The sequence below is a fragment of the Sphaerodactylus townsendi genome, linkage group LG15 (genome assembly GCF_021028975.2).
Source record: "Sphaerodactylus townsendi isolate TG3544 linkage group LG15, MPM_Stown_v2.3, whole genome shotgun sequence".
Lineage (NCBI taxonomy): Eukaryota > Metazoa > Chordata > Lepidosauria > Squamata > Sphaerodactylidae > Sphaerodactylus > Sphaerodactylus townsendi.
The window spans coordinates 31,071,452-31,200,953 of NC_059439.1; the positions used below are offsets into that span (position 1 = coordinate 31,071,452).

General features: G+C 47.9%; 6 protein-coding genes across 7 annotated transcripts; 3 read left to right on the forward strand and 3 right to left on the reverse strand.

The window, feature by feature from the left end:
* The first annotated feature begins 25,574 nt into the window (after window positions 1-25,574).
* Window positions 25,575-31,341, forward strand: TNFRSF12A (TNF receptor superfamily member 12A). The gene is made up of 5 exons (XM_048516384.1): window positions 25,575-25,740; window positions 27,644-27,745; window positions 28,798-28,935; window positions 29,091-29,145; window positions 30,422-31,341. The coding sequence occupies exons 1-4, from the start codon at window positions 25,668-25,670 to the stop codon at window positions 29,141-29,143; spliced, it is 366 nt and encodes a 121-aa protein (XP_048372341.1). The 5' UTR covers window positions 25,575-25,667; the 3' UTR covers window positions 29,144-29,145; window positions 30,422-31,341.
* Window positions 31,342-46,814: 15,473 nt separating this feature from the next.
* On the forward strand, window positions 46,815-49,597 carry LOC125444533 (zymogen granule membrane protein 16-like). The gene is made up of 4 exons (XM_048517005.1): window positions 46,815-46,937; window positions 47,641-47,722; window positions 48,272-48,404; window positions 49,160-49,597. Exons 1-4 carry the CDS (start codon window positions 46,920-46,922, stop codon window positions 49,461-49,463), a joined length of 537 nt encoding a protein of 178 aa, XP_048372962.1. The 5' UTR covers window positions 46,815-46,919; the 3' UTR covers window positions 49,464-49,597.
* A 5,681-nt stretch (window positions 49,598-55,278) lies between these two features.
* Window positions 55,279-78,245, forward strand: LOC125444531. The gene is made up of 6 exons (XM_048517001.1): window positions 55,279-55,437; window positions 57,938-58,131; window positions 58,513-58,563; window positions 76,428-76,592; window positions 76,976-77,155; window positions 77,244-78,245. Exons 2-6 carry the CDS (start codon window positions 57,938-57,940, stop codon window positions 77,392-77,394), a joined length of 741 nt encoding a protein of 246 aa, XP_048372958.1. The 5' UTR covers window positions 55,279-55,437; the 3' UTR covers window positions 77,395-78,245.
* On the reverse strand, window positions 59,743-72,037 carry THOC6 (THO complex 6). The gene is made up of 13 exons (XM_048517000.1): window positions 71,986-72,037; window positions 69,609-69,724; window positions 69,452-69,516; window positions 68,354-68,457; window positions 68,229-68,266; window positions 68,086-68,134; window positions 66,823-66,894; window positions 65,786-65,888; window positions 64,409-64,458; window positions 63,311-63,373; window positions 62,714-62,824; window positions 61,682-61,810; window positions 59,743-60,100 (listed from the first exon to the last, which is right to left on the reverse strand). Exons 2-13 carry the CDS (start codon window positions 69,722-69,724, stop codon window positions 60,017-60,019), a joined length of 984 nt encoding a protein of 327 aa, XP_048372957.1. The 5' UTR covers window positions 71,986-72,037; the 3' UTR covers window positions 59,743-60,016.
* Window position 78,246: 1 nt separating the features above from the next.
* LOC125444532 (ras-related protein Rab-35-like) lies at window positions 78,247-89,917 on the reverse strand. Of its 2 annotated transcripts, XM_048517003.1 has the most exons (7): window positions 88,919-89,917; window positions 88,297-88,486; window positions 84,065-84,115; window positions 81,531-81,654; window positions 81,177-81,301; window positions 79,647-79,771; window positions 78,247-79,502 (listed from the first exon to the last, which is right to left on the reverse strand). In XM_048517003.1, exons 2-7 carry the CDS (start codon window positions 88,349-88,351, stop codon window positions 79,374-79,376), a joined length of 609 nt encoding a protein of 202 aa, XP_048372960.1. In that variant the 5' UTR covers window positions 88,352-88,486; window positions 88,919-89,917; the 3' UTR covers window positions 78,247-79,373. The 2 variants fall into 2 exon arrangements, with proteins under 2 accessions (XP_048372960.1, XP_048372959.1); XM_048517002.1 differs by having other exon boundaries at window positions 88,297-89,917.
* A 6,817-nt stretch (window positions 89,918-96,734) lies between these two features.
* BICDL2 (BICD family like cargo adaptor 2) lies at window positions 96,735-120,482 on the reverse strand. Its single transcript, XM_048517783.1, has 9 exons — window positions 119,841-120,482; window positions 112,182-112,397; window positions 108,637-108,753; window positions 105,960-106,106; window positions 105,023-105,205; window positions 102,671-102,844; window positions 102,057-102,187; window positions 98,679-98,799; window positions 96,735-97,392 (listed from the first exon to the last, which is right to left on the reverse strand). The coding sequence occupies exons 1-9, from the start codon at window positions 120,144-120,146 to the stop codon at window positions 97,219-97,221; spliced, it is 1,569 nt and encodes a 522-aa protein (XP_048373740.1). The 5' UTR covers window positions 120,147-120,482; the 3' UTR covers window positions 96,735-97,218.
* Window positions 120,483-129,502: the final 9,020 nt, after the last annotated feature.

The following is a 129,502-nucleotide window of genomic DNA, read 5'->3' on the forward strand; positions in this document are numbered from 1 at the left end:
TGTGGCTACCTGCTGTGAGATATAAGAGAGAAACTTCGGTCTTCCAGCAAAATTACTCACAAGAACTGAATGGCGGAATTAACTCTGGATTAAATTTCTGTACTGGATAAACAATGGATGAATTAAAGCCTCCCTTTCCCCTTTATGGAGTTCACAATGCAATAAAATATGTAATACAGAGTCCACTTCCCCTGAGTTGCAAATACATAGTCTCCTATGTCGTGGGATTTGTTGAAATCTGCCCATTAGATTGGCTGATAGAAAAGCGTCAAAACGGGCCCTGGAAAAGGCCCAGCGGCATTTCGTAGATGTTATATTGGACAGGTAAGGGGCAGCCGAGATACCTGTCCAAGATTTTCATGGTTTATATAACACCGGTAACAAGGAGAAATCTGTTTGCAACCTGAACGCCTCCAAAGGTGAAAGCCAGGGACTTTGAAACCTGCCAGCAAAACAGCTGTTGTGAAACTGGTTGTGGGATGTACATGCCATCCAATATCAGCCAGAAGGCAGAAACCACTGTTCTTCTCCCAGAACTTTGTACTACTTCTGAGAAGAGAGCTGAAAAACTGATGATGGTACCTTGGCCCAGGGGCCAGTGCCAAGAGGAAGGGAGGGCATCAATCTGGCAATACCTCACAGGGCTTCTTCACCTGTATCCTACCCTATGCAACGCTTCTAGCCAAGACATATCTAGAAAGAAAACAGTGCCCTGTCGTCTGCAGGTCCTGCCTGTTGGAGAGAAGTTGAGTTTCTCCCGTCCTCTGCAACTATTCAGCCGCCATCAGTAACAGTGACGGAGTTGTCTATGGCTGTCTTCTTAACACCTGATAAACACGGGGACGAAACCGGCAAGACTGCAACATGAATCGCCGGAGGCACCCAGACTACGTTGAGGGAGGCTCTTAGTGGCAGAGAGAAGAAAGGCTAGCCACAGGACCCACAGAACGAACACTTGGAAGTATCGGTTTACCTCAGGAATGTCACCGTCGTGCTCTATTTCCCATTGTACGGCTTCACGAGAGAAAAGTGGAGGGATGCATCTCCAAAATAAATAATAATAAATAAAACACATTTTATATCTGTTTTTTTTCCTTCCGTGCAGAAAATAGAAACACCTTAAAGCCAGTGGTGGCGAACCTTTGGCACTCCAGATGTTATGGACTACAATTCCCATCAGCCCCTGCCAGCATGGCCAATTGGCTATGCTGGCAGGGAATGACTCTTATATCCAGCAATAAAGGATGCTAACTACAATATAGGTCTCTAACTGCATGATTGGGCTAGGCCAGGTTTTTTTTCCTCCTGTTTGTTTTTCAAACCAAGCGATAACGCTGCGTATTGTGTCACAGTATCCGAGGTTACATAAATAAAGACAAGAAATATTTACATGTTATACAGATGTGAGAGTTGAATGTGTTTCTCTGTCTCTCTCTGACACACTGCTGCATGAATTACACACAATCACCCCATGCGCTGCTCATAAGCAACCATGCATGTTGTTTTCTTTTAGGGTTTCATCTCTGGTCTGGGAAATTCCTAGAAGGGTGGAGGGTGCTACCACCAGTTAGTGGAGATCAAAAAAAAATTCCCAGTAACAAGGTTCCCCATGGTGAGTCAGGATTCAAACTGTGGCGTAAGCGCCAATGGGGAACAGGTGGAGACACGGCGGGGCGTGGTCAAGCATTCGAGGAAGCGGGAGCATTCTGAAGCGAGGGCTATGGCAGAAGGATGCGGCAGCTGCGGTGATCCTTGGGCAGAAGATACCTGCGCCCGAGCATGAGCTGCCATAGCGCGGTGCACCTCCTGCTAGACTGCTTCAAGTTCTGCGCACTACTGCTCAAGGGAGGGGTGTAACTAAGGCAAAATCGTGGCAAAATCACCAACTAACCCCTCGGCACACACAAATGATAGCAACCTACCGCGGGAACCTGTGAGAACCTGCTGGATCCCACCACTGCCCTATACCCTGCGCATTCCTCCTACTCCTGGACTGGCTCTACTCCTCTGGGGCCCAGTTCTCCGTGGCTGTCTCATGACCCTCCTTTCCTCATGAGCCCGCCATTCCTTTCCTTCTTCCATCACCTCAGTGTCTCCCCTTAACAGCTTCCCATCAGACTCCTCCCTGCAGGCCAAAGAGTGTAGGCCTGTGTCTGTGTCCGGGAAATAGCAGGGACAGTGTCTGTTGTCATAGCAATCACAAGTCATGTCTCTGCAGCAGCAGTTTGCTCCGTCGAGCTGGCAACTGCATCCTTCTATTCCCACCCCAACGTCCCTCCGTGGAGCAGGCCTCCTTGCATCTGCTTCTCTACCCTCCCGACGGGAGTCCCCACTACCCTGCCGGCGAGAGTCACCACCTTCCCTCCAAGCACGACGGCTGACTCGCTCAGCCTCTCCGCTTCGGTGGTCTGCTCTGGCCTTCTCCGTGTCGTCACGGTCCCCACACAAACCACAGGCCTGGCCGGCATGGGTGGCCAAATAGCCGACGCACAGGGTAATAGTCGCTGCCGAGCAACAGGCCATTGCCCACAAAATGGCTCGCTTGTCCGCGCGACCAGTAAAAGCACACTGGACAGAGGCGGGACACTCAGCACTTTCAGGAGTACAGGGGAATGTCTTTTGCATCACGGCTGGCAGCTGGTAGTCGATGAGGACGAACATGAAGACAGAGGTGGTCGCCAAAATCATGACGATGCACAGCACGTAGACTGGGTACCTCAACTACAAACTCGTTTTTTGCCCACCGTAATACCGTGCGATCCGTTGCTTTGAACTGGTTTTAGATCAGAGTCGATACCGCCCGTTCCACATCGTGCCGAAGAGTCTTTTTTTCTCACCGTCACGTAAACAAACTTCATCAGCGCCACGACGATGAGCATGGTGAGCAGATGCAGAGCCAGGCTGGGAGACGCGTGAGGGGTAGTTTGTAGCAGAGGGCGTCGCAAAACGTCTTTTCGTCCCCGGTGCTGGAGGGCCAGTAACAAACCAAATCGTTCTTGACGGCATCCCAGGGCCCATAAGCGAAAAACACGCTCACCAAGTGAAGGCCAACGAGGAAGTACCACGGATTGAGGCCCTGGCAGCCCTTGTCCGAGACCAACACACCAACCGTCGGCTGGAAAAGTCGAGTAATTCCCCCAACGACATTTGCCATCTGTGGGAGCAGGGAAATAAACCAGGAATTAAGAACATAAGAACATAAAAACTAGCCTGCTGGATCAGACCAGAGTCCATCTAGTCCAGCATTCTGCTACTCGCAGTGGCCCACCAGGTGCCTTTGGGAGCTCACATGCAGGATGTGAAAGCAATGGCCTTCTGCTGCTGCTGCTCCTGAGCACCTGGTCTGCTAAGGCCTTTGCAATCTCAGATCAAGGAGGATCAAGTTTGGTAGCCATAGATCGACTTCTCCTCCATAAATCTGTCCAAGCCCTTTTTAAAGCTATCCAGGTTAGTAGCCATAACCACCTCCTGTGGCAGCTTATTCCAAACACCAATCCTGCGATTCGCGGAAGAAGTGTTTCCTTTTATTAGTCCTAATTCTTCCCCGGCATTTTCAATTAATACCCCCTGGTTCTAGTATTGTGAAAGAAATTTCTCTCTGTCAACATTTCTACCCATGCATAATTTTATGAACTTCAATCCGTATATCCCCCTCAATGCATCTCCTCTCCAAACTAAGAGTCCCCAAAGCGCAGCCTCTCCTCATAAGGAAGGTGTAGCCAATCCTTCAATCATCCCTCGTTGCCCTTCTCTGCACTTTTTCTATCTCCTCAATATCCTTTTGGAGATGTGGCGACCGCATCTCAATTACATGGAATTACATGGAGGAGAAAACGGAAGCAGATTTATACCAGCGTCTCCTCTTGATTTCAGTCGTTTTCTCTCATTCTTTTCTTCTCTAATATTTCTTTGCTAAGGTTGCCAAGCTGTGGGTGGGAGAATACCTGGGGATTTCGGCAGTGGAGCCAGGGGAGGGGCGGAGTTTTGGGGGGGGGGGGGGGGTCCCAACAGATACAATGCATTGGGCTGTAACATTTAAGTTTTGGCTGCGTCTACGCTTCTGCACAGATCCAAACAGTTTATCTTTGCTAGAAATGAGGGAACATAGAACATAAGAACATAAGAACAAGCCAGCTGGATCAGACCAGAGTCCATCTAGTCCAGCTCTCTGCTACTCGCAGTGGCCCACCAGGTGCCTTTGGGAGCTCACATGTATGGATGTGACACTTAATGGCCTATAGGCTGTGCTCGAGCACCTGGACTGTTAAGGCATTTGCAATCTCAGATCAAAAGAGGATCGAGATTGGTAGCCATCATCGACTTCTCCTCCATAAATCTGTCAAGCCCTTTTAAAGTTATCGGGTTGAGTGTGTCCACCGCACCTTCTGTGGCAGCATATTCCAAACACCAATCACACGTTGCGTGCAGAAGTGTTTCCTTTTATTAGTCCTAATTCTTCCCCCCAGCATTTTCAATGTATGCCCCCTGGTTCTAGTATTGTGAGAACTTCAGCTTTCAAAGTGGTGGCTCCATATTGAAAAAAAAATCTTCTCCTTGGGTTTCTCATGGGAGTCTCTTCCGCATGCTTACACCCACGGAAATTTACCATCATCTAAAGATCGGGCCTTTGTAATATGCGACCTAATTGTGGGAACGCCAATCTCTCCTGAATGCTGCACAAAGCTCCTGTTCCCCTCTATACTTTGGGATCACACACCACCCCTCCGAAATCTAGCCCTGCTGTATATTTAGGACAGTTTGTTAATTATAAGTGCAGATGGGTCATGACAAGAGCAAGGTGCAACTCATTCCCCTCTGTCTATCTTCAAGGCCGTTTCCTTAACATCCCACAAAGTGAGCGTTGTTGTCGGTACTGTCCCAACGCTACGGACTCAATCCCTCACATCCTGCTTTACTGTTCGAGGTATCATGATATTAGAACCGATCTGGGAGCTTTACTACCTCTGGAATTTATGTTTCTCTCAGACAAACAAAAAATGTCTAAGCTATTGAACAGCTCTCATGTAGACATTTCTGAAGCAGTTGCTACGTTTTTAATCCATGTTCTACATGATATAACATGATATAACAATGCCAGAGACCCCACTTTCCCAAGCAGCCATTTTCTCCAGGGAAAGTGATCTCTGTCATTTGGAGATCCACTGTAATAGTGGGAGATCTCCAGTTGTCACCTGGAGGCAGGTAACCCTACTTCCTACAACTCCCCTTCTGTTACTCTCTGAACATTTGCCCCTGGGTTTTTTCCTTCCCATGTCTCTTTGATTTCACTTTCTTTCCTCCTCGTTCATCTCACTGCATTTTCTCTCTAATCTGCTTTGCCTCTCTCTTCCACTCTTCGTTCCAGTTTTACCTGTGGAGGGCTCCGGGCTAAGATTTAAAATCTCCCTGATACGATGAAAGAGGCAAATAATATCGTGCCCAGTCCACGGTCACAATGAAGTGCTCTTATGTTCTCAACACCTTTAGTTGCGTGCATCTCTTTATCCTTGAAGATTTTTTTAACAAGATGAAAAAGGTATTCAATTGTGGGTTTGCTGCTATCTAGCTACTGTGAATGGTTTGGCTGAACAGGGCTTGGGGTTAGGGCTTGTGAATTACATTCCTGGGCGGCTAGCTAAAATTTGTACGGAGGCCACCCGAGTTGAAACTTAAACCCAGAAACAAAAGCCACGTGAATCTCTTTCGTTAAGACCAACCCGCACAAAAACAGTGTGTGATCTTCTACATTCTCCAGAACACTGGTTATTAAACAGAGGAGGCAGAAGGGAAAATGCAATATTTCAGGACATAATATCCTGTGGAGAATGCCTAGCACAGCGGTGGCGAACCTATGGCACAGGTGCCAGAGGTGGCACTCAGAGCCCTCTCGGTGGCACGCGCAAACAGAGTCGCACCCCCCCCCAACACATCAACACATCTAGGCTGGCCTGGGCCGCTGGGCTTGATAATTAGCATTAAACCTAAGTTCTAGTTTTGGGGAGGCAGTGTAGGTAACCCTGTTAAGCGCTGCTAAACCCCACTGATTTTCATGCAAAGAACTAAAGTGCAATCCCTTACCTGGGAGTAAGCTCGGTTGCTGGCAATGGGGCTTGCTTCTTAGTAAACTCTCCTAGGGTCCTGATTCACCTGTTGGAAGAGTTGCCGGTTGCTTCAAAGCAAAGCCACCAACTGCCACCAAGCTTACTCCCAAGTAATGCACACCTCGGAGCCAACTGTTTTATCTAAACTAAAACCTCAGTATTCAGGTTAAATTGCTGTGTTGGCACTTTGCGATAAATAAGTGGGCTTTGGGTTGCAATTTGGGCACTCGGTCTCGAAAAGGTTCACCATCACTGTCCTAGCATGTTTGCATAGATTAAATGTTGATGGCTGCTGTTGATTAAACCAGAATGTTTCCTCAGTAGCCACTAGTTGTTACAAGACGGACTTCCAGGGAATACCTCCAGCTATTCACAAGAGCTTAGAGAAGTTGGCACCTAAGAACTGAGGGAAAGTCACACTTACATGTAACAGCATCAGAATTAAGTTTGGGACAGAGGGGAGCTGACTGAAGTAGGTGGAGATAGCTGGAGCACCCTGGGGTACAGTCTCTCCCCCCCCCCCGCCCCGTCCCTTTCTCTGTGGTCATGTTCTGGGGCTAGAAGGTCTACTGCTTTGTAATTGAGCATCATCGCTCCCACCTGAGCACACATCTGTATTTGTAAACGAAGAAAATATTTATAAAAGAACAATCAGACGCCAGTTGCTGAAGAAAAGTAGTAACTGAGAGGATTTGGCCAGTGCACATGGGCTTTCCCATGGCAACTAAATGCCTTAATAAAACAGAAGCTGGTGCAGATGGACCACTGGTCTGATCAAGCAAGTCTCCTATGTAGTTAAAAAGTATTGGAGATGTTGCAGATACAATATGGATAGATTGAGGCACGTTCTGCACAGCGTATTGATAACTGGTTGCATATAGTTATAAATGAATTCATTTTCTCTTTTCTGAGGATTCCCCAGAGATGAGGACTGGATATAGTGCATCCATATACTCCTTGAAGAACAGTCTTGGTACCTTCTTGGTACCTCTCCCCTTTCCTTGGCCCATTTCTTCCTTTCCTTACTCTTCTCTTCTTACCATCAGCTTGCCTCCTTTATATCTCTCTGGATCCTAGGCTTCCCAGTTCCTTTCTAGCACAGTTACAAGTACACAACATGGTGTAGTGGTGACAGCGTTGGACTAGGCTCCATGAGACTTCGGTTCAAATCCCCTCTCTGCCATGGAAACTTGTTGAGTGGCCATAGGCTAGTCCTTTTCAACTGAATCCATCTCACATTGTGGTTAGGGTTAGGGTTAGGATTAGGGTTAGAAGATAAAATGGATGGGAGGGAAACAATGTAGTACCCTGTTTCCCCTAATATAAGACATCCCCGAAAAATAAGACATAGTAGAGGTTTTGCTGAAGTGCGAAATATAAGGCATCCCCCGAAAGTAAGACATAGCAAAGTTTTTGTTTGGAAGAATGCCCGACAAACAGAACACAGGAAAAATAAGACATCCCCTGAAAATAAGACATAGCACATCTTTGGGAGCAAAAATTAATATAAGACACTGTCTTATATTCAGGGAAACATGGTAGTTAAGCCATTTTAGGACCCTTAGGAAAGCAGAGTGGAGGTTAAAGTAGATAAATAAATAAGCACCGCACCGCACCGTACCTTCTTTCCAAGATTCTTCTTCTTTTCTTAGAGTCCCTTCTCCTTCGCTCCTGCCTCGCTTTTCTAGGCTCTTGTGAGTCAACCTCTGCCTTACCTGCCGTGTATGGCCTGGCTCCACCTTTCCACGATGCCCCAGGTAAGACCAGGTTTCATGATATGAGATATTTCAGCAGGTGGACCTGCTGCCACATTGACTACTGCTTACTCCACATCGTCCTAGTCCTCATGGCACTGATGTGATCTTCCTCAGTCAGGCATCTAAACCTGCTAAGCAGGATTGTTCCCAGAGGAGGACTGTGGAATTCTGGCTCCCAGCAAACATCATCCATGTGCGTTTGACACCTTTTCCTCCATAGCAGAATACCTGTGCCTTTAACAGTTGCCCAACAGCCAAGGTATTTACCTTGTCACGATATCAAGGGGATTCACTTTGCCCCTTGTCCTATTCAAAAGCTTATAGGAAATTAAAAGGTCAACTATTGGATAGAGAGTTCTGTACCCTAATCACCGCAGCCAAGAAAACGTGCTCCCCCCTGTATTTTTCTCTCCCATTTGAACGGGGCCACTTGGCACAATACCTGTATTGCTTAATAAACCCTGTTCAAAGGAGAGCCATAATGCTCGCCAGGTTTAATGTTATACCTTCTGCCTTGTTACATGCCTTGGATTTAACAAGCAGAAAAAGGCTAAAAGATTATTGCCCATGTAAGCGATGGCTCAGTTGAGTCTCTGGCCCTGAATTTACTACGCAATACCAGATTCGAGAGATTTGGGTTCCCAAGTAAATGTGAATTTTATTCCTTTACATTTACCCCATCTCCCCGATGTAATTAGATTACACTACTTGTTGGACAACCCTGATCCTACTCTCTGTATGATAGTGGCAGACTTTCTCCTGGAAATTACTAAACGCCAGTAGATTTCCTTCGACCTGTATTGTATATGCTTTTTAATCTGTTTTTTATTACTGTTGTACTGTTGTCTATGCCAATAAAGGCTTGCTTAATCTGCTTACAATATCAAGGGTATTCCTTTACAGGGGCATGCTGTGTTTGTTTGATGCTCGCCCTGCTGCGCAGCGGTTAAAAAAATGGAAATCCTCCAGAGCTTATGTGAAACAAATGGAAGAGATCTGGTGCATATCAAGATGACCAAAGGTTAACTAAAAAATAGGATCACAGTTCTAGTTTTTTTACTGGTGTCAAAAGGCGGGTAGAAACTCCACATCGGTTGAGTTTGGAATATTTGTGTCGGCCAGAATGGGCAGCAGCTGTCAAAAGATTATGGCAAAATAAATGTACTAGTCTTCAAAGATACTTCGGCGTTTTAACATCCATAATGTTACTTGCATCACTCAGCTTTGAAAAGAAATGATTTGGCTTTTGACCCAGCCACAGTGCAGGGTGCAATTAACTCATCCTGAGTCTCCATGGCTTCGAAGATACCTCACAGAATTTTTTAAAAAACTGGGAAATGACACATTCCCATAATCGGTGGGCGAATAGGCCATTTCTTCAAAGCCGACCGACCGATCGATCTATCGATCTATCGATCTATCGATCTATCGATCTATCGATCTATCTCTCTATATTTATAGAAATGCAGAAAATATATAGAGCAGGGAGGAAATATGGTGGGGCAGGTAAATAAGAGGAAAATAGCTTGGAAAAAAACCATTTTAAAATACTAAAAAATAGGCCCAAATTTTAAAGAAGAGTCCAGTCATGTTGGATTCAAACTGCTGACAACCCAGTGTGGTTCAAGACTTCATGAGTTATGTGTGTGTGCCAAGCTAAATTACTGGAGTGGAGTGATTCTGGTGGCTGATTGAGAATAATGGAGACCCCCCCCCCCAGTTAATTTCTCATTCTACCTTGAAGCTCAGTGGTTAACTCTTGATGGTTACAATATCTCAGCCTGATCTACCTCACAAGATAGTTGAAGATAAAAGTGGAAGAGGGACATATATAGCACCCTCAACTCTGAAAGAAGGGAAGAAATTAAAAAGTAATTTGACACATGAAAGTTCAACTCATAAGGTTGAGAAGGTTGAAAGGTGACATGATAGTCATGTTTAGATATTTGAAGGGATGTCATGTCGGTAAGGGAGCAAGCTGGTTTTCTGCTACTCCAGAGACTAGGACCAGGAGTAATGGGATCAAGGTGAAAGAAAAGAGATTCCACCTAAACATCAGGAAAAACTTCCTGACAGTAAAGGCTGTTTGACAGTGGAGTGCACTACCCCGGAGTGTGGTAAAGTCTCCTTCTTTGGAGGTTTTTAAAGAGAGGCTGGATGAACCGTGCTCCTGCAGCCGTGCTCCTGTGGCCACACGCGCGGGAGGCTGCCGCACTGCCTTGCGCCCCAGAAGGCAGTGCGGCAGCCTTCCAAAAATCGGGACAATTGAAATAACCCGTGGGACGAGGGAAAAATTGTTTGAAGGCGGGACTGTCCCACCAAAAGCGGGACGTCTGGTCAGCCTACCCAATGCTGAATTAGACCATTGCTCAGGTTGAAGTCTCTCGTATCACCGGCTAGATCCTTTAAACTGGAGATTCCAAAGACAGAACCTTTGGACCTGCAAGCAAAGCATTTGTTCTACACGGGAGGCCCAGCCCCTCAACTGCGTTCACAATAACCTTTTGTTTGAGTTCTTCTGATTCCACCTTCACAGTCCAGCTTCTCGCTACCTTTGGCCCATTATCTTCAGCAGCCCCCAGAAAACCTGGTCAGCTTCAGGAGAAGGTAAATCACGCAAGCGGCCACATTGACGAGGGCTGTGAATGCTAACATCCACAGTGCCATCTGCTTGTCGATTTGGCCAGCCACGGCACATTCAAGAGCTCTGGGGCAGATCCGTGCCCCCGGAAGGCACAAGAAGGTGGTTTTAGACACCGCTGGAGCCTGCCCGGCAATGACCACCCAAAGGAAGCACAGCTCCATCGCCAAGAGAAGAACCACACATAAACTGTAGGTGACTGAACACCAGGAGCTGCAGGGAGACGTCTTGGGAGCTTCTGATGGAATCCCATCAACTCTAGTGGCAGAACTGGGGAACGAGACTTCTAGTGTGGGTCTGGGTTGTTCGGCCAAGTTGTGGCTTACACCAGTGGGATTTGTCAGCCTAACCCCTGCTTCCTTTCTCTGGTGCTTCATTGTAAGTCTCATAAGTCCCAATGGGATGAGGGCCATCAAAAAAGAAAAACCCCACGCTGAGGTAATAGGGGCTGAGAAGTGCTGGTTGAAGCACAGCGCGCTGCAGAAAGGTTGAGCGTCGGCCGCCACCAGAGTCCAATTGCAAGTCAAGTCCGGGCCGACCGAAGACCAGGACCCCAAGGCGATGAAATGGGCCACCAGGCGTATGGTCAGAAGGAAATACCAGGGGGCTAGGCCTCGGAAGCCGGATTCATCCCTCAGGGAAGTCAAGTCTGACTGAAAGAATCGGGCCAGAGCAGGAAGAAGCATAGCCATCTGTGGAAAGGAAGGAAGCCACATGAGAAGGTGAGTCTCAACATAAAGGCTTGAGAGGACCCCAGAGAGTAAACAAGACAGAGCTACAAACACCGTTCAAGTTTCGGAAGGCAAGATACCACTGACATACTTCTTTCACAAGACACACACTGTTTTCTGATAGGAGGGAATGGAATACAGTCATGTTTTGTAGCCCCTGCTCTAGCACTGCGAGGAACATGAAGGAATTTTGCTGCAGTCCCACCCACAGGGAAATGGAGGTTGTCCCAGAGGCCTATGTAGTGTAGCTGCAGTGACTTCTTGGTCCTCATAGGAATATAGCCAACATCTGATAGGCCATCTTCTGGGCCGTACGGAAGCCTGAAGCCTTAGGGCTCAACCAGATGGGTGAATTTTTAAAGAGTTGACCAATGTTCACCAGAGCCAACTGGGGTCCTCACAGTCACAGAGCAGTTGCAGGGACAGCTGTGAAAAAATAAGAGAGAGCCTTCTGGTGTTTATTATGTCACTGGATATAGAAAGTTTTATTATTCATTGGGGGGGGGGGAGGAAGGCCTTTCTTCAGTTGTGCGCTTTATTAGAACATAAGAACATAAGAACTAGCCTGCTGGATCAGACCAGAGTCCATCTAGTCCAGCACTCTGCTACTCGCAGTGGCCCACCAGGTGCCTTTGGGCGCTCACATGCAGGATGTGAAAGCAATGGCCTTCTGCTGCTGCTGCTCCTGAGCACCTGGTCTGCTAAGGCATTTGCAATCTCAGATCAAGGAGGATCAAGATTGGTAGCCATAAATCGACTTCTCCTCCATAAATCCTGTCCAAGCCCTTTTTTAAAGCTATCGGGTTTGAAATTTGGCCATCACCACCTCCTGTGGCAGCATATTCCAAACACCAATCACACGTTGCGTGAAGAAGTGTTTCCTTTTATTAGTCCTAATTCTTCCCCCCAGCATTTTCAATGAATGCCCCCTATAGAAGATAACTATAAGAGGCTAAATGTAAACTTTCTTTTCTCCTCCCTGTCTAGTGCTGGAAAATATATCGCTGCTGAACACAGAAGTTCCACTCGATGGACTTTCTCAGCGAAGTTGACTAATCCTTTCTTTCCCGCCATCTCTTGTTGTGGCTATCACTCTATCTTGTGGCAGCAAAAGCCATAATTATGTGGGTAGTATGAAGACTCTGACGGCAATGTGGTCACCTGCTCATGGTTTGGGGCCCTTCCACCTAACGCCAGACACAGGGAGAGGGCTGTGATCACTCAGTGGTGAAGGAAATGTTTGGAAATGGAATTCTGAACCATAAACCATCCTTTTGTCTACTGAACATTGCCTATTATTTATTTTGTTGTAAGTTGTGGCAAACGCTCCCTCCCTTTCACTGCTAGGGCTGTGCTGACTCCGAGGAGCTGCTAAGCCTACAGAAGGACTGCGACTACACTCTGCCCATGTGCAGCGGAGAGGACACTTGTAGCTATCTATAACCAGTGTCCTCCAATCAAGGTTATGGGGAACACAGCAACGTTTGTAGGGCTGTGTGTGGTACCACAGTTTTAATTCTGCTTGTGGCTGAATGCAGGGGGCAAAATGTTGTGTGTGTGTGTGTGTGTGTGTGTGTGTGTGTGTGTGTGTGTGTGTGTGTGTGTGTGTGTGTGTGTGTGTGTGTGTGTGTGTGTGTGTGTGTGTGTGTGTGTGTATTCTCAGTTGCTTTTTATGAATGAGTTTACTCACCCTCTGCTGCTTCCAAGACTTGAGCACTCCAAGTTCCAGACCACTCGCTTTCTGCTAAGTGACTGTAATCCATCGATCACCTTGGCAGGGGCTAAATTCTTGGAAAGCATTTTAAACACCGGTATTTAAATGTTTTAAAAGTTTTCTCTTTTAAATGGAAATATGCTAATAATTTATATGCCATTAAGGGTTGAAATGAAATGAATGAGTTTACTAACTATAAGGGAGGGTTACATGGAGATAAAATGAGAAATCCTTTATTTCCCGTTACACACCTACATTATTGCACGTTTGGTTACATCTTGCTACCTATCAGCTGTCTCACATGATGTCTTCTACCTCGTGTCTCCTCTCTGGTGCCATGTTGGCTCCAACGGAGTTCATAACTTCATAACTTCAGTGTTTACTAACATGTAAGCAATGGCTATCTGACTGACCAATAGCTGATCAATAGATTAGGTCATGAACAGTGACTTCAGCAACTTGTTTACATACAGACGGTTAACCCTTTTATAACTGAGTTGTCTCAGAAACTTGCAAAGTCCCAACAAACAATGACTGAAACCTGCAGAAGAGGTCCTGGCACGGAACCACTTCTGCATTGAGCCGAAAGCAGAATTGCAACTGCGGTTTCGCACAGCTTTTAATAGAGCCCTTGAAATTCCTGCAAATGTGCCACAAGCACACGAAGATGCCTTGTATGGAGTCAGACCTTTGGCCCAGCAAGATCAATAAGGTCTTCTCTGACAGCTGCTCGTGCCACGCCTGTTATCCGAAGATGTGAGGAACCGAACCTGATTGTCTGGAAGCAAAGCAGATGTTCTGACGCTAAGCCACAGGCTGTCCAAGGTCCTAATGAACACTTATTCAGTTCAGTTCCATGGGAACTTCTCCCTAGAGGGAACACTTAGAGCAACGATCTCCCCATTGAGGGCAGCCCCAGCTCCCCCACCACACACACACGTTTGATTAAAACAGGCCTTATAATTATTTTCTGAATTGTTTTCCTCCTGGCCGTCGGCATGATCAGCCCTTTAATTGTGTGTGTAAAGTGCTGTCGAGTAACAGCCGACACCTGGCAGTGGCAACCTTGTAGGGTTTTCAAGCCAAAGGATTAACAAAGGTGGTTTGCCACTGCTTGCCTCTGCCCTGGTAGTTTGTCATCGCCTGCCTCAGCCCTGGAGGCCTCCCGTCCAGCTCTTGCATTCGATTTGCTTCTTGTGTTCCGACGATTAAACCCAAGCAGCGTGTTTTTCTGGGACTGAACCTTGACTAAAATGAAGAAGAAGAAGGAGGAGGAGGAGGAGGAGGAGGGAGGGAGGAAGAAGGGAGGGAGGGAGGAGGGAAGGGAGGAGGGGGAGGAGGAGAGGAAGGAGGGAGGAGGGAGAGGAGGAGGGAGGGAGGGAGGAGAAGGAGAAGAGGAGAAGAAGAGGAGAAGAGGAGGAGGAGGGAGGGAGGAGGAGGGAGGTTTGGTTTATATCTCTCCTTTCTCTCCTGCAGGAGACTCAAAGGGGCTTACAATCTCCTTGCCCTTCCCCCCTCACAACAAACACCCTGTGAGGTGGGTGGGGCTGAGAGAGCTCCGAGAAGCTGTGACTAGCCCAAGGTCACCCAGCAGGCGTGTGTGGGAGTGCACAGGCTAATCTGAATTCCCCAGACAAGCCTCCACAGCTCAAGTGTCAGAGCGGGGAATCAAACCCAGTTCCTCCAGATTAGATACACGAGCTCTTAACCTCCTATGCCACGGCTGTCTCAATTGTCCATCTTCTACTGGGTCAGGAGGACCACCTTCTTCTGGGTCGGGGCCACCTTCTACTGGGTCGGGACCACCTAACCCAGAACCGCCTGTTCCTTAGCTCTGTCCTTTCCTGTCTCTACCACCGCTTGAGATTCTTTGAATGGAGGTGACAGGAGTTGAATCTAGGATCTTCTGCTTGCGAACCTGGTCTCTGCCACTGGGCTATGAACAGAGGTGGGATCCAGCAGGTTCTCACAGGTTCCCGAGAGTAGGGTACTAATTATTTGTGTGTGCCGAGAGGGGGTTACTAATTGGGGATTTTGCCACGTGATTTTTGCCTTCGTTACACCCTCCTCTCAGCAGTAGTGCACAGAACTTGAAGCAGTCTAGCAGGAGGTGCACTGGCGTGCGTGGCAGCCTGCGCCTGCGCGCATTTGTTTCCCACCCAAGGACTGGTGCAGCGTCCTTGCCACAGCCCCGCCCAGGAATGCCCCACCCCTGGAATGCCTGGCCACGCCCCCTGTCGTGCCCCACCCAGCCCCATTGGCGCTACGCCACAGTTTGAATCCCACCACCATGGGAACCTGTTACTAAAATTTTTGGATCCCACCACTGGGCTATGAATCCCTTCTGTACAGGGGTACTGTTTTTAAGTTCCAAGAATCAGGAGGAAGAATGACCTAAGTTGGAAAGTTGGAGACAGAACTCAGATTCTGTGAAGGAGACAAGAGCAGAGTTGGGAAAGACACAGAGTAACCTGCATTTCCCTTTCACCCTCTCTTTCAAACTTCTTTTATCATCCATTCCCATTTTCACATCCTGAATCTTCTTTAGAGCACAAACCAGTGGCCAGGAACCAGGTTTCGTCTACCTACAGAACCTAACAATTAGGAAATACATTATTATTTTGCCCAAGCCCCCCTCATTTTTTACCTTTATCGTCCAAAGATTGCTATCCACCTCTTACACCACGGTCCACAGCCTCACTTTGATTTAGCCTGGTCGATCAGCTTTCTCTACCCTGCCGACTGAGGTGTGAAAGGGGAACCTTCCTTCCATTTCATCCAAAACTCAGATCGAAACAGGCCAGCAACTTACGTGCGCAAAGCTGAAATGAAACCCCTGAGAGATGAAAAGCCACCTTCTGCCAGGTGCGTCTGAGTTCTCAGCATCTCTCCCGTCGTCCCCCCCCAACCACAAATAGCTCTCCCACCAGGCTCCCGCACTCCTCCCACGAGGTTTTACTTCCTCTGTTTTCTCAGAAGCAGCTTATATTCTTCTCCTTGCAGGGGCTGTTACTAACTCCAGACAGAGAGTGATGCCTAGTGGGATTAGCATGCCAAGTCCTGGGTTATTTGAAATGGCGGGGGGGGGGGGGGGATCAAGCTGTAGGACAGAAGAAGTCATTCTACACAAAAGTAGGGCAACAACCAAACCCTCCGCACTTTAGATTCTTTGGGAGAATTTACACAGATTCACTAGTGGCTCATTCCGCACATGCAGAATAATGCACTTTAAGAACATAAGAACATAAGAACAAGCCAGCTGGATCAGACCAGAGTCCATCTAGTCCAGCTCTCTGCTACTTGCAGTGGCCCACCAGGTGCCATTGGGAGCTCACATGCAGGATGTGAAAGCAATGGCCTTCTGCGGCTGCTGCTGCTCCTGAGCACCTGGACTGTTAAGGCATTTGCAATCTCAGATCAAAGAGGATCAAGATGGGTAGCCATAGATCGACTTCTCCTCCATAAATCTGTCCAAGCCCGTTTTAAAGCTATCCAGGTTGGTGACCATCACCACCTCCTGTGGCAGCATATTCCAAACACCAATCACACGTTGCGTGAAGAAGTGTTTCCTTTTGAAGAAGTGTTTCCACTTTCAAACTGCTTTCAGTGCTCTTTGAAGCTTTGCGGAATAGCAAAATCCACTTGCAAACAGTTGTGAAGGTGGTTTGAAAACGCATTATTTTGCGTGTGCGGAAGGGGCCAGTGTAATTCAAGCAAAGTCAGGAAGTCTGTACAATATTTGATTGGATTGCCACCAGGGGTGTACCGCACAGGGGGACATATGGGGTCCAATGTCCCCGGGCTGCGGCCATTGAGTCACGTGGGGGGCAGAAAATCGCCCCCCCCACACCCCCTCCTTCCCCTCGAGTCCATACACTGACTTCAAGACCTGGTGCAAAAATAGTTGCTTGGTCGTGGTGGGGAAGGACAGTTCAACCATGGGTTTAACTGCTTTCCCGCATACCTCCCAACCCCCTGTTCTAGCTTCACCTTGATATTTAGGCCAAAGCAAGAACAAGAGAAAAGCATTTACATCCCCTGGCCCAAGCCTATGGTATTTTGGCTGCGAGACATCCTTCACTGCAACATCAACCAAAAGAAAGTAAGAGCCGCAGAGTGCAAGCAGTATCCCAAAGGCATTTGACAACCCATTACGGCAAATATCGTGGACTACAGAGGAACAAGAATGGTAGTTTGTGCAACATCGCAGACTCCGGAGGAAATGACACAGCCTGCCCCGAAAGCGACCGGGTTCTGCACTCTTAACTGGGCCAGAGTAGCACACGCCTTTCTTGTAATGCTCCGTTTACAAAGCCATGTTATTAATATTAATTGGGATGCAGACATTCAAGGAACTCGCTGGCAAGATCTCACCTTGTAAACCGATTTAACTCTGTGTTCTCACTCCCAATTAACTCCAACGTGGGTGCAACCCGATTCCTCTGCCTTCAACGTAGTGCAGAAGCACACAGCCGTCTACCTGAGCTGCCGTCATACAGATTCAAAGTATTTAAAAGTGAGCCGGGCACCGTGGCGACCTCTTTGCAAAACAAAACTTTGCTGTGGAGAATAAGGAAATTCTCTGCGAGCGGAGAATAAGGAAAAGGATGAAGAGGGCAGAGGCTCATTAGTAAGGTGACCAGATGGTCACCTTTGTGAACCGGGACGTTTGCGGCCTGGCGCTGCAGTTATTGATAAGATTGATCAGCCTTTCTGGGGCTTGCCGTTTCCTGCCCTGTGACAGGGCGGCAAACGGCAAGCCCCAGAAGGCCGTGCTCTTGTGGCCGCGCGCGTGGGAGGCTGTCGCACTGCCTTGCGCCCCAGAAGGCAGTGCGGCAGCCTCCCAAAAATTGGGACAATTTGAAGAACCCGCGGGACTGTCCCGCCAAAAGCGGGACGTCTGGTCAGCCTATTCATTAGTGACATATATACACAGAAAAATGTTACATGCTCAGATATCGTCTAGCTAATTTAGCTACAGCCTGTCGCTCAGAGACAAGGATCAAGGGCCTGTTGTACGCAAAACCTACAGCAGTTTAGATTTCATCTTTGTTAACACCGCTTTCTAACAAAAGGCTCATAATTGGCGTTAGTGGCTTGACCAAGCAGCTACCGCAGTACGAGTCAAGGAGCAGCTTTCGAACCTCCCACCCCTCTTTTCCCTGGAGGCCAAATCTGTTTCACCTGCATAATATATATTTTTTTTTTACAGACGAAAGGTTGCACAGATTTAAATAATTGTTCCGGGAGGAACCATCAGCCCGACTGCTTCCCTTGTGCAACTCATAAAACAACAGAAAGGGGTCAGCCAGTCGACAAGATCACTCGCCATACAAGTTCAGGCAAAGCTCAGCTGCTTTCTGACTTAAAGCGCCGTCAGTCAAAATCTGAAGAAACAGGTGCACGGTTAGGCTTCGGAAACAGTTAGGACTCGGGGACTCTGTTAAAGTATCAATCACTAGTCTAACGCAACCTAAATATTCCTCACTCAACAAACACACGTTGCATCAGCCGCTTTTATATTGTGCAAAACCAACATTCATAAAGTGCATAAACAGTGAGATTTAGTGCAGAACAACTGTAAAACATTCAGCATATAGCGATACAGCTTACAAGTAACCCAGATAGCAGCATTCACTGGTTGTGTCTCCAATTTGTCTCAATCAAGTCCTCTTATGTTGGTTACCACGGACCTCCGTCTTCGTAAATTCCAAAGGGACGCAAATTATTGTTCCCTAAGACGGCCCAGAAGCTTCAGTGTGCTGCATTTCAAATATATCAAGTTCATATGTTGTAAATCAATTTCCGTTTGGATTGGTAATGGAACCGGTCTGTACTTGATCCGGATGTTGAGAATGAACGGATTGCGCTATTATGACCGTTTTCGAACAGTTCTTCTTCAGATTACACTCTCACTTCATCAATCATATTAGGGACAATTCTTCAAGGTGATATTCTCACATCCATTCATTTTCCCTTTTCTACCTTCTGTTAAAGCCCAAAGGCCCTTATGTTATTTGAGCAAACCATATTCAGAGGCCTGAAACTCAACTAGAGAGCCAGGGTGGTGTAGTGGTAAAAATGTCAGGCTTAGAGCTGGGAAATCCAGATTCGAATCCCCATTCGTGCCGTGGAAGTTTTTGGGGTGACCTTGGACACCATCAAATGGGATTATCTGCCGCCAACGCGGTTTTCTAAGCGTCTAATCCAAAACTTAGAACGTAGCCACTCAGGTACGATCCCCGGCAAGAGGCTGATCCAGTCACAAAGGGTCACAGATCAACTTGATCAACTTGATCACCAAAGCATCACCCAAATCCAAATCCAAAAACCTTTATTAGGCATAAAACCAGTGCCAAGAATTTCAAATACAATAAAAAGATCATTATTGCTCAACTTGCAGTACACCGAGCAAAAACATAGCAACAGCTTCCAGACATTCTCTACAATTGGTAGCTTGTGCCTTACCTTTGTTTCTATCAGAGAGCATAACCTAAGCAAATACAGTTCTCAAATTGATTCTGATGCTGCCGTACTTTGAACAATGGAGCAGAATATGAGAAGCAGTAAGCAGTAAAGCATCACCTATCAATACTGGCCTCTTATCCAGAGGTGGGATCCAGTGCAGGTTCTCTACGCAGGTTCCCGAGAGTAGGTTTCACTAATTATTTGTGTGTGCCGCAGAGGTGACTTCAATTGGTGATTTTGCCACGTGATTTTTTGCCTTTAGTTATGCCCCTCCTCTTCAGCAGCAGCCACGCAGGAACTTGCGAAGCAGTCTAGCAGGAGGTGCACCGGAGCGCGTGGCAGCCTGCGTTTCGCGCGGCATCTCGCTTCCCGCCCAAGGATTGTAAGCAGCAGCGGGCTGCGAATTCCCTTGCCACAGCCCCGCCCAGGAATGCCCCGCCCCCAGAATGCCCAGCCACACCCCCATCGTGCCCCGCCCAGTCCCATTGGCGCTACATCGCAGTTTGAATCCCACCACCATGGGAACCTGTTACTAAAAAATTTTGTATCCCACCACTGCCCTTATCCCTCACTGTCTCCATCAAGAAAAACTTAGCAGACTGGAAAAATTGTTGCCTGCCTGTTGTAAAAATGACAACGGCAGAATTTAATTGTTTATCATGTTATCATGTGACTTGTCAGTGACCATATTGGCAAAGCAAGTGGCTTAATGGGAATTGATGCTGAGGAATTTTGTTTGGGAGGGGCAGAGTCGCCTGGCATATCTTGGAAGGCTTTCCCTGGAGAGAGCCAGCGTGGTGTAGTGGTTAAGAGCAGGTGCACTCTAACCTGGAGAACCGGGTTTGATTCCCCGCTCTGCCACTTATCTGGTGAACCGGATTAGCTTGTGCACTCCAACACATACCAGCTGCATGACCTTGGGCTAGTCACAGTTCTTTGGAGCTCTCTCAGCCCCAGCCACCTCACAGGGTGTTTGTTGTGAGGGGGGGAAGGGCAAGGAGATTGTCAGCCCCTTTGAGTCTCCTTACAGGAGAGAAAGGGGGGATATAAACCCAAAACTCTTCTTCTTTTCTTCTTCTCTTATGTGGAAGCTAATGGTGACTATGGCATTGACAAATCTCCCACTGATTTTTTTAAAAGCGTAAAAAATTGCCTACGCAGATACAATAGGAAAACAGTGAGAATGGATTTCATTTCTGCCCTGGCTACATTTCACAGAACTTGCACTGGCAAAAGAAAGACTCATTTTTTGTCCCTCATTCATGCTTTGACCAGGCCGAAACCTACTGAGCTTCAGCAAAGCAAGGCCTTCAGTCCACATGGGGCACATCTGGAAACAATGAAAAAGCAACGCAAGGGAAAACCAGCAGGTGGCGCAGAAGGACCAAATATAAGGAGCGGACTTCAGACTGGAGAGCCTTTGGAAGTGGGAATGAATGACAGGCAGGGTGGGAGGAGGAGAGGGTGCCAATCTGCCCCTCCCACCACCATCTCCTTTGCCCATTATGGTATGGATGCTTTTTTTGCAAGAGGCTGCGTTTTGGGGCTGAGATCTCCAAGAAAGGACTTCTCAGAGGCACGATGTGAATGAAGAAGAAGAAGAAGAGTTTGGATTTATATCCCCCCTTTCTCTCCTGCAGGAGACTCAAAGGGGCTGACAATCTCCTTGCCCTTCCCCCCCTCACAACAAACACCCTGTGAGGTAGGTGGGGCTGAGAGAGCTCTGAGAAGCTGTGACTAGCCCAAGGTCACCCAGCTGGCGTGTGTGGGAGTGCACAGGCTAATCTGAATTCCCCAGAGAAGCCTCCACAGCTCAGGCGGCAGAGCTGGGAATCAAACCCGGTTCCTCCAGATTAGATACATGAGCTCTTAACCTCCTATGCCAGTGGTGGTGAACCTTTGGCACTCCAGATGTTATGGACTACAACTCCCATCAGCCCCTGCCAGTATGACCAATTGGCCATGCTGGCAGGGGCTGATGGGAATTGTAGTCCATAACATCTGGAGTGCCAAAGGTTCACCACCACGGCCCTATGCCACTGCTGCTCCATTCATCACTGGTTGAAGAGAATGGTCCATTCATCACTGCTTGAAGAGAATCAGGTGGAAGTACCCAAATGCTGTATCCTCCCTGTGAATGGAGCTTGACCAAGTGGCAGGGGCTGATGGGAACTGTAGTCCATGAACATCTGGAGAGCCGCAGGTTGCAGACCCCCTGATCTAGGGAAAATGTGACCCCGGGGCCAAATCTGAGTTTTCTGCCCCACCCCCTGGAGGTGGTTTGCCATTGCTGGCTTGCCTCCACATCATGACCTTGGAGGTCTCTCACCCAAATCCTTGCCAGGATCGAGGCTGACCGGCGTGTGGCTTTCACGGCCGGAATCACTGGGGTGCTGTGTGGTTTTCGGGCTGTATGGCCGTGTTCTAGCAGCATTCTCTCCTGACGTTTCGCCTGCATCTGCGGCTGGCATCTTCAGAGGATCTGAAGGAATCTGAGGATCCTCTGAAGATGCCAGCCACAGATGCAGGTGAAACGTCAGGAGAGAATACTGCTAGAACACGGCCATACAGCCCGGAAACCACACAGCACCCCAGATTCAAACCTAGTTTTCCCAGACGGTACCATGACATTTTAACCACTCATAAATATTAGGTAAATAATCTGCTGCCCTCCAGGGAGCAAGAAGTTCTTCATCATCCCCGCCAGCACATTACGTTGGCAGGGATGATGTAACCGCAGTCCATAAGTATCCTGGATGCCGAGTCTACGCTGTTCCGCACCATGCCGCGCTGGCTATATTTGACAGATGAGAATTTAACAGGTGAAACTTTCCCATCACTTCTCCACCGGACCGGGAAGCACTTCGTTTGCTACATGTGTTCCTATTGCACTTAAAAGCACAGGAGCTTTGCCAGCAATTAAAGCTGGCAACGTTGTGTAGGGGGCTCGGTTCATGGTCAGCGCGTGGATATGGTGAAGGAAAGCTGGCCTGCCTGTGGCCAGAGAAGTTCCAAAACGAATGCGCTTGTTCTTCTCCGGTGTTTACAATGTGATCTTTGGACTCTGTAAAATCTGACTCTGATTGAGCTACCGCGGCTCACAGGGGCCAAATCTAGCACAATCGATCGTGGCTCACCGGACCGTTCATTCTTTTTTGGCAGGCGTCGCTTGCCTGTTTCACAGGGAAATTCCTGGATTGCTCAAGCTCTCTCTTGTGCACTTCCTATTGAAATTCCGGAAACCTCAGCCTTTGAGAAACTCCGGATGCTGTCCAGCAAGGAATATATACACATTTGGGACACAAAAACTGTGGACAAGCCTTTCTGGGGGCACGGGGGGGGGGGGGGGAGAGTGGAGTGGTACATTGTTAGAGAGAAGGTACATCGTAAAGTTTTTGCTGATCTCAAAGGATTTTTTTTTTCAGCTGAGCTGCACGTTTGCCGCCAGTGGCCAAGGAACAGAGCTGCAATTCGGGCATGTTCATTTAAAATATAAAACTCGTGCTGATTCCTCCGTGTCGGGCGCTCAGAGGCATGAAGAGGTTTTAACCCCAATGCAGGTCTGGTCCTTTGGGTTATAGAGGACACTTTTGGACAAAGCCGTTCTGGTGAGTGGGGAGAAGGCAGCCACAGCTCACTGGTGGGACACGTGCTTTGCATGCAGAGACTGTCCGAGAGGAGCAGAGAATGGCTGGGAATGGAGAAAGCGCACTTCCCGAGACTTTTCCAAGCTGTTGCTGGCCTCGCGGTCCTGGGCAGCGTAGTCAGATTTTGTGCGCGGCCTCATCTGTGGCAAACACTGATGCAAAAAACCTAGTGTGGTGTAGTGGTTAAGAGAAGGTGGATTCTAATCTGGAGAACTGGGTTTGATTCCCCCACTCCTCCACACAAGCGGTGGACTCTTATCTGGTGAACCAGATTTGTTTCTGCACTCCTACATTCCTGCTGGGTGACCTTGGGCTAGTCACAGTTCTTGGGAACTCTCTCGGCCCCACCTGCCTCACATGGTGTCTGTTGTGGGGAGAGGAAGGGAAAGGAGCTTGGAAGCCACCTTGAGTCTCCTTACAGGAGAGAAAGGTGGGGTATAAATCCAAACTCCTCCTCCTCCTCCTCTTCTCCTCCTCCTCCTTCTTCTCCTCCTTCTCCTTCTTCTCCTCCTTCTCCTCCTCCTCCTCTTCTCCTCCTCCTCCCAAAAATAAATAGTCTGGGTGATTTGCCGTATGAATATTCTAACCAAGAGGCACCTTTCCAAAATCCTCCTTCCTTTCAGACACTATCCAATGTCTCAAAACCTGTCTCCAGTCTCAGGATTCCAGCCATAGAAAGTATGATGGCATTGAAAAGGAGGAGGGCACCCCTAAACATGTGCAGAAGGCCTTTCTGAGCACAACAGGGCAACTAAGTTCTGGAGTGAAAGCAGAGGCAAAAAGTGCTTCCAGAGCATCGCCGCACATGGTTTCCAGACAGCGTTGAGCCCTGGAGCTCACTTATTTTGGAAATGAAGAACTGACCGCAGAAAATCCAGCCTTCCTTCCAAATCGCCCCAGAGTCCTGGTTGCCAGCCCAGTTTCTCTCCATGTTTTCTTTTTGCTAAGTTACTTTGTTTTGTTTGTAAAAGTCTTCGGAATATGCGCAAGATTCCATTTGCTAAGAAGTCGCCCGGACCGTCTCTTTCGGCCCAGACAACCCAGCATACGCCCAGTCTCCTGGTTTGAATCCACTGGGTTCTTGCTCTGCCAAGCCCCGAGAATCCACCCACCACCCCACTCCGCTTCCAGAGACCCAGAGATCCGAATCAAGCCTCTCTTTTCTGCCCTGCTCCAATTCCCTGCGGGAGTTTCAGCTATTCATTCATTCCTTTCATGACGCAAGCCACTTTCCCCTCCATCTACTAGAAACACAGTCAATAAACAACTGGTTCCATTTCTTTTCTTTTTTTTTCATTTTTCTCACATTAACAAGACAACAGAACACCCATATAGAAAAGGGAAAAAAAACAAAACACAACCCATCAATCATCATATAGTGACTTCCAGCTGTCTTTGACACTAAATTCAGTGCATATAATTAATATGTATAATTAAACGTGTCTAATTAAATTAACATGGGCACCACAATTCAAGAAGGATATTGACAAGCTGGAACGGGTCCAGAGGAGGGTGACCAAAATGGTCAAAGGTCTGGAATCCATGCCCTACGAGGAGAGACTGAGGGAGCTGGGGATGTTTAGTCTGGCGAAGAGAAGGTTAAGAGGTGACATGATAGCCAGGTTTAGATATTTGAAGGGATGTCATGTTGGGGAGGGAGCAAGCTTGTCTTCTGCTGCTCCAGAGACTAGGACCGGGAGTCATGGGTTCGAGGTGAAGGAAAAGAGATTCCACCTAAACATCAGGAAGAACTTACTGACAGTAAGGGCTGTTCATCAGCCCGGAGCCCTTCGGGGATTGGGCGGTATAGAAATTGAACGAAGGAAGGAAGGAAGGAAGGAAGGAAGGAAGGAAGGAAGGAAGGAAGGAAGGAAGGAATCAATCAATCAATCAATCAATCAATCAATCAATCAATCAATCAATCAATCAATCAGTGGAATGCACTACCTCAGACTGTGGCGGAGTCTCCTTCTTTGGAGGTTTTGAAAGAGAGGCTGGATGGCCACCCGTCAGGAGTGCTTTGATTGGGTGTTCCTTCATGGCAGGGGGTTGGACTGGATGGCCCTTTGGGGTCTCTCCCAACTCTGTGATTCTATGTTGATTCAGTCATATTTTTTTTCTGAAATGTCTGGCCATTGCAATTCTTCAATGTCTTAAATCCTTAAATGTCTGGTCTACTGCTTTCTTTAGATTTCCCAATCTGACACCACTTCTCTATTTGTTATAGTTTTCCAAAAGTTTTTCAGAGCACTGGTCCCATTTACTACCCCAATCCCAGCGTTTGCACCAGCCCGGAATTGCACTCCATCCTGGACGCGTTGCAAAGGCCCAACAGCCCCCTCCCCGTCTCCTCGCCCACCAGCCGCCAGGAATTCCCGTCCGTCCCTCTTCCTGCTTTAACTTGCCGGGGGTGGCCCCCCCTTCCCCTCTCGCTCAGATCAAAGGGATGAGCCCCGCCCCCTGGCGCCCGGCCAGCCAATCCGGGCCCTGCGGGGGCGTCCCGGCGGCGAGCCGGGCGAGGAGAGTCTTGGGCGCTGAATCAGCGGCGGGCTAAAGGCGCTCCGGTGCCCATCTGCGGAGCCAGGCGCGCAAGTTCCGCGCAAGGGAGATGCTCGGCTGCGGCGCGCTGCTGGGGCTCTGGGCCCTCCTGCTGGACCCTGCCTGGGGAGAGCCCTTGCCCGGTAAGGAGGACCCCAAAAACAAACAAAGGGGGGGGGGTTGACTTGCCCCCGCTTCATTTTGGGTTGCCCCCATGAGACTCATTTCGCCCTAAGAAGGCTGCACCGGTTGGATTTCTGCCTGTCTATCTGTGGAGCGCTCCAGGGACTGAGGAGGAGGCCGATTGGGGGTGGGGGTCGAGCAGAAGAAGAGGGGTCTGGAAAGGGAGAATTGAAGGGGGGGGGGATCTGGGGGAATGAATGAGTTTGCGCTCCTTCTTGCTTTACCTGTTGGGGGGCGGGGGTCACGGGTCAGTTTGGCGGCTGGACACGCGGGCGTGGGTTCCGGAGTCCGGAGGAGACTGGGCAAAACCCGCTTGTCGACTTGCGTGCATTGTTCTGCACGTGTGAACGCGCCCTGGCAGGACCCTAGAGGACACGCATGCGTAGATAGTGGACGTCGGGCAAAGACACGTGCCCTAAAGAGTCAAGTGAACTTTCCACGGGGCCAGCTTCCGTGTTATCCATAAGGCGAGTGATAGTCGCGTGTCTGCAGTGCGAAGAAGGTCTTGGGGGACGCAGCCCCGGGTGTCAACTTTGGGGCTCTGCGACCCGCGTGTTTTTTTATAGTTGCGCCGGGAAGACCGCTAAACCGGCTGCATTTTTGCCCCCCCCGGGGGGGGGGTATAGATTAGAAAGCCACCCCTGCATGTGACAAGCAGGCAACTCCCGATTAACACCCTCCACCATCGAAAGCAAAAAACATTCTGCACATGCCCAGAGACCTCTTTATTTCAGGCCTGCCTAACTCGTGCCCCGCCCACCAGAGAAGTTGGCCTTTTATATGAAGGGAGAGCCACGCCCTCCCGATCCCATTGGCTGTCTTGGGGGGGGGGTCATTTTTTTCCCTCCCCATTTCCTATAAATGAGAAAAATTGGGCTGGATTGTAAGTATCAGGAGATGGGAGGTTTTTTTGGGGGGGGGGGGACACCACACATCCTGACGTGAGCATCATGCGACCCACAGGCTGAGTCACCCCCTCTGCCCCACCCTCTCCTCTCCGATTTCTGGGCACGGCGCCCGTCTCCCTCACAGGGCATGTTTTATCAATGAAGTCACTTGTAGCGCCAACTTGAGAAGGAGCAGAGATGGGATCCTCGGCCTCCCATTGCCCATGTGATGCCCCCCCCTCTATCCCCCCTACCCACTTGACCCGCCAACCTTTCCTCCTCTGGGCTGGGTCATGTTTCGGGGTGAAACAGGACACCCCTCTATCCGCTGACGTTACCCCTCTGAAAATAGCCCTGCATGTCATGGGGTGGAGATGGGGGTCAGCTGGAGAGAACAGCCTGGCTAGTGGGTGGAGGGGGCGTCACTAGCTGAAGACGGTCTTCTCTCGGTCTTCTCTCTCTCTCTCTCTCTCTCACCCATTAGCACCCAGCTGTTCGTTCTCTTCGTGTCCTGTCTTGATCCTGGCTTTGTTCCTCGCCCATTCATTCCGCCTCTTCCCTTTGATCCCTTCTCCCCCCCCTTTCTTCCAGACCCAAGTTTACGATTTTACGACCATGCCCCCAAGCCGTAATGGCTTCAGGGGGATCAGAACTGGCACTCGGCTGGGGGTAGGGCGGGATAGGAATCTTAAAACGAAGCAAATCAAATCAAAAAAACCTTTTAATGGCATCGCCGGATACATAAAAAGCAGATTGTAAACATCTTAAAAGTTAAAGGAAGTGGGGGGAAAAAGTAAAGGAAGAAGCTCGGCTTGCAAGGAAATGTGCTCGTGAGATAACCCCCTCCCGTTGGCCCCCATGATGAGATATGATTTTTAAAAAAGTGTTTACAATGCTGTTAGCTTGTATTGGTTGGCGTGACGCTTTGTATGAATGCCCTTTTTTATTCCTTTCTCCCTCACGCTGGCCCCATCAGAGACTTTGTGTCCCAGAGGTCTTTCCTGGAGTCCAGACCTGGAGAAATGCATGGATTGTGCCATGTGCCAAACCCACAACAAGAATGACTTCTGCTCTACGTGTGAGTAGGTGCTATCAAATCACACCCATCATGCATTGGGACTGGCCCCTTTGTTACTCAAAGCGACTGGGGGCCCATTGGGGGTTGATTACAGGCGTGGAGAAAAATGAGGTCCCCCTCCCCCGCTGTGAAAAGATTTGACCGTCCACTTCCACCTATTACAGGGACAGTTTACAAAGACCTGTTCGTGATTCTGTTTGGGGGTATGGGAAACTATTGGTTCCCCTTCAGCGTGGTGTCATGGTTAAGAGCAGGTGGGTTCTAATCTGGAGAACCGGGTTTGATTCCCCACTCCTCCACCTTATCTGGGGAACCAAATTAGCTTGTGCTCTCCTACATTCCTGCTGGGTGACGTTGGGCTAGTCCCATGGTGGCGAACCTATGGCACACCAGATGTTGATGGACTACAATTCCCATCAGCCCTGCCACTTGGCCATGCTCCATTCACAGGGAGGATAGCATTTGGGCACTTCCACCTGATTCTCTTCGAGCAGTGATGAATGGACCATTCACATCGTGCCTCTGGCAGGGGCTGATGGGAATTGTAGTCCATGAACATCTGGAGTGCCATAGGTTCTACACCACTGGGCTAGTCACAGTTCTCTCAGGAATCTCTCAGCCCCACCTACCTCACAAGGTGTCTGTTGTGGGGATAGGAAGGGAAAGGAGCTTGTAAGCCACCTTGAGTCTCCTTACAGGAGAGAAAGGTGGGGTATAAATCCAAACTCCTCTTCTTCTTAACCCCCCCAAATAAGAGAGGATTCAAGCGGTCACAGTGTTGATGGTGCCTTTCACTTTGCAAAAAGGGGGTGGGATTATTCTGGAAGACCCAGCATCCTATGCGTTCCCAGATATATGTTTACAGAAAAACATATGTATGTTGACAGAAAAAAATCCGTTTATAGCAACCGTTTTCGGAGCCTGAATTTTCCGTCCTTCCCACGCGTGCCCCCAAACTGGCAGTCAGTTCGAAATCGGCAGAGATTGGGTCAGAAACAGCAGTTCTGTAACCATGCCGGGCCAACCTTCATTCAGTTCTTTTCCTGTTTCAGGTGGAGCTCCCCAACCCCCAGACACGCTCAACTGGTGGATCCTCCTGGGCGCATCGGTGGGGGCTGTATTTGTGGGTTTCGTCGTCATTGGTGGGATAATATACTATGCTCGTTGCCGGCGGCGAGAAAAATTTACCAGTAAGGACCGTTTGTTGTTCTACATTCACTCTAACCAAGCTCTCTGTTGTTAATAAACGTCACAACAGCGGAACTCAATTCCCCCTCGCCCCCACGTACACTTTATTCCTCTGCTTCCGCTTACTCTAAATTGTTTTGTTTTGTTTCCTTTTCAGCCCCAATTGAAGAGACTGGAGGCCACTCAGCTCAGGAATCGCTGATCGATTGAAAGTGAGAACAAGGACTTTACTCCTTCCTTTTCCTTTCTGCCGGTAGACAGAATGTCTGCACAGACTTGGCTTCATTCATGTTACAAATTAAGGCCACGTTTCTAGCCCTCGGGAGTGGCGGGGGAAATGCTCCCGAACCTCTCCCTCCATTCCAGTACCCCTTCCGCACACGCAAAATAATGCGTTTTCAAACCACTTTCGCAACTGTTTGCAAGTGGATTTTGCTATTCCGCACAGCTTCAAAGAGCACTGAAAGCAGTTTGAAAGTGCATTATTCTGCATGTGCAGAAGAAGCCCATGACATCAAAATGTGGAATTTGCTGCCAGGGCGTGTCCTGATGGCTACAGGCCCGATGGTGGAAAGTCACCTCAAGTTGCAGCTGACTTATGGTGGCAAGAAACGTTCAAAAGCGGGTTGGCATTGCCTTCCTCTAGGTCAGGGGTCAGCAACCCGCGGCTCCGGAGCCGCATGCGGCTCTTTCGTCCTCATACTGCGGTTCCGCAGCGGCGACGCCAGTGATGGCAAGTTGCACTTGGGATGTGGTGAACACGCCTTCTTCCTCGCCCCCTCCTTCTTTCCTTCCTCCCTCCGGCATCCTTTCCCCTCCTTCCCTCCTCTGGCACCTGGGAAGGAGAGGAAAGGACGCCAGGGGAGGGAGGGAGGGAGGAAGGAAGGAAGGAAGGAAGGAAAGGCGAGGCGAGGCGAGGCGGGGAAGGAAAGGCGAGGCGGGGAAGGAGGTATGCTTGCTGTGTCCCAAGTGCAACTTGCCGTTGTTGACGTCACTGCCACTGTCTATCCCGCCCGCTTGTCTGAAGGCGGGGCTTGGGGAGGCGGGGCCAAATGGCTCTTTGGGTGCTAAAGGTTGCTGACTCCTGCTCCAGGTAGCAACCCCGGACTTCTTTGATCCAAATTCTAACTAGAGCTCATCCTGCTTAGCTTTTGAGATCTGACAAGATTGGACTAGCCTCAGCCTCTTTGCCCAGAGGTTGGCCCGACAGAGTAACAGGTTGGTCACTGTGTGAAACAGGACGTGGGACTAGATGGACCACTGGTCTGATCCAGCAGGACTCTTATATTCTTACCACACTGGAAGAAACCCAGTAACTGTATCTGCATGACTGTTTGTTTACTTGCTAGTTGAGGATTTTTTTTGTCTCACCAGCTACTTTGTAGGTAAAGACAGATTCCCACCGACAAGACCTTAGCTGTTACTTCTTAGCCTCTGACTACCTCTGGTATGCTTTCACTGACAACGTCTTTCCTTTCCACCTTACAGGTCTTTTGGTCAGTGTTTCAGATGACCGAGAGAAAAAAAGGTGCCTTCAACCGATTACCTCTGACGTTCCCTAAAGACGCCGGAAGGATGTTTTTCCTTTGCCCTGCGATCCTAGGGCATTCCACTTTTGCACCCACTGTTTTTTTGGGGGTGGGGTCTGTAGCCCTCTTTCCTGGTATGAATTTCAGGGAGAAGTAACCGCGATCCCTTTTGTAAAGGTTGATCATCCTCCCCATAATTTTTTGCAGTGTTAGGGAGAAGAGTGGAAGCGCTCTTTCCTAAATCCCCCCAAGATCCAATGCCCCATATTGGGGAGATGTTTTGGGACTGGGGCCCAGCTGTGGGGCAGCTCCCAAATCCCTCCCATCTTGGGGGCCCTTTGTCAAGGAACCTCACAGTATCTACTGTTTGCTTTCCTCTACAGCACAGATGTCAAACTCGCGGCCCTCCAGATGTTATGGACATCATCCCCTGCATGCTGGCAGGGGATGATGGGAACTGTAGTCCGTAGCATCCCGAGGGCCACGAATTTGACACCTATGCTCAACAGAGCCTCTTAGGGTCAACATGAATGTGACTGGTAGTTTTATCTGTATATAGAGAATATTATTGGGTGCTGAGTCTCTCTGGAAGAGGAGCGCAGGCTATGCTTCTATCAAGCTTCCCTTGTGCTTTTCTGTGGCTGGGCCACTATGTGAATTGGCTAAGTAGCCGCTGCTTAAAACCAACACTAATGTCCTTTCTGTCTCTTCCCCCCCCCCCCCACACACACACCTCTGGTGCTCCCACAGAGAGGTTGCTATTTATGTCCGCTCCACCATGGTGTGAATGAAAGCGAGCCGCGAAAGAAAGAAAAACCTTGCATGTTACGTCTTGAAGCAGAGTTTGTGGATTTTAAAAATAAAAAAAATTCTTAGGAACACGGCGGGTGCTTCATTTTGGTACGGAAAGCATTGCAACCTCTGGGGCCTGCCCTCAAACCCCGTTAGCCGGTCTTTTGCAGAAATGAAAGCAGCAATTGAGTGCTTAGAGCAAGTTGCAGATATCAGTGTAATTCCTACAGCTGTGGCCCACAGCGCAGTCGAAATGTGGATTATAGAGATACTGTGATCTACGGCAAAAGATAGGCACGGTGGGACTTGTATTGTCAAGGTCATCTGGCAGAACCTCGTAACTGAGGGTAGGATTTGAACAGAGGTCTTCCCAGTGTGCAGTCTCAGACCTCTAGGCATTGTGTTGCAGGGCACGGTTCTTTTGCACTTCCAGAGGTTATGGATTCATAATTCCCCATCAGCTCCCCCAACTCTGGCTACAAGTGCTGGCAGGGGCTGATGGGAATTGTAGTCCATAACATCTGGAGTGCCAAAGGTTCGCCACCACTGCTATACTGCATGAGCTCTCAGGGATATCTTCCCTGTAAGAATTTTTATTTCTTGTTCCTCGTTCCTTTTTTCACTTGAATGCAGAGTGGTAGGCTGCGGTCAAAGTTCTGCTCACAGCCCGAGTTCTATCCTGACAGAAGTTGGTTTCAGGTAGCTGGATCAAGGTTGACGCAGCCTCCTGTCTTTCCTGGGTCGGTAAAACGAGCACCCAGCTTCTTGGGGGTAAAGCGTAGATGACTGGGGAAAGCAGTGGCAAGCCCCCCCCCCGCCCCCGTAAACAGTCAGCCTAATGTCATGAGGTGACATCACCCCATGGGTCAGTAATGCCTCAGGCCCCTATTTAAGCATCACTGCTATTTGTTGGACTTTGCAAGTGTCTGCCACACAATCCAGCTACCGAAGAGTTAATTGTGTGTATGTAAAGCAGTTGCTGAGGTCACAGTTTTATGACCTGGTCTGTTAGTCAGTTATTGGTCAGCAGATGTCATTGCCTACATGCTAGAAGTCACATAGTGAAGTCGGCCCGCGAGGGTCGCAAGGAAGAGGCGAGACGCAGTGATATCATCCGGTGGAGAGAGCCAGCAGCAGGAAGCGTGATCCGTGGATCTGGCAACTCTGCCGTGTGCTGATCCCTGGCACCTTTTATTAGGGTTTCAATAGGGGCGGACCGGGAAGCGGGAGAGCGGGGGAATACTGTATAGAACATGACATCATGGGGTTGCCTACGTGCGGGAGGAAACGTTCGCATCTGGGTCTAATCCATACCTGGGGGCAAGCGCCCCTTTGTCCCTTTGTCTGGGACACCTGGTGACCGTGAGTCAGGTAGTTCATGACCTGTGACTCACGGGGGCCTGGGGGACAGGTGAGCATGTGCGCCCAGAAGGACACACAGATGGCACAGGCATCTCCTGGCGCTTCTTTCTGAGGCTGCTCTGGCTGGGTCTTCAAGGGGCTCATCCCTACAACATAGATCAAAGGTTATAAAGTTACCTGTGAGGCCCCTTCCGCACGTGCAGAATAATGCACTTTCAATCCACTTTGAATGCACTTTGCAGTTGGGTTTTACTGTGCGAAACAGCAAAATCCCCTTGCAAACAATTGTGAAAGTGGATTGAAACTGCGTCGTTCTGCATGTGCGGGAGGGGTGCCAGTGCTTACACCTTTACCTTTAACCTGCATGCCTGCTCTTTTCTCTAAACAGTGGCCCAAGAAAGTCCCCTTTTGGTAAGTTGTGCCAAGCCTACTTTCCTTGCATCCCATACTCGGGCAGTTCTTTGCCTTGCTTTTAAAAAAACAACCTGAAAAAATGTCCTCCACCCCAGCTGCATTTTCAAACCCTACCAGGAAAAGTGCTGAAATCTAGGTGAGCTGAAAGCTGTCTTCTCGGACTTGGAAACCGTCCCTTTAGCTCCAGACATGTCCAGTCTAATCCTTGCAATTTTACACTTAAGGGAAGGGAAATGCACTGGGTCCATGCTCAGGAGCTTCTTAGCTGCTTCACAGCTGAGCCTTTATGTTCAAAACACCTTCCCCCCCAAGGCATGCCTGGCCCTAAAGATGAAAAGGAAACTTTCACGAAGTAGCTTTATTGCCACGTAAGGCGGCCTGCCGGAGACAGAGGTGTGAAGGGACTGCCCAAAACTTGGGAATGCAGCTGTACGCATGGTTTCTTCTTTTCTTTATGCCCAGAGGATAGCTGAAGGTGCCGTGATGTGCTTTCATCTCTTAACCGAAGCCAGTGTGAACCTGTCTGGTATTTTAGGGAGAGACAGGCTGAGAATCCTGCCCAGGTTTCCTGAAGTCATGCCAGGGCAATTTTGACAAAAGATCATCACGTCATGGTTTCCTGTTCGACTCTCCCTCCTTGGCAGCTCACGACGAAATAAATTCGGTTCGCCTTTCAGGGGCTCCTGGGCTCCTGTTTGCTTTGCTAAAACCGACCAGGCTAACAGATAAAATATGTAAACTGCACCAGAGAGATAAACCATCCTGGCCGGGGTTGGTCAACCGATAAGCTTAGAAACGTCTTTGTGTCTGACTGATGGGACGCAGAACTTTTTGAACCCATTGTTCACTTTTTAAACGCTTTTTAGCCTATTCCGATCCTGCCTCTCCAAAATATTCCCTGGAGGCTGGTGACCGGAACAATGTGCCTATTTCAAACTGCAAGTCCATGAAATAATTTCTCCGTATTTATAAAACTCCCATGCGGTGATAAAACAAACCTATGTATTGAAACTATGAATCCATAATATAATCCTGTACAGAAAAAACAGACCACAAAGACATCAAAAGGAGGGGAGGGATTCCATGTTGAATGAACACAACCCTATAAGCTTGGGGGGAGAAATGTGCTATTTTAAGGGAGGCATTCTTTCTCTTGCACACCAGAGAGGAACTGACCAAGATCGGGCCTTCTTTGGATGCATATCTCTCACCTAAAGCCAGAAGAATGCTTCGCCCCCCACCCCCACCCCAGTAATTTTATTTAACCAAGAGGTGAATCCTATGCAAATTTGCACCCTTGAAAACCCGCTGATTTAGAAGGGCGTTCCTCTGCTTAGGATTGCACTGTTAGTCCAGTAATTGCTCATGTCCGGTTATGTTCTCTTGTCACGTAGCTGCTTTCCTTATAAGATGATACTGGTGTAAATTTCCCATATGGGAAAGCGACTGGTAACCTGGGCTTCGATTTCCTTCCGGTTACTATTGACAGGAGTTTCTCCTTTCCTTCAAGGAAGGGAGCCCCATCTGAAAAGGCTGTGCGTGGATCCTCTGTGTTTGCATTTCGGGTGAAGGGAAATCACAATATCTTTTAGTTCCTTAAAAGAAATCGGCCTCTGTTTATTTTTTACCAAGCTTCCTTTCCCCTTTTTCAGTTGTTCTTCCTTATTGCCTCTGATGTCCGCCCCCCCCCCTTCAATTTTGTTCCCCTTTTTTCTCCCTTCCCTGGGGCCTTTTAGTCCTTTTGTTGGGAGTTCTTCCTCCCCCACAATTTCCTTCTCCCTGCCTCTGACTCACTCTCCCTTTCTTGCGTCTGCCCTTCTGGCCTCCACTGGCTGTACATTCCTGTCCCCTTAGTTCATACCAGCCTGTGTCTGACACCACCCCGTGAGTCATCGGAAGGTGGTGGCAGCCGGACAGAGAAATCAGAGGTGCCTTCTGGCAGGACGCGATTGTGCGACTCTTAAAGTCACCACGGATCCCAGGGACCAGCCAACAGTGTGTGCTTTTCTCTTCAATAGAAGAAACCACCGAGGAAAGTATTTTTCTCCACCTTATTTGAAAAGCTTGTGCGGGAAACATAAGAACATAAGAACAAGCCAGCTGGATCAGACCAGAGTCCATCTAGTCCAGCTCTCTGCTACTCGCAGTGGCCCACCAGGTGACTTTGGGAGCTCACAGGCAGGATATGAAAGCAATGGCCTTCTGCGGCTGTTGCTCTCGAGCACCTGGTCTGCTAAGGCATTTGCAATCTCAGATCAAAGAGGATCAAGATTGGTAGCCATAAATCGACTTCTCCTCCATAAATCTGTCCAAGCCCCTTTTAAAGCTATCCAGGTTAGTGGCCATCACCACCTCCTGTGGCAGCATATTCCAAACAATCTCAATCACACGCTAAGTGCGTGAAGAAGTGTTTCCTTTTATTAGTCCTAATTCTTCCCCCCAGCATTTTCAATGAATGCCCCCTGGTTCTAGTATTGTGAGAAAGAGAGAAAAATTTCTCTCTGTCAACATTTTCTACCCCATGCATAAGCATTTTCTACCCCATGCATAATTTAAAAAGCTAGGACTTTTTAAAAAGTGCATAGGTGAGATTATTATTATTATTTTTAAATAACCAGAAGAAGAAGAAGAAGAGTTTGGATTTATATCCCCCCTTTCTCTCCTGTAGGAGACTCAAAAGGGCTGACAATCTCCTTGCCCTTCCCCCCACACAACAAACACCCTGTGAGGTAGGTGGGGCTGAGAGATCTCCGAGAAGCTGTGACTAGCCCAAGGTCACCCAGCTGGCGTGTGTGGGAGTGTACAGGCTAATCTGAATTCCCCAGATAAGCCCCCACAGCTCAGGCAGCAGAGCTGGGAATCAAACCCAGTTCCTCCAGATTAGATACACGAGCCTTGTATAGGCAAGCGCAACATTTGAGGTAGTAAATTAAAAAATCCCTTGGAGCATGTGCAGAGAGGCATTTTGAAAATCAATACGGGCTGTAAACCGATGTTGGAAAATCCAGGATTTGGAGCTGGAGAGGTTGCCCCCCCCCCCCCCCCCCCGTTGACCTTCAAAACTTCAGGTGCTGTTCTTCAGGCTTGAAGGTAAACACAGGAAGATTTCACACATGCATTTTGTACATGAGACACCTGTCGAAGAAACAGGCCTCCACAGAAAAGGGGGCCACTCTCAAGCACAGCTTCCAGGTCACCCTGAGCCCCAGCACTTGTTAGCTGAGAGCGTTGGCTGTGCCAACATCTGGGTTACACACAGAGCTCAGGCGTAGTGAAAAATGTAGCTAAGATCTCCCCTCCAGCTGTGCAGTTGGCACAAGATTACCTCTTTTATATTTATGGTAACACAAACATCTGCATAAAATGTGTCACAGAGGTGTATAAGCCAAACCAGGTGAACTACTGGGGGTTTTCTCAAGGTATATTGGGAAATGTAGATTTGTTGCATAAGAGAGAATACTTAGCAGTGCATTGTCGAAGGCTTTCACAGCCAGAATCACTAGGGTGTTGTGGGTTTTCCGGGTTGTGTGGCCGTGTTCCAGTAGCATTTTCTCCTGACGTTTCGCCTGCATCTGTGACTGGCATCTTCAGGAGAAAATGCTACCGGAACACGGCCATACAAACCAAAAAACCCACAACACCCTAATACTTAGCAGTGTCCAAGGATAGTTTAGCCAAAGCTGTGAAGAATACAAACTGAAGAAGGAGAAGGAGAAGGAGGAGGAGAAGGAGGAGGAGGAGGAGGAGGAGGAGGAGAAGAAGGAGAAGGAGAAGGAGAAGGAGAAGGAGAAGGAGAAGAAGAAGAAGAAGAAGAAGAAGAAGAAGAAGAAGAAGAAGAAGAAGAAGAAGAAGAAGAAGAAGAAGAAGAAGAAGAAGAAGAAGAAGAAGAAGCAAAGGTACAAGAAGAAGAAGAAGAAGAAGAAGAAGCAAGAAGAAGAAGAAAGAAGAAGAAGCAAAGAAGAAGAGAGTTTGATTTATGTCCCCCTTTCTCTCCCGCAGGAGACTCCTACAAGGCTGACAATCTTCTTGCCCTTCCCCCCTCACAACAAACACCCTGTGAGGTAGGTGGGGCTGAGAGAGCTCCGAGAAGCTGTGACTCGCCCAAGGTCACCCAGCTGGCGTGTGTGGGAGTGCACAGGCTAGTCTGAATTCCCCAGATAAGCCTCCACAGCTCAGGCGGCAGAGCTGGGAATCAAACCCGGTTCCTCCAGATTAGATACACGAGCTCTTAACCTCCTTCGCCACTGCTGCTCCTTACGTTTACACACGTGTCTTGGGAGTGTAGTGGGATCATCATCTGGGGATAGCTTAGCAAATTCCTTCTGTGATTAAGGTAAAGAGTTGGAATAAGGGATTGATTTCTCCAGTGTTCCTTCTGTACACCTTAAAGTTACACAACTGGACAACTGCCACAAAAATGCACCCTAGCCAACTGTAAAGGCAGTTTTGACTCCTTCACCGTAGTCACATAGAGGCTTTGCAATGACTACATCACCCTCACATCAATAGCAAAACTTACTTAAAAGAAGAGTTTGGATTTGTAGCTGCCGTTTTCTCCTGTAAGGAGACTGAAGGAGGCTTACAAGCTCCTTTCCCTTCCTCTCCCCACAACAGACACCTTGTGAGTTGCTGAGAGCATTCTGAGAGAACTGTGACTAAGCCAAAGTCACCCAGCAGGCTTCATGTGAAGGAGAGGGGAAGCAATCCAGTTCGCCAGATAAGAGTGTGCCGTTCGTGGGAATCAAACCTGGTTCTCCAGATTTGAGTCTGCTGCTCTTACACCACCCTGTCCATTGGCAGTCTTGCTAAAATTACTGGCTCACCTTCACATAGACAGGGTTGAAGTTATGGGGGGAAAGGGTTGAAGTTAGAGGGAAAATAATCTTCTCGTCTGCACAAACCTTTCTGCCTGGTCACCTGGAAACAATTTTGGCTCGCTACAGGCGAGCGGGTTTCTGTCAAGCTTTTGCACAGAGGCAGTTAGAACCGGTTAAGGTTTCCTGTTCTCACAAAGCGGGCCACACAGACAGAGCAAATCTGGCTGCAAGGGATAAATGTGGAAATCTTTAAAATCCAATTTTGGAGAGGAAAAAAAGGAGTGGGGCGGGGGGGGGGGGGAGCGAGCCTGCAGAAGAAAAGGAGAAGATTAAAGAGACGGAAACCAGAAGATGAGAAAGCCCAGACGGAGCAGCTCATGGGGAAGGAATGTGTGGGGCCGAGCACTGCCCGGTGGAAGCTACCCAGCCGGAACCAGGGAATGAATCACAGATTCAGGGGGAAAGTCTGCGAAAGATTCAGAGGCAGAGAGGGAATCCCAACTCAGAGCTTTCCTGCCCTTCTAGAGCTCGCCATCTCTCCTGTGATACCCCAGAATTTGAGCTGCCAAGTGAAGCTCTAACCCTCTTCTTCAGGGGGGAGTTTGGAAGTACCGGCCCGCCCGCCCCCGTGCCACTTGCTAGTCAAAAGAATTAATTTCAGACATTCCAGGGACTGTGAGCCAACGGGGACCAAGGATTGTTTGAATGGGGTCTGAGTCAGATAGGAAGAGAGGGGGTGGACAAACCAGTTGTAGAGGGGAAGGTGGGGGAAGGCTGCCAAATTTTCTCTCCTGCCTTTTCTGCTTTGGCATGGCAGGCAGGAATTCAACCAGTGAAGCTCCCACACACACACTCCACAGGGAGGCAGGAATATTTGTTTTGTCATGCGTTCAGTTCTGTGTTCAGTTCTGGGCACCGCAATTTAAGGATATTGACAAGCTGGAACAGGTCCAGAGGAGGGCAACCAAAATGGTAAAAGGTCTGGAATCCATGCCCTACGAGGAGAGACTGAGGGAGCTGGGGATGTTTAGTCTGGAAAAGCAAAGGTTAAGGGGGGCCATGATAGCCATGTTTAGATATTTGAAGGGATGCCATGTCGAAGAGGGAGCAAGCTTGTTTTCTGCTGCCTCAGGAACTAGGAGTAATGGATTCAAGGTGCAAGAAAAGAGATTCCACCTAAACATTAGGAAGAGCTTCCTGACCGTCGGGGCTGTTTGACAGTGGAATTCACTGCCTCGGAGAGTGGTGGAGTCTCCTTCTTTGGAGGTTTTTAAACAGAGGCTGGATGAACCTATGTCGGGAGCAGAGGTGGGATCCAGCAGGTTCTCACAGGTTCCTGAGAGTAGGTTACTAATTATTAGTGTGTGCCGAGAGGGGGTGACTAATTGGTGATTTTGCCACATGATTTTTAAGCCCTTAGTTAACGCCTCTCCCCGTAGCAGTAGCTATTGCATATGAACTCTTGGAAGCAGTCTAGCAGGAGGTGCACCGGCGTGCGCGGCAGCCTTCCGCATGCCTATGCGCAGCATCTGCTTCCCGCCTAAGGACTCACTATGATCGCGAGCCAAGGCCCCTTGCTACAGCCCTGCTCCAGGAATGGCCTCCCGCCTCTGAATGCCCGCCACGCCTGCCACAGGTCTCCGCCCAGCCCCATTACGCTTACTCCCCACAGTTTGAATCCCACCACCATGGGAACCTGTTACTAAATTTTTTGGATCCCACCACTGGTCAGGAGTGTTTTGATTGTGTGTTGGACTTGATGGCCCTTGTGGTCTCTTCCAACTCTATGATTCTAGGAGTGCACCATATCACCTTTGGCAAGCCACTCCAAGCATCTCCCCAGCCCTGCCCTGGCCCACCTGACAGGGCCAATCTAGCATGTGAATCACTTTGTGTCCTTAGAAGGAAGTGATGCCAAATATTAGTTCATTGTGATTTGTCTTCATTTTGACAGCTCCCAAAGCCACTGGGGGATGCTACTGATTTTTTCCTGGCAGATCTTTTGTGGGAGGAGATGATGTTGAAGAGTCAGCTTCTTACTGGGACGTTACCAAAAGCATCCCGTGTCTTTCCCCTGTATTTGTCTCAGAGAAAACTGGTCTAAAGAGTTCTATTTGTGGCGCTTGGCTCCATGGAGATTAAACCAAATATTCCCAACAATAACTTGATCATCACTACATGCGTCTAATGTCCACCAGGCCCGCGTTTAAAGACAGGATTTCTTCACACCCCACCCTCGCTGCCATCAAATTGTGATTCACTTCTGGGGGTGGAGGGAATGACCACCACCCTAAAAACCACTCCCCTTCCCTTGCATGCCACCTCTCCTCTCCCTCCCCTCCCCCTTCCTCCACTAGGGTGGGTGGGCCATGTCCAGATGCTGGCCCCCCTCCCTTGCATGTCACCCCTCAAGTCTTTGGGCGATTCCAGGCTGTCCCCACAGCAACTGAGTTGGCCCCCTGGAACCGAGCTAAGTGGGCGGGATTATCTTGGTGCCTCTTTCGCTCCTCGATCATGATTGGTGCTTGTGTTATGGCGGGAAACAGGAGCGTTCTTTTTACAGTTTACAGTTACATGCGCTTTCTGCCCGCCACGACTCTCCCGTTCTGCACATGCCACAAAAGCGGCTTGTGATTGGTTGAACGGATGAGGTGTCGTTTCGATGCTTCCCCATTTCAAAGCTTCGAAGCGGTATCGACCTTGTTCCGGCAAAAAAGTGTAGTTCAGAACTGCAACAAGGATGTCATAGTTCTGAGGGGGTGGGGGAACTGAGACAAAACAATGTTGAGCTCGGTGGCAGTGGGGATTCACTATTTGTGAGCCTGTAGCAGGGGGCTATCTATCAAAAATAGCACCCGGGGCAAGGAGTAGAAAGTACACCCCCCATGCCAGTGAAATCACGCCCCCCCACAGCGTCCTCCCTCCTGCCCCTTGCCTGCCCTGTGCCCCCCACCTCTCTCCAGAGGCTTGTGTATGTGAGCTGTGCAGAGGTTTTCTTGGAAGAGCTCCATTCACTTCGACTTTTCCATCCCCCACATGACTAAATGGGTGAAGCCCGGGGACGTTTGACCCCATATGTCCCGTGGGTGGTACGCCCTTGGCCTGCGGACACTTTTGTAATTCTGAAACTTATGTGATAGGTGCAGCCACAAAATACCTATTAATAATAATAATTATTATTTGATTTAATACCCTGCTCTCCCCGCTGAAGTAGGCTCAGAGCAAATCGTATAATTTCAACACATCTAATTACAATTTACAAATAAATATCATAAAAATTAAATATCAAAAACATAAGAACATAAGAACAAGCCAGCTGGATCAGACCAGAGTCCATCCAGTCCAGCTCTCTGCTACTCGCAGTGGCCCACCAGGTGCCTTTGGGAGCTCACATGCAGGATGTGAAAGCAATGGCCTTCTGTGGCTGTTGCTCCCGAGCACCTGGTCTGTTAAGGCATTTGCAATCTCAGATCAAAGAGGATCAAGATTGGTAGCCATAAATCGACTTCTCTTCCATAAATCTGTCCAAGCCCCTTTTAAAGCTATCCAGGTTAGTGGCCATCACCACCTCCTGTGGCAGCATATTCCAAACACCAATCACACGCTATGCCAAGGAAGAAGTGTTTCCCTTTTATTAGTCCTAATTCTTCCCCCCAGCATTTTCAATGAATGCCCCCTGGTTCTAGTATTGTGAGAAAGAGAGAAAAATTTCTCTCTGTCCACATTTTCTACCCCACGCATAATTTTATAGACTTCAATCATATCCCCCCCTCAGCCGCCTCCTCTCCAAACTAAAGAGTCCCAAACGCTGCAGCCTCTCCTCATAAGGAAGGTGCTCCAGTCCCTCAATCATCCTCGTTGCCCTTCTCTGCACTTTTTCTATCTCTTCAATATCCTTTTTGAGATGTGGCGACCAGAACTGAACACAGTACTCCAAGTGCGGTCGCACCACTGCTTTATATAAGGGCATGACAATCTTTGCAGTTTTATTATCAATTCCTTTTCTAATGATCCCCTAATGATAAAAACAAGACAATTGTGTCTAAAACAGTGTAAACTATAATGTAATGTATAAACCATGTTGGAAACCCTCACGACAGACCTACAAGGATTTTCCCCCAACCTGTTACAATACAATTCCGGCCAACTTTGCTGTTCCAGGTGGGAAATTCACACACACAAATAAAACTGTGTTCAAGGGGTATAGGACTGGGGCCTGAATATAACCAGCCCAATCTTCTATTGATCACGGAGGTAAAGCTGGCAGACATGGAATTGTTTCTGTGTATAACGAACAAAGGTAACATTTATTTTAAAACCCACACGCTGGGGTAAATATTAACTCTGAGTCAGGAGATGTGTGTCGTGACATTTTGCTCCGTGCAAGCCTCAAGGAAATACGCTCCCAAGCACATTTTTATCATTCCACTGCCATGGGGTATTTTGGGGAGAATGATTTTGCAGGTGTTAAACGGTGTGGAGTATGGGAAGGAATTGTTCCAAACAAATATGAACTGATCTATTGTCGAAGGCTTTCACGGTTTCAGGATCAATGTTAGTGCTGTGTGGTTTCATGCATGGCCGGAAGCTCTAGTAGTGCGGTAGTTATTCTCCTGATACTTCACCTGCAGCCGGCTGGCATCTTCAGAGGATCCTCTGAAGATGCCAGTCACGGATGCAACTGAAACGTCGGGAGAAAATGCTACTTAGAACACAGTCATACAACCCGGAAACCACACAGCACCCCAAATATGAATTGGTATGAGCTCCTCGGGAAACCCCTCTCTCTCTCTTGCTTGCGTTGAAAGCCCCTTGCTGGGACCACCATGAGTCGGTTGCAACTTGACATTGTGTATGTACACAGGAGCTCTTTTAACTGCTGCTGGAATTTTGGTTGTGAGAGACCCGGTGCCATGTTTACCTGGATAGATTTAAAAGGGGCTTGGACAGATTTATGGAGAAGTCGATCTATGGCTACCAATCTTGATCCTCTTTGATCTGAGATTGCAAATGCCTTAGCAGACCAGGTGCTCAGGAGCAGCAGCAGCAGCAGAAGGCCATTGCTTTCACATCCTGCACGTGAGCTCCCAAAGGCACCTGGTGGGCCACTGTGAGTAGCAGAAAGCTGGACTAGATGGACTCTGGTCTGATCCAGCTGGCTTGTTCTTATGTTCTTATGTTCTTACCCTAGCATTAAGGCAGAATGGCAGGTGAAGATGTAAAATGGAAGTCCGGGGGTACCTTAATGATGATCGATATTTTTTCATCGTGGTCTTGCCTCATTTCTTCGGCTGTGATGCTTTCTTCGCAGCACTTGAGGCAGTGAGCTCTGACTCAGAAAAGCTCACGCCAAAATGAAACGTTCTTGGTCTTCAAGATGCCAAGGTGGGGTTTCTGTTTTATTTTGCTGCAACGCTCCAACATGGCTGCCCCTCTGCAATCTGTTATGTCAGGAACAACATCTAAACATGAGGGGGAAAAACACTGCGACCTTTCAGAGTAATCAGACACAATTCGCTGCATTGATGAACTCCTTTGTTGACGTGGGCTCTGTGTACACTGTGTGATGTCAACTTCCTTTGTGGCAACCCTATGAATGAATGACCTCCAAAATGTCCTATCCCTAACAGACTTCTAAACTGCTGAATCATGTTTAACATCACTTGCAGCGCAGTCCTATGCAAAGTTATACGAGTCTAAACCCGTTGAAATGAACGGGTGTAGACTGGAGTCGCTCTCCTTAGGACTGCACTATTATTAGGTATTCCTGAAATTTTGTAATGCTGTTTTGTTTTACATTTACAACTGCGCGAAATTTTCGTATGTCCCTGCAAGCAACTCCAACCTCAATTAAAGGGGCAGGAGCAAATTAGGTTGCGTTTTGCCAGAAACCCTAGTATTGGGCTGTACAAACCACCATGCTATGTAAAATTTCACGTATCCAAGTGTGCCAAAGTATTGTTAAAGCACATCAGTTGGCAAACCTAGTCACTATACTCCCTTCCTATGGTCCTAGGGAGACCCTTGGCAAAGAAGATGACTTCTTCCGATCCTTCCTGAGAAAATCTCTTTCTAAAGTATTTTTGAGACACTATACAGAACAAACCTGCAGAGTCTGCCCTGCTTAATACCTGGATGGGAGACCGCCAAGGAAGAGCAGGGTTGATATGCACAGACAGGAAATAGCAGACCATTTCTGCTTGCCTGGAACACTGAATGGAGTTGCCATGAGCCATTTGCAATATGACTTTCTTCAGTGTAAAGAACATGTGCCCCCTTGTGGCTTAAGAAGTTGTTGCATTTTTGTCACAGCAGGGCTCCTGTGCCTTTAAGAGATGAAGAACATACAGCACAGTTGCCATCTCCAGGTGGAAAATCCCTGGAGATTTCATGGTTGGTTCCTGGGGAGGACAGGATTTAGGGAGGGGAGGGACTTCAGCAGGATACGCCGCCATATTGCCCACCGTTTTCTCCAGGGGTGCTGATCTCTATCACTTTAGAGATCAGTTGTAATTCCAGGAAATCTCCAGGTTCAATCTGGAGGTTGACAAACCTAAATATATAGCTAATGATGCTTTCTTTCTTTCTTTCTTTCTTTCTTTCTTTCTTTCTTTCTTTCTTTCTTTCTTTCTTTTTCTTTCATTCATTCATTCATTCATTCATTCATTCATTCCATTTGATAGACCGCCCTACCCCCGAAGTGTTGAAATTTGGTCTGTTATTGCAAGCAGGTAGTCAGGAGGGAAAGAGTTGGTAATGCTTTATGAACCGCCCAGAGATTTTAAAACACCCTTACAGATTTAACAGATTATGCAACCAACAGCGTCGGGCTTAAATAGTTAAAACAAACAATGAAGAGACAAGGCCGTTCTAGAATGGGCAGTCCAATTTCATGGTGTTTGCTGCCACCCAGCGGCAGTTCTGTGCCTCTGCAATAGTGGTATTCTTTGGCCTTTTCCGCATGAGTTGTTTACAACGAATCTTGCTACCAAATACTTTTTTCCCCTTTTCATTTTGCATGCTTTTTTCAGAAATGGTTCTGGAAATGCTTTCCTTTTATTTTTCCTCCGTGTTTGTCCAAACACTTTTACAGCAGAGTCTTTGGTTCCGAACCAGCTTCCCTTGAAAGTGTGATTACCTTGAAACAGTCTTTTATTTCTCCATCTCAACAAACACCAGCCTGTCCCTGATGGGTGGGGAGGGGCTTCCTGATCCTTATCTACACCTCATGTAGTCGCCGAACCTCCCCTTCAACTATGTCTTCCTTCTCCTGGTCTTCTGTTACTATAACAAATTCTGTTACTATAACAAATTGTTATAGCGAACTAGCAATGTACCATTGAGGTGGAAATATGGAACAGGAGCAATTGGATGTGTTTTGTCAATTTCACTTACCACTTGCCATGTAACTTTAAGGGGAAGCTGTGTTAGGAGTGAAATTGACTAGGAGTGAGTGAAATTGACTAGGAATTGCCGCAGTAACTATTGTGTATTACTGCAGCTCCAGTTTGGCCGGAAGAGCTGTTTTTTTTTTTGCAGGGGCAAGAGGATGCTAGTTGTTTCTGTTCCTTCAGGTAATGGTACCTGTACCAGAGCAGGTGAGTGTTTTGCTTCCATTTTGAGTAGTTCTCAGTGGGAAAAAATTAAGGCTGAGGCACTTTTTGAATTTCTGCTTCAATGTACCTGCAAAATGCACTATACTGCACCTCCACAAAAGTTTGTTTTTTTAAGTGAGGGTTGTTGGTCTGTCTCATGGATGAATCTCACAAGGGGTAAAAAAATGCAAGAGATTTGGAGATCTGCAGAACGATTTCACAGAAAACATTTCTGAGATCCAAGGTTTGACCAATGTGAAAATCTGCGGTAAGCTGTGCGTGAGAAAAAAGGCCTTTGTCGTGGAGGGTTCTTACTCTGACCAGTTTTTTAAAAATAATTTGTCTTTGGTCAAATCCCTACTTGAAATTTGCACGCAGATCCAAACCTGTTAGTTGTGAAACCGTGTCCTCTTCATCGGAGTTTCTCCCTCCCCACCGCAGTGAGCACACAGCAGACACACTCAGTTGCAGAACTCTTAGCAATCCCCACTACCAGGCGAGCTCATTTCGCCTGTCTTCCCTGATTGGCTGGTGTGCCTTGATGGGGCGGGACCTTCTCCCGCTGCGGAAACGTACGTTGTAGGGGCACAATAAAAAAAACAGCATGTAAAAGTTTAACGTTTGACTGTTTAACTGTGCAAACAGTTAATCGTCACCTGTGTAAACCATTAATGATTCAAAGTTACACGTTTGACTGTTTAACTTTTGCGTCCCCTTCTGCTGGCTGATTGCAAAAGCGGAAATGAAACCAAGGAAAGGCTGCGCGCGCACCGCAGCGCTGATTGGTTGCCCGAATTTCGCGTCACGCTCCAGGGTGGGAAACGAGTCAGGGTTTCAACCCTCATCCCTCCCCTCCGATCAGCTCTGAACCGTGTTAATGGGGTCTGTGCCACTTGCAATCCGGAGCGCGGATTGACGGGGAGAACGAGTGCCAGAAACGGAATCTGCCACGCAAGCAATGGGGAGGTCGTCCCTCAAACCTGGTTAGTTTGTGTTCTGAAACCTGGCTAAGACGGTAGTGGGGATTTGACCTTTAATAACCCACTTGGTAAATTTCTTGGAAAGACAATTATCGCATGGAAATTCCACCCACTTGGGGAGAGGGTCACGGTTTCCGATCTTTTTTTCATTCTTTTTAAAAACTAGCCCATCCTGTTTTTAAAAAAGGAGCGTGGAAGCATTTGCCCAGTTGGTTATGATTTCTGCAACTGAATGCTCCTCTTTGAATGTTGACCACGGTGAAATATTAGATCACAATAGAAGGACTGTTAGCTCGCCCCGTTGCCCATGGCAGGTAAGATTAAACCCTTCCCCAAAAATGACAGACTCTGTTGCCAAACCAATCCAAGCCACTTTCTCAAAGACACAGGCTGCATTTCCTTTGGGAGCGACCAAAACAAAAAAAGCAGCCGTTTTGATAAGCGAAGTGCTGCCCTGTACATCTGAATCAGACAGACACATCAGGTTTGATCGCCAGATGCGCTCCCTACGAAAGGTAAGATACTGTTGGGCTACAGAAACTTAGTTGTTGTGATTCATCGAAGCTGAAAACCACAGGATTAAAAGTACAAAGTTCTCATCTGTCAGAGGCAAACTGGGAAAAAAGAACACTTTCTTGATTACAATAGGAGAAGGAAGCAAGATCCTTCTAAAAGAGAGATTAAAAGGACCTCCTTTTTGCTTTCAAACCTGGCCTCTTCTTTAGATTTAGAACTCTTATGACTTCAACTGTTATGCCTGCGTTGTAAAGCCTCCCAACAAAATGACGTAGTCAACATTCATAATACTTCAAAATCACAACCAGTATTTATCCCCATTCGCTAATAATTGGATTTTGGAATTATATCTTAATTTGAATATTTAAAAATCAACTGGATTTGTGATCTTTAACATGGTTTTTGAGAAGGCAAATATTCCCTCTTTTTCCCCCTAATGTCTCTCCTAATCTGGGTTTGGTAAAACCCTGCGTGAATTTTATGTGTTCTTCTTGCTCCTTTTTCTTATCTTTGAGTATCTAGATTTAGTGATTGGATATTGAGTCTTCAGATTTAGTATTCAGCATTCAGGTGCTTGAGTATTCAGATTTAGTGATTAGTGAGTCAAGTGAAGAAATTTATAGCTATTCATAGCTATAGTTCCTTTGCTTTCTGGATAGGTTTTTTTTTAAGACCCACCTTAATTATTTTTGTTATCCTCAGACGGACCGCCTTTTACCCACCACCAAGATGCTGATACTGCTCCTCCTGTCTTTCCTCAGTGTGGAAGCATCCAATGGTTCAGGTAAGATGGAGACAAGAGGCAATTCCCACAAAACACGTGAACTGACGAAGTGGCCTTTATTGAAACAGACCATTGGTCTCCATAGCCCAACACAGCCAACTGGAGTTGCCCTTCCAGAACCTTGGGGCAGAGAAAGGGTTTTCCTATCCCCTGCTACCCCAAATCTTTTCGACTCTCTCCTGAACGCTGTGTGCATCAAGTAAATGAGAGTCCTTCTTGCAAAATGGTGAAAGTTTGCAGCTTGGAGCACGGGGGTGGAAATGAGCAGTGAGGACTGTATGTGTGTACCGCCTGTTTCACGCTTCCAAATACAAGTTATACGTAACCAGCAACCAAAATACAAATATTAAATTGATGCAGTTGGAGGCCATGACAGCAGTACAGTGTGTTGCTCGCTGATTTATGACTGTTGATGTTTTATGCTGTTTTTATATTGTTGTTGTTTGCCGCACTGAGCCCTGCAGGGGAGGGCGGGATATCAATTGAAAAATAAAATAAATAATACTTCAGATGGCTGAATAATCTGCAGCCTTTCCTTCATAAATCCAGCCCAGGCAAGGTCCTCCTCTTATTCTGAAGACGTTGGAAGCAGCGTTGGAAGCCATTTTGACCAATTGGATCGTGAGCAGGAGGGTCCCATTACAGGCCTGAGGATACGGGCTAATGACAGATATGTTGTAAGGTACATATATCTTTAGACACTCAATTGCATGTCTGTCAGAAGCCCCACAAGGGGATTGGTTGGAAGCTGTGGGGCAGACAGCAGGTCAGTCAATAGTAGGTAGAGTCCCCTAATTTTGGTTTTGTCCCTTCACCCCAGAGGTGGGATCCAGCAGATTCTCACAGGTTCCCGAGAGTAGGTTACTAATTATTTGTGTGTGCCGAGAGGGGGTTACTAATTGGTGATTTTGCCACGTGATTTTTGCCTTAGTTACACCCCTCCTCTCAGCAGTAGCACGCAGAACTTGAAGCAGTCTAGCAGGAGGTGCACCGGTGTGCGTGGCAGCCTGCGCTTGCGTGCATTCGTTTCCCGCCCAAGGACCGGCGCAGCGGCTGCGTCCTTGCTACAGCCCCGCCCAGGAATGCCCCGCCCCTGGAATACCCGGCCACGCCCCCGTTGTGCCCCGCCCAGCCCCATTGGCGCTACACCACAGTTTGAATCCCACCACCATGGGAACCTGTTACTAAAATTTTTGGATCCCACCACTGCTTCACCCCCTCCATTAGAAATATGCAGTGTGTTTCAAAATGTGCTATGGAAGGACTGACATGTCGAATTGCAATCACTGCAGAGGGTTATTATGGGGTTTAAATGGAGAAGACAACAACCATGTGAGCTATGACTGCCCCAACCTGTTGATTTCGAAGCACACTCAGCCTCCATCCAGGAAAAGATGGCTTCCCTAAATCTCACTGTCTTTGCCTTTACCAACTCAGTATCCAGGTTCGCTATGGAGATTCGTGGTCCAACCCGGAAGGGGGCATGGCGGGCAGCCCATACAACGTGGAGCTGTTTCTCGGAGAGGGGATCGTGCGGGTCTTGGGCCGCTTTGGGAGCCACGTGGAGTATCTTGCCTTCCGCACCAACCAAGGCCGCATTTTTGCCTTCGGATCCAACTTTGGCCCAGGGACATTCTTTAGTGCAGAACCTTCATTCCCAAACACGGTTCTGCGTTCCATCAGCGGCCGTTCGGGGTCTTCAGTGGATGCCATTGGGTTCCACTGGGGCACGGAACAATGAATCGCAAGGGTAGGATCGTCTCTTTTTGCTTCGCCCCCAGTATTCCACCAAAGCCCATTTACAAAGCTGTGTTCAATGTGCGCTTAATCAAATATGAATAACAAAAATCAATAAAATAACCCAAATTAAACAATGGATGGATCTGTGGGTCTTCATTATAGGGATATCGGAGAGAAGATGCATCTACACTCTGTTCCACAGAAATATGATAATAGGGTTTCAAAACTCAAAATGGAGTCCATGGTTTATACTTCAGTGCTTGGAGGACGAAATCAGTAAGGCAGTATAGAACGGGTGCCAGAGGTGGCACTCAGAGCCCTCTCAGTGGGCACATGCAAACAGTGTGCCCCCCCCCCCCCACATCTAGGCTGGCCTGGGCCGCTGGGCTTGATTATTAGCATTAAACCTAAGACCTAGTTTTGGGGAAGCAGTGTAGGTAACCCTGTTAAGCGCTGTTAAACCCCACTGATTTTCATGTGAAGAACTAAAGCGCAATCCTTTACCTGGGAGTAAGCTCGGTTGCTGGAAATGGGGCTTGCTTCTAAGTAAACTCTGCTAGGGTCATGATTCACCAGTTGGAAGATAGATAGATAGATAGATAGATAGATAGATAGATAGATAGATAGATAGATAGATAGATAGATAGATAGATAGATAGATAGATAGATAGATAGATAGATAGATAGATAGATAGATAGATAGATAGATAGATAGATAGATAGATAGATAGATAGATATTTATTACGGCCTTTTGGCCAGCCAAACCAGTTGGAAGAGTTGCACGATTCCTTCAAAGCAAAGTCACCGACTACCACCAATCTTACTCCTGAGTAATGCACGCCTCGGAGCCAACCATTTTTTCGAAACTAAAACCTCAGTATTCAGGTTAACAGGGCCGTGTTGGCACTTTGCGATAAATAAGTGGGTCTGGGTTGCAATTTGGGCACTCGGTCTCGAAAAGGTTCGCCATCACTGGTATAGCACCATCTCTTGGTTGGTATTTTTGCAGCCGTGGTTTCTGAAAGCATGTTCTGAGGAAAGCCGGTTTCCTCAGATGTCTCTCAGGAGTTGCCCAATGGGATTAATAATGGTTGATAAGTTTTCCTGGAAAACAGCTCACTTACTGCAGATTGTCCTCTTTAATGTGCGGCCACAGAAAATTGCAGTGTGTTTCTTTTATACACACACACACACACACACATATACACACATACATACATTATTATTATTATTATTATCATTATATATTATCATATATCATACACACGAATAGAGTATTAATATACACACACATACATATATATGTGTGTGTGTATGTATGTGTATGTGTATGTGTATGTGTATATTATATTATTATATTATATTATATATATTTTACCAGCTTAAAAAATTCAGAAAAAAGGAAAAGGTTAAAAACAAAAGAATTAAGGAAGTTTTTAAAAACTAACAAAGAGAATTACAGCTGATCTCCAGGCTACTGGCCGGGGTGGGGTATAATAATGCTTTTAAATAGCATTCAAAAGCCATTTTTCTGCCAGAAAACTGATCGCTCTAGCCTGGAGACCACTGCGATTCCAAAAGAATCCAGAAATAATTCCCTTTTGTGGCTAGACGTTGTTCGCCGTGATTCTCCTTTTAAACATTTGGATGTTTATCAGGGAAGAGCTGGAAACTTGAGGAGCAAACTTTGCCTCTCCCCAGCCCTGGCCTCTGTGCAAACTCCGCTGTCTGGTTTCTCCATGCAGCCAACACAGCTCAGAGGAAATAAACATGCAAGGAGGCAGGGCTGGCCGGGCTGAGAGGGAAAGCGAAAGCGGAGAGGGAGGCCGAGCCAGATTACAGTGAAACAGGCCAGGAAGGCTTTCCAGACCATTAAAATGAGCCAGGAACAAGAGCAGCGTCTCCAGCAGTTCTATACCAGCCGTGTCCACCTTTCTGGGGCCAGAGGCCAGAGAGTGGAAGAGGCCTTCTCTGCAGTGCAGACCCTGGTGGGCTATATAGTGAAATGGGCTTTCCAGTCTAGCACTGGGTTGTACCCTGAAAACCCCATCCTTGTGGGCAGCTCCGGAGAAGGGCTGCAGCTCCAGCCAGAAGACCCCTCTGTCAATTTCGATTTCCTCATCCCAGTAAGATTTAACCCGAAATTGACCATAGCGAGCGGCAGCCTGGCCACAGAGCCCGGCGGCTACGAGCACAGGCTTCCTACCTACATGTTCCGCGACGAGGGGGTGCCCGTGTGTCGCTGGGGCACGAAGGTGCTCGTGGATCTGGAGGCCGTGGAAGAGGCACACGTGGAGGTCCACTGTCACAACAAACAGGCATGGCTGGAGGACGATGAAATCGACGTGGATGAATTGAACCAATACAAGGTAGGCTGTAGGAGACTTGGTGAACACCGGGGCAGATGAGGTCCATTTAGATCAGAGGTCTTCAAACTATGGCCCTCCAGTTGTTCAGGAACTACAATTCCCATCAGCCTCTGCCAGCATGGCCAAGTAGCAGGGCTGATGGGAATTGTAGTTCCTGAACATCTGGAGGGCCATAGTTTGAAGACCCCTGATTTAGATGCAAGCAATTTAAGTGCCAGAGGCCCAAGTTTGTTGATAAAGAGGAAGGAACGTAAAGGCATTATAAATTATAGCAGCATTTCATTTAATCGCTACATTAATATAATTTTTTTTCTCTTATTGAAGTTTATAAATTTAAAGAATTTATAGTTTAGGTAAGTCAATTTCACGGTTCTTCCAGGTGTTATGGATCATATCTTTATCATCCCCGCCAGCATGATGCCGCTGGCAGGGATGATGGAACTGTAGTCCATAACAATACTGGAGGGTCAAAGCCGGAAGCTTGGATACACCTATGATTTAAGGAATATGTTGGTTTTAGGTGAGGAAAGAGAAAACTTTATTTATTTTAAGGTTAGCAAGAAATAATAATTAAGTTTACCAAAATAATTCAAACTTTTGTTGTTATGGAAGTGTTATCCTTCTATAAGTTTCTTAACTTACGTGAGTTAATTGTAATTGTGATTTATTTAATGTGCGTGGTTCTGTAACTGTTTAGTTTGTATCGTTTGTTTTTTTCTTTTGGGTGTCTTTTTGTTAAAGTTTATTTTTTAAAACTCAAAGCAACAACAACGGTGCACATGGGCAGAGGAAAGAGCCTGCGTTTGTCCCATACTAGGATTCACAGTGTGTGTTTTCCTTTGTGCAAGAGACTGCCCTGGAAAAGGCCATCAGGCGCGAATCACTTTTCATTCACCAGCTGCCTCTACTCTGCCTCCAGCCAATTCAGTTTTTTTCCATATGTGCCTGGCATGGTTGAAGTGCAAACTTGAGAATGTAAGCATGAACAAGCAAGGATAAACCTGTGTGTGAACCACATATTTGGAAATTACCCAGCAGCCAGGGCTACAACCAGAGGTGGGATCCAGCAGGTTCTCACAGGTTCCCGAGAGTAGGTTACTAATTATTTGTGTGTGCCGAGAGGGGGTTACTAATTGGTGATTTTGCCACGAGATTTTTTGGGTTTCAGCTACTCTCCTCCTCAGCAGTAGTTAACGCAGAACTTAAAGCCAGTTCCAGCAGGAGGTGCACCGGGCGCTGTGGCAGCCTTCCGCTTCGCGGCATCTTCGCTTCCCGCCTAAGGATCATGCGAGTGGCTGCGTCCTTGCCACAGCCCCGCCCAGGAATGCTCCCCGCGCCCTACCGAATGCCCGCCACGCTCGTTACGTTCTCGCCAGCCCCATTGGCGCTACCCCACAGTTTGAATCCCACCACCATGGCTACCTGTTACTAAAATATTTGGATCCCACCACTGGCTACAACTCTCTATGTTGAGATCAGGCTAGCCTGGGCCGTCCAGACACAATTGTGGTGTAAACATCTAAGCGTCCTGCTATCGTTGTCTTGGATGCTACAGTGGCAGCAGCAAACGCCACAGCTCTCCTGGCCACCAGGGCACTGCATTCACCATGCGGGTGCCAGTGGGAGCTGCAGAACAGACATCTCCCTCCACCCCTGGTCTCTATGCAATACACTCCTGCTTTAGACTTTGGAAGGTGGGACCCTGCCAAACATTCCTCCTCCTCTTTTCCTTAGGGAGAGCCCTTCACAAACACCACAACCTCGACCCCATCCAAATCCTCAAGGACTTCCACAGCTATGTCGAAATTGCTTTGGATCCAGGTACGTTTTCCCAACGAATGGAGAAATCCTTTGACCCACACTGCAGCCAATCATTCTATGATGGATATGCAAAGGGAAAACGCTGCAATTCCTGTCACCCTCCCTCTCCACAATTCCAGGGAAACCCTCTGCTTGTAGATATTTTTGCCCCAAGTAGACTCCACTTCCCCCCATGAGATACTCAAGTCGCAGCCTTTGGACAGGGTCCTTTGCACAGAGGATTATCGGCTGCCCTCTCCCCTCCTTGGAAGAACTCTATCATTCCCGGGCTTCCAAAGAAAGCCCAAATATTCGAGAGACCCTTGCCTCATCCAGCACACTTTGAACTGTTACCATCCGGGCAGACGCTACAGGTCTATCAAAAACGAGGACAAAGAGGAGAGACAGCTTCTACTCTAGAGCTGTATTATGCTGAACTCCGTGGCTTCGTGTTGATGTGTTTGGGGCTGTGTAGGGAGGGGTGGAGGAAGGGGAAAGTGAGGATGGGGTATGAGTCTGAAATTGTGTGCATCGAGGAATGCTGCTGTGAATTTTTGTTGTGCGTGCACAATGACAATAAAATGCTTATGCTTATGCTGAGCCTTTAGCAGCTGAACGAACTACAGGCAAAAATTCAATAACCTCTGTTGTCCTGCTGAGAAAAGTTACACTCTCTGAATTTCTGCCCAGGCCACAGTGGTCCAAAGCAGTGGTTCTCAACCTTCCTAATCCTGCGACCCTTTAATACAGTTCCTCATGTTGTGGTGACCCCCAACCCTGACATTTTTCCATTTTACAGATGGAGAACACTGATGCAGAGAGTCTCAGGTGACCCCTGTGAAAGGGTCATTTGACCCCCCAAAGGGGTCGCGACCCACAGGTGGAGAACCACTAGTCTAAAGCCCGAAGGAGTCCCACCAGGAAAAATAAATCGGGGATGCGTTTACTAGCCACCAATTCTGCTTTTAACAGTATTTTTCTCCACGTTTCTCTTTCATGTCTCTTCCAGCATATTCACACCCTCTGCAAAATGGTAAGTGTAAAGTGATTTTGAATGAGACTTCCCCACTGGGTTAAGAAACTATGTCAGGGGGTTGAAAAGAAGTCCTTATTGTGGGGGGTGGGGGTGGGGGGGAAATCCATATGATTGGAGCAGTTGATCTGTTCCTCGCTTAGAGATTCTTATGCAGGGAAGCCTGCGGTGCGACCCAGCCGGCCGCGGGCAATTGGTGCGTCCACCCTGCTGCCTGCAGGGTGGGCAAGGATGAAGCCGGCGGCTCAGCCTCGCCTGCTGCCGGGAAAGCGCCTGCCTCGCTCCAACGGGCCGGGCGAGAGGGGAAGCCCGTGGTGCGGCCCAGCCGGCCGTGGGCAATTGGTGCGCCTGCCCTGCTGCCCGCTCGGCTCGGGGAGCCTCAGTGAAGGGCAGAAGAGCCGCATGCGGCTCTCGAGCCGCAGGTTCCCTACCCCTGTGCAGTGCATTGGGGGAGCACCCACGACTCTTTCCCCATCATGGTACCTTCACATCACTGTCTGGATCTACACAACTACAACTCCCAAGAGCCTCCGCGGCTTCAGCTCATACGAGACCAGAACGGCTGGAAAGCGCAAGGCATGACGGGATTCGTAGTTTCTGCTATAGAACCGTTCCCAAAAGAAAAAAAGGACATTTCCTGGCGCAAGTCGTGCCGCCCAACGTCACATGACGCAGGACTGTTGCGTACGCAATCCGGGCTTTTCCCGGCTACGGTGAACGAATCCGGAAACGAACATGATAAGAAAGGAACACAACAAATAATCTGCAGACGGTAAGTGGGTGGGAGGGAGGGAAAAAAAATTCCCCCTCCGATTCTTTTCGCGCATGCGCACATTCTATCTCGGGCCCCCCCCCCCCCCCGCCCCTTCTAAACCCGGTCCGCGTTCGGGTGCGTTTGGACTGACCGTTACGGGCGTCGCGTTACCTACGCAACCGCATGGAAAGGCTTAGTGGGAAACCCCGCCCCCTGAAAGGGATATCCCCACCCTTTCCTGTAGGCGAGCCCCGCCCTCAGGGCCATGGCTAGGCGCAAAGCATGTTGGGGGCCCGTTAAACTTTGGTGTGGGTGCCTTAAATGGCCACTTGCAGGCGCAAAGCTTGCTGGGATACCTCTTGTAGCCTTAACCTTGAGTAGGGTGAGGAGCTGGGTCCAGGCCTAGTCCAATTCAGGTCAAGGCAAATTTGTTGGAGCCTGAATTGACTTGGCAAATGTTAAGGATTATGGGAATCTTGTAGGGTTTTTTTTAACATGGTCCAGTTCACCCCATGCCTTATAAAATGGCCACCCCAGTTGCACAGATTAAAATAACAATTTGGACGGTAGCAAAAGCAGGGAGTAAATATTTCAAATGAACATCATTTCATTTATTGGACTTGTACCCCGCTCTCCCCCATAGGGCTCAGAGCGGTTAACAACCAACAAAACAGAATAACAGACCAATTAACATGAACAGCAAATATGAACAATAAATAAATATGAACTGCAACAACAACCCCAAAACCATAGTCCCAGTTATCAATAATCAAACATCACTAAACATAGCATATCAACAGTATTAACATTTCTGGAGCTTTTGTTGGGAAGAGGGTGTTGAACATTTGGGCCTCTCTGGTCAGACTTGGCAGTGCCAAAGTTGTGGTTGTTTTTGACTCAGTAGGAATAGGACAGAAAACCATCTGTCGCACCTATTTGAGCCCAATCTTTGCAGGTCAAAGGCAGCCCCTGCAATTGGGCCTAAGAGGAACAGGAAGCTAGAAGAAATGCTGAGCCACTGCTCAAATGCGGTACTTCTCAGGTTTATTTATTTATTTATTTATTTATTGTTTAGATTTATAAACCGCCCCATCCCCTGGGGGCTCTGGGCGGTGAACAACATTCACATATACAATTAATTAAATCGATAACAACAATATAATACTAAAAACCATTAAAAGCTACTTAAAAACAGCGGTTAGCATCATAATAGGTGCCCTATTATGGCCAATTCAATTTAGATCACCCCAGTAAAAGAAAAGGGAGGGGTCAGGTTCCTCTCTGGGAGGATAATAGGTGGTAAAGTGCAACAGATGGTATGTGCAAGAAGATGCAGGGGGGGAAGGAGAGGGGGAGGGGGAAGGGGGCGCCACTCAGCGACTGGACACTCCAAGGGCCCGGTGGAACAACAAACAACAGGTTTGGCATGATGGAATAAAAAGATCTGTAATAATAGAAGAGCGTCCTTGAAAGACGGCTTGAAATAATAGATTGTGCCTTAAATTCATGGGAGTAGCTGGTTACCAGATGGGTGCTTTTCTCCCAAACCCCTCTAGCACATAGAGGTTCTATAGCAAATGTGCAAAGGGGCCCTCTGCAGATCAGTCAGTGTGAAGAGGATTCCCCAATACTAGAAAAACTGGCTGAAAGCATCCCTGTACTAGGATACATAACCAAACACCAGCTAAGGCTCCCCAAATGATCTTTAAAGGTAACTTTCAAACATGCTGTGATCACTAAACGCTCTTCAACTAACCAGGCAGTCTTTATGTTCAGCATAGCCAAGAGAGGAACAGTTGGACCCTCTATTATAGCCAGCATGGTATAGTGGCTAAGAGCAGGTGTACTCTGAACTGGAGAACCGGGTTTGATTCCCTCTCTGCCGCTTGAGCTGCGGAGGCTTATTTGGTGAACTAGATTAACTTGTGCACTCCAATACATGCCAGCTGGGTGACCTTGGGCTAGTCACGGTTCTTCAGAGCTCTCTCAACCCCACCTACCTCACAGGGTGTTTTTTGTGAGAGTGGAAGGCAAAGGAGATTGTAAGCCCCTTTGAGTCTGCTTACAGGAGAGAAAGGGGGGATATAAATCCAAACTCTCCTTCTTCTATTATAGATGAGCATTAGTGCAACACTCCTTCAGAGGCGTAGCAAGGGGGGAAAGCACCTACCGTGTTTCCCCGAATATAAGACAGTGTCTTATATTAATTTTAGCTCCCAAAGATGCGCTATGTCTTATTTTCAGGAGATGTCTTATTTTTCTGTGTTCTGTTCGTTGGGCATGCTTCCAAACAAAAACTTTGCTATGTCTTACTTTCGGGGGATGCCTTATATTTCGCACTTCAGCAAAACCTCTACTATGTCTTATTTTTCGAGGATGTCTTATATTAGGGGAAACAGGGTAGTGCACTGGTGCGTCCTCCGTCCCCAAACACCCCCACAAGGGCGTGCCCCCAATGCGTCCCCCCCCCCAACCTCTTGGAGCTATGCCTCTGCACTCCTTTGCTTTTTCTGTATAGATGGATCCTCCAACCTGCCAGCAACCGTCAACAGTGCTTCCTTCCAGCTCCCCCTTGCCCTGCTCCTGTCTAAGTAGAACTGTGTGCTGGAGCCAGAGTAGAGCTTCTGGCTGGGAACAGGCAGTGCCACGCAGAATGCCACGGAGGAGGCAAAACCAAGCGCTCATGACCGCCATCGGTACACGGCAATCCCGGTGAGAAAGGCTTTTTCACTTGGGGGTGATTTTTTTTACTGGGAAAAGTTGGAAGGAAAGGAGGGAGGGGGAAGTAACATTATTTGTTGGCGTAGCTCCCATTTTGGGCCTCCAAAATTACACTGAAGGAGGAACAGCCCTGAAAGTGAGAGAAGTAAAATGATGGACAACTGAACCACATTTACAACATTGAGGTAGAGTGGAAAGTACCATTTTTTAAAAAATGTGGTATGGAAAACAGTTTTGTGTTAACAGGCCGAAAAGAAGGCCTAAAATAGCTGCTGTGCAAGAGAGACTTGAACAGTTTTGGCTGAAATGTTTGCTAAAATAGCGATGTGGGATTTTTGGCCCTTGAACGTGACTCTCAGCCTCTTATTTTAGCTGTCGGCCTACATCTGTGGCTTTCAAGCGGCACCTGGAGACCAGAGACAAGTAAGTGTGGGGGAAAATGGAAGAGCTGGCGCACGAGTCAGTGCATGATGGGATCTTTATAAAAGGAGAAAACCTACGGTGTCTTCATATCCTGTTGCCCTGCTTTGCAGACAAGTTTGGAACTGCGTGATTTGTAGCTGACTTTCCAATGGCACCTTAGCCGGAAAAATGCAATAACTGTCTCTTAAATAAGATTTTACCTTTTTCCTAATACGCATTCAGTCTGGACATTACTGCTCTGGGAACAAGCTGCCATCTTTATTTGTAATTTTAAATTCAGTAGGCCCTATCCTCTTTCACCATGCTGTGAACTCCTTTAGGAGCAGCAGTGGCATAAGAGGTTAAGAGCTCGTGTATCTAATCTGGAGGAACCGGGTTTGATTCCCAGCTCTGCTGCCTGAGCTGTGGAGGCTTATCTGGGGAATTCAGATTAGCCTGTACACTCTTCATCATCCAGCTGGGTGACCTTGGAGTGAAACACAGCAAGCTCTCTCAGCCCCACCCACCTCACAGGGTGTTTGTTGTGAGGGGGGAAGGGCAAGGAGATTGTAAGCCCCTTTGAGTCTCCTACAGGAGAGAAAGGGGGGATATAAATCCAAACTCTTCTTCTTCTTCCCCACCCCCCACAACAAACACCCTGTGAGATGGGTGGGGCTGAGAGAGCTCCGAAGAACTGCAACTAGCCCAAGGTCACCCAACTGGCACGTGTTGGAGTGCACAAGCGAATCTGGTTCACCAGATAAGCCTCCACAGCTCAAGGGGCAGAGCGGGTTCGCCTTACAGGAGAGAAAGGGGGGGGGTATAAATCCAAACCTGGTCCTCCAGATTAGAGAGTACCTGCTCTTAACCACTACACTACGCTGACAGATTTTGGGACAGATTTAGTGCGCACATGCAGAATAATGCATTTTCAATCCTCTTTCACAATTGTTTGCAAGAGGAGTTTGCTGTCCTGCACAGTGAAATCCAGCTGCAAACCCTACACTACCGCCCTGAGCCTTTGGGGGAGGGCGGTATATAAATATGATAAATAAATATGATAAATTAAAAAGTTTGAAACCGTGCACGTAAATTTTGAACAAGAAACAAAAGATCAGGAAATCCCCCAGCCCTCTTGCTGTAACCTCTGCGTGCATTCAAAGCACGTAAATCACATAATTAAAAGCTGCTTGTACTGCCTTTCGGTTGAGACAGATTTAATGCGTTCCTTTCCATGGTACACGGCGATGACCGAGCGTGCTGATTACGCTCCAGGTGAGTTAACCACAGGGAAGAGGGAGGGTGGAAATGTAGTACCCCTTGGAGTTCAAGATGCGGTTTGTTTTTTAAAACTTTGGTCCTTTCGAGAGAACAGTCCCGGGAAGGGGCATTATTGACAGTTGGAAGAAAAGCACTTCCTGCGATCCCAATTAATTATATGCTTTCAAGTCTCTTTGACCCGCAAAGGAGGGCACTAGGTGAAGACGAGAGAAAAGGCTCGGTAGCTGAAGTTGGTGAAGACGTCGATCCGGTGGCTGCTTCCAGCTGCTGTGAGCACCTGAAGGCAACAGGATGGTGTGAGTAAAAGACCTTCGGGATCTTTCCACACAAACACACAATGCTTCAAACCTCGTCTCCTGCATCGCTTTCATTTTAAAATGTGTCTTCTCCCTCCAATCCACTTACAACCAGAGGTGGGATCCAGCAGGTTCTCACAGGTTCCCGAGAGTAGGTTACTAATTATTTGTGTGTGCCGAGAGGGGGTTACTAATTGGTGATTTTGCCATGTGATTTTTGCCTTAGTTACGCCCCTCCTCTCAGCAGTAGTGCGCAGAACTTGAAGCAGTCTAGCAGGAGGTGCACCGGCGTGCATGGCAGCCTGCGCCTGCGTGCATTCGTTTCCCGCCCAAGGACTGGCACAGCGGCTGCGTCCTTGCCACATCCCCGCCCAGCAATGCCCCGCCCCCGGAATGCCCGCCCACGCCCCCGTTGTTCTCCGCCCATCCCCATTGGTGCTACGCCACTGTTTGAATCCCACCACCATGGGAACCTGTTACTAAAATTTTTGGATCCCACCACTGCTTACAACCGAACTGGCATTCTGAAATGTGCTAAAAAGGACACCTGAGGAAACGCAGAGAGATGCATGTCTTCTCGCTGCAGAAAGCTCCTTGTTACCACAATCCTGGGCCCTGGCTATTAAATCAAAAACACTCCAGTCCTGGAATCCTGCTCACCATGTCTCTAGGTGTCTCTACCCCAGGGGTCCCCAACAGTTGTGAGCCTCTGAACACCTTTGAAATTCAGACAAAGTGTATTGGGGCACAGCCACAAAAATGGCTGTTAAGCTTATCCTCACTCACACAGCAAAGACCCTTGTGCTGTGAGAGCAGACAATTAATAATTTCAATGTCCAATCTTACTCATGAGGTAATCTGCATACTCTTGTTCTCTATATCTAACCTTAAAGAAAAGTTATACAGAGGTTGATCAGATAAGATTGTTCTTTTTATTGTAACTATATTGAGGATCCCTGATTTAAACACTTTGCGTGCCAGTTCTCACCCCAGAGAGACTGAAAACTTGCCACCTATATTCCAGAAAGCCTTGGATCTCGTCCTTGGTAGCACCACTCACGTTCTGATGCCTCACCAGAGGTGTAGCTGGGCCAGAGTAAGGGAGGTGCCGCACCCCCCCCATCTGCGGCACCCCCCTTACACCCCCTACCCCACCTCACCTTCTTACCTTCGTGAAACAGTGCAGGCTGGAGAAGCGGCCTGTTCCCTTCAGGCTGAAAATGGCCTGGTGGGAACTATACTTCCCATGAGACCTTGCGAGCCCCAAGGTCTCATGGGAAATGTAGTTCCCACCAGGCCGTTTTCAGCCTGATGGGAACAGGCCGTTTCTCCAGCCTGCACTGTTTCACGAAGGTAAGTGTGGGGGGGGCGGGGCGCCGCAGGGGCAATTCCCTCCCCCCAGGCGCGCACCTGGTGCAATGCCCACACCCCAGTCCCTAGTAGCTCTGCCTATGTGCCTCACCTGTCAAATTGAGTCTGCGTCCCATCCAGAGCCCCCTCCCTTGCAGAAAGCCAGTTCCCCAGTCTTGGAGCCCCCCCCCCACTCCCCATCCAGCAGGTACCTTGTGCTCTGGCGAGTGTTCGTTGATGGAAAGCGAGTGGATGCAACTGGGGGTGCAGGGGATCTGGGCCTTCACTTCCCCGCTGATCTGCAAGTGGTTGATGGTCGGGCCGTGGCCAGCAGAGAGGATCTGCGGAAGATGTCATGAATGGGGTCAGCAGGGGTCAGTTCGAGGGAAGTCAACAGTACATGTGAAAGGGATCTGGGAGTTTGAGTAGACCACAAACTGAACATGAGTCAGCAGTGTGATACGGCAGCCAAGAAAGCCAATGCAATACTGGGATGCATCAATAAGAGTATAGCGTCCAGATCAGAGGTCTGCAACCTGCGGCACTCCAGATGTTCATGGACTACAATTCCCATCAGCCCCTGCCAGCGTGGCTGGACCTGTGTTCAGTTCTGGGCACTGCAATTTAAGAAGGATATTGACAAGCTGGAACGTGTCCAGAGGAGGGCAACCACAATGGTAAAAGATCTGGAATCCATGCCCTATGAAGAGAGGCTTAGGGAGCTGGGGATGTTTAAGGAAGCGAAGGTTAAGGGGGACACGATAGCTATGTTTAAATATTTAAAGGGATGCCATGTTGAAGAGGGAGCAAGCTTGTTTTCTGCTGCCTCAGGGACTAGGAGTAATGGATTCAAGGTGCAAGAAAAGAGATTCCACCTAAACATTAGGAAGAACTTTCTGACTGTCGGGGCTGTTCGACAGTGGAATTCACTGCCTCAGAAAATGGTGGAGTCTCCTTCTTTGGAGGTTTTTAAAGAGAGGCTGGATGAACATATGTTGGGAGTGCTTTGATTGTGTGTTCCTGCATGGCAGGGGATTGGACTTGATGGCCCTTCTGGTCTCTTCCAACTCTATGATTCTATGATTCTAAGAATTAAATAATTCCCAGCACAAAAGAAAATAGTGAACCAACCACGGCTTTTTAGGTCATTTGGTTCATTCCAGGCAGACAGCAAGAGGAGGAAGATGGAAGGGGGACTCAAAAGGGAAAGGACGTCTCGGCGAGCCCAAAGGCAGACGACTCACCAGGTCCTGGTAGAACGTGACCTGCTGCTGACACTGCGGCAAGGGAAAGACGGTGGTGGGCGTGACAGACCGAAGGTGCCACAGCGTGAGTGCTGGGCCCCCACCACACACCTGGAGAAGGAGAAACAGTGAAGGGATCAGATACCTTGTGGGGAGGACCCAGGACTGCATAACAACAAGAGATCTCCGAGCAACCCAATTTCCCCCTCAAATAATGCAGGAAGACTCAGCCACAGCTTCTCACGCAAACACCCTCCCTCACTGGAGTTTCAAAAGAGATGGGGTGGGAGGGGAGAGAGCGTGCTTCCAAGAAGCTGGGGGCACTGATGCAGGGCCCACTGAGACCACCAAGAATGGTGTAAGCCAGGGGTGTCAAACTCGCGGCCCTCCAGATGTTCATGAACTACAATTCCCATCAGTCCCTCCCAACATGAGCACTGGCTATACTGGCAAGGGCTGATGGGAACTGTAGTTCATGAACATCTGGAGGGCCGTGAGTTTGACACCTGTGGTGTAAGCCCGCAGAAGGCTGAGAATCCCCAAATTTGGCAAGGGAAGTTCCCCATTTTCTTCCACCTCAGAAACTGACACACTCACCATCCAGTCAGAGTCTGTTGCTAGGCAACGGATCCATTTCCCGTTCTGCGGCCGGCTGCATTCCTAGGGGGAAGTGGAGGTGAATGTTATCAGCCAGGGGTGTCCAATTCATTTGTTACGAGGGCCAGATATGGCATAAATGTGACTTGGCCGGGCCTGGATGGCAAGAACAAAGACAGGACCGCCTTACCCCATATGTCCCTACACTGCCTCTGTGTTCAGCAGAGGCCAATTTACTGGTGGTCCCCGGCCCCTCAATGAAACGGCTGGCCTCCACTTGGGCCAGGGCTTTTATGGCCCTGGCCCCGGCCTGGTGGAACACTCTTCCTCCAACTGTCCGGGCCCTGAGGGATCTTCGGAGACTTCCGCAGGGCCTGTAAGACTGAGTTGTTCCACCGGGCCTTCGGTGAGGCCAGCCGCTGATGGTGTGCGCCCTTTCTGTCCCTCCTTTTAACATTCTGGGAGCTTGTGACGGCTATACCGTCCCCCTCTTTGGGAGGATTTTTATTGATCGTTTTAATGCTGGACGTCAAGTGATTTATGTGGAACGCTGTAATTTTATATTTTAACGATGTTCATTATATTAATTTTATTGCTATTGGTATTACTGTTTTGTAACACTTGTTGTTCACCGCCCAGAGCCCTTAGGGGATGGGGCGGTATATAAATACGATAATTAATAAACAAACAAACAAACAAACAACTGGGGAGCAACCCCAAGCGGGTCTACTCAGAAGAGTGCCCATTTTTATTCAAGAGGGCTTACTCCCGGAAAGCATTCTTAGGGCAGCAGCCATTTATTTATTTATTTATTTATTTATTTGCTTGCTTGCTTGCTTGCTTGCTTGCTTGCTTGCTTGCTTGCTTGCTTGCTTGCTTGCTTGCTTGCTTGCTTGCTTGCTTACCGCCCTCCCCAAAGGCTCAGGGCGGTGTCCATCAATGATAAAACAATTTAAAACGTCATAATATATAATTTACATAAAATAATACATAAAACCAAGACTACAGATGGCTTCAACCCCTCCCCCCCTTGTGTTCTTTGCCGTACAGGAAGACTCGAGACAAGGGCTGGGAACAGCAACCGGGACTCCTCAGTACCTCATACTTATGCACTTCAATGCACTGCACTTGACCTCCGGAACGCAAATCTGTAACAAAACAGAGACCCAGAGGTGACACCAGTCCTCTTTGTGGTCACCCAGTCAACCACCTCCATCATCCCCACCACAGAGGCCACAGGAACCCCCCTCCAATTTCATCTCCAAAGATGGACAGGAGGCATGCAGTTTGCCCCAGAGCATTCTGGGAATGTTATCCAAAATTCACACGCATTTATTTACATCCTACTTTTCTCCTTAATAGGGACTCAAAGCATCCCAAGGATAATACCTTTTGCAGGCTTCCAGCATTGTAAAGCAGCCTGCGTTATAATCACAGAGGATATTAACATGCCGACAAAATCTAAAAACATAACGCTGACAGAATCCTAGCCTTACCAATGCGAATGCGACAGATAACAGATGAGTGGGTTGAGTTCAGAAAGGTCTCAATAGGCCTTGCATATCTTCCTAAGCCCCTGCAAATACTGATGCTTGTGACTGAGCAGGGGGCCACTCTTTGAAAGGCCCTGCCTCAACAGAACACCAATTGAGAGGAAGAGGAGGAGTTTGGATTTATACACACCCTGCATGTGAGCTCCCAAAGGCACCTGGTGGGCCACTGCGAGTAGCAGAGAGCTGGACTAGATAAGCATAAGCATTTTTATTGTCATTGTGCACGCACAACGAAATTTACAGCAGCATTCCTCGATGCACACAATTTCAGACTCATACATCATCCTCACTTTCCCCCTTCCTCCACCCATCCCTACACAGCCCCAAACACATCAACACGAAGCCGCGGAGTTCAGCACAGCCACAGCTCTAGAGTAGAAGCTGTCTCGAAGCCTAGTTTTGATAGACCTGTATCGTCTGCCAGATGGGAACAGTTCAAAAAGAGAGTGTGCTGGATGAGACGGGTCCCTCAGATGGACTCTGGTCTGATCCAGCTGGCTTGTTCTTATGTTCTTACCCTACCTTTCTCTCCTGTAAGGAGACTCCAGGTGGCTTACAAGCTCCTTTCCCTTCCTCTCCCCACAACAGACACCTTGTGAGGCAGGTGGGGCTCTGAGAGAACTTTGACCAGCCCAAGGTCACCCAGCAGGAATGTAGGAGTACAGAAACACATCTGGTTCACCAGAGAAGCCTCTGCCACTCAGGTGGAGGAGTGGGGAATCAAAGCCGGTTCTCCAGATTAGAATCCACCTGCTCTTCACCACGACACCACGCTGGCTCTCCTTTAGAGGCAGGACACGGAGCAGGCCCTCCCACAGCTGCTATTAAGGGAGCACCTCAACGACAAAAACAGGCAGCCCAAATATGAAGGGAGGGGCAGGAGGAAAACACGAGAGGATGCACGGAGGCCACAGATTCTCACCCCAAAGGCGCACGGTGCCGTCCTCGCTTCCTGACAGGCACTCTCGAAGTTGATCCCGAAGCGCCAGGCAGTGGATGTAATCCGTGTGGCCCCGATATTCATGCTGTGTGGAAGGCAGGATGAAAACAGAGACAATGCAAAAACTTGCTGTGCAGAATCAGCAAAGTAGCCTGTCCGGGTCAGTGCTCTGGGATCAGCCCCACCAGTAACAAACCAGTGATGGGGCATCGGCCATCAATTGGGGAGGAGGGGGGTTCCACACACAGGACAGGAGGATCCATCCCTCCAATATTATTCACTTCTAGCATCCAGTGGCCAGAGGTAATGTCTCTGAACATGGAAATAATATATACAGGAATGTTATATTAGAAAAAGGGGCTTGGATAGATTTATGAAGTCGATCTATGGCTACCAATCTTGATCCTCCTTGATCTGAGATTGCAAATGCCTTAGCAGACTAGGTGCTCGGAAGCAGCAGCCGCAGAAGGCCATTGCTTTCACATCCTGCACGTGAGCTCCCCAAGGCACCTGGTGGGCCACTGCAAGCAGCAGAGTGCTGGACTAGATGGACTCTGGTCTGATCCAGCAAGGCTCTTATGTTTTTAATGGAGGTTTCACAACATCATTGGACAGAAAGCTCAGCTTTGCAGAATAGAAAGCTCAGCTTTGCAAAATAGAAAATATTTTGAATGTGCAGTAAAAACCCAGAAACTGACTGTCAAAAACATTTGGGGGGGGGGGGGGGGACTTAGGCCCCTTCCGCACATGCAGAATAATACACTTTCAATCCACTTTCACAATGGTTTGCAAGTGGGTTTTGCTATTCCGCATGGTAAAGTCCAGATGCAAAGTGGATTGAAAGTGCACTATTCTGCATGTGTGGAAGGGGCCAAAGGTGGGGTTAGGGGCATTCATTCAGTTTTAGAACACTTCCAAGAGAAAATGCTGAATGTGAACCCCTTGAGATTGGAGGGGCTGCAAGGGCATTATTCAATGCAGAAAACGCAATCCCCCTCCCCGCTTCCCGAAGGACTCACGGTGAAGGTTCCCGATTCCAAATCCATCATGTGGATAGCACAATCTCCTCCAGCCATTAGAAGACTGTTATCCTGGAGGAGGGAGAAAAAAACAATGTTTGTGAGCACTGAGAAAGTTTCAGCAGAAGGGCAGGATTCCAGCCCACTAGCACCTAAAAGACCAGAATGATTTCCAAAATATAAGATTTTATTCTGCTTCACTGTTCAAAATACAACAACATCAGAACTGATTTGAGAACTGTATTACCAACAGGATTTATGCTCCTTTCTGATAAGATAAAAATGGCTAAGCTTCTAAATAACTCTAATGCTAAAATCTCTGAAGCTGTGGCTATATTTTTACTCTGTGTTCTGCAAGTTGTGCAATAATGATCTTCTTATTGTATTTGGAATTCTTGACACGCACCGGTTTTATGCCTAATAAAGGTTTTGGATTTGGATTTGGAATATAAGATTTTGTGAGTCAAAGCTTCCTTTGGATCCGATGAAGGTAGCCCTGACTCTTGAAAGCATCTTCCCTGGCTGGTCTTTTAGAGAGCTACTGGATTCAAATCTTGCTGTGCACATTGAACAACTGAATTGAAACCTTTAATGGCATTTAAAAATATATCTCATAGGCATGAGGCTTGAAGGATATAAAAAGTAAGATCATTACATAAAACTTTTCAAAAAGAAAGGATTAAAAGTTTCGTTCAGCGAAAAAATTGGGAACGTGGGGTAACGATGACACTCAGAAATCTGGCCGTGGGTTCCAGTATTGAGACAGAGTTGCTGCCTAACAAAAAAGAGAGTTTTGGCAGCATCATGATGATGATGATGAAGAAGAAGAAGACGAAGAAGAAGAAGAAGAAGAAGAAGAAGAAGAAGAAGAAGAAGAAGAAGAAGAAGAAGAAGAAGAAGAAGAAGAAGAAGAAGAAGAAGAAGAAGAGGAGGAGGAGGAGGAGGAGGAGGAGGAGTTTGGATTTTTATCCCCCCTTTCTCTCCTGCAGGAGACTCAAAGGGGCTTACAATCTCCTTGCCCTTCCCCCCTCACAACAAGCACCCTGTGAGGTAGGTGGGGCTGAGAGAGCTCCGAGAAGCTGTGACTAGCCCAAGGTCACCCAGCTGGCGTGTGTGGGAGTGTACAGGCTAATCTGAATTCCCCAGAGAAGCCTCCACAGCTCAAGTGGCAGAGCAGGGAATCAAACCCGGTTCCTCCAGCTCTTAACTTCCTACGCCACTGAACAGCACCCAAGCCCCTCCCACATTGCACTGTGGCCGTACCTTGAGGTTGAGCTGAAGGCTGTTGATTTCTGGCACCTCCAGGCTGCTCCTGGGGAGGAAAGGAAAGAGGAGAACTCTGCATCTGTATCTATGCAAGAGAGAGCAGAAGGAAAGTAAGGATGCAAATAAAGAGGAAGCTCTACCCGTAAGGTGGCCTCCTGCTCCAGGCTTCCTTGCAACCCTAGAAGATAAGCAACAAGGAATTAACACCACCCCAGGAGAAACGAGGCAGCCTGGGAGTGAGGGGGGTTAAGGAACACTTCCCTACCTTCTTCACAATCTCGCTCCAGTTCCAGGCCTTGACTTCACCGTTACCAGCACTCAGTAACTGCCGGTCTGTGGAGACCATGGCATAGATGGGACCGTCGTGGGCTGTGGGGAAAAGCAACGTGTTTCAAGGACAGATGTGGCATGCAGGCGAAGTGCATCCTGGGATATCCACAGCTTGGAGCACAGCTGAGCGGAGGAACAGCTGCATTTGACTTATTCTTGCATCTCCCATGATTGACGGCATGCCAGGAAGTCAGAGTCAACTCCTGGCGACCCCACGACTATGGGGTTTTCATGGCAAGAGAGGAGCAGAGATGGTTTGCTATTTCCTTCCTCCATATAGCTACCCCAGTCTTCCTTGGTAGTCTCCGATCCAAGTACTAATCATTTTAAAAAAAATATTTTTATTGATATTTCAGAATTATTACAGATTTATACTGTATATCGTATATTTCATCCTCCATATCCTTCCCCCCCCCTTTTCCCCCTCCCCCTCTTCTTCTCTTCTTTAGATGCGCAGCAGCAGGTCCATTCTGTTCAATCTTCTTGTCCATTTTTCTTCTGTAATTCCAATTTCGTTTAACCAGTCTTTGAATTCCATCCAGATCCACTTCATATCTTTTAGTTTTTTCTTGCCATATTTGATTTCTTGACATGGTGCCGAAAATTTCTAAATTGTATTTGCTCCCATATATATTCCAACCATTTCTGCATTGTCCATATTTTTTTTGTCTTTCCACCCCAATGCTATTACTGCATGGGCTGCTCTGGTCATGAATTTGAAAAGCTTTCTCTTTCTTTGTTCTATTATTATATAATCCGATATGCCAATGAAGAATAACTCTATATTTATCTTTATTTTTACCTTTACATATTTTTCCATATATATTATAACATTTTCCACCAAGTACTAATCATGACCAACTTAGCTTCCAAGTTCTGACAAGATCCAGTTAGTCACGGCTATACTTCTCCCTCCTTGGGGCTAGAAACCTTAGTGGGTTCTCCAGTGCTAGTCTAGCAAATGATCAGGTTGAGATGAGCAAGTGCAATGCATCCTGGGAGCTCTTACTGTGTCACCTGGCCATGAACCTACCTGCAAAGGATACCACTGGCTTCTTACTCTCATCCTTGGCCTCTGAACTCAATGCTGCCGAGAGGCTGGATGGGAAGAAATGTGAAGCGTAAGGAAACTGGGAAAGGGTGCCCAAGACACAGAACACACCGAATATTAAGAGAGGCTTATAGATTACCTGAATATGGCAATCTCCCCAAAGTTGTTCCCGGCAGCTAAGAACTTGCCACAAGGAGAGATGCTCTGAGAATAGATAGTCATATGCAAGAGGTCGAGGGAGCGCTGAATATCCATCTGACAAGAGAAAGGGAGGAATGCCAAAATTAGCCTTGCTGATTCAGACAAGAGTTCATCTAGTCACATACTCAGTTTTAAGTCTCAAAGGAGAATTTTTAGCAGAGCGCAAGCAAAATATTACGTGGTGATTAATCAGGAGACACATTTGGAATCCCTCCAGATTGGCACGGCTGACTACAATGCATGCTGGGTAATGTCCAGCCGGCACAGAGATTACAGACTGTGGAACCCCTTCATGTCCTGGTGGAGTTGTCCCCTTTGGCAAGGGCATAGGTTCTGTTGAAGACTATGATGAAATAAACAAACTAATTAATCAGGAGTAACCCCCAGTCTGCAAAGACCATGGTGTAGACACAGGCTGTGGAAAGAAGAAACCCACTGCAAGATGGGCTTGACCTGAAGATATAAAGGGCATCCTGGAATATCCTGTGCTTTCCATCACTAACCACAATTCATCTTGGTAGCTCCCCTGATGCAAATGGGGATGACAGTACTAGCTGAATTTCTGCCCCTTGTGCAGATGTCAAAGGCTCAGGAGCTTTGGGAAGGGTGAGAGATGGTAGCCACGTACTTTCTCACATTCTTATATGAACTATTGCTGCCTGAACTGCTCCCTTTATAAATTTCTAAAGGCTCCTTTCTAGCTGCTTTATGTTAATCTGATGATACTGGTTTGCTTTCAGAATGAATGACAGAATTTCAGCCTAGTGCATCTGTAAACACATCTTTGAAGCACTCACCAACCATTAATATTTTGATAAGCAGTTAATAGGTTAAAAAGATAATGATAGTCCTCTGTGCAAGCACTCGGTCATTACTGAGCCATGGGCTGAGGTCACATCCTGATGTTGACTAGACTGACTATGTTCATAGGGTGGTTTATTTGTTGCCGTTGCCTTCCTCAGTCATCTACACTTTACTCCCAGCAAGATGGGTACTCGTTTTATCAGCCTCAGAAGGATAAAAGGCTGAGTCAGCTTTGAGCCGACCACCTGAAACTGACTTCTGTCAAGATCGAACTCTGGTCATGAGCAGAGCTTGCACTGCAGTACTGGAGCTTCCTGCTCTGTACCATGGGGCTCCTAGAAGCAGTTAATAGAAGATAAAAGCTGTGTCTATATGTGTATTTTCATGCCATGTGCACCAGAACCCTCAGCTGCTCAGAGATGGAGTTTCTAGAAGCCCAAGATACCTGCAAAGTAGAGGCAGTATTTTGAGAAAGATGGGAAACCAGACATTTGCAATATCAGCAAACCCATTAGAAATGAATCCAACCAGTTGGCTACAACTCTTTGGCTGGGTCAGGGGTAGGGAACCTTTAACACTCAAAGAGCCATTTGGACCCGTTTTCCACAGGAAAAGAAACACTTGGAGCCGCAAATAATTTTTGACGGGAGACGAAACGGGATGGGTGAGAGGTGTAGCTCGGCGGTGCCACCCAGCCGGCAAATTGGTGTGCGGCCCGACCCTGCTGCCTGCGGTGGTGGGCAAGGATGAATAGCCCCAGCTCAGCCTCGAAGCCACAGCCGGGAAAGCGCCTGCCTCGCTCCAACGGGCCGGGCGAGAGGGGAAGCCCGTGGTGCGGCCCAGCCGGCCGTGGGCAATTGGTGCGCCTGCCCTGCTGCCCGCAGGGCAGGCAAGGATGGGGCTGGCGGCTCGGCTCGGGGAGCCTCAGTGCAAGGGTGGCAGCAGATTGCGCATGCGGCTCTTTATTGAGAGTCGCAGGTGGCGTTCCCTACCCCTGTGCAGAAAAGGTGCATTTCATTGGGGGAGCACTCACCACTCTTTCCCCATCATGGTAACCTTCACATCACTGTAATCTGATTCCACACAACTACAACTCCCCGCGAGCCTCCGCGGCTTCAGTAGCTCATACGAGACCAGAACGGCTGGAAAGCGCAAAGCATGATGTATTCCAGTTACTGCCATAGAACCGTTCCCAAAAGACAAAGCGCGACATTTCCTGGCGTAAGTCGTGCCGCCCAAATGGAAGAAGGATCATGACGCAGGACTACGTGGCGTACGCAACTACTTTCCTGGCTACGGTGAACTAATGGTGAACGTGAAAGTTCGAACATGAGTATAAAGCAGCGAAACACAACAAAATGACCTCTGCAGACGGTAAGTGGGTGGGAGGGAGGGAAAAAAAAGCACCCCTCCGATTCTTTTCGCGCATGCGCACATTCCTATCTCTTTCATCTCCCCTCGCCAAGCTCCCTTCTAAACCCGGTCCGCGTTCGGGCAAGGTTTGGACTGACTGTTACGGGCGTCGCGTTACCCACGCAACCGTTACGGAAAGGTTTAGTGGGAAAACCCTCGCCCCTTGAAAGCGGGATATCCCCAATTCTTCCTGTAGGCGAGCCCCGCGCCCCTGAAATAGCTATAGGCGCAAAAGCATGTTGGGGGCCCGCTGTCTTTGGTGTGGGTATGCCTTAAATGGCCAATTGCAGGCGCAAAGCTTGCTCGGATGCACTCCTCTCGTAAAGTTTCAACCCGGAGTAGGGTGAGGAGAGTTGTATCCATTTCCAACTATAAATCGCGTCAAGGCAAATTTAATAAGAGCCTGAATCGACTTGGCAAATGTTAAAGATCATGGGAATCTTCTAGGTTTTTTTTTAACATGGTCCAGTTCCACCCCATGCCGAGTAAAATGGCCACCCCAGTTGCGTACTGACGTAAAATAAATAAATGGATTTCGTAGCAAAAGCAGGGAGTAAATATTTCAAATGAAATATCATTTCATTTATTGGATTTGTACTCCCGCTCTTCATAGGGCTCAGAGCGGTTAACAACCGTGGAACAAAACAGAATAACCGCACGAAACAACAGCAACAGGAATATGAACAATAAATAAAATATGGAACTTAAACAACAACCCCAAAACCACATGGGTCCCAGTCATCAATATTAACAACTTGTCACCACTAAACATAGCATATCAACAGTATTAACATTTCTGGAGCTTTTGTTGGGAAGTGAGGAAAAAAGTGCTGAATACTCACTTTTCTAATCAGACTTCGCAGTGGTGCTTTCAAAGTAGGTGGTTGTTTTTGACTAAAGTAGTGAATAGGACAGAAAACCATCTGTCGCACCTATTGGAGCCCAGGGTGGCCAAAGGCAGCCCCTGCAATTTGGGGCCTGGCAGGAAACAGTGAAGCTAGAAGAGCCTGCTGAGCCACTGCTCTTGCCCAAGTAATTTTGTAGGTTTATTTATTTATTTATTTATTTACCATTGATAAACCTTCCCCATCCTCTGGAAGGTCATGCGGTGAACAACATTCTCATATACAATTAATTCAACCGACATAACAACAATATAATACTAAAAACCATTAAAAGCTACTTCTTAAAGACAGCGGTTAGCATCAATGCTAATAGGCGCCCCATTATACAATTCAATTTAGATCACTTCAGTAAAAGAAAAGGGAGGGGTCAGGTTCCTCTCTGGAGGGACAATAGGTAAAAGCTACGTCAGATGTGAAAGCAAGAAGATGCAGTGTGGGGAAGGAGAGGGGGAGGGGGAAGTTTACTCCAGCTACTCTGGATTACTCCCAGGAACCGGTGGAACAAACAAACAACAGGTTTTCAAGTATGCATGGAATAAAAAGATCTGTAATAATAGAAGAGCGCCCTTGAAAGATCTAGTTTGAAAGCCAAATAGGGATTGTGTTCTTAAATTCATGGGGGAGTAGCTGGTTACCAGATGGGTGCTTCTTTTCTCCCAAACCCCTCTAGCACATAGAGGCCTGAGCATAAATGTGCAAAAGTGGGCCCTCTGCAGCACTGGGTCACGCGAAGATATATTCCCAATACTAGAAAAACTGGCTGAAAGCATCCCTGTACTAGGATACATGCACCAAACACCAGCTCGGCGCTCCCCGTAAGATCTTTTAAAGGTAATCCTTTCAAACATGTTACAGATCAATACTAAACGCTCTTCAACTAACCAGGCAGTCTTTATGTTCAGCATAGCTGCGATAGTGAACAGTTGGACCCTCTATTATAGCCAGCATGGCATAGTGGCTATATGCAGGTGTACTCTGAACTGGAGAACCGGGTTTGATCTCCCTCTCTGCCGCTTGAGCTATGGAGGCTTATTTGGTGAACCAGATTAAATCGCACTCCAATACATGCCAGCTGGGTGACCCGCTGGGCTAGTCACGGTTCTTCAGGTGAGCTCTCTCAACCCCACCTGACCTTCACAGGGTGGCGGTGTGAGAGTGAAAGGCAAGCGGAGATTGTAAAGCCCCTTTGAGCCCTGCTTACAGCAGAGAAAGGGGGGATATAAATCCAAACTCTCCTTCTTCTATTATAGATGAGCATTAGTGCAACACTCCTTCCAGAGGCATAGCAAGGGGGGAAAGCATCATAATAATTCCCCGAATATAAGCATTACGGTGTCTTATATTAATTTTAGCTCCCAAAGATGCTTTGCGTCTTATTTTCAGGTATGTCTTATTTTTCTGTGTTCTGTTCGTTGGGCGTATGCTTCCTGCAAAAACTTCTTGCTATGTCTTAGGCCGCTTCTGCACGGTAGGTTCGGAGATCGCGGGGACGATTTCGCTCGCCTTCGCGACGCAGAAAGCGTAACGAGTCACGCCGCGCTTCCGCGTCTGGAGCGCGGGCAAGCTTCTAGCTTTTAGGGCCAACGCGCCAGCCGCTGCTGACGCAGCGTTTTTCTTCATGCCTCCCCCATTCACTTCTGCCGAAATATTTTAATTGGAAGCAGGCGCCAGGCTGGTCTCAGGCTCCGCGACGCGCTTTCGGAGTGCCAGGGGACAATACTGGGCCGGCGCCAGCTGCCCAGCTGGCGACCGCCCATGGACGCGTCCTGTAGCCAGTTTCTACAGTCGGCGCACGTTTGTAATTCCTCGCCATTTCCTCACGCGCGAAACGCCCATTGTGTGATGCCTTATATTTCCGCACGACTTCAGCAAAACCTCTACTCATGTCTGTATTTTTCGAGGATGTCTTATATTAGGGGAAACAGGGTAGTGCACTGGCGCCCCTCCGGGTCCCTCAAGGCAAACACAGCCAGCGCGCCGTCCCCCCCCCCCCCCCCCCCCCCCCCAACCTTCTTGGAGCTATGCCTCAATTCCTTTTGCTTTTCTTTTTTTTCTGTATAGATGGATCCTCCAACCTGCCAGCAGCAACCAACAGTGTTTCCTTCCAGTTCCCTCTTGCCCCAGTTCCTGCTCTATAGGAGAACTGAAAAGTTGAGCCAGAGTAGAGGCTTCTGGCTGGGGAATGTAGCAGTGCCACGAGGAATGCCACGGAGGGTGCAAAACCAAGTTTTTCATGACCGCCATCGGTACACGGCAATCCCAAGCAGAGAAAGGCTTTTTCTACTCTAGTGATTTTTTTTACTGTAAGTGCTGGAAGGAAAGGAGGGAGGGGGTAGTAACATTATTTGTTACAGAGGCTCCCATTTTAAATACCCAAATTGCTACACTGAAGGAGTGGAACAGTTCTGAAAGTGAGAGAAGTAAAATGATGGACAATTGAACCATCGCTACAACATTGCGTAGAGTGGAAAGTACCATTTTTTAAAAAATGTGGTATGGAAAACAGTTTTGTGTTATCATGGGCCTTTTAAAAGAAGGGCCTAAAATAGCTGCTTTTGCAAGAGAGACTTGAACAGTTTTGCTTGAAATGTTTGCTAAAACAGCGATGTGGGATTTTTGGCCTTTGAACGTGACTCTCAGCCTCTTATTTTAGCTGTCGGCCTACATCTGTAGCTTTCTTCTTCTTCTTCTTCTCTTCTGCTGCACCTGGGAGAGACCAGAGACAAGTAAGTGTGGGGGAAAATGGAAGAGCCATGCGCATCAGCTTCAGTGCATGATAGATCTTTATAAAAGGAAAGAAAACCCACGTTCCTTTTCATATCCTGTTGCCTCCTGCTTTGCAGACAAGTTCAGAACCATGCGTGATTTGTAGCTGACTTTCCAATAATGGCACCTTAGTCGGAAAAATGTAATAACTGTCTCTTAAATAAGATTTGTTCCTTTTTCCTATCAATTTATCCTAGTTCCGACATTACTGCTCCTGGGGAACAAGCTGCCATCTTTATTTGTAATTTTAAATTCAGTAGGCCCTATCCTCTTTCACCATGCTGTGAACTCCTTTAGGAGCAGCAGTGGCATAAGAGGTTAAGAGCTCGTGTATCTAATCTGGAGGAACCGGGTTTGATTCCCAGCTCTAAGCTGCCTGAGCTGTGGAGGCTTATCTGGGGAATTCAGATTAGCCTGTACACTCCCACACACGCCAGCTGGGTGACCTTGGGCTAGTCACAGTTCTTCTGAGCTCTCTCAGTCTCACCTACCTCACAGGGTGTTTGTTGTGAGGGGGGAAAGGCAAGGAGATTGTAAGCCCCTTTGAGTCTCCTGAAGGAGAGAAAGAGGGGATAAAAATCCAAACTCTTCTTTATGTTCATGGGAATTGAGATGTGTGTCCTCTCCTCGGTCACTGCTGGACATATTGAAGGCTCTCTGCTTAGTTTTAAATGATTGGGCGTAATGCAGCGCTAGGAGCGTCCAAGCATAGCACATAATGCCATACCACAATATGAATTCCATTTTTGTTTTGTAGTAACTCACTGAAACACATGATGGTCTGAGTGTGTAGCATTGAGTGAGAAATTTACCGTTGGGTTGTGGTTTTTTTTGCCAGTTGCCTTCACTCTCTCCCCCTGTCTCAACAGGGAACCCAGCTCTAAGCACTTCCTCTCGGAGGACAAAATGGCTGCCCGCTTTAACTCCCTCAGCCTGGACAATGATCACATGTACAGTTCCAACGGTTTCCCGGTACGAGAGGAAGATCCCAAGTGGCAGCAGGCCTACTCACGACTAAAAGAACTACAGCTCAGGTAGATGAGATCACCATACCTGTGTGCGTTAGAATACCACCAGGGAAACCGAACCACAAAGCTTGTGGGAGCTAGTGTGGCGCAGTGGTTAAGAGCAGGTGGATTCTAATCTGGAGAATTGGGTTTGATTCCCCACTTCTCCACCTGAGCGGCAGAGGCTTATCTGGTGAACCAGGTGTGTTTCCGCACTCCTACATTTCTCCGAGGTGACCTTGGGCTAATCACAGTTCTCTGAACTCTCTCAGCCCCACCTACCTCACCAGGTGTCTGTTGTGGGGAGAGGAAGGGAAAGGAGCTTGTAAGCCACCTTGAGTCTCCTTACAGGAGAGAAAGATGGGATATAAATCCAAACTATTGTTCTCCTTTATGTCTGTGTCCTCCAGGCTGTCCTATGATGGCGTAAATGAAGAAGCCAGTTCAACAGATGAGGAAAATGAGGGTGGTGACGTAGTTGTGGATGGGGAATTCATTATGCCAGACTGTCCCATGCTACTGCTTCCATCCCTTGTGGAAGGGTCCCTTGGAAGGGTCAGTCTTGTTCCCGAGGACGTGTTGCTCTCTCTGTAAGTATAATTTTGGGTTGGGGAAGGAAGACAGCACAGAAGAAGAAAGTATTTGTAACCTAAACACCACCTTCCCTCCTGCTCCAAGGAATCCTTGCACGGAAGTCGTCCTGTGGAGTCCTCCTGGAAACTCCAGCCTGAACACCATCCGTATGCTGATGGCCAATGCATCGTCTTTGAGTGCTTCCAGACAACCTCAGCAGGAGGTGGGGATGACCCAAGAGGAAATGGAAATATGAGTGTCCGTCCCCCTTCAGCCGCTCCCCTTTGAAACAACGCCCTGATTTTTTTCAACCCGCCAGCCTTCTCAAGACTTTCAGCAAACGGCACTATGATCCAGCCTCATTTCACCATGTTTTTTACTCCTGTCTAGCAATACTAAATGTTTTCAAAGAGACGGCAATAACCGGATCCTCTTGCGCTCTTATTAGAAGCAAATTGTGAGCAATTGTTTATGGGTTTTTTTCTGATAGGAATCTTAAGGATAAATCAGGCCGTCAAATTGTAACCAACCCTTGCTGACCCCGTGAAGTTCTGCCTCACGGGGTTTTGAAGGCAAGAGACAAGCAGACATATTGGTTTGTTCTTGCCCGTTTCTGCACGGCGTTCCTAGTCTTCCTTGGTGGTCTCCCACCCGAATACTGATGCTTAGCTTCCAAGGTCTGGTGCTAGCAGAGGTCTGCAACCTGCAGCTCTCCAGATGCTCATGGACTACAAATCCCATCAGCCCCTGCCAGCATGGTCATGCTGACGGGGCTGCTGGGATTTGTAGTTCATGAACATCTGGAGAGTCGCAGGTGGCAGACCCCTGTACTATGGCCAGTCCTTCATAAGAGCAACGCCTAGAAGTGCTTGGACTTAATTTGCAGTTCCTACGTCGCACTTTTATAGTGGTCTTCCTTTGACAAGTTCAACTGTTTGTCGTCGTCGTGGCCCCCCTCCCCCCCCATTATATCCTCATAATCATGAGATACGGCAACCGGACGAATGGTAAAATGGTCTTTCTCTTGGGACGAATCCCATCTCTGGTGCTGAGATCTCAACAAGCATGTTGTCACCTTAGGGAAAAATAAAACAATCCGAGTCGGCAGTCGTATCTAAATGCTCCTTTATTGAATAGTGGTGTCTCCTTACCGAGTTTAATGCCGTTAGCAGTGGGTTAAAACAAAAACAAAAAAAAAGTTTTAATTCTATACATATTCATTTATGTGTATATAAAATAATCTGAGAAGCAAAACTTATTGCACAGTCATAGGGGCCCAGATTGACGGACCGGGGCAAGGGCAGGGGGACAAGACGAGCGTGCGATTCTGTCGCACCCACACAGCTTGGCGGCTGCAGGGTGGAGGTTTGCAGCTCCAGACATCCTCTTAAGCGTCTTGTTTAAATAAGCATCCCCGCCCTGAACTGACAAATTAGCACCCACAGACCAAACCTGCAGGTACGAAGACTTACCAAAAAAAAATAATTGTTCCAACCCAGCCTATTTGACCATTGACAGCCACAGTTTTTTCTTGAAAAATGCTTCAAGGGGTACGTGGGGAGCAAGGAAGAGATGAATGGTCCTATCTCACAGACAGAGAGGAGCAGAACACGGCCCCGTTTCCAACGCCCACCCCATTCCTCGGGACAAAAGCTGTCCTCCTCCCCATCCTGGCCTTAACTAAGCAAACCAAAGGGGAAAATAGGGGAAATGCCCACTACTGCTAGGTGAAATGTTGAGACTTCTTCCTTCCTTACTCCTGACTCTAACTGACACCTCGTTAACCGCAAGTGAGCCTACAAGCAGAAAAATGGTTCTCCAAAGTTAAAGTCCGCCTTATTTTTTTCTTCCCCTGTTCCTAGTGATTTAATGGGAGGGGGTGAAGGAGTGAATAAAAGGGAAGAGTTTAGGGGCAGCACTTGTCGAGGTTTAGCACGGTGTATTCTTCTCGTTGCCTTGTAGCAAAGCGTTCCTTTGGTTCAGCAGAACCTTTTGACGCGCCTCGGTTCGCCCCAGTCCCGTTTCTCCAGACACCACCTTCCCACCAGCAAGGAAGAATTTCAGGACTTATCTGGATCTTCAGGCAACCCCGGAGAGAGAACTCCTATTCCCTTCCATCTCCCTCCCGCCCAGATCCCAACCCCACCCCCCACAAAGGTTTACGGCCCCTACACCCCACACAAGTGTCCAGTCCTCGTTTGGAATTTGTAGCGTGGCGGGAGAAGACAACCCCCTTCAGCAGCATTTCTTGACCGACGGTTTCTTCTTGGACTTGTTGATCTTGACCACCTCGTTCTGCTGATGGAGCCGGGCCAGGTTGTCCTTTTTGGTCCGGAGCACCATGGCTGTGATGGCGTTGAACATCTGGGGAAGGGGAGATATGAGGCGAGAGGAGGGCGTTCTTAGCGTTCTTCTCCAAGCAACGTCCCCTGTCAGGTGGCTAGAGCAGCAGCACCTTGTTCAAGCAACCGAGAACTTCACCGAACCGCCACCCCCAGCACTGAATACCTCTTCAACGTTGAGGTTCTCCTTTGCGCTCGTCTCAAAAAGCCGCACTCCCATTTGCTCGCTAAACCGCCGGGCGTCGGCTGTGTCCACCTGCTTCCGTGAGGGGTCTTCACATTTGTTGCCCACTGAACGTTGGGGAAGGGAACACGGAGAAAATAATAATAAGCTCCCAAAAGATAGTGAAGTGACGCTAGTTCAGAGCTAGGATTACAGCAAAGAAGAAGAAGAAGAGTTTGGATTTATATTCCCCCCCTTCCTCTCCTCTAAGGAGACTCGAGGTGGCTTACAAGCTCCTTTCCCTTCCTCTCCCCACAACAGACACCTTGTGAGGTAGGTGGGGCTGAGAGAGTTCAGAGAGAACTAACTATCCCAGCAGGAATGTAGGCGTGCGGAAACGCATCTGTTTCTCCAGATAAGCCTCTGCCACTCAGGTGGAGGAGTGGGGAATCAAACCTGGTTCTCCAGACTAGAATCCACCTGCTCTTAACCACTGCACCACGCTGGCGACACGACATTCCCATAATTGGGCATGAACTAACTCCACTATATCCTCTGCCACCTTCCCTTGAATATGTAGATTCTTTCTACTGGAGTACAATTGCTTCGCACAAGTTTGGCCTAACTAGCTGGGAGTTCCCCCTTTTGCTGGATATGGCTGAGCCCTGGGGCATGCTGGGATAGATCTATACAAACAAAGGCTGATTTGCAGTCAGATCACTCCCACAAATCATTGCTCGTCACAAGCATTTTCCCAACTGACAATAAACCCAAGAAAAGCCATTTTGATTTTTTTTTCCAGGTTTATTTTCAGCCAGAAAATAATGCGGTAATTTTAAGGAGCTGAAAAGCGATTCTGGAAAATCCCAAATGTTAAAGACATTTTTCAGGCCCCGTTGGTCCCGCTGCCATTTTGAAAAATGGGGGAAACCCATTTCCCTCTCCCCTGGACGCTGCCTGCGAAATCCACATGGGCTTGGAGGAGACAGGCAAATGAGAACAGCGAATCTGGTGCCACTCTCTGCCTCCCAAACTAATTTGAAGGCCAAACAGACAGCAATAGAGCCATTCTGTGCTTGGAAAGCATAACTTAATATATCCCCCAGGAGACAAGATGAAGGCAGCCCCCCAGTGGTGGGATCCAAAAATTTTAGTAACAGGTTCCCATGGTGGTGGGATTCAAACTGTGGCGTAGCGCCAATGGGGCTGGGCAGGGCACGATGGGGCGTGGCCGGGCATTCCGGGGCGGGGCATTCCTGGGCGGGGCTGTGGCAAGGACGCAGCCGCTGCGCCTGGAGTCCTTGAAGGCTGGAAACGAATACGCGCGAGCGCGGCTGAAAAACACTTGCACGTCGGTGCACCTCCTGCTAGACTGCTTCAAGTTCTGCACGCTACTGCTGAGAGGAGGGGCGTAACTAAGGCCAAAATCACGTGGCAAAATCACACAAATAATTAGTAACCTACTCTCGGGAACCTGTGAGAACCTGCTGGATCCCACCTCTGCAGCCCCCCCGCCCCCAGTGAATCACTCACCCAAGATCTTGCAGACGCTGTCACAATTCTGCCCGATCTCGTGCAGCCAGCGTTTGACATTGACAAAGGACTCCGGGTTTGTCATGTCGTACACAATGATGACGCCATGCGTGTTGCGGTAATACCTGCCTCCAGGAGAAATAAAGAGACCACAGACTGGGACCCAGATATATCCAAGGAGTTTTAGCTGCCAACCGCTCTTGCTTCGTTCTACCCTTTAGGAACTGAGAATTCCGGCTATCTCATTTCTCCCCATCCCCCTTTCTAGCCCAAATCCCTTTTTCCAGAAAGCAAATGCCGTGGCAAACACCCGTCCGCTAGAACACCCGAGTATCCCTTCTGCCCCAGGCTCACGTGGAGGTGATGGTCCGGAAACGCTCTTGTCCTGCGGTGTCCCATATCTGCAGTTTCACCCGCTCCCCATTTACCATTAGTGTCCGAATTTTGAAGTCTACCCCGATGGTTGTGATGTAGCTACCTAGGGAGAGACATGCGAGGGGAGAATGGGGGGGAGAGACGAATCAGGAGCGAAGTGCGGGATAAGGCTTCACAATGGCCCAGGAGGGAAGAAATATTACAGCTAATAAAGCGAAAACAGCGAACGCAAACGCGAGCTACGAAAGAACAGACGAGAGGAAGACGGAACAGGAAGAAACGGGACGATGAATGACACGGCGGAGGTGTTTCACCCAGCCCAGCTGGAAAAGCTGACGGGACTATACCACAATGATCCAAATGGTCCAGGATTCAGAGCCTAAGCGCAGCCCTAGAATCACAGGCCGGCCTTGGGCAAACTGCATTCTCAGTTTCTGTTTCCCATCTGCAGTAGCAATTTCTCTCACCACTGTAACAGCCACAAATACACAGAACAGGTGTGGCTGGGTGCGGGTCTTCTGTTTAGCATCTGATTTGCCAAGATTTATGATCTCCGTTCAAAGCGACCAAATAGAAACATGGGTGACTCAAGCTGCCCAGAACGGCTAAACAGCAACTGGAGGCAGGATTTCCTTTTAAAAAAACCCCAGCATGTGCTTGTAGGACAGTGATGGCGAACCTTTTCGAGACCGAGTGCCCAAATTGCAACCCCAAACCCACTTATTTATCGCAAAGTGCCAACACGGAAATTTAACCTGAATACTGAGGTTTTAGTTTAGAAAAACCGGTTGGCTCCGAGGTGTGCGTTACTCAGGAATAAGCTTAATGGTAATTGGTGGCTTTGCTTTGAAGCAACCATGCCACTCTTCCAACGGGTGAATCATGACCCTAGGAGGGTTTACTCAGAAGCAAACCCCATTGCCAGCAACTGAGCTTACTCCCAGGTAAAGGATCGCGCTTTAGTTCTTCGCATGAAAATCAGTGGGGTTTAACAGCGCTTAACAGGGTTAGCTACACTGCTTCCCCAAAACTAGGTCTTAGGTTTAATGCTGATATCCGAGCCCAGCAGTCCAGGCCAGCCTAGATGTGGGGGGGGGGGGGCACTCTGTTTGCGCGTGCCCACAGAGAAGGCTCGGAGTGCCACCTCTGGCACCCGTGCCATAGGTTCGCCACCACTGTTGTAGGAGCCCTGTGGCGCAGAGTGGTAAGCAGTACAACAGTCAAAGCTCTGCTCACAACCTGAGTTCGATCCCGACAGAAGTCGGTTTCTGGTAGCCAGCTCAAGGTTAACGCCGCCTTCCATCCTTCCAAGGCTGGTAAAATGAGTACCCAGCTAGCTGAGGGTAAAGTGTAGACAACTGGGGAAAGCAATGGCAAACCACCCCTTAAACAAAGTCTACCTCATAAACATTGTGATGCGGTGTCACCCCATGAGTCAGTAATGACCCGGTGCTTGTACAGGGGAGTACCTTTACCTTTTACTTCCAAATCCCAAACCTTTATTAAGCATCAAACCGGAGTTTGTCATGAGTTCCAAATACAATAAAAAAGATCATTATTGCACAACTTGCAGTACACCGAGTAAAAATGTAGCAACAGCTTCAGAGATTTCAGCATTAGAGTTCTTTAGAAGCTTAGCCACCTTCATCTCATCAGAAAGGAGCATAAATCCTGTTGGCAGCACAGTCCTCAAATCAGTTCTGATGTTGTCGTATTTGGAACAGTGAAGCAGAATATGAGAAAGCGAATCAGCTGTATTAGGGCAGGAACGACCGCAAGGCTCATTTTGTGGGATATTTATCTTTTACTGGAGAAACCAGCCGCTGATTGTGCCCCCCTCCCCCGGCCCTTGACGTCTGGGCCGTCTGCCATCCAAGGGGACCTACCACTCCTTCCCCCTTTTTCCTTCTAGGGAAGAGGGAAGTTCAACATTGGAATACTGGACGCCACTTATATTCCATCTTATTGTGATTTGTTGTATAATTATTGTATTTCATTACCATGGTTCACCGCTGCTTTTAATGTTTTAATGTTTTAACTGTTTTCTTACATGCTGTACATCGCCCAGAGCCCTTCAGGGATGGGGCGATACAGAAATCAGATAGATAGAGAGATAGAGAGAGAGAGAGAAAGAGAGAGAGAGAAAGAGAGAGAGAGAGATAAAATTGCTTACATGCTGCAATGCTTTGCAGAGGGCACCATCAGGGGCTCAGCCATAGCTTTGCAGTAGCCAAACAAGGTGTGAAAGCATTCGGCGAAACAACTAGTCCGCGAGGGCATTTGCTCACTGGCTGCCCAAAGCAACGCTGTCGATTGGCCCATTTTCCTGCCGTCCCTCACTGTGAGCCTGTCATTACTTAAGCAGAACAAGTGACACGCTGCTTGCTTTAAGTGGCTTGGCCAGCAATAAGTGTTGGCATGTCTGTATGAGCCGTTTGGGAGTCAGGATTCCTGCTGGTTTGAGAGTAAATCAGTTCTCTAGCGAGCCAGTAGACTGGAGAGTGGGTACTTACCGGAAAAAGTATTGTCTGCAAAGCGGAGCAGGAGGCTGCTTTTCCCAACTCCTGGACAGGGGGAAAAGGGAAGAGGAAAAGGCAACCAGTTAGAGAGCCAGTCAGTCAGTTTTATTATGACAGGGGTCCCCAAACTACGGCCCGCGCCGCATCCGGCCCGCCAGGTATGGCTGCCATGGTTCCATTCATGTGCAGTGGGGGCTCGAGGGAGAGGAGGAACCGCCCCAACGGCCGCCGCTTGATTGCAAAGCCGTACATGATGGCATAACCCCCCAAATCACCATGCATTTTCTCACCCAGAGTTGGAAACCTACATGCGGGCAACAACGCCTGCTCCGCCACTTCCTTCCTCTCAGCCTCCTCCATGTGTTGCTCTCAGGCTTTCTGTTCCACCACCCCATTGGCATCAGCCAGGCTGGCGGTAATCGCCGCTGGCTACTTTGAGGAGGAAAGAACCCAGGAAGATACCTGATCCTGGGTTAGATGGAATGCTTCATTGGGAAAGTTCTGCTTTTTTTTTTTTTTTTTTTTTACAGGGGAAGGGATTCTACAGCCTCCTTAACAATATTTGGAGCCCACCCTATACTTGACATACTTTGGTCACTGTTCTAAAAATAGACCATGACAGAAAGGCTGAAAGGTGAAATCAAACATTTTACAATCATTTGTGCATAGGAATTTGTTCATAGTTTTTTTTAGTCCGGCCCTCCAACAGTCTGAGGGACAGTGAACTGGCCCCCTGTTTAAAAAGTTTGGGGACCCCTGTATTATGGCCATTAGGCCAGCAAAAGAGAGAAGAGAAGAATAAGAAAAAGGAAGAACAAGAAACAAAAGAGAGAAAAAAAACGAATTTGTACAGAAATCCATGGTATAAGTCTATACACAAAAAATATCATCAGCTTGTAGCATTATTACAGTCACCATCATGTGGTCTGGCTCTTGGTCCTAACATGATTCTTCGCTTATTATGTGCCAGCATACAAAATTGAGCTACCTGCTGAGATATAAAAGAAACTCAGTCTTCCAGTAAAATTCTCACAAGGACTGAATCGGAATTAGCTATAGTTAAATTTCTGTACTGAATGAACAATGGATGAATTAAAGCCTCCCTTTCCCCTTTATGGAGTTCCGGTTAGAGAGCAAATAATATAGAGAAACGTGGATTCAGCCACTGTCTGTTCCTGTCCCTAGACATCGAAAACTCCCCACCCAAAGCAAACACACCCAGTCCCTGCAAATTTGCTCAAGATAGCCACACCCAACAAACGCTATTGTGTCCCCATGGGTGGGTAGAGCGCGTGTCATTTTAAACTCATAATAAAAACTGTGGGGAAACAATTACCTCACTAGCATGATCTGCAGAGGGCGGGGAGGCGGCTTTTGTAAAATGGGAGCAATCCACAAGTCCCGCCTTCGTTCCCCCAAGTCGAAAATAATCCAGAACAGTTCGGAAAGAGCCATTTTGGGCATGGCTAGTAGCTATTCCCCAAGAAGGGGCGTGAGTTGGATGCAAAAGTAGGCATGTCCAATTGAGACAATACCTGCACCACTTAAGAGACCGTAGGCAGCATCTTGTGGCTCCATAACAGGTGAGCCATCCCCCTTGCAGTCTTCCAAGCCCTTTCCTCATCTTTTCCCCCACTGCTAAAAACGTAGCCTTTGCAGTAGAGCGGCCGTCCCCAGCCTGTTCGGGCCTGCAGGCACATTTGGGATTCTGACACAATGTGGGGTGTGTAGGAATAAAATGGCTGATTCAAGATGGCTGCCACAAGAGGCGGAGCCAGCCACAAAATGATGGCCACAGCTTAACTTTACTAACAGCACAAAAGAGCCTTGCGCTTTGGTGGCAGCTGCCGCCAAAACAGATTTTTTTTTAAAAAAAAAATCTGCACTGCCAATCAACTCTTCAGTAGCCAATCAAAAGCCTTGCTGGGCAAAAGCCCTCTCTGACACCACCGATTCCCTAAAACAATTCTGGAAAAGGGGCGGAAAGGGGCCACTTTGGGGATCTCTGCAGTAGAGGCAGAGCACAGGTGTGTGCTTCTGTCGGCACCTTTTGTGAGTACAGTCGGCCCTGTCCTTGGTCTCTAGGACACATAAAGACTGAAAGAGAAAGCCACACGCAACTTTCTTGGCTAGATCCGGGGTAATGGCGAAGCAACACATGCATACCAACACCTGGGGTTTCTCAAATCGGCACCGAGAAACCAAGCCAACCAGCTAGGGAACACAGCAAGACTGACACCACTCCAGGTCTGGCTAAAGATTAGGAAGACACCCCAAGCACAGCATGTGTATTGCCCTTCCTGGAGCCCCGGTTGAGGCCAAGCTGAGATGCTTGGCTTCGGCCCGGAGGGATCCCGGAAGTGACGCTTATCCCCTCCGGCACTGCTCAGGGCTGAGAATCTGATTCCCCGCAGGGCATCGGCGCTTTTATCATTCTTCTGCCCCAAGCGGACGCTTGGATGAAGAACCAAGCCATGGAAAGCTCCCTTCCAGAGCAAGGCCAAGAGCAACCTGTTCCCAGGAGAAGCGGCTTCCCTTCTACTAGCAAGGAAGAATCCTGTTCCAACTGTTCCCACCCCAAAGCTGGCATCGTGACAGGAAGGGCATGGTGACTCCTCCCACCATGCCAAAGGGACTCTGGAGAATGGCACCAAAACCATGCCAGCGAGGGAAGGACAAGGCTGGCTTCCATAGGCTCTTCACTGATCGGTTCCCTTCAGCATTTGCAAACCGGTTGTCTCCTTCCACACGGCCTTGAAACCTCAGGGAAAGACTGGTTCTGTTTTCATTCATATACATTCCCCGGGCAGCATAGTGAGGTTTAGAAGCTGTGAACTGCTTTCTGGGGTCTTCTTTTTTTTTTTAATCTGAGAAGTCAGATAAAAATGCAGTACAGGACAATTGTTCTACTCAAGAATCCTGCCCTCACGCTACCGCCTCATAATGTTGGGTCTGATAGTGACAACTTTGCTGGAACTTTAAATTTTCAAATTGTGTGTGAAGTATGTGGCCAATGAAAACCAGCCGTTGGAAACCTCCGAGCCCTCTGAAGGAAATCGCCTTTTCCCCAGTAACCCAAAAAAAGGGTTATTAACGAGAACTGGCTATGGAGGGTTTTCTATGCTGCGTGGCCACGGCCTGGTAATTTTTGCTCCTAACGTTTCACCCACATCTATGGCTGGCATCTTCAGAGGCGTGCCACGGTGAGTGCCACGGAGAGAAGTACATCTCACTGTGATTCGCTTTTGAAGATGCCGACCCTGGATGCAGGCTTTAAGAGCAAAAGCTACCAGACCACGGCCACGCAGGCATAAAACCCCCACCACAGCCAGTGGATTCTGGCCATGAAAGCCTTTGCCCAATTCAAACAACCGTGAGGAAAAGCTAAAACTTCCCAAAGAATTGAGTGGCTCAGCTGTGACTTAATGAAGCAATTAAAAAGTCAATTGTGTGAAAGTTGGTTAACTTTAGTTTAATTCATTCCACCTCAGAGTAAAACGGAACTGACAATGGACATTTCCCAGGCCCAAAACCCACCTGTGAATGCTGACGGGCCTCACAAGTTGGCACAATTAGATTAAAAGAATACAGGGAATTTCTCAGGCTAATATAACTGAGTCATGGGGAGACCTGCATTTTCTAAAGCGGACACACAACCAAAATGTAGCTTTCATTCAGTGCAAGCATGTCCTTCAGGGATTGTGCGGAGCAGAAACTTTCAAGAATGAGACAGAATGCTAAGGTTAATAAGATAAAGGCCTGTCAGTCTTATCAATTACACCAAAGCTACATTGGATTATCACCCTGTGGATTGTACTTGCCTGAAAATGTCAGCAGGGAGGGAAGAGAGAAACAAGAAGTAGGCTGATAGTTTTGGGGGTTTTTTAAAAATCCCACAAAAAAAGGAAGAAAGGGTTTTACGGAATGAATAAGGAAGAGGTTTGAATATGGTCGAGAGAAAACTGACCACGACCATAACCATGTGGTAGGAAGCCAGCAGAATTGCAGAAGGAGGTTACATTTTGATGAAGATGGAAAGTCAGCACAAAAAAAAATTGAAGAAATAGGTATTGTTGTTTTTAATAAAGGACGTGAGTGAAACTGGAGTGTAGCAGGATCCAACAGTAAAGAAGGCGACAATGAACAAAGGCAGTAAGATACGGCAGGAAGAAAACAACGAAACAGAGGAAGGAGGCGAGGACGGGATGGGACGTGAGGAATCTTACCAGAGTCCCCGATGATGAGCAGCTTGAACAAGTGGTCATAATCCTTGGCAGCCATTCACGTGCTGGGTCAGCTCCTCCTCCCGGTTTCTGTCACGCTCCTTCCTTCTCTCCTGCAGAGATTCTCCACCACTCCCACACTCGCCAGGGGGAAACCTATGCTGCCTTAAAGCCCCATTGCAGTGGGGGTCTCCTATAAAGATCCAAAAAAAGCCTTCGGAGCGCAAGTTCGTGTTGCATGCGACCCTCTATGTAAGACACAAATACACCCTTTTTTTGGTCCCCTTCAAGAGGATGCTTTGAGAAACACAAAGGTTGAGTATTTCTGCCCAGCGCCCCTCCACTTCTGGGGAAGGGGTTACGCGGTGCACAGCCCCTCCGCCTTCCAGATGCTCTCCTGTCCTTAAAAGAAAAAAACCAAACGACTCACAGCCCCTCCGTCTTCCAAACGCTTCTCTGTCCTTAAAAAAAAAGAAAAACCAAACGACTCACAGTCCCTCTGCCTTCCAGATGCTTTTCTGTCCTTAAAAGAAAAAAAACCAAACGACTCACAGCCCCTCCGTCTTCCAGATGCTTTTCGGTCTTTACAAGAAAAAAAACCATACGACTGGAAAAAGCCACGCACCTCCCTGTGCCAAGAGAGTCCCTTTCCACAATGACAGGAAGCTGCAAAATAAAAGTTGAAACGAGGTTGCCGCAATTAGCGAGCCGTCCTCAGAGTTGATCCAATCTTGAGCCAAATCTAGAGCTGATCCAAATCTTGACTTTTTTCCAATCAGATGGACGAGGGGAGGGGAAAAAGCGGACAGGGGGAAAGGATGAGAACTTCCTTCCAGAAAGAACAGTTCCCCCCGAAATTGACTGATTTCGAAAGTGAATGAGAACCAGAGTCTGAAGTCTCCCAAGGAAGAAAGATATGAAATTCAGGAGGAGAGGACTCGAATGGAGTGGAGAGGGGGGGCGCCTACCTTCTCCAAAATGACAGGATTTGGGCTTTGGTGCCAGCATTCAAGGGAGGAAACACAAACTCAGCCCCCCAATCGCCTCCCCCCCCAAAAGACAAACTTCCTAAATTCTAAAAAGGGGAGGGGCGCCAATCAGAATCGGACAGCAACTTTTCCTAGTGGAAAGGGAACGGGATGACAATACAAAGAAGGGGGGGGGGGCGCAAAGGAAGGGAAGAAGGGAAGGGGGGGACACAGCAGCCCTGAGACCCTCACCCCCTCCCTCCCCAGAAAGGAAATTCACCAAGGCGGGGGGGAGGAGCAGGAAGGCGACCGAGGAGGTGCAAAGGAGCGAAAGGCTGCCCGGGGATCACGGAAGGGCCGGGGGGAGGAGAGGCCGCGGCCAGGGGAGGAGATGCATCATGGCCAGAGGGAAAGGAAGGAGGTGGGGACAGAGGAATGCCCGGAGAGCTTCCGTGGTCAGGCGGGTCCGGTTGCAAACGCCGCTGGCCGGCTGCCCTCTCGGTCCTCCGCCCTCGCCGGACGCTGGTCTGGGGTCAGATGACCGGGGGGCGGCTTCCCTCCTCCTTTCCGGCTGCAGCAGCCGCGGCCGCCGCCTCTCCAGGCAGCCCGGGGCGATGGAACGCCGGAGCACGACTCGGACCAGCTGGGAGCAGCGCGGGGCGGGGCTTGCGGATAATGGGCGGCCCTTAGCGACGGTGGGCGGGGCTCTGGGAGGGGAGGGGTCTGGGGGAGTGGGCGGGGCTTATGAAAGGGCTGCGGTCAGCTGGGTTTCCCTGGGTCGGTTTTGCACGAGGCCCATTGGCTTTTCTGGCTCCTTCCGCACGTGCAGAATAATTGCATTGTATTGTATTATTTAGATTTCTATACCGCCTTCCCCCGAAGGGCTCAGGGCGGTGAACAACAACGGTATAATACCAAACATCAGTGATCATAACATCAAGCAAAAAAAAAAATATCAATAAACATGGCACTTTCAGGGCACTTTGCAGCTGGAGTTTACTGTGTGGAATAGCAAAATCCCCTTGCGAACAATCCTGAAAGTGGATTGAAAGTGCATGTGCGGAAGGAGCCACAGTCTGAAAAGTTGCTATGTGTTTAAATATGCATCCAGAGGTGGGATCCAGCAGGTTCTCACCAGTTCCTGGGAGTGGGTTACTAATTATTTGTGTGTGCCGAGAGGAGGTTACTAATTGGGTCCGCTTTCCCATCTCCGCGCCCTCGCCTCCCCGAGAGGCATCCTGCCTTTGAACCTGAAGGTTCCATATAGCAATTGCTATATGGACACCGCCCAGAGCCCTTCGGGGATTGGGCGGTATATTAAATTAAATAAATAATTAATAATAATAATAATTGCGACTAATAATGTAACTCGCTGAACTGGGTTAATCCCTTTCAGGTCCTGCAATTCATGGATTCTCAGCCTTTCGTGCCTTTTATCTCACCAGTCTCTATCAAAGAACCTGTGTGTTTCACCATTGCTGTGTTCAGATGTGTGAGTTGGGGCATTTTCTATAATGTGATGATGATTTAGAAATGACCTGGTGCAAAAAAAAAGTTTGGGGGGGTCGTGGTGGGGTGGCTGCCCATGGGGGGGGGCATCCAATTCAGGTTTTGCCCAGGGCTCAGGTTTGCCTAGGTACGCCTCTGCCCCCTTTGCTGAGGGGGGGCTGGCGAGGGAACCTGTTACTAAAATTTTTGGATCCCACCACTGTATGCATCCCAAGTCAGATCTGTTTTAATTCATGGGGACTTTCTTCCAGGGAAACACGCAGGCTGCAGCTTCCAGCAGACGCACAAATTGCATTTATTCTTGAGAAATTGTGCAAACTGCCACTTCCTTAACTTCAGTAAACCTCGCTGAATACGTTCTTTGTTTAGGCATTTGTACCGCATTTTTCTCGCCAACCAGGACACAGACCAACTTACGGCATCATTCTCTGTCCCTCTGTTTTATGCTTGCAGCAATGGTGTGGGGTAGGGCATGTTGAAAGTGTTGGCCACTTCGTAGCAAGTTGGGTGGGGAGTGAGGCTGTTGATAACGCTTCAACATTTCAGGCAGAAATTCTGTTTGACAGTGTTTAACAGGATACTTCTCCAAACGAACGTATTTAGAAGCGTTTGCTTGCATAAGCACTGCTTATCGAAGGCCCCTTCCGCACATGCAGAATAGTGCACTTTTAATCCACTTTCACAATTGTTTACAAGGGAATTTTGCTATTCCGCGCAGTAAAATCCAGCTTCAAAGTGCATTGAAAGTGGATTATTCTGCATGAGTGGAAGGGGCCTCCTCAGCCATGCAGTGTTAGATCCTACTGAGGCAGCAACAGATGCAGAAGCAACTTTTAAAGAACTGCATAACAAAGCAAATCTCCAGTGGCCAGTCAGAAATTCCTCCTGGCTTCGTCCACTTTTTAAAAACACTTGATGGGCACCAGGAAAGTTTTGGCAGGCACAACAGCGCCCAAGAGCAGTGGCGTATCTGCCTAGGGACAAGGGGTACCCCTTGTCCCCGGGCGCCACTCTTCTAGTCACGTGGGGGGCGCAAAATTGGGCCCCCATGTGACCAGGAAGTCCTGCTGTCTCGTTGTTTTCACATGCCTCGACACCATCCAGCAGGGGGAGTCTGTTGGGGGGGAGGTGGGCACCCTAGACCTTGCCCATGTCCATGGTGACATGGGCGGGGGCTAGGACAGTGGGGGTGGAGCCTGGGGCATCAGGGGACGGAGCTAGGGTGGTGGGGGCAGAGGGGGGGGCGGCAGAGCCTGGGGGCATCCTGGAGACAATTTGTCTCCGGGTGCCATTTACCCCTGGCACGCTTCTGCCCAAGAGCACCACTTGGGGGACTCTTGTTCTAACACACACACACACACACCTCATGTAGGCTCCACGGACATATATTTTCTCCTCAGTAACTTTGCACAGGAGTGCCACTGAGAAAGAATCCTTGTTGACCTCAGTGAGCGTAAATAATGGGGAGGATACAAGAGGAAGGAATTTGGGATGTTTCTGAAGGAGTAGGATTTTAAATTTTATTTTATTGGTAGTCAGAGCTATCGATTACAGCAGGCAGTAATCCAAAAGGTGTTGGTTTCCTCTGCATGGAGATGCAAGGGGAAAGCTATTCTGTTTAATTTTTAGCAGAGGGGTACCTGGAGGTTGGGAGAGACCTTTGGAATAAGGATAGGAGGCTGGAAAGGAAAAGACTGTCAGTGGATTCTCCCGCACTGGCTCTTATCTGGTGAACCAGATGTGTTTCTGCATTCCTACATTCCTGCTGGGTGACCTTGGGTTCGTTCAGAACTCTCTCAGCCCCACCTGCCTCACAAGGTGTCTGTTGTGGGGAGAGGAAGGGAAAGGAGATTGTAAGCCACCTTGAGTCTCCTTACAGGAGAGAAAGATGGGGTGTAAATCCAACTCTTCTTCTTCTAAGATTCCAGCCCTCTTCTCAATAACAAAGAACAATTCTTCTTCTTCTTCTTCTTCTTCTTCTTCTTCTTCTTCTTCTTCTTCTTCTTCTTCTTCTTCTTCTTCTTCTTCTTCTTCTTCTTCTTCTTCTTCTTCTTCTTCTTCTTCCTCTTCTTCCTCTTCTTCCTCTTCCTCTTCTTCCTCTTCTTCCTCTTCTTCCTCTTCTTCTTCTTCTTCTTCTTCTTTGCTATTCATTCCTTCTCTCAGGAGCCCTGGCTCTTCTCCCCACCCTTGTCCATCACAGAAATGTGAGTTTACATCTCAGGCTCTGGACTGACGGGTTGGCAGAAGTGGTCTCTCCTCTGTTTATTCTGCACATCTGCCTGACCCCTCCCTTCCACATTCCGCTCAGGGAGGGTTGGGATGCCAACTGCAGCCGCCCCCTCGGCATGACAAGAAATACCTCCATTGTTCTCTCATTAGGCCCACTTGTGGGTAGAAAAAATGCCACCCAGATGGGCACAGCTGGTGTGTTGGGGAGGGGGAGGGAAGGACACCAGCAGAAGAGCCAAGAGACTCTCTTGCCAGAACAAGGGATGTGACTGCCCGGCCGGAAGAAAAGGCCTTTGCTCCTGTTGGTGTCTCAGCAGATGCTGCTTAGCAGCCCTTGGCCGCAGACTGACGTCAGAACTACAGTCTGAAAAGAAACAACTCCACAGTTTGGTTGGCTTGCATTTCGTTGAAGAAGAAGAAGAAGAAGAAGAAGAAGAAGAAGAAGAAGAAGAAGAAGAAGAAGAAGAAGAAGAAGAAGAAGAAGAAGAAGAAGAAGAAGAAGAAGAAGAAGAAGAAGAAGAAGAAGAAGAAGAGGAGGAGGAGGAGGAGGAGGAGGAGGAGGAGGAGTTTGGATTTATATCCCCCCTTTCTCTCCTGCAGGAGACTCAAAGGGGCTTACAATCTCCTTGCCCTTCCCCCCTCACAACAAAAACCCTGTGAGGTAGGTGGGGCTGAGAGAGCTCTGAAGAACTGTGACTAGCCCAAGGTCACCCAGCTGGCGTGTGTGGGAGTGCACAGGCTAATCTGAATCCCCCAGATAAGCCTCCACAGCTCAGGCGGCAGAGCGGGGAATCAAACCCGGTTCCTCCAGATTAGATACATGAGCTCTTAACCTCCTACGCCACTGCTGCTCCTTGGCTGTTGAAGAAGCCAAGCTGAGATGCTCAGGATTTAATTTTGATCAAGGTTCGGTGGAGCGAAATCTCGTCCCCTGCCTGCAAATCCCATCTTTCTGGGAATTACCATAAAAAGGAAAGGATCCCTGGGCCACGTGCAAAGCCCGTTTCCCCCACGGATGAGTCATCACGGCCTCATATCTGCAGTTGGAGCTTCCAGATAAAGACGCCGTTGTTGTTTGCAAGCCACTCCTCTTGTTTTGGAAACTGAGCAGGGTTTGCCGACATGATAGTGACCAAGTGGTTGTAAATTTCAAGGATAGGGTAAGTTACCCCTGCTAGAGTCTGTTTCCTTCCTGGCCTGCTAAGGAATCTCGTTTCTCAACATTCCTTTCTCTGGCTCATTCCGCACATGCAGAATAGTGCACTTTCAAACTGCTTTCAGCGCTCTTCGAAGCTGTGCGGAATAGCAACATCCACTTGCAAACAGTTGTGAAAGTGGTTTGAAAACGCATTATTTTGCGTGTGGGGAAGGGGCCAGAGTCTGATACAACAGCCACTGTATTGTAGCGATTAGAGTGTCGGACAAGGATCTGGAAGAGCCATGTTCAAATCCTCACTCAGGCATGGGAGTTCACTCGCTAACTATGGCCCCTTCCACACAACGCAAAATAATGCGTTTTCAAACCACTTTCACAACTGTTTGAAAGTGGATGTTGCTATTCCGCACAGCTTCAAAGAGCACTGAAAGCAGTTTGAAAGTGAATTATTCTGCATGTGCGGAATGAGCCTTTGGCCCAGTTGCTCTGACTCAGCCTAGCTTACCTCTCTGGGCTGTTGTGAGGTTAACACAGCTGGGGAGAATGATATAAGCTGCTTTGGATTCCTACTGAGGGAGAAAAGAGGAATATAAATAAATAAAGACACCATTCCTCTTCCAAAGGTGACCTTGGGCTAGTCACAGTTCTTTGGAGTTCTCTCAGCCCCACCTATTTGTTTGTTTGTTTGTTTGTTTGATTTTGTAGACCGCCTCATCCCCAAAGGGCTCTACGCGGTTCACAATACAATAAAAACCAGTGAATTACTTTAAAACATCTAAAAACGTTTAAAGTTCAATATGCAGCATCAATTCCAATAATAACAGACTAACCGTATTGGTGGCACCCGGTCTTAAGGCCTACCTCACAGGGGGGAAGGGAAAGGAATTTGTAAGCCCCTTTGAGTCTTCTTCTAAGACCCCAGCCCTCTTCTCAACAACAAAGAAAAGTGTGATGTTTAAAACTATACATCTTTTTAATAAACAGAACGTTATTCGACACATATTAACAAAATATATAACAAAATACTCTATTTTCTTCATTATAGATAAATAAATCTCTATTTTGGTTCATCCCATCAGCCTCGATATTTAATTGTAATTTTTTAAAAAAATATTATCTGCTTCTTAAGTAGCTGGAAAAATATCACAAGGGCAAAATAGCATCTGCTTTGTGTATTTTTTTATGCTAGTGCAATAGAGTGCAGAAGGGCGGAACAGAACAAAGCCCTGCTGGTAGTTATGTGATATGCCTGGCACACCTCTGTCACCTGCTGTTACAGAGGAGAGAAATTACAGTTTCTCATTTGAATAAATATATGCACATTTTAAAAGACACCCCTTACATGACTCATATTTAAAAAAAAAAAAATGAGTAGCAAAGAAAGATTGAAATCCCCTGAATGTTTCAACAATCCCAGTCTTAAAAGAAGACAAGTGATCAGGGCCTTTTGTTTATTCTCCATCCCCCTATTCAAGTGTGCAGTTGCAGGCTGATTTTTTTTTTGGCGTTCTACATTCAAGGAAGCAGCCAAAAATGCAATGCAGGGATTTAAAGTGCTAACAGAACTTGGAACATCCAAGTGGATTATCCCACAGTGTGGTAACCACTATTCTCCAAGATGGATAGTTTAGACTTCTGAGAAGTCAGGTATAATTTCTCTCCCCCCCGCCCCCTCACTGTGGAGGGAAAATGTTGTTAAACTTACTAATGTCAGAGAGTTTAGTCTACAAGAGAGTAAAAGTGTCAGTGTCTAAAGAGTCAGGCCCCCAATGGGCAAACAAACCAAGCCATGGAGGCCACAGATCTGACAGGGTTATGCCTGTAGATTATTCTAGAAAACGGTGGTGTTGTGTATTGTCGAAGGCTTTCACGGCCGGAATCACTGGGGTGCTGTGTGGTTTCCGGGCTGTATGGCCGTGTTCTAGCAGCATTCCCTCCTGACGTTTCGCCTGCTATCAGATAGCATCTTCAGAGGATCCTCTGAAGATGCCAGCCACAGATGCAGGCGAAACGTCAGGAGAGAATGCTGCTAGAACACAGCCATACAGCCCGGAAACCACACAGCACCCCTGTGGTGTTGTGCTTCTGACTGGCCGACCATTTGTTGGAATACAGACTGGCCAACTGGTGTAGGGTACCAGAAGTAACATTTCTACACTCCCGTTCCTCGTGGTTCAAGGTTTTATCAGTAATCCAGAGCACCTGCCATTACTCACTATTTTCTAGAGAAGATCATTCTGCCAGCCAATCAAGAAAGGGAACTCTCTTGAGTTTCATTTGGTCCATCATATGGTCAATTGATGACATCTCTTTGGGCATGGCTGTTTATGTTACCGCTTATCTACCACCTGGATACAGCTTCGAACGAGAATATCCTACCAAACATAGAGTGGCATGGGAGGTGGTGATGGCCACTAACCTGGATAGCTTTAAAAAAGGCTTGGACAGATTTATGGAGGAGAAGTCGATCTATGGCTACCAATCTTGATCCTCCTTGATCTCAGATTGCAAATGCCTTAGCAGACCAGGTGCTCAGGAGCAGCAACAGCAGAAGGCCATTGCTTTCTCCTCTTGCACGTGAGCTCCCAAAGGCACCTGGTGGGCCACTGTGAGTAGCAGAGTGCTGGACTAGATGGACTCTGGTCTGATCCAGCAGGCTAGTTCTTATGTTCTTATATCTCCTAGCAGGATTGGCTGTTCCACTGTTATGGCTAAAATCTCCTCACGGATCCCAGTAAAATATGAAGTATGTATCTAGACATCAGTTACTTGGTAAATAAGGACCAACTTCTGTGAGTACAATGTCATGACCCATTAGACCAAAACGGAACTGTCAGTCTCACAGTTGGAGAAAGGATACCAATGGTCTTATGACTGAACTGGAGGAAGAAAACACATTCTTTAGCCTAGAATTGCAGGAGGCTCACAGGCACTAGAGCCGTTTTCACAGCAGTCTTTTCTCATGGGCAGCCACTGTCTAGATTCAGCCTTCTCCTTCATCCGTGACTGGCGTTTTATATTTTCTCCAGCCTTCTCCAGAACTTCCCATCATCTCCAGACCCTTCAACTTTTCCGGAAGAGCGAGAAGAAGCCGGTGCCGTTGGGGATGCTGGCGCCCCGTTGAAAGAAAGGAGGGTTTTTGCCTTGCGTTGGGCTCTTAGGCGATTGAGAGATGGGATGGGTCCATTCCTGCTGCTTCTGGAGCAGTTGCTGGTGGATGATGTATTGGATATCATCCTGGGTACCGGAAAGAAAGGGAAATGTAAGCACGGACTAGGCAATGGACCTCAGGAGTTCTGGGAAACAACTCCAAGAAGGATATTGACAAGCTGGAACGGGTCCAGAGGAGGGCAACCAAAATGGTAAAAGGTCTGGAGTCCATGCCCTATGAGGAGAGACTTAGGGAGCTGAGTATGTTTAGTTTGGTGAAGAGAAGGTTAAGAGGTGGCATGATAGCCATGTTTAGATATTTGAAGGGATGTCATGTTGCTGAGGGAGCAAGCTTGTTTTCTGCTGCTCCAGAGACCAGGACCAAAAGTCATGGGTTCAAGGTGAAGGAAAAGAGATGATTCCACCTTAATATCAGGAAAAACTTCCTGACTGTCAGGGCTGTTTGACAGTGGAATGCACTACTTAGGAGTGTGGTAGAGTCTCCTTTAAAGGTTTTTGAAGAGAGGCTGGATGGCCATCTGTCAGGACTGCTTTAACTATGTGTTCCTGCATTGAGGTGGGTTGGACCGATGGCCCTTGGGGTCTCTTCCAACTCTATGATTCTATGATTATCTCCCTTGTATTCTTCCTTTCCCTGCATTGCAGAGTGAGTTGGACTTAATGGCCCTTGGGGTCTCTTCCAACTCTATGATTCTATGATTGTCTCCCTTGTATTTCTTCCTTGTATTCTTCCTTGTATTCTGCCACCCCTCCCTCCCTTCCCTTGCATGCCACCCCTCCCTCCCTCCCCTCCCTTGTATGCCACCCCTCACTCCCTCCCCTCACTCCCCTTCCCTTGTATTCCACCCTATTCCTATTCTTCCTGCCTCGTGGAACCGTTTCTTCCCTTGTTTTCTTTTGCCACATTCAATACCAGCGACCTTTTCCTATCCCAATTGACCCTACTGCTTCCTTGTTCTCAACTATTTGTTCGGGAACACGCAGAGTCCCCTTCCAGCCTCCACCTTAGCAAACTCTCTTTTCTTTCTTATCCCTCCACAGCTGTCTTTGCCTCTTCAGGAGGCTTTCCTTCAGAATTGGAAGGAATCCACCAAGTGAACTTGGAACAAATTGTGAATGCAGGAAAGGAACCAAAGATTCTCATGCTTATTTCAATCGTGTTGCTATGTAAATCTGGAATGTATTAAGCACCACACTGGTGCCAAAACTGTTTTAGTGGTAATTTGGGGTTTTGATGTTTGGCATTGGTTACTATTAAAGGTTTCCTGGGGCATCCTGTTCCCAGCACACAAGCTGAAAGTTGTGTTTCTAGGTCCTGGGCTAAACCTCAGGAAATCCTGTCCGTTCCTCACCTGCCAAGCTTCCAGCTCTTGGGAAAGAGCCATCTTTTGCCGTATGACACGCAATAGTTGCTGGCTCATGGAATCCCGTTCCAGAGAGACTTTTGCCAGCTCCAGCTCCATCTCGCCTTTCCTGATGGGGCAGCAGAAAAAGACAAAGGTAGGAAAATAAATATTACGAGCACAAGACTGATGTGAATTTGCACGCAGTTCCTGTCCTGTCCAGAAGGTGTCACCCTGCTATGAGAAAAAAATGTGGATTTCATAGGGTGCCAGACAGTCTATCTATGCTGCTAGTCTTTAAGACACTGCTAAACTGTTGTTTTGTTTTGCTGATTAATCTGGCTATACTCTGACCCCTTCCGCACATGCAGAAAAATGCACTGTCAATCCACTTTCAATGCACTTTGCAGCTGGATTTTACTGTGCGAAGTAGCAAAGGCCCCTTCCGCACATGCAGAATAATGCACTTTCAATCCACTTTCAATGCATTTTGCAGTTGGATTTTACTGTGCAGAATAGCAAAATCCACTTGCAAACAATTGTGAGAGTGGATTGAAAGTGTATTATTCTTCATGTGCGGAAGGAGATCTACTTGCAAACAATTGTGAAAGTGGATTGAAAGTGCATTATTCTGCATGTGTGGAAGGGGCCTCTGTTTCACATAAACATGATAGTTCAGTCATTTGAGGCGCTGCAGTTGAGAAAGTTGTATGCTTCCACACTAGAATATAGTTCCTAGAGAATACGAGAATTATCATTCATTTTTACGTTCTGCCTTTGTCAAAACCATTATTTTGTGCACTGTTGAACATGGTACAAGGGCATTAATGCAAAATGTATTTTTGCTTTCAAACTTTCAAATGGATGGGGTTGGGGGTGGGGAGAAGGGTTAGGTAGGCCCTAGAACCCGGGCAGATCGTTCTACAATAAAGAAGGTCTGGCATGCTCCATTCTGTGATGGAGGATCTTTATGTGGAATAGATTATACCTATTTTCTGTGTTATGAAAATAAATCTAAATAATAGATAGATAGATAGATAGATAGACAGACAGACAGACAGACAGACAGACAGACAGACAGACAGACAGACAGACAGGCAGGCAGGCAGGCAGGCAGGCAGGCAGGCAGGCAGGCAGGCAGGCAGGCAGACAGACAGGTAGGTAGGTAGACAGGTAGGTAGACAGGTAGGTAGACAGGTAGGTAGACAGACAAACAGGTAGGTAGACAGACAAACAGGTAGGTAGGTAGGTAGACAGGTAGACAGACAGGTAGGTAGACAGATAGATAGGTAGGTAGATAGACAGACATGTAGACAGGTAGATAGACGGACGGACGGATGGACAGACAGACAGAAATATTTGCAGTTTTCCTCAATTCTTGCCGGTCATTGACTACTCCCAAAACCAAGCAGCTGCAGAACTTTCCTCTAGGAAAGGCCTACGTTTTGCTCATCTGGAGGCCAGCAACTTGGCCAGTGTTCGATAGAAAATTAATTTGTGTCCCAAAAATGCTTCCCAGATTCTCTGAGCCAAACAAGCAGCAGCTCCTCAGCGGGCGACTCCCTCTCGAACAAAGTTCCCTAGAGCCAGAAAGCTTGGAAAGCCCAAATTTAAAGTCACAGAGAAAAGAAACGCCTGCAAGCTAGCAACTGATTAAGATCATTTGAGCTAATTCCCTTCCCTTTTGTGTTACTCATTAACACATGGAAATAAACAGGGCAGTCTCTCAGGCAACAGGGATTTAATTGAGATAACTTTGAAGTCCTTTTCTTCGACTGAATGAGGCTGACGAAAGGATGGGCGTAGCCACCGCGGAGAAGGAAAAACACCGCAAGAAGAAGAATTTGAATTTATCCCCCACCTTTCTCTCCTGTAAGGAGGCTCAAGATGGCTTACAAGCTCCTTCCTCTCCCCACAACAGAGACCTTGCGAGGCCGGTGGCGCTGAGAGAGTTCTGAGAGAACTGTGACTAGCCCAAGGTCACCCAGCAGGAAAGTAGGAGTGCAGAAACATATCTGGTTCACCAGATAAGCCTCTGACACTCAGGTAGAGGAGTGGGGAACCAAATGCGGTTCTCCAGATGAGAATCCACTACACCACGCTAGCTCTCCTAAGGAAACATGGTGGCTAGTTTTAAATTTCTGGGCGTTATGATTAAAGAGGACTTGACCTGGGGCATACAGACTGCCGCGGTGGTTAAGAAGGCCCAGCAAAGACTATACTATCTTAGACTGTTAAGGAAACAACAACTGAATGGAAAACTCCTGGTGTCCTTTTACCGCTGTGCTATAGAGAGTGTCTTAACCTACTGCATCTGTGTATGGTTCTCCAGTTGCACAGTGGCGGATAGGAAGGCGCTCCAAAGGGTGATCATTACTGCACAGAGGATTATCGGCTGCCCTCTCCCCTCCTTGGAAGAACTGTATAATTCCCGAAGCCTAAAGAAAGCCCAAAATATTCTGAGAGACCACTCTCATCCAGCACACTTCTTTTTTTTTGAACTGTTACCATCCGGCAGATGATACAGGTCTATCAAAACTAGGACAAAGAGGCTTAGAGACAGCTTCTACTCTAGAGCTGTGGCGATGCTGAACTCCGCGGCTTCGTGTTGATGTGTTTGGGGCTGTGTAGGGATGGGTGGAGGAAGGGGAAAGTGAGGATGGGGTGGAGGAAGGGGAAAGTGAGGATGGGTGATGGGTGGAGGAAGGGGAAAGTGAGGATGGGGTATGAGTCTGGAATTGTGTGCATCAAGGAATGCTGCTGTAAATTTTCGTTGTGCGTGCACAATGACAATAAATGCTTATGTTATGTTATGGTAGCTGAGATTGGCTCCAGTGGTCTCTTGGTGCAGGAAAGGGCTGTTAGGAGGTGAAGGAGAGAAGTTGAAGGCTCAGAACCATGGGGGTTCTAGGGCAGAGGTGGGGAAATTTTTCAACCAGGAAGCCACACCTGATTCTCTGTTCTCTTTTCAGCTTCCCAAGGCAGATAGCTTGGAAAGAGGAAGGACGGGCAACCAACACGAAGCCCTCAAAAGTGAGCACCAATGTAAACACGGCCCGCTCTCCCCGTCAGCGGTTTTTCATGGCTGTCAACTCTTTCCGGAGCTTCATCTATTAAGCAAACGGGACAGTCCAGCTATTTTATCTTTGGTATAGCTGGGGATATTTTAACTATTATTGTAAGCCACCTTGAATCAAGAAAAAAAGGCATGATATAAATGTTTTAAAAATAAGTAAGAAATAAAAGGTTTTGCAAGTGTATAGGCTATATATTAAGGATCAAGATGACTTGTGCTAGGTATGTCGTTTGCCTCAGCTAATATTTGTGTTTGCAGGGGGGTGGGGGAGGTTTACAAATAAATAAGCAGAGTTTCTGGAGAATGCTTACTTTATTATTGCCTCATCCCGATCCAATATGGCTAACTTCAAGGCCTCGTCCCGCTTGCTCTCTTGATACAGACGCCTCTGGTTCTCTATCTCCGACTTTAAACTGTTCAGTTCTACGTACTGCAGAGTGACCTGAGAAGAAAAACGTAGAACCCTAAGACAAACAAGAAAGCAAGCGAAAGATGCCAGACCACAGATGCAGGCTAAACGTTAGGACCACGGCCACACAGCCTGGAAAACCCACCACAACAACCAAAAAATCCTCCAAATGATCAGTGGCGTACGGCCCATTGGGCAAAGTGGGTAGTTGCCCAAGGCGCAGAAATGTTTAGTCACGTGGGGGCGCCTGATTTCTAAGCCCCGCCCACTCTGGCTAAGCCACCCCGCCCACAAGCCACCAGAGGCAGAGCAGGAGGACAGGGAAGCTCTGCCTCCTGTGAACTTGGGCTGCTGGGGCTGTCTAGGAAGGGTGAGTGCCGCAGCTGGGCTACTCCGCCCATGGGGGGGGGGCATCGAACTCAGGTTTTGCCCAGGGCTCCAGTTTGCCTAGATATGCCACTGCAAATGATCCTTCAACACAGGGCCCTATTATGGGGAGGAACAGTGTCTCCCTACCTGATCCTGGAGTTTCATGATCTCTATCTCCTTCTGCTTCAGTATGTCTTGTCCCTGATAACTCAGGGCTAAGACTCGCTTGGCGTATTCAGCCTCCTCCTCCTCTGATCTCCGTGCGGGATTCTTTGGAGCTGCAGCCGCAGGGCTGGCCTTGCTTGTGCCGTTGACCATCAACTAAGGGGAAGCAAACACATAGAAGAATCATAGAATCATAGAGTTGGAAGAGACCCCGAGGGCCATCAAGCCCAACCCCCTGCAATACAGGCACACACAATCAAACATGCACATACTGGCTGGTGAGAGATTTGTGGCACTAGTTCGAAACTTAAATCCTCCAAGGGCATAAACCTATTAGACAGTTCAAGGTTGTTAAGCAAGGCTTCTACCTCCGACTGACCTTGTAAATACAAGTCTATTTTGGTCTGCTTGGGAGGTTTTTGCTCATGAATACCAGGCGAAGACCGACTCCGCTTTTTATTCGGCATTTTGTTTTCTCTCAACACTGTAAGTTATCAGCTTTAGATAGTTGGTAGAGGTTCCAGTAAGGGAGAATATAAACTAATGAGGCTTATCTGCTGAAAAAGCCGTAGGAGACACCGCCCTCTTCGTTCAGGACGTCCATTTGTGCCGCAAATCACAGCCACTCATCATTAATATTCTCTTTAGAGTCAAGCTCGTATTATGATTGTTAAAAATTTAAAACTTATCTTAAAATGTGGAGGAGCTCACGAAAGATTGCTTGCACTGCTTGTCTACCGGAACCGGCATTTGTGGCACTAAGATGCATCTGACTCAGGGGTGGGACCTCTCTGGGTTCCAAAGCTACAATTTCAAATTAACATTTTGCGCATGCTTAGGGTCTTCAGGTATCTGATGACTCTCAAAAGCTTACATCCTGGAACTGTTGTTGGCTACTGGACTCTAAACACGCTCATCTATTCCAAACATACACCAGAAATGATCTCCAAGTGTTCAGAAACCCCACCCTTGCCTACAGGTGGCTCCATTCCACTGTTAGACCTTTGGCTGTGGATTTCAGTATTATCAGAACAAGTCTTGGACCTGCAAAGAATCAGGGTCTGGGAAGAGATGATCAATTAGGAAACTTTCCCCATTCAAAATCTCCCTTTCATAAAGAACTATAAGTTCTTAGTGGGGTGCTGTGTGGTTTCCGGGCTGTATGGCCGTGTTCTAGCAGCATTCTCTTCTGATGTCTCGCCTGCATCTGTGGCTGGCATCTTCAGATCCTCTGAAGATGCCAGCCACAGATGCAGGTGAAATGTCAGGAGAGAATGCTGCTAGAACACGGCCATACAGCCCGGAAACCACACAGCACCCCAGTGATTCCGGCCGTGAAAGCCTTCGACAATACATATAAGTTCTTAGCTGTTAACCAAGTCAGTTTACCCAACCTCTTCTCTTCCTTTAAACAATTATCAACTATCCTTAGTATTTTTCGGCTCTGACATCAGTCTGTTCATGGACTTTTCTTTTTTTTTAATTTCTGCATGTCTGGGGAGCCATGCATAAAACACATTTGCGTTTATCAGCTTACTTGGTCTGGTTTCTCCAATGGACAAAAAAAGATGAGGGGTTTTTTTTGGGGGGGGGGGGATTCCAAATTATTTATTCTTTCCCTCCCAATAATTCCACCAGGGTCCCCAAAGTGGACTTTGTATTCTACATTTCCCATCTTGAAAGACAGACTCAAACTTTCATTAGTGACAAAAGATACACATCACATCAACAGGTAAACCATAAGCTTTATTGCTGAAAAATCAGCAATAGCAGAACACTTAATAAACCAACCTGGACACAGAATATTATTTGAAAACACAGAAATTCTGGACCACTCTGACAACCACTACGTCAGACTACACAGAGAAGCCATTGAAATTCACAAGCACATGGACAACTTCAACAGGAAGGAAGAAACCATGGAAATGAACCGAATTTGGCTGCCAGTGTTGAAAAACTCTCGAATCAAGACAGTGACTGATCAGCTCCACACAAACACAGGACAACTATAGACTATAGCAATCAAAGGGAACAAAGACCAGGATACTTCTATTCAGAACCATCCACCTATTGACCTTGCTATCTTCATTGTTACTCCCATGCTACAGACTTCTCTGTGACTCACATGCCAGGCTACTCTATTCAGATGGCCTCACCTTTTCACCTCACAGTATATATACTCCACTTGCTTTCCATTCCTACCATTAGATGCTCTGAAGATGCCAGCCACAGATGCAGGCGAAACGTCAGGAGAGAATGCTGCTGGAACACGGCCAGACAGCCCAGAAACCACACAGCCCCCTAGACCATAAGCTCTCTGTTCTTCGCCCGTACCTTTGGGGTCTGTCCAGGTGCTCCCGGAGCATCCTCCAAACTGCTTCCAATTTCCGACTGGATGGAAGTGACTGAGGTATCTGCATCATGAAGCCGAATCTCTTCCTTCATCTCCTTGACCTGAAGGTGAAGATGGCGGTTGGAGGCCCGTAGCTCCTCTGTTTCAGCTTCGAGCAGCTGCATCTGGTGAGGAGAAGAAGAAGGCGTGTTTGGATTTATACCCCACCTTTCTCTCCTGTAAGGAGACTCAAAGGGGCTTACAACCTCCTTTCCCTTCCTCTCCCTTCAACAGACACCTTGTGACGCAGGTGGGGCTGAGAGAGTTCCAAAGAACTGTGACTAGCCCAGGGGTAGGGAACCTGTGGCTCTCCAGATGTTCAGGAACTACAATTCCCATCAGCCCCTACCAGCATGGCCAATTGGCCATGCTGACAGAGGCTGATGGGAATTGTAGTTCCTGAACTTCTGGAGAGCCGCAGGTTCCCTACCTCTGGACTAGCCCAAGATCACCCAGGGGAAACACATCTGGTTCACTGGATAAGCCTCTGCCACTCAGGTGGAGGAGTGGGGAATCAAACCCGGTTCTCCAGATTAGAATCCACCTGCTCTTAACCACCACACCGCACTGGTTCTCAGAAGGAATAGAAAGGAGGGGTGGGAAGGGAAAATCAGATCCATGGCGGGAGCTGGAGTGGGGGAGAGATTTCCTCCGTGAGGCTGAACAACCTTATGGAATCCATCTTCTTCCTCATTCTTGGAAACTGGACCTCTATAGATGCCCACACGCCACCATCTTGGCTGTTGTCATGGTAACAGTTACCCTCCCAATCCCACCTCAACTCCTGAGTCCCTTGGGACTCTCACGCCCTCTAACCTGGTACAGTAACATATTCTTGGTGCGGTGCCATGTTTCGGATTTGCCATGAGAGAAATTTACCCGTAGCTCCTTCTCGTGACTCTCTCTGCGCAACAGGAGGAGGTTATCGTGCAAGGTGTCCACCAGGGCCTGGACGGATTCATTCTCCTCCCGGAGCTGACGGGTCTGCTTCTCCAAATCTTGCTTCCACTCCTGTAACAGAAGATTCTGGGGAAGGGGTGGCAAGAAAACAGAAGTGGTCACGGCCCCCTTCAAGCCAGAGTTCGGTCCCATCTCCCCCATTACCTAGTCATAATTAAGAACTAATGCCTCTTAGAAGTATTGTCGAAGGCTTTCACGGCTGAATTCAGCTGGTTGTGGTGGGTTTTCCGGGCTGTGTGGCCGTGGTCTGGTGGATCTTGTTCCTAACGTTTCGCCTGCATCTGTGGCTGGCATCTTCAGAGGTGTATCACAGAGAGAGGTCTGTTATACACTGTGTCCCTCTGTGATACACCTCTGACGATGCCAGCCACAGATGCAGGCAAAACATTAGGAACAAGATCCACCAGACCACGGCCACACAGCCCGGAAAACCCACCAGAACCAGCCTCTTAGAAGATTTGTGTCTTGAGGCTGATAAGGTGGCCAGCAGGTCATTTTGCTGCCTGAGGGAAAAACTTCAAACAACCCTTCCCTATTCCCAGTAAAAATAAAACAATAAATTAAATAGGCAGCTATTTGGCATCTGGAACAGCCTAATAGCTAGTTGGCTTGGGGGAGATATGGGTGCAGCGTACAATTCTGGAGCTGTTCAGAAAATATTCTGGAACTGGCAAGCAGTTATGGGCTATGGGCTATGACCTTCTCCCTCTGTCCCATGTATGAACTGGGTTTGAACACACAATAGGTGTAACAACAGGATGCAATTAAAAACGGGCCTTCCGGTGGTAACTCACACCTATACCCACACACACACACACACAGCCACACATCCTCTGACCTCTGTACTGTCTGGCATTGGAGACATCCACTTTGCAAACCTCAGCAGCCGCAGATAAGAGATTAGGGGGAAAACTTCACAGTGAGAGTTGTGCAACAGTTGGATCAGCTGCCTCGTGAGGTGGTGAGCTCCCCCTTACTGGAAGTCTTTAAGGAGAGGCTGGACAAACTTTTGTGTGGGATGTTCTAGGGCACAAGTGTCAAACTCGCGGCCCTCCAGATGTTATGGAATACAGTTCCCATCATCCCCTGCCAGCATCATTCTGGCAGGGGAGGATGGGAACTGTAGTCCATAACATCTGGAGGGCTGCGAGTTTGACATCTGTGTTCTAGGGGCTGATCCTGCACTGAGCAGGGGGTGGGACTAGATGGCCTGTATGGTCCCTTCCAACTCTATACACTGACAATTCTAATCTGTTTGGGAGCTTACACGGCTGGCAGGGGCTTTTCGACCAGATAACAGTTTCAGTTTAGGCTTCTTTGGAGGTTTTTAAAGAGAGGCTGGGTGGCCATCTGTCCGGAGTGCTTTGATTGTGTTTTCCTGCATTGCAGGGGGTTGGACTTGATGGCCCTTGGGGTCTCTTCCAACTCTACGATTCAATGATTCTATAGGTAAATCTGGCACTGGTAAATCTGGTACCATTTTCTTCAAACATTAAGTCCTGGGGCAGTGATAGCGAACCTTTTCGAGACCGAGTGCCCAAATTGCAACCCAAAACCCACTTATATATCTCAAAGTGCCAACACGGCAATTTAACCTGAATACTGCAACAACACACACACACGCCTTTATTGGCATATAAAACAGGACAGAATTTTAAAACAAAACAAGGTTAAGAAATACAGTTAAAATTACTAATTTCCAGTATAAAATTTGCAACAGTTTCACAAAAGAGCACATCAGAGCTGTTCAGAAGATTGGGTATCTTATAACACTCATGCCACTGAGAACATTGCAAGAAAATGGAATTCATGTATTTCATGCGTATCTTATTGTATTTAGGGCATAGAAAGAAAGAATGGTCAAGTGTTTCAACCGTAGTCATATCCCATGAACAAACTCTTTTAGAACGTTCCATATTCTTAAATCTTCCCTCCAGCAGAGCTGATGGCAGCACATTACATCTTGCAGTAGCCAAGGCTCTCCTCTGGGTGGGATTAGTCAGCAGACGAAGATATGCTGCCATAATTCCACCTGAATACTGAGGTTTTAGTTTAGAAAAACCGGTTGGCTCCGAGACGTGCGTTACTCAGGAGTAAGCTTGGTGGTAGTCAGTGGCTTGGCTTTGAAGCAACCGTGCAACTCTTCCAACGGATGAATCACGACCCTGGGAGGGTTTACTCAGAAGCAAGCCCCATTGCCAGCAACCAAACTTACTCCCAAGTAAAGGATCGTGCTTTAGTTCTTCGCATGAAAATCAGTGGGGCTTAACAGCACTTAACAGGGTCACCTACACTGCTTCCCCAAAACTAGGTCTTAGGTTTAATGCTAATAATCGAGCCCAGCGGCCCAGGCCAGCCTAGTTGTGTGTGTGTGGGGGGGGGCACTCTGTTTGCGCGTGCCCACAGGGAGGGCTCTGAGTGCCACCTCTGGCACCCGTGCCATAGGTTCGCCACCACTGTCCTGGGGTTTAGCTCACTATACTGACTTATTACATAACAAACTGCAAAGCGCCCTCTATGGGGAAGAAGGGGAAATGCCATGGCCTGGTGTCTACACCTGTCTCAGCATCTCTTATCGAGGAATCTTGTCTCTTACCTCAGCTTGCAGGCTTTGTGTTCTGGCGGCGTGTTCGGCACTGCTGAGGGACAAGGTCCGGTTCTCCCCTCGCAGCAGGCTCAGTTCTTCCCGCAGATGCTGCTCCAGTTGGGAGACCTTGAGGGCAGTGAACAGACATTAGATTTTGGCATTAGCCTAACCCAGAGGTAGGGAACCTGCGGCTCTCCAGATGTTCAGGAACTACAATTCCCATCAGCCCCTACCAGCATGGCCAATTGGCCATGCTGACAACTGATGGGGTGTAGTTCCTGAGCCCAGCTCGAAAAGCTGTAATAACCTAACCCCTAAACTTCTTCTGAATGACTGAATGCCAGCCCTGGAATCTGTGACAAAGAGAGTGCCTCAAAGCATGGAAAGAGTGTTTTGACTTTATTACTGAGACAGAAAAAAAACCCCAGCAAGTTGGGGAGAGGAGCTACAAAGTGACAATACAGTAGAGAAAAACATTTGCGGAGTCCCTTTCTTTACGCAATTGCAGAGCCCCTTTCTTGACACAGTGTGTAACCAACTTCTCTCTGTGATATACCTCTGAAGATACCCTGTTTCCCCTCATATAATTCATCCCCGAAAAATAAGACATAAGCATAAGCATAAGCATAAACATTTTTATTGTCATTGTGCACACACAACGAAATTTACAGCAGCATTCCTCGATGCACACAATTCAGACTCACACATCATCCTCACTTTCCCTTCCTCCACCCATCCCTACACATAGTAGAGGTTTTGCTAAAGTGCGAAATATAAGAAGAAGAAGAAGAAGAAGAGTTTGGATTTATATCCCCCCTTTCTCTCCTGTAGGAGACTCAAAGGGGCTTACAATCTCCTTGCCCTTCCCCCCTCACAACAAACAACACCTGCCCTGTGGAGAAGTTGAGGTGGGGCTGAGAGGAAACTCCGAGAAGCTGTGACTCACCCAAAGGTCACCCAGCTGGAATGTGAGGGAGTTTACAGGCTACTATGAATTCCCCAGATAAGCCTCCACAGCTCAGGCGGCAGAGCTGGGAATCAAACCCGGTTCCTCCAGATTAGATACACGAGCTCTTAACCTCCTACGCCACTGCGTAGGCATCCCCCGAAACTAAGACATGGCAAAGTTTTTGTTTGGAAGCATGCCCGTCGAACAGAACACAGGAAAAATAAGACATCCCCTGAAAATAAGACATAGCACATCTTTGGGAGCAAAAATTAATATAAGACACTGTCTTATATTCAGGGAAACACGGTAGCAGCCACAGATGCAGGTGAAACGTTAGGAACAAGATCCACCAGACCACGGCCACACAGCCTGGAAACCCACCACAACCAGAAGTCTTCCATATTTGTTTAGCAGAGTGAAAGAAGAAGAAGAGGAGGAGGAGTTTGGATTTATACCCCACCTTTCTCTCCTATAAGGAGACTCAAGGTGGCTTACAAGTTCCTTTCCCTTCCTTTCCCCACAACAGACCCCTTGTGAGGCAGGTGGGGCTGAGAGAGGTCTGAGAGAACTGTGACTAGCCCAAGGTCACCCAGCAGGAATGTCGGAGTGCGGAAACCCATCTGGTTCACCAGATAAGCCTCTGCCACTCAGGTGGAGGAGTGGGGAATCAAACCCGGCTCTCCAGATTAGAATCCACCTGCTCTTAGCCACTACACCACACAAGGATTCAGACCAATGTGCGCCTGAAGCCATTTGAACACTGAAATGGCTACATAAGCCTTATTATGGTTACAAATAGCTCGTCCATCTTTGACCGGTGTGCCACATTTTGCCTCCACCCCCAAGAGCCAGAAACTCGAGCTTTACAAGTAAAGAAATTCCACGGCATTGCAAGAGCCGCGAGTGGCAGAACGCTGGCCGCGTGCCATTCCATTTCCTAGAACACCCTAATAATTTGTTTAACAGGGGGAACTCTTTCACATCCTATTAAAGCTGGTTCCAGGAAGCCAAGGCACTAATGCATTGGCTCCAGGGTCAGAGCGCTGCCACAGTGAAAGGGAGAATGATTATGCATTGCTTTTCAACAGCAGCGAGGATCGGAAGGCTTGTCTCATTCACCTGACCTCGTTATCGGTTCCTCCTTGCTGTTCATTTCCCACATACCTGGAAACCAGCCGGCCAGGTGCTGTAACAACACAACCGGGTGACCTCACCAGGAGCCCCGTTTCCCTCCAATGGCTCCCTTGTTCTACACAGAAACCTTTCGCGGGGCACGCCTTTTGTGATTCAATAGCGGAGGACTATGAGCAGCAGGTTGCAGAAATACAGGAGGAGCATTAAGCACATTTGCATCTCTCGGCTTCCTTGGTCTGGTTTCTTCTGCATGCAAATGCCAAGTTCTAAGCAGAGCTACACCCTTGTAAGACCGCTGATGTCAATAGGCTTGGGAGGGTGTCGCTCTCAAAGTATTTGGGGTTTTTTTTTTCGGTTTGTGGACAAGGAGGAAGGAGGAAACAGAACGAAAAGGCAAGACCTAAATCTCTGGAGGAACACGCCATCAAGTCACGGTGAATTTATGGAGGAACCAGAGGTGGGATCCAACCGGTTCTCGCCACTTCTCTAGAAGTGGTTACTAATTTTTTTCTGAGTGCCGAGAAGGGGTTACTGAAGCAAGCTCCCTGCCCAATAGGGACTGGAGGTGCGTGTGTGCGGCGGCGCCACTGTTTGAATCCCACCACCATTGGAACCTGTTATTAAAATTTTTGGATCCCACCACTGGGAGGAACCCCTCTCCTCCACCCCACCACACAGTTTTCAAGGAAAGAGAAGTTCAGAGTTGGTTCACCATTGATTGTTTCTGTGTATTTCCTTGGTGATCGCCCCTCCGTATACAAGCCAGGACCAATCTTGCCTCGTTTCCAAGATCTGATCAGATCGGGCGAGCCCAGGCCATCTAGTTGAGGGTCCAAAATCTCTGCCCTCACCCAAGTAATGTGGGGACAACCGGAGTGGATGTTTTCAAGCAAAGTCTCCTCTCTATTGTATTTGCTGCCACAATATTTGTTGTGGGTGCTGTTTGAACCAAGCTGTTCTGTTATCCTGGCAGGGTTCTTAAGAGCCAGCGTGGTGTAGCGGTTAAGAGCAGGTGCACTCTAATCTGGAGACCCGGGTTTGATTCCCCTGCTCTGTCACTTGAGCTGTGGAGGCTTATCTGGTGAACTAGATTAGCTTGTGCACTCCAACACATTCCTGCTGGGTGATCTTGGGCTAGTCACAGTTCTTCAGCGCTCTCTCAGCCCCACCCACCTCACAGGGTGCTTGTTGTGGGTGGGGGGAAGGGAAAGGAGATTGCAAGCCTCTTTGAGTCTCCTTGCAGGGGAGAAAGGGGGTATATGAGTTTAATAAATAAATAAATAATATGAATCCAAACTCTTTTTCTTCTTAACTTTTTATCATGTGACAGGTAGCAAGTCAACAGGTGCAGCATTTCCCAACATGGAAACGGTGGGGCTACATAAAAAATTCACCTGTTGAATTTTATGCTCACTGTATTAGCAGTATGAGCCTTCCTGGGCACCTTCCTTGCTGAATGACCAAACCTCACCTGGCTGAGCTGCTCCACCAGGCGCTGGTTCTGTTCTGACATATCCAGGACGGCCTGCGAGCTCTCGCGGTTGGTGTCCCGCTGCTCCAGACGCTGTTGTCCCAGCTGGGCCCGGGCGGCTGCCAAGTCAGTCTCCAGTTCCGTCACACGAGTTTCGAACTCAGCCTGGCCCGATTCAAGACGGCGGCGGAGTTCGTGCTTCTCTTGTTCCAGACGCTGGGGAGGCCACAGGGAGAAAATGGTGAGGACAACATAAGCTGCAGTCATGTCATTGTTTAAGAGGCCATGCGCCTGGAAGTCTCTGGTTTGAACCTTCCCTCATCTTATTAGGTGACCTTAGAGCACAGGTGTCAAACTCGCGGCCCTCCAGATGTTACGGACTACAGTTCCCATCAACCCCTGGCAGCATCATGCTGGCAGGGGGTGATGGGAACTGTAGTCCATAACATCTGGAGGGCCGAGAGTTTGACACCTATGCCTTAGAGCGTGCTGCTGCCTCCGGGCCTCAGCGCCGCCTTCATTCTAATCTGGAGAACTGGGTTTGATTCCCCACTCCCCCTCCTGTGTGTCAGAGGCTTATCTGGTGAACCAGATGTGTTTCCTGCTGGGTGACCTTGGGCTGGTCACAGTTTTCTCAGAAATCTCTCAGCCCCACCTACCTCACAAGGTGTCTGTTGTGGGGCGAGGAAGGGAAAGGACATTTCCTTTGTTTGATGCTAAACTTTGGGGTTTGTGCTTTGCTTATGCTCAGATGCAGTGCTAAACCGTGTGTTTGTATAAAGTGCCAATCAAATCACAGCTGAACTATAGCAACCTCATAGGGCTCTGAAGGCCAGAGACAGGCAGAGGTGGTTTACCTCTGCCTGCCTATGCATAGCAATGCTGGTATTCCTTGATGCACTTTGTGTACACACAAACACACACACGCACGCACCCACCCTGATCTGGATGGCTCAGACTAGCCTGATCTCATCAGATCTAAGAATCTCAGCAAGGGCATTTCTAGTTAGTACTTAGATGGGAGACCACCATGGAATAACAGTAAAAGGCAACGACAAACAAATAAAATAAATTTGGGGATTGAACAGTGAAGGAACTCTGAAATTTGGGTGGCCTATTATAAGGAATTTGGTGAAAGGTTGGGAAGGGTGGGTTTATTCCAATCCTATTTTTATTTTGCTGAGATGCTGCTCATTAAACGCAACTACATAGCTCAGGATTTCTGTTCAAAGAAGGAGAAGGAGAAGGAGAAGGAGAAGGAGAAGGAGAAGGAGAAGGAGAAGGAGAAGGAGAAGGAGAAGGAGAAGGAGAAGAAGAAGAAGAAGAAGAACAAGAACAAGAACAAGAACAAGAACAAGAACAAGAACAAGAACAAGAACAAGAACAAGAACAAGAACAAGAACAAGAAGAAGAGTTGGATTTATATCCCCCCTTTCTCTCCTATAGGAGGCTCAAAGGGGCTTACAAACTCCTTTCCCTTCCCCCCTCACAACAAGCACCCTGTGAAGTGGGTGGGGCTGAGAGAGCTCAGAAGAACTGTGACTAGCCCAAGGTTACCCAGCTGGCGTGTGCTGGAGCGCACAGGCTAATCTGAATTCCCCAGATAAGCCTTCACAGCTCAAGCAGCAGAGTGGGGAATCAAACCCGGTTCCTCCAAATTAGAGTGCACCTGCTCTTAACCACTACGCCACTGCTGCTCCTCAGGATTTCTGTTCAAAGACAAACTCATGCGTGTTTCTGTGCCTAAGCTTAAACATGCTACCAAAATACTGAGGTGGGGATTAGAAACTTTGAAGGGGACAAGGGGAAAACAGATGCTTCCAAATTGAGAGAGTGAGCACCCAATGGGCTCTATTCTTGTTGGTGGCAGGAAGAACAGGAAAAGGATCTTTTCCTCCTCGAGGTCTGGTAACTTGGGAGACCTCAGCCTGTATAGCACCGTTCTAGCATAGATCTCCCATTCTGTGAAATCCGGTGATGTGGTGGGGATACGAATAATTATTCACCAAAACGAACTGAAAACGGGAGGGGATCCTCTCATACCAGAAAGCTTTAAACGCTGAAGATTTGTTTGAAATATTATTTTTCAGGTCAACTAAAGCCAAGCTAAAACATAGCAGTAAGATCAACTCAATGGAGCATTGTCCACAGAGGTGTGGAAGAACGGAAAAATTCTGCTTATTTTACCTCACCGGCAGCCAGACGGAATGGGAGGTTGCTAAGGCTGAGGAGATTCCGCTCAGGTGTTTGGAGACCCTGAAGAGGCAAGGATGATCCAGGAAAAGAGGACGAAGGTGACAAGGGAGAGATCTGAGTCACAGCAAAGGAAAAGATCTCAAAAAGGATATTGAAGAGATAGAAAAAGTGCAGAGAAGGGCAACGAGGATGATTGAGGGACTGGAGCGCCTTCCTTGTGAGGAGAGGCTGCAGCATTTGGGACTCTTTAGTTTGGAGAGGAGACGTCTGAGGGGGGATATGATTGAAGTCTATAAAATTATGCATGGGATAGAAAATGTTGACAGAGAGAAATTGTTCTCTCTTTCTCACAATACTAGAACCAGGGGGCATCCATTGAAAATGCTGGGGGGAAGAATTAGGACTAATAAAAGGAAACCCTTCTTCACGCAACGTGTGATTGGTGTTTGGAATATGCTGCCACAGGAGGTGGTGATGGCCACTCACCTGGATAGCTTTAAAAGGAGCTTGGACAGATTGATGGAGGAGAATTCAATTTATGGCTACCCATCTTGATCCTCTTTGATCTGAGATTGCAAATGCCTTAACAGACCAGGTGCTCGGGAGCAGCAGCAGCCGCAGAAGGCCATTGCTTTCACCTCCTGCATGTGAGCTCCCAAAGGCACCTGGTGGGCCACTGCGAGTAGCAGAGAGCTGGACTAGATGGACTCTGGTCTGATCCAGCTGGCTTGTTCTTGTGTGTTCTCAGATACCTGGAGAACAGCTTACGGCACAAGCTGTGCTGTAGAGACGCAAGCAAAAAAATCACCCCAAGGGACATTGCTAGTTTTCCCTCAGAGGAAAACCCTGCAATTGGTCTTTCCATCTTCTAGAAAGCAGCGCAGAAGTGGCAATTACTAGTGAATTTGAAATACAGGCCTGGTTGAATGGTTAAAGGAGACAGATTGGGGCTTGTCGAGAAATGGACATCCTTTTATTAAGTGATCTGACGCTGAGGCAGGTGCCGGAAAACCACTTCTGTCCATCTCTTGCCTTAAAAACCCTCGAAGCCGCCATAAGCCAGCTGCAATTTGCCACCATCAAAACGCATGGCAGGCTGCAATTTTATAGAAATTTTAAAATGCACTTGCAGGAAAGGAAATGACAGGGGAGCCCAGCTGCCAGTAATTCAAGCATGAACCAATGCACCTATTTAGCCAACACACTAAAACAACCACACAGGGTGTTCCTGCGTATATATATATATATATATACATATATATTGTGAGATCTCGTGTGTGCCGCTTCATAATAAATGACTCTCCGCAGCCAGTGTTTGGGCTGCAGAAACTTTGTGGCTTATTCATCGACATGTCAATTGCTGGTAATCTAATGATGTATGTTCTCAGCTATGCAAACGGACTCGCTCATACCGGCCCTGTGTTGATCCCTCGCTTTGAATGTTGACGTAGTTGGATTCTTCAAATTACAAAAGGTTGCTGGCCCCCCCCCCCCCCCCCCCCCCGGGCTAGACAGCTCTTACCCTGTTCCCTCCAGCAGGACAAGGCAAGGCAATTTGTACCTTCTGAGAGCCAGCGTGGCGTAGTGGTTAAGAGCAGCTGCTTTCTAATCTAGAGAACTGCTTTGCCACTTGATCTGTGGAGGCTTATCTGGTGAAGCAGATTAGCTTGTGCACTCCAACACATGCCAGCTGGGTGACCCTGGGCTAGTCACAGTCCTTCGGAGCTCTCTCAGCCCCACTCACCTCACAGGGTATTTGTTGTTGGGGGGAAGAGAAAGGAGATTGTAAACCCCTTTGAGTCTCTGCACAGGAGAGAAAGGGGGGATATAAATCCAAACTCCTCCTCTTCCTCCTCATAGTGCAAAACTTTGATTAAGCCCCCCAAACACACACAAAAACACACACTCTTTTGCCGGAACAAGTCAGTCTCGCTCAAGAATTTTGCAGCGAAGGTGTTGCAGCGTTTCCCCTGGGGCCAGTGAAACCTATACACCCAAGAGGGGGGAATGTCTCTAGATTCCATTCCTCTTGGACACACCCTGGATGGCACAGCTGCTCCAGAGACAGGGACAAATTAAGAACCGCAAAGAAACGGGGTTGGCAACCATTTTAGGTTCGCTCTGGTGCCGTTCCTCAACGTTCTGATTTCCTCGGTCGGTTGCCCGCTCTAATCCATTCATCCCACCCCGCCCCCCTCCAAAGCTGCAAGCCCTCTGGCACCGGGCCCAGTATCTGTAAGCAAGAGAAATATTTGAGTCTTGGAAAAAGAACAGCAGGTGGGTGAGGTTCTTTGGGGGGGTGACTCAGCCCGGGTGCTTCTCTGTTCCTTTTTGGCACTCTCTCTTCTTCCTTCCCCAGGCATAATTATACCCACTCCGTAGCCATTCCACCACACCTCGGCAGTGAATCTGTGCCAGACTCGTTCAACCAGTTAGCAAGGTATCGTGCCCATAGGTTGTCACTGCCAGCTACATTTGGGCCAAGGCCTTGGGAGCTATGTCAGAGGGGAGCGAGGAAAAAGGTTTCTCACGGGGAGGGGTGGGGGAGGAAAGAAAGGGATGGTCGGTACTCCTCTGAGAAACACACAAAGCTTTGGCAGGTTCCAGCACAATAGACCAGAGCCCTTCATACATTGACACATTTTCTAACATGGAAATCATAGAACCATAGAGTTGGAAGAGACCTCCAAGGCCCATCAAGTCCAACACCCTGCCACGCTTGTTAGTGGTTTGTCTGGTGGTGGTTGTTAGTGCTTTCATTGCATCCCACTGCAATTGCAAAGGTGGACACCTTTGAAGTCTATAAAAGTATGCATGGGGTAGAAAATGTTGACAGAGAGAAATTTTTCTCTCTTTCTCACAATACTAGAACCAGGGGGCATCCATTGAAAATGCTGGGGGGAAGAATTAGGACTAATAAAAGGAAACACTTCTTCATGCAACGTGTGATTGGTGTTTGGAATATGCTGCCACAGGAGGTGGTGACGGCCACTAACCTGGATAGCTTTCAAAGGGGCTTGGACAGATTTATGGAGGAGAAGTCGATCTATGGCTACCAATCTTGATCCTCTTTGATCTGAGATTGCAAATGCCTTAATGCCTTAACAGACCAGGTGCTCGGGAGCAACAGCCGCAGAAGGCCATTGCTTTCACCTCCTGCCTGTGAACTCCCAAAGGCACCTGGTGGGCCACTGCGAGTAGCAGAGAGCTGGACTAGATGGACTCTGGTCTGATCCAGCTGGCTTGTTCTTATGTTCTAATGTTCTTATGACAATGGGCCACAAGATTAATTGTGTCTTAAGTTTGTGTCTTAAGTTTGAACCACAGAGATGAGGGAAAGGACTACAGTGTCACACAGAAATGTAGTCCTTGTGGGCCGAAGATGGAACTGGTTTCCCGTTTCAACTTTCATCATAGGGATGGCAAAGTAGAACAGACCCCACTCTTTGTAGCTGAGAATTGTGCCCAATAGAATCAAAGAATCATAGAGTTGGAAGAGACCCACAAGGCCCATCGAGTCCAACCCTCTGCCATGCCGGAACACACAATCAAAGCACTCCTGTCAGATGGCCATCCAGACTCTCTTTAAAAACCTCCAAAGAGGGAGACTCCACCACACTCCGAGGTAATACATTCCACTGTTGAGCAGCCCTTACTGTCAGGAAGTTTTTTTTTTCCTGATGTTTAGGTGGAATCTCTTTTCCTTCACCTTGAACCCATGACTCCTGGTCTTAGTCTCTGGAGCAGCAGAAAACAAGCTTGCTCCCTCACCAACATGACTTTGCTCCAGCCCGGGAAACAGCATGTAGTCCAGGCATTATGCAGAGATCTGTTTGACACACGAGGGATCATCACCCTTCACAGTCCACAACAGGAGACATGACAGTCCCTACAGGAAAGAACTTTCTGTGCAAGAAAAGTGATATTGAAATGGTATAGAACAGTGATGGCGAACCTATGGGACGGGTGCCAGAGGTGGGACTCGGAGCCCTCTCTGTGGGCACATGCACACAGAGTTCATCATGTGGGGGGTGGAAAATCACCCCCCACACACACACACACACACACATCTAGGCTGGCCTGGGCCACTGAGCACGACGTGCATGCACCATGGTGAGCAGGGAGGACGCGGCTGGCGGGCCTGGTGCCTGTGCTCCGGGTGGCTGCTGCCCGAGGGGGGTGGGGCGCAGAGGAGGCAGAGATCCTACAGAGGCACAGAGTGGTGCGCGCGGGACTTGCTGGATGCTAGAGCAGGCTGCCCCCTGCTCAAGTGAATGGGACAGAGGAAGAGGAAGCCAATTGTTTTTTTTCTAAACTAAAACCTCAGCATTCAGGTTCAATTGCCTGGTTGGCACTTTGTGATAAATAAGTGGGGTTTGGGTTGCAATTTGGGCACTCGGTCTCAAAAAGCTTTGCCGTCACTGGTATAGAACACCAAAACAACTAGCATATATGATTAAAGGACTTAGTCCTAAATGCTGGCACTGCGGAGATCAGGAGGCATATTATAGCCATATATGGACGGAATGTATAGAAGTGAAAAAATTTTGGACAACCATAATGTTATGTATCAAGAAACTGGTGAAGACTAATATTGGGATAAATAATGATTTAATGTTCATGGGTGTAATGGAGGATAGAAGGGTAGATTAAAAATATAGCTATATGTATAAAATAAGGATCAAAGCAGCACATGCAACAATAGCTTTAGGCTGGAAAGAAAAGAAAAAAATGGACAATCCAGAAATGGTTGGAATATATCTGGGAACAAGTGACATTGGACATTTTCGAAATAATAACAAAAAATAAACTGTGGCAAGATAAACAGAGCAAAATTTTGAAGATATGGACAATATATGCGGACTGGATGAAAGAAGCTGGAGTCATTGAGGAGATATGGGAGAAGAGATTACAAAGAATGAACTTACTGCTGTTTGAGAAAACTATGAAGAAAATACAGGGGGGAGGGGAAAAAGGGGAAAACATATTGTTTGAAAACGAAAGAAGGAGAGTATGAATATAAAATGGAATATTCAAATGATACGATAAAAATTATTTAAAAATTTTTAAAAAAGAACTTTCTGTGCAAGAAACGCATAATGCGCGAGTCCGGATCTCTTGGGTTCCGATAGGAGGTTAGAACTCTGAGTACTTCCAGCCAGGGTTTCTTTGGAAAGAAGGCGTACCTCGGAAAGATTAGCACAGAAACTGTTTCAACAGGTGCTGTGAGCCAGCTCTCCTTGACTCTTTTGGTACCCCACCCTTCTTCCAAGAAATCCTGCGTAGCAGAGATTCTCCCGTTCCATCTTCACAACCATCCTGTGAGGTAGGCTAAGCTGAGAGAGGACAACAGACTGAAGGGGCCACCCTGACCTTCAGGGTCATGGTGAGCAAAGGCTACAACTGAGAGGCACTCCTCGGCTGACACATCTGTCACCCCACAGTACCCACTACACCTCTCACCTCCAAGGCCTCCGTGTGCTCCTTGGTCAACTCCTCAAAGCCCCGACCCAGTTCCTCATTCCGTTCCAGTAGCATCTTTCCCAGTTCAGCCGCCAGCAGTAAATCCTGCTCCTTCCTCTGAAGCAGAATGCTCAAATCCGCGTCTTCGGGGTTCCCATCCCCGACAACCACATCACCCACAAAAGACTGCCGGCGTTCGCCCCCAAAGGGGTAGAACTCGTCCCCAAGAACAGGTGGGGTCAGAGGAAAAGGAGTCCGATGGGTTTCCTCCTCAGAGTACACAGAGGAAGCTGTGGTGGTTGCCATGGGATTGCTGGGAGGGGGGCTACTGGAAGACAGGGGGGCCCCAATTAGGGGAAGAGAGATGCTTCAAAAGAGTTAGATGGGGGGGGTAAGCCAGAAGCCACCGTGTTTAGGTTCACAGCTGGCCAGTGGTTCCTAGAGGGTTAAAGGAGAGGGGGAAGAGAGCTGGTAACCAGGACAGCTGGGATCTACTTCCCTGTGGGCCAAGGTATCTTCAGAAAAGAGAGAGCAAGTCGCCAGCACCATCCAGGTAGATCCAATCTTGACTCGGAAGAGCCAGGAAAAGAGAGGTCGTCTAGGACTCCTGGGTTCTCCGCTGTTTATCTCCTAGTTCCTGCCTCTGCCCTTGTAGGCTGTGACAGGTGAATGCTGCACTCCGCTGACTGCCCCTCCTTCGTTCACGCCCTCACCTGTCCTCCCAATTCCCTCCCTCCCTCCCTCCCTCCCTCCTGGGAAATTTCCAACTTCTCAGTTCTTCCACTCCCCTTTACTCACACAGCCAACTGATTCCTGCCTCCTAGTCTACATTATTAATAGCAACAGTACACTGTTCCTTTTGCGTTCATTTAATCAGCACGACAGCCCTGAAAGGTTGGCCAATGCAATTCGCTCCATATTACAGATGGAATGTTAACGATCATTTTAATTATGAATTTAGTGCACGGCTTTTGAAAGACTTTATTAAGTTGATTAAAATAAAAGTTGTTTGCAACCTGGGTTTGGGCAGAGGAAATGGGGGCATTTTTCTGATTATTTTGTTTAAAAATTCAAAATATGTCTGTGATACTCACAGAGCTGAAAACCACATGGTAATCACAGCTGAATATGCAAGCTTTACTGCTGGGAAATTGTTATACGGCTGCAATAGAACCACAGCCTTTCGGGAAGATGGATGAACTACATGGCAGGGAAATGCAGAAATGTTTTATTGCACAAAGGTTGTTTGCACACCGAGGAGTCTCAGGGTACCATATATTTTATTTGTTTAAAAGATTTTTGTGCCGCCTTTCCATCCAAACAGGGTCCCTAAGGTAGCAAGCATCAAACACTGAATTATTCGAATATTCAAACAGCATATATTTTTTTAAAAAGTAAAGTTTCTCCTTCAGTCGTGTCCGACCCTGGGGTACCACTGCAAGCAGTGATTTTATAGGCAAGCCGTTTTGGTGGGGTAGTTTGCTATTGCTTTCCCCGGCTATTCTTTACCCCCTAGCTATGTGCTAGGGCAGTGGTGGCAAACCTCTGGCACTCCAGATGTTATGGACTACAATTCCCATCAGCCCCTACCAGCATGGCCAATTGGCACCATCCAGGTAGATCCAATCTAGTTCCTGCCTCTGCCCTTGTAGGCTGTGACAGGTGAATGTTGCACTCCAATTGGCCATGCTGGAAGGGGCTGATAGAAGTATGAATCCATAACTTTAGCTCTGGAAATTATAAGGTTCGCCACCATGATTGCTAATGGGACTCATTTACCGACCAAGAAATGGATGGATGGATGAGTTGACCATGAGCCAGCTGCCAGGATATCTGACCCACAGGGGGCTTGAACTCCTGACCGTGTGAGTGGCAGTGCAAGCACTTAACCACTACGCCGCTACTCAAACAGGATATATAATAAAGTATAAATAAAATAATTAAATAAAAACGCAAGGAAGGCCAACTGCAGTTACTGGGAGTGTGCCAAATGAAACAAAAAGAATATTCACAGTGGGAGACAATAACAGAACAATCTCTCTGGGGAGGCAGTTCCAAAGGGTTGGTGCCACAACTGAGAAGGCCTTTCTTCAGTGTCTCACCATTCAAGCCTCATATGACAGGAATGTCCATGGTTGACCAGAGTGGACAGGTAAATTGATATGGGAGAAGATGGTCCTGGGCCCAAGCTGTTTAGAGCTTTTTTAAACAATAATTTTCATTTTTTTTCACACATTAAACAAACAGCCAAAACGTACAAACATTAAAAACACAACCCAATGCCCCTCATATATTGACTCCCAGCTATCTCATCTTTGATAAAAGGTTAACTCTTGATTCATGAATATAATTAAAACAATAGTTCAATAGTTCTTTCTTAAATATATTCTGGTGTTTACAGTCGACTGTTTCCTTTACATTTCAGATCCTGCCACTACTTCTCTGCTTGAATAGATTTTGACAAGATATTCCGTGAAACGGCCCCAGTTTTCTAAAATATTGTTCAAACTGTTATCCTTAGCAGCGTCACCAACTTCAGCATTTCTGGATATTGTGTAACTTTCACAATCCAGTCCTCTTTTGTTGATAATTTGTTGTCTGTCCATTTTATGTATATAAAGTCCTGGCTGCAGTCTTCAAATACATAAGGAGTTCTACACTGCTTAGGTAAATCCTCTCTCATGATTCCTCTAGAGCAGGGGTAGGGAACCTGTGGCTCGAGAGCCGCATGCAGCTCTTCTGCCCTTGCACTGCGGCTCCACGAGCCGAGCCGCTGGCCCCATCCTTGCCCACCCTGCAGGCAGCAGGTGGGCGCCCTGCTGCTCGCCAGCCGGCTGGAGCTGCTTTGCGGGCTTCCCCTCTACCGCCTGCCCCGTTGGAGGCGAGAAGCACAGCTGACCAGCCCGAGGGGCCGAACGCTGGCAACCCATCAGCACTTGCCCACCCTGCACCGGGCAGCAGAGCGCGGACGCATCCATGCGCTTCTCAAATGAGCGGAGTAAAAGGTAAAAAAAACCCCAATATATACAGTGTTATCTTTATTTTAAATGTCAAAAATTATTTGCGGCTCCAAGTGTTTTCTTTTCCCATGGAAAACGGGTCCAAATGGCTCTTTGAGTGTTAAAGGTTCCCTACCCCTGCTCTAGAGCTTTACCAAGTGAGATATTCCTCCCCCAGCCCCAGCTTCCCAGCTTTCAAACATACATACAGCCATATATTTCTTAGGGTGGCTTAGAATAGAAGTATAAAAATACAAAATTACAATAGAATAAAATTACCAACTAAAATGCACTCGATTCCCTCCATACAGATTTGCCTTATGAATACATCCATTTCTAGCCAACTTACTGGTTCTGCACATTAAGTATTGTTATAAAACCATTAAAGGGTGCACGTAATTGTGATGTACATCACCGATACAAATCTCTTCCTTTTTTTAAAAAAAAGGTTGTTTGTAAAAGTTTGATCTTGGCCGAGAATCTTGCTATCGTTATTCTGAATCACTTAAAAGCGACTGCAACATGCATTCTTAAAATGCCATTTTATCTTGCTGACATGTCATTTACGCGTGGGTCTGACGGAACCCAGAAGTCTTGTCTCAAAAGTCTCTGATTACAACAGGTGAAGTTTATATATGGAAACGGGAGATGCGCTGGTCTTAGTCCCTATGGCATAGTGCCCCCTAGAGGAGAATTTGCCCCCTAAAGTCTATTTCCTATGCCTCCCATCCATTTATTCCAGCCATTAAAACTTTAACTAGATCAGATGTATTAAACACACATCAAAACACACTGATCAATATTCACAGCTCCACTTTACCCATTCTTCTTCCTCTAGGGAGAAGATGTAAAAGCAAGAAAGAACATCAGCGAGCGTACTGCCAAGAGAAATACGTGCCGCAGTGTGAGAAAATGCATTCAGGCCTCTCCGTTTTTAAAGTTTTTCCTTCCTCCTAGGATTGTCCACTGACTAGATGAAACATGGCTACTGTGTTCCTGCGGTTTTAACTTTGATCAGCAGCAATGGGCAAGGGAAGATTTTTCACAACGCAGTGGAAATAGCATTGGGGTGCTGTGTGGTTTCCGGGCTGTATGGCCGTGTTCTAGCAACATTCGCTCCTGACATTTCGCCTGCATCTGCGGCTGGCATCTTCAGAGGATCTGATAGTAGGAAAGCAAGTGGAGTATATATACCTTTGTTCCCTTTGATTGTTTGCTGTCTATAGCCATCCTGTGTTTGTGTGGAGCTGATTAGTCACTGTCTTGACTCTAGTGTTTTTCAACAAATAACATTATTTCCTGCCAAGTTCTGCGGTTCAAGTTATTACAAAGGGTATCAGAGCGTGGACTAGTTTTAAAAAAGGAACAAATATTTGAATATATTAAGCTGCTTTATACCAAGGCCCCTTCCACTCATGCAGATTAATCCACTTCCAATCCACTTTCAATGCACTTTGCGGCTGGATTTTACTGTGCGGAACAGCAAAATCCACTTGCTAAATTGTGGAAGTGGATTGAAAATGCCTTATTCTTCATGGGCGGAAGGGGGCCCAAGTCAGACCATTTGTCTGTCAAGATCAGCACTGGCAGCATAGCTCTGAGGTCCCAGAAAGAGAAAAATATTTATGTGTACCAAAAACCCTTGCACTGGATATGTCAAAGACGGAACTTGGGACCTTCTGCGTCCAGAGTACACACTCCACCACTGAGCCGCAGCGTCTCTGGATTATAAATATATTTCTGTTCCAGAGGGACAGCTGCGCGAGTCGGATGCAGCACAAACAAACAGGAGTCTCACGGCGGCTTATTAAGAGATTTACTGTGGCATAAACTTTCTGCATAAGGGGGCTCAAATTATGAATACTTATTCCTCAATTAATCTGTTAGTCTTTAAGTCTTCAAAGACTCCTGCTTACCGGAGATACTGATATATGACCCAAAGAAACATTCCTGAGCTTTTCTGGTTGATGGTGCAATAAAATTATATTGAGCAAAACTTGAGTCTTGAGTCTTAAAACACTCAAGATTTCTCGAGAAACTCAAGAAACTCAAGATTTCCAGGCTATAAGCTTTGGGAGTCAAATCTCCCTTTGTCGGAGGAGAAGGAGGAGGAAGAGGAGTAGGAGGAGTTTGGATTTATATCCCACCTTTCTCTCTTGTAAGGAGACTCAAAGGGACGTATAAGCTCCTTTCCCTTCCTCTCCCCACAACAGACACCTTGGGAGGCAGTGAGACACTGAGAGAGTTCTGAGAGAACTGTGACTAGCCCAAGGTCACCCAGCAGGAATGTAGGAGTGTGGAAACACATCTGGTTCACCAGATAAACCTCTGCCATTCAGGTGGAGGAGTGGGGAATCAAACCCAGTTCTCCAGATTAGAGTGCACCTGCTCTTAACCACTACAGCAAGCTGGCTCTCCAGGCTCTGAGGAACTGAGCTGTGACTCTCAAAAGCTTATACCCTGGAAATGTTTTTTTGTTTTTAAGCTGCTACTAGACTTGAATCTGCCGATCCAACACAGCTATACCCACCGGAAACGAAAGTTGATGTTTCTACACCCAGAGCGTGCATGCTCTGTGCTTTCCACTACAGCGAGGTACCCAAAACACCACCTCTGAGTTAGAGCAACAGATTTCTTGAGGTTTTGCTTTCTGCTGATCTCCAGTTTGCATATTACCACCATAATTCCATAGCAACCAGGGTTGCGTTTAGTAGTTTTAGACCCCAGCTGTTTCCCTGTTTCTTGTAGCTCAAAACACCATGAAGTCGGCTATTGTTCCTCATGCTACAGGATGGTTTTTCAGGTAATGAGGAAATGTTGTGGTTTTCCTCCCCCATATCCTGTTTTTCAACAGTTTCTTTCAGTTTCCAAACAGTTTTCTTTGAGCTTTACTAGAAGGAAATTAAGAAACAGTAGGGTTACCTCACCTCGAGAAATTATTTTCAGGGAAGGTCTGAGTAAGCGACTGCTTACTCCTCACTGAGGCCACAACAAGACACCTGGATTCTCAAGGGGTAATGTGAGGTGAATTTGGAAGAGCAGACTGAGGGGGCTGATACCCAGGTTGCCTGATACATCATAATTAAAGGCCGCTCTTTAGAAAAAAAAACCCTTGTGGGAGATCCTTAGATACCCAGACAGTGAAGATACAAAGCTGCCCTTATTTGCCCTCTAGTTCTCACCCTCTGGATATGCACAGACACACCCCAGTTTCTCCCACTCACGCCATTCATTTATCGAGGAAGGATGCATGTGGAAAAAAATTCAGAGGAAGACAGGAGCCGCAAAATTAATGTTTTACCTAAGGCAGCCATATAGCTTGAGTTAGCCCCCTTTGCGAGCGTGCATTTGTAACCCCTATGTTCAGAATGGGTTGACCCAGAAAGGGGTGGAGACTCAAAGCAGCAGAAGGCTGCAAAAACTGGTGAAGTTGGAGGAAGCCAGGCTACCAGGCTGGGACCTTGATTTAATTCTTTATGGGGCTTTCCGCACTGACAGAGTTGTACTGGTTTCTATCTAGGTTCACCTCAGTGTATCTGCACTGCAACTGAGCTCAACGTTGTTTTGTCTCAGTTCCACACACACACACACACACCCCAGAACTGCGACATCCCTGCTGGAACAAGGTTGATACCGCTTCGAAGCTTCAAAGTGCGGACGCATCGAAACAACACCTCATCTGTTCAACCAATCAGGCACCGCTTTTGTGGCAAGCGCAGAATGGGAGAGTCGTGGCGGGCATGTAACTGTAAACTGTAAACAGTAAAAACTGTAAAAAAAAGAACGCTCCCCTTTCCCATGGTAACACAAGCTCCAATCACGATCGAGGAGCGAAACAGGCACCAAGATAATCCCGCCCACTTAGCTCGGTTCCAGGGGGGCCAAGTAAGTTGCTGTGCGGACAGCCTGGAATCGCCCCCCACTGAAGGGAACCGAGTCGACCTTAGCTCCCTTCTGTAGTGCGAAAAGCCCCTATAAGCTCTTAACACCTTGTTTAAGGTAACTGCAAAGTTGTTGGGAACTAGCGGGAAGGGAGTTGTTTATTTTAGCTCTTTTTGTAAATGTTAGAATTTATTGTTTCAGGGCTTGCTATGTATGTAGTTGATGGGAGTTCGTTTGGGGACCTTCATCATCTTGGATCCCATTCACCAAGCCTCTGAAGTCTTCATAAGCCAACCACCAGTAGGAAGAATTGGACTTGGCATTTATCAGTAGATGGTCAAGATGAGGACTTGACATGCAACCTAGAAGGACTGTACATTGTTAAAAGTTAAATGTTAATGTTAAAAGGGTTATTTGTTAAGGAAGTAAACCATTTCGTTTTAAAATTTAGTTCTTTGCAACTCCTTCCAAGTTCTGCCCCACAGAACCCACAGTTAGAGGTTACACATTGCCAGCATGAGGAGGGAAAATCCGCCCTTGCGGGACTCGCTGGACCTCCCTGATTGGCAGGTAGCAACCTGGTGAGTCAAGGGATGCCAAGTAATAAAGTAATCAAGGGCAAGGAGGGCTAAGTGGCAGGAAAAGATGACCTAATGCAGCGAACGCCGGTGTGGCTGGCTAGACTGCTCCACTTCAAGATTCAGGAGGAGGTGCTGTATTAAATGTCCCTCCCCGCAAAAAACAACCCCAACCCTTTAAGGAAACATATCAAGTTGGATGCCAGTCTATTTCTTTCTGTGCGGCTTTTCTACCAGCAGGGAGTTTTCTTTTTTTAATGCAAGGGAGATTTACATAGATATAATCCTCATTTATGGACTGAAATGGTACGGTCCGTTCTGTCCTCACGTTGCCCCTCCATGGTGTTGGGTGTGTAAATTGGGCCTTTGTCTGGAGATTCTCTAAGAAACGGATGAAGAGAGAATGGAGAGAGGGGTCCCTTGAGACAATTTGTCCTTTGGCGCCTGAGGCAGGATATATTTTTATGCCATGCTTAATTGTAAACTCCGCTGGCCAGACTCCTCTTTGCCTTGTGACTCAACAGCAGGAATCGGCCATAGCCTGGCCTTTTAACCAGCGGTGGGATCCAAAAATTTTAGTAACAGGTTCCCATGGTGGTGGGATTCAAACTGTGGCGTAGCGCCAATGGGGCTGGGCGGGGCGACGCCTGACAGGGGTGTGTGGCCGGGCATTCCGAGCGGGGCGCTGTGGCAAGGGCGCAGCCTTTCGCCGATCACTTGAAGCGAGGAAACAGAATGCCGCGCCCAGGCGCAGGCTGCCATGCACGCCAGTGCACCTCCTGCTAGACTGCTTCAAGTTCTGCGCGCTACTGCTGAGAGGAGGGGCGTAACTAAGGCCAAAATCTAGTGGCAAAATCACCAATTAGTAACCCCCTCTTGGCACACACAAATAATTAGTAACCTACTCTCGGGAACCTGTGAGAACCTGCTGGATCCCACCTCTGCTTTTAACCATGCTGCCTCTTATCCTAAACCTGTGTACCCTCTGACCTGGGAGCCCTGCTGCATAATTCTACCTTCTGTCAACACTCAATGACATAGACAGGCCGTCTCCCATTCAGGCACCTACAACACCCAGACCTGCCTTCCCTCAGCCATTACGGTGTCATGTTCACACATAACTTGGAAACTGTGTTGGGCACTCGTTTGCCTCATAATCTCTCCACACATGGCGCAAAGCTGGGCAGCCGTCTCTGAGACGCACTCCATTGGTCATGCAAACAGGTCTAACAGCATCTTCAAGGCTAACAACAAAGATTCCAGAGCTCACTTCATCAGATGCATGGGACGTACTTCATAGGTGATGTATTTATATTTAAAGTTACGAGCAACAGAAAGGTGGGTGTGGAGAGACGTTCCAGACCGCAGCTAGCAGCCTGGTACCAAAACATATGCTTTAATGTTGGGGGAGGGGGGTGGGGGTGGGGTGCAAAGATCCAGTTCCTGGGGCAAAAAAGGAATTCCTCATCCAGGCTTAAAATTCAGCTTCCTCCTGCTCTGAGCCTCACCAGGAGGTGACCGAGTGTGAAGAGGGAAATTAAAAATGGAGATTGGTTGCGAGGTGGGCAGAGGGGGATGATCAAAGGGGAAGCAGGTTAATTTCCTCTACAAAAGGAAGCAAAGTTAATTGGGTTGCAGGGAAGAAAAACTTGGTGGAGGGTTGACTCATAGAATCGTAGAGTTGGAAGAGACCCCCAAGGGCCATCAAGTCCAACCCCCTGGAATGCAGGAACACATAATCAAAACACTCCTGACAGAGGGCCATCCAGCCTCTCTTTAAAAACCTCCAAAGAAGGAGATTCCACCACACTCCAAGGTAGTGCGTTCCACTATCAAACAGCCCTTTCTGTCAGGAAGTTTTTCCTGATGTTTAAGTGGAATCATCTCTTTTCCTTCACCTTGAACCCATGACTCCTGGTCCTGGTCTCTGGAGCAGCAGAAAACCAGCTTGCTCCCTCACCAACATGACATCCCTTCAAATATCTAAACACAGCTATCATGTCACCTCTTAACCTTCTCTCCACCACACTAAACATATCCAGATCCCTAAGTCTCTCCAGGTAGGGCATGGATTCCAGACCTTTTACCATTCTGGTTTCCCACTTCTGGACCCGCTGGTGAAAGGCCTAGCCTGGTCTAGTTTAGACCACCCCAACCACATTTCGCACCACTCCAAGCTGCAGGGGGAACCCAGGTGGCCTGG

What these genes read in the sequence shown, in the direction of transcription:
- BICDL2 (XM_048517783.1), bottom strand. Translation starts at nt 120,146, where the DNA reads ATGGCAACCACCACAGCTTCCTCTGTGTACTCTGAGGAGGAAACCCAT. An exon ending in CACCTGGACAGACCCCAAAG is followed by an intron (nt 102,845 to 105,022) that starts GTACGGGCGAAG and finishes GCTTCCCCTTAG; the next exon opens with TTGATGGTCAACGGCACAAG. An exon ending in TCATGAAACTCCAGGATCAG is followed by an intron (nt 102,188 to 102,670) that starts GTAGGGAGACAC and finishes TTTTCTTCTCAG; the next exon opens with GTCACTCTGCAGTACGTAGA.
- LOC125444531 (XM_048517001.1), top strand. Translation starts at nt 57,938, where the DNA reads ATGGATCCTCCAACCTGCCAGCAACCGTCAACAGTGCTTCCTTCCAGC. An exon ending in CACCTGGAGACCAGAGACAA is followed by an intron (nt 58,564 to 76,427) that starts GTAAGTGTGGGG and finishes CTGTCTCAACAG; the next exon opens with GGAACCCAGCTCTAAGCACT. An exon ending in CTAAAAGAACTACAGCTCAG is followed by an intron (nt 76,593 to 76,975) that starts GTAGATGAGATC and finishes TGTGTCCTCCAG; the next exon opens with GCTGTCCTATGATGGCGTAA.
- LOC125444532 (XM_048517003.1), bottom strand. Translation starts at nt 88,351, where the DNA reads ATGGCTGCCAAGGATTATGACCACTTGTTCAAGCTGCTCATCATCGGG. An exon ending in GCTCATCATCGGGGACTCTG is followed by an intron (nt 84,116 to 88,296) that starts GTAAGATTCCTC and finishes CCCCCTGTCCAG; the next exon opens with GAGTTGGGAAAAGCAGCCTC. An exon ending in TGCAGACAATACTTTTTCCG is followed by an intron (nt 81,655 to 84,064) that starts GTAAGTACCCAC and finishes GTCTCTCCCTAG; the next exon opens with GTAGCTACATCACAACCATC.
- LOC125444533 (XM_048517005.1), top strand. An exon ending in GGAAGCATCCAATGGTTCAG is followed by an intron (nt 47,723 to 48,271) that starts GTAAGATGGAGA and finishes TCATAAATCCAG; the next exon opens with CCCAGGCAAGGTCCTCCTCT. An exon ending in AATGACAGATATGTTGTAAG is followed by an intron (nt 48,405 to 49,159) that starts GTACATATATCT and finishes TTACCAACTCAG; the next exon opens with TATCCAGGTTCGCTATGGAG.
- THOC6 (XM_048517000.1), bottom strand. Translation starts at nt 69,724, where the DNA reads ATGGATATTCAGCGCTCCCTCGACCTCTTGCATATGACTATCTATTCT. An exon ending in GGAGCGAGATTGTGAAGAAG is followed by an intron (nt 68,267 to 68,353) that starts GTAGGGAAGTGT and finishes CTTATCTTCTAG; the next exon opens with GGTTGCAAGGAAGCCTGGAG. An exon ending in CGGCACCGTGCGCCTTTGGG is followed by an intron (nt 64,459 to 65,785) that starts GTGAGAATCTGT and finishes GTTTTGTTACAG; the next exon opens with ATTTGCGTTCCGGAGGTCAA.
- TNFRSF12A (XM_048516384.1), top strand. Translation starts at nt 25,668, where the DNA reads ATGCTCGGCTGCGGCGCGCTGCTGGGGCTCTGGGCCCTCCTGCTGGAC. An exon ending in GAATGACTTCTGCTCTACGT is followed by an intron (nt 27,746 to 28,797) that starts GTGAGTAGGTGC and finishes TTCCTGTTTCAG; the next exon opens with GTGGAGCTCCCCAACCCCCA. An exon ending in GCGGCGAGAAAAATTTACCA is followed by an intron (nt 28,936 to 29,090) that starts GTAAGGACCGTT and finishes TTTCCTTTTCAG; the next exon opens with CCCCAATTGAAGAGACTGGA.